At 37.7% G+C, this 144179-nt stretch overlaps 2 pseudogenes; one reads left to right on the top strand and one right to left on the bottom strand.

Moving 5' to 3' along the window:
- Window positions 1-24102: 24102 nt before the first annotated feature.
- LOC136335424 (small ribosomal subunit protein eS12-like) lies at window positions 24103-112547 on the bottom strand (annotated as a pseudogene).
- A 16512-nt stretch (window positions 112548-129059) lies between these two features.
- Window positions 129060-130041, top strand: LOC136335423 (KRR1 small subunit processome component homolog pseudogene; annotated as a pseudogene).
- The last annotated feature ends 14138 nt before the right edge of the window (window positions 130042-144179 follow it).

Here is a 144179-nt window from a genome sequence, read left to right as displayed (position 1 = left end):
GAAATCTTGGGCTATGGAAAAATTATCTAAAATTAAGGAGTTACTCTCTTTAATTAGAAAAGACTGCTCTCTTTGTCACTTCCTTTTCTGCATGTACAATAGTATTACCTGGTTAGGATGAGGGGACATAGTGAATGGAGAGCACTAAGATGTCTCTAAGCAAGGCCCAGTGAGCCTGCCCACTTAGAGCTGTTCTGGACAAATATCTGGTGTTTTCCTCATATGTGCTGACATAAATTAAAAATTGTAGCTATTTCTTGTTGGCACTTAAAGACTTTTAAAAGAGTCTAGCCAAGAATACAGATGAAAAGTAACAAACACAAGAACTATCCTTGTCAAGGGCTCTGTGATTTTTTGCCAGAGAGCCTAGGTGAGCTTTTCTTTTCATTTGGTTAATCTCCTTAAATTGGCGAGTCATTCCCCAAAGCCATTAAGTATTCCAAAATACCCAATTTGCCTTTTTTTATTCTGAAATATATAACCATATAATTAATGAGCCTCTTAATTCTATGTTGTGTGTTGACTTAGTCAGCAATGAAACATTACACTGTGGTAGAATTAGATCATTGGGTTCTTTCCAATAACTGAAACATTAGATTTCTAGAAAATTTGCTGTAGCATGTCCAAGCCAATTTAAGATTAGATAGCTCACCATGCAAATTACCCATCTGTGTAATGTGAAACTATCCTTAAATCTTCTTATCTCTTTCAACATCAGCAACTCCCCCTTTTCTTAACTATTCATCAACCAGTTCTACGGAAGGTATCGTGGAAGTAGTCTCTTTTAAAAAAATAAGTGTGGAATAAATTCCTCTTGAAAACTAAGTTTTATCAGCTTGGTATTCTAATTCCCCTTGAGAAGTCGACTCAGAGATGTTCACTTTACCTTGTGTGTCTCTGTGTGTGGGTTGAGCAGGTTAAATTAGGCTCTAGACTTCAAAAAGATTAACCATCAAATCTCCACATTACACAAATACATTACAAGTACTATTTCATGAGGACAATAGTAAACTATTATGGCACCTATTAAAACCTTAAAATACTTAGAAGAAGTTAGAGATAGATTAGCAAATTGTGTCTTCTAAATTTTTAAAATTAATTGTTTGCTTCCGCCATCATTCTGCAATTTAAATCTGTAACATTTTTGTAATTGCCAGTGCTCTTTCAAATACTTTGGAAAAGTTTACGTAAAAAAAAATTCTTTTACTACTCAATCTATATTGTACAAAAACAGAAAATTATACACTGAAGTACGTAAGAACTCATAAAAGGAAAATTGAACCTATTTTATATGTTCATTTTATGTGCTTATAAATACATTTAATTTTAAGATACATTTCTGAAGGGTTCATGAACCTTTTGAAACTTTTCAAGAAAATTTAGAATAAGAATGTAGCCAAGAAAAAAAAAGATTTATATCCTTGTCTGCATACAAATTAAGTCTTCTATATGTTAAAAAGCACCATGTAAACCAAAATAAACAAGTGAGACACTTGAAAAAAATATCAAATGCAATGTGTCAAACACAAGCAGGACATCCTACTCTTAGAAATACATTAAAGCCCTGGCCGGTTTGCTCAGCGGTAGAGCATCGGCCTGGTGTGCCGGCGACCCGGGTTTGATTCCCGGCCAGGGCACATAGGAGAAGCGCCCATTTGCTTCTCCACCCCCCCCCTCCTTCCTCTCTGTCTCTCTCTTCCCCTCCCGCAGCCGAGGCTCCATTGGAGCAAAGATGGCCCGGGAGCTGGGGATGGCTCCTTGGCCTCTGCCCCAGGCGCTAGAGTGGCTCTGGTCGTGGCAGAGCTACGCCCTGGAGGGGCAGAGCATCGCCCCCTGGTGGGCGGAGCGTCGCCCCTGGTGGGCGTGCCGGGTGGATCCCGGTCGGGCGCATGTGGGAGTCTGTCTGACTGTCTCTCCCCGTTTCCAGCTTCAGAAAAAAAATACAAAAAAAAAAAAAAAAGAAAAGAAATACATTAAAGATTAACATCCTCAATGAAAATATAAGTAAATGAAAAGAAAATCCTCAAATGTGAATAGACATTAAAAGTATGTACGTTATATAAGTGTAGAACAAAACTTAGAAGTCCGAACTGTCATAGAAAGACGAGGTGTATTGTCTTACTTAGTTATGTTAAGGGGACTAGGAAAAGGTGACTTGAAGCATCATGGAATTTGAAATCTACAGAGAGGAGTAAGTCCTTTCCTTTGGGTTCTTGGAAACCTTTTATCCACCAGGGAGTATGCTTTTTGTTTGTTTGTTTGTTTTTGTTTTGTTTAATACAGATACTAAATTGTTTCAGCGCCCTGAGTTGAAAATATCATCCTTTCTTTATTTAATTTCTTTTACATCTTTGTCAAAATTCAATTGTTCTCCCAAATTAGTCTGTTTCTGTACTCTCAATTTTGTTTCATTGATCTGTGGGCATATCTATTGCCAATATATTTAGTTAATTTTTAGTAAGTCTTGGAAGTCCTCCAACTTTGTTCTTCTTTTTCATAATTGGCTATTTTAGATTCTTACATTTTAGAATCAGCTTGTCAGCCCCCTCCCCCCCCAAAAAAATTCTACTGAGATTTTGAGTGGGATAATATTGAATCTATAGAGCCATTTAGAAAGAAGAATTGATATATAAATGTATTAACAATATCAAACTTTCCAATCCATCAATGTTTATTCCTTCTTTTATTTAAGTCTTTCTTTTATTAGTGTTTTTTATATAGTTTTCTGCATATAGATCTTGCAAATGTTTTGTTAGATTTATACCTAAGTACTATGTTTTGGGTGCTATTTTAGATTATACTACATTTAAATGTTTGAGGTTCAAGATTAATTAAATAGAGAAATTAAAATCTTTTCAACAAATAGCACTGTAATATTTGTACCTTCATGTGCAAATAACAAATTTCAACCCATACTTTGCAACCCATATCATGAACCTCAACCCATATCTAAAAAAAATTATCTCTTAAGTGAATCCAATATAAAACGTGAAACTTTAAGAAAACTTCTGTAAGAAAATATTGGTTAAAAGTTTGTGCACTTTGACTATGCAAAGATTTCTTAGAGATAACACAAAATAAATAATAACTAAAAGAAAAATTTTAATAAATTAGACTCCATCAAAAGTATAAATTTATGCCCTTTGGAAGACACTCTTAAGACAATAAAAAGTCAACTCTATAAACCATTTTTAAAACTCAAAACTGATAAAGTACTTGTATCCCAAATACATACAGAACTCTCAAAACTCACGAAACCAAACTCAATGAAAAAAATGGGCAAAAGATTTTAATTGACCCATTATAAAGATATATAAATAATAAACAGACATGAAAAGATGATCAACATTATAAGTCACTAGTAAAAATACAAATTAAAACCAAATGAGATGTCACTATATGCCCATAAAAATCCCCGACAATACTAAGGTTTGGTGTAAATGTGGGGTCACTGGAACTCTCATACATTACTGGTGAGAATGTAAAGAGATATAGCCGCTTTGCAAATCAATTTGATGTTAAATGTATACTTACAATATAAACCAACAAGTCCACTGTAAATATTTACCCAAGTGGAATGAAAACCTCTATTCACACAAATGTCTGTAGAATCTTTATTCATAATCACTCAAAACTATAAACAACACAAACATCCTTCACCTGGGCAATAGATAAACTTACTGTGGTACATCTCTGTACAATAGAATACTACTCAGTAACAAAAGCAGATGAACTACTGATACATGCAACAACATTGATGAATCTCAAAGGCATGATGCTAAATGAATGAAGCCAGACTCAAAGACTATACATATATTCTATAATTTCATTTATATGGCATCCAAAGCTATAAGGTCTGAGAACAGAAGAGAATTGGCAAATTCTGGGGCAGAAGGTACATTTGACAAAGCAGTGTGAGAGGAAATTTTGAGAGTGATGTGATTCTTTAACATCTTTAAGTGGTGGTAACAAAGCTATATAAACTATATATTAGAAAGGGTGAATTTTACTGTATATAAATCACACCCTAATTTTAAAAAATATTATTCTAAAGAATTCTCCCAAACCAGTTTAGAACCTTATGTTTGATTCTACTGTTGATTTTAATCCTTTACATTAGAAACCAGCAAGTCACTTGTAGATTGCAAAATAGGGGATATTTTTGTGGGAAATAGAAGATGAAGTCTGTACTAACTCTATAGAATAATATGTTTATAATTTAAAAATCAAACAAGCAAAGAATATAAAACTCTGTGGTATATTTCATGTTCATAGAAGAATTAATATTTTCTAAATGCCCATATGCCAAGTGATTTACAAATTTAACACAATCCCTATACAATTCCAATGGCATTTTTCACAGAAATAGAACAAACAATCCTAAAATTTGTATGGAACCACAAAAAACTCAAATATCTAAAACCAAAAAAGAACAATGCAAGAAGCATCACAATTCTTCATTTAAAACTATATTTCAAAGCTATAGTAATCAAAACAGTGTAGTATTAGCAAAAAAAAAAAAAAAAAAAAAAGACACAATAATCAACAGACAAGAGTAGAGAGCCGAGAAATAAATGCATGCATATATGGTCAATTATTTTCGGCAAAGGAGCCAGGAATATACAACAGGAAAAAGTTATTTTTTTTTCAATAAATGGTACTGGGGAAAAAAGAAAAGAAATGTAAACCACATATCTAATAGTGGTTAATATCCAAAGTATACAAGGAACTCAAAAAGCTTAATATAATATTAAAAACAACAACTCAATAAGAAAATGGACAAAGGACCTGAACAGACATTGTCTTCAAAGAAGAAATACTGATGGTCATCAGATACATGAAAAAGTGCTCAAAATGCCTAATTTTCATGAAAGTACAAATCAAAGCTGCAATGAGCTAACACCTCATACCAGCAAGGATGTGGAATATCAAAAAGCAAGAGATAACTAAAGATGGTGAGGGTGTAGAGAAAAGGGAACCTTTGTGTACTGTTGGTGGGAATGTAAACTAGTACAGCCACTATGGAAAACAGTATGAAGATTCCTCAAGAAATTAAAATATAGGACTACCATTCACTAGCAATTCCACTTCTGAATTACACTGAAAGGAGATGAAATCGAATCTCAGAGAGATATCTATTTTCCCATATTCATTACAGCATTACTCACAATTGCCAAGGTATGGAAACAATAAATATATATATTAAAGTAGGGAAACTTTAAATATAATATGATTTTATATGTTAATTATACCTCAATAAAGCTTAACAATTAAAATTAAAGCTGCAAAAATTTATTAAATAAATAGATAAATAAAAATAAAGCTTCATGGTATATTTTAAATTTTGCATGTTACATTCTGACTTTATTTCATTTTCCTCATAGTAGGGTCTTGGTTATTCAGCAAGTAAGTCCAGTTATACTAACTCCTTCCTCAGAATGAATGATCTCAAACTATTCTGAATTCTCATTAAAGCATTTTTTTATAGTAGAGAATTGCTACATTAAAGGCCACATAATATATATGATGTCAATCAGTTATATTAAACACCCTTTCTGAAATATGCTGCAACAAATTGCATTTTATAGAACGCTAGTCTCTTGAGATTTAAATCCAGTCCAAATGGATTTTTTTTTCTTTAAATCAGGGAACTCCTTTCAACCAAGACTTTCTAAACTCAGTTTGCAAGAGTTTATCATATGCTTTATTAACCATGAAAAGACTAAAGTAAAATGAAAATACGAGTCGACTTTTATCTAGTGTTTGCATCTGTAGGGCGTCTGTGATGTGGGAGAGATGTAGGGGCTATCTTTTTATTTAGATCAGCTTATGTGGAATGCAATGCTAACCATGTCAATTCAATGCCTGGAAGTGTTACTGAATAACACTAATCTACTTTCCCCACTGAATCCTGGGAAATCCTAAAGCCCAATTCTGTTACTTAGGCTCTTCACTGCTCTTAGATAAAGTTCAAAATTCTTAACATGATTTCTAAGGCTCATCTTATGCTATTGGCTCTCTCACATCCAGTCACTCTGGGCTTACTCATTTTTCCAATTCTTCAAACTCAACACGCCCCCTCCTAAGCCTCTATTACATGGATAGTAAGCCATCTTTGTAAACTGGCATTACTAATATATAAAAATTCAAGTATTCCATTACATCAGATCTAAGTTGCATTTTAGAAAATCTGCGCATGTTGCCATATGTCTAAGGGTGGCTATAAATCCCCCAGTGGTAGTTGGGGGATATTAGAACTCCAATTGCTGCTTCCTTCCCATGTAGAGCATGGCGTGCCTGTTGGGACAGCTGCTACTCTAAGATAAACACAGGGAAGGGGGCTTTGGCACAGAGCTAGTGAGCTTTGCTTCCTTGAGAGCTTTAGTAATGGCTTTGCCCTGAGCAATTTTCCACAGGATTAGTGGGGTTTGAAATCTGTTGATGTTTTCTGAGGACACACTAAAGTAAAAACACACAAAAAATATGATTCTTGGGGATAAATTCATTGAGAGCTTGGCATTTGCCCCATAAAACTAGAAAGTATGTTTGAAATTTGAGACTATATTGTGCTAATAGAGGCATATTGAGCACATTTGTGTATTTCTTTAAAAGAAGGATAATGGCACTATTTATTTTTCCTTGTCTCAATCACATTTTAAGGTGACTTTTCATTTGCTCTCTATTTTTCTTTATTTGACTCAGTAATTGGACACAGCAATTCATCTGTGGCTAAGGCTTCCTCTATCAATAGGCAACTATATTTGGATGTCATTCATTTTTAAACCAAAAAAGGGTATCACACACTTTGTCCAGCACCAAGAGCAAAATTTGGTTAAGAAGTTGGCACGTCACTACAGTCACACACATTTTCTACATGAATTTTAGGGGGAAGGGAATGAAGTATCAGAGAGCATGTATAGTCATCAGAATATTTTGTTGAGCTGGGATCATGGTTATCATTGTGTACCCTGATATTTCTTGATGAACAGAGTATTTTAAAATTTACAAGTCATAATAAGTTATCTAATTCATTAGCTGAATCCTAAAGTATTTTTAGAAAGAAAAATCACTGTTAAAGGAGAAAATGTGGTTTTAAAAAGCTTTCAGAGCCTTCCTTCAAAATGCCTCTGTTCTGTATTGTTTTTTGTTTTTTGTTTTTTTTTAGGGATTAAACATATTTTTATTGAGGTAAGTTTGTTGAAGTTTAGTGAGAAAAAGATACAGTGCTCTCAACATCACAAGAGAATTATTGGTCATTAAAATCTGCTTTTCTTTTTTTTTTTTAATAAATTTTTATTAATGGTAATGGGATGACATTAATAAATCAGGGTACATATATTCAAAGAAAACATGTCTAGGTTATTTTGTCATTAAATTATGTTGCATACCCCTCGCCCAAAGTCAGATTGTCCTCCGCCACCCTCTATCTAGTTCTCTGTGCCCCTCCCCCTCCCCCTAACTCTCTCCCTCCCTCCCTCCCATGTCCTCCCTCCCCCCACCCCTGGTAACCACCACACTCTTGTCCATGTCTCTTAGTCTCGTTTTTATGTTCCACCAATGTATGGAATCATGTAGTTCTTGTTTTTTTCTGATTTACTTATTTCACTCTTTATAATGTTATCAAGATCCCACCATTTTGCTGTAAATGATCTGATGTCATCATTTCTTATGGCTGAGTAGTATTCCATAGTGTATATGTGCCACATCTTCTTTATCCAGTCTTCTATTGAAGGGCTTTTTGGTTGTTTCCATGTCTTGGCCACTGTGAACAGTGCTGCAATGAACATGGGGCTACATGTGTCTTCACGTATCAATGTTTCTGAGGTTTTGGGGTATATGCCCAGTAGAGGGATTGCTGGGTCATAAGGTAGTTCTATTTGCAGTTTTTTGAGGAACCACCATACTTTCCTCCATAATGGTTGTACTACTTTACAGTCCCACCAACAGTGAATGAGGGTTCCTTTTTCTCCACAGCCTCTCCAACATTTGCTATTACCCGTCTTGTTGATAATAGCTAATCTAACAGGGGTGAGGTGGTATCTCATTGTAGTTTTGATTTGCATTTCTCTAATAACTAATGAAGCTGAGCATCTTTTCATATATCTGTTGGCCATTTGTATCTCTTCCTGGGAGAAGTGTCTGTTCATTTCCTCTTCCCATTTTTTTATTGGATAAAATCTGCTTTTCAATGTAACTGGTAGGGCACCACTTAATAAGATTTGAAAACAGAATCTATATTTTAGTAGCATTCGAGCATTCTTCAATTCAGTGTTTGTAAACTGTGATGATCACTAACACCTATGTTTCCCCTACTCTCTTTTTAACTATTCTTTTTGTTGCTGTTGTTGTTGTTTTTTAAATAAATTTTTATTTTAATGGGGTGACATCAATAAATCAGGGTACATATATTCAAAGAAAATATGTCCAGGTTATCTAGTCATTCAATTCTGTTGCATATCCCTCACCCAAAGTCAGATTGTCCTCCGTCACCTTCTATCTAGTTTTCTTTGTGCCCTTCCCCCACCCCTCCCCCTCTCCCTCCTTTCCTACCCCCGCCCCCCATAACCACCACACTCTTTTCCATGTCTCTTAGTCTCGTTTTTATGTCCCACCAATGTGTGGAATCCTGCAGTTCTTGTTTTTTTTCTGATTTACTTATTTCACTCCATATAATGTTATCAAGATCCCACCATTTTGTTGTAAGTGATCCAATGTCATCATTTCTTATGGCTAAATAGTATACCATGGTGTATATGTGCCACATCTTCTTTATCTAGTCTTCTATTTTTTTTTTACAGTGATTAAAGCCTTTAAGCAAACTCTTGGCCAATACAGCAAGAAACCATAAAAGAGTAGTGTCCTTAACATGTTCACCAAGTCCAAGTTGGCCCCAACACCATGCCAAATCCCTGAAAAATGCAACCCAACCCCAGTTCAGTCTGTTAGGAGCTGTCACAAGGAGCAGGAGTCCAGGAAAAGTCCATATCCAGGAAAAGACCGCATGGCACTGGTATTGTTGTCACAATTCTATACTTTGCAGCTCCCATCCAAGTCCCAATGACCGCTGCTTCTAGCTGGTAATGATTCAGATAGACTGGAAAAGCCATCTGCAGCATGTGTGGATATGGAGCTTCTGTTCTCCTCTGCCTGGAGAGATGAGACCAGGTTGCTTTTCCCTGGAGCTCTGCGACTGTGGCTTGGTAAAGAGAACCTTGGGATACACTAAGCTGGGTGGCAAAGGTAGATTCATAATAGAAGTTGGCAAAAGGGGGAAAGAGAGCTCTAAATTAGGAGTAGGTCCCAGCCTGAAATATGAGTGAAGCATTGAGGTAGGAGGAATAAAGGAAACACTATATATTAAACAAAGCAGCAGAAAATAGGACTATCAACACCCACAACAGAGATCTTCGAGGGAAGAATAAAAAACCTGACTATTCAGGCAAGACATAGTTAAGTGGCCCTTGTGCAAATGAGATCAGTTTACCTGCATCTTGGAAAAAATACCCTAGGCTCGTCCACAGTGTCGTAGATGGGGCCGATGGCCCTGGGCACCTTCAGCCTTCTGTGGCAAACCCCAGCATTCTGGGCAAGGTTAGGTCATAGGTGGCTGGAGCAGGGCTGGAAGAGATTGAACCCTCCCTTAGAGGAGCAAGGTTTTGAATATCTGAGCTATGGTATACAATTAAAGAAATAAAATGTGATATTTGAAATGATGCTTCTTGGGCATGTTCATCGATATGTCCTAAGGAATTAGAGACTTGATTAAAAATCGATCAGTTGGCCATATTATTCTATCATTTTTATCATTACAATGGTAGATGCATTTTTATGGTCTGGTTCAATGTTTTGAATGGTGAAATAATGGTATATGCATGCACTATGATTGATGATTACTCTACATTGGCTACAGATTGGTAAATATGTATTTTATATACAATATATATTAAATATGAAGTAATTTTTTCCCAAGATTATTACTCAAAAATGAAGAAATCATATTATTTTCTTTTTTTATTATTATTCAGTAAGAGGTAGGGAGGCAGAGAGACAGACTCCTGCATAAGCCCCAACTGGGATACACCTAGTAAGTCCCCTACCAGGTGATGCTCTGCTCATCTGGGGCCACTGCTCTGTTGCTTGGCAACCAAGCTATTGTAGCACCTGAAGTGAGGCCATGGAGCCATTCTCAGCACCCAAAGTTAAGTTGCTCAAACCAATCAAGTCATGCTGCAGGAGAGAAAGAGAGAGAGGGAGAGAGAGAGAAGGGGGAAGGGGAGTGGTGGAGAAGCAGATGGTCACTTCTCCTGTGTGACGTGACCAGAAATCAAACCCGGGACTTCCACAGGCCGGTCTGATGCTCTACCACTGAGCCAACCAGCCAGGGCCCATATTATGTTTAAATCCCTTTAAAACCTCTTGTGTAATGATTACATTATTCTATTTTGAAAAAAAAAGTACTATTTAAGAAAGACACATTAGCTTTAAAAGATCTCAATGAAGTCTAGTATTAAATGCATACATAGAGTGATGGAATTCCTTCAAAGATAAGAAAAATTTAACAAAAGTTTAGAGTGCTTACATAAGCATGCTTTTAAATATTCATTCACTTTCACAGGATAGAATGACGTGATACAGCATTTAGACTATTTGAAAACATATACAATAGAAAACCAAACACGAACAAAACACCCTCACTCCAAGTCTTGTCCTACATACACCCAGCTCCCTTCCCTGGAGACAACGGATGTTATCATAAACATGCTGTTTTAGAGATCTCTTTTAAAAGCAATATAGTGCAGGATCACATCATATATGAATGGAAACATCAGTTGTTTTAATGTCCTGAAAATGGGTTGTTTGGGGCTTGGAGCTGAATTTCTGGGGTGTTCTACAAAGATCCCCAAAGTTCTGTATCACACACATTTCAAATGGAAGTGTAAGGTATGTGCCAGGGACAGCTGTGCTAGAGGACACAAACCACTGCTGCATGTGAAGGTGGTCCTACGTTTTAAAATGTATAACTGATATGTGCTGAGCCTGACCAGGCGGTGGCACAGTGGATAGAGCATCAGACTGGGACACGGTGAACCCCAGGTTTGAAACCCCAGCGTCGCCAGCTTGAGCGTGTGTTCATCTGGTTTGAGCAAGGCTCACCAGCTTGTGCTCAAGGTCGCTGGCTTGAGCAAGGTGTCACTCAGTCTGCTGTAGACCCCCGGTCAAGGCACATATGAGAAAGCAATCAATGAACAACTAAGGTGCCGCAATGAAGAATTGCTGCTTCTCATCTCTCTTCCTTCCTGTCTGTCTGTGCCTATCTGTCCCTTTCTCTGTCTCTCTCTCTGAATGTCACAAAAGAAGGTACACGCTGAAATAATTCATTTATTTCTTCACTTATATATTGAAAACCAACATATATGTCAGGCATTAAAATAGGCAGTGTTAGAGATGAAATCATTTACAAAACAGACAATGCCTGCCTCCATGAAGTTTACTTTTTAGTGGAGTTAGCTAAAATAAATATTTGGAAGGTATAATTAAAAGCCCTGAAAATGTACAAAAATATTAAAAATTCATACAGAATTGCAAAATGACACCTCAGCACAACATTGTCACTATTTTTTAAATTATTAAATATTCTTCTTTTGACTAGATTGTCATTTTGATTAAAAAGTTAGCATGCTTTCAACCAAGCTGGAGTTTTTTTGTTTTGTCTTGACAAATCATTTAAAGCTATTAAATTCTAAAGCATTATCATTATCCCACTTTATAGACTCTCTTTTCTCTGTATTTCCATAGCTACCTATAAATTCTTCATTATAGCCTTGTATTATCATTTAGGTTCACCTGTCTTTCTTTCCCTTTATGATGAGGTCTTTGAGGAAAAGCAATGCTTTATTCCTCTTAGTATTTCTAGTTCTTATAGATAACATAACTGTCATATAATTAGACACCTAATAACTATTGACTGGAAGAGTGAATAAATAAATAACAAGGTAAAAGTTTCAATATGAGTTTTATGATCTCACCTACTTATAAGGTTGTCTTTTTACAATTCAAGATTGCTTCTGGCCTCATCCTTCTTGGAATAGGGGACCCAAAGGGAATGCCTCTTTATCTCACAACTAATGAGCCATCCACTCTCTGTTCATTGCTATGACTTTTTAAGTATACATTTGTGGGGGTTTCCAAAACCATTTGGAAATGTAATTATCATGTTTTCCACCTACATAAATACATAAGGGATGGATTTATTTATGTGCATAGCTATATAATATGTGTCCTGGGTTTTTTCCCCCCTAGAATTTGCCCTTTTTCAGCAGACATTTCTGGGGCAAAGAAGGTTATGCTGTATTTTCAGTCACCGTCCATCAAAGGGAACCCAAAGAAAATGTGCAGATACCCAAGAGCACCTTTCTCACAGGCCTTGGGTAATGACTCACTGTTGTTTACAAGAGGATTTTGCCTCATGTGAAGCAGGTGTTGAAACATTTGGACAGCTCTGTAAAAATTTTAGTGAAATGTGGTGAGCGTTAGTCATCAGCCTGCATATTTTTAAAAAGTGATTTTGGTTCTCCAAGCCACCTTCAACTAGCAGAGTGACCTTTTCTCATGTTTCCTTTGACCTGTTGTCCCCTCCTGTCTTGTGGCCTTTGCTCATACCTCACATACATTCAACCAATGACTCTCCCCACACCCACCCCAGTGTGCCAGCATCCCTTCTTCTTAGTGTTCATCCAGCTTCTAAAATTTCCCGATGACTTCTACCACAAAGTGGAAATGAAGTGGCAATGTCTCTGGGCCCCTGTGTTGTCTGGACATGCTGCTTCGGGTGTTTTTCTCTCCACCATATCACACTGCTTACTAGATCATAGTGGTGGGTGAGCAGGGAACAAGTAAACCCTCAACATGATGCAATTCATTGCTGTGAAATTCCTCTGGGCCAACCCCAGCCTAAAGTGCTGCACTGTGTAAACTATGGGAATTTGTTAAGAGAACAAAAATACTAGTATTGTTTCAGTGTTGCCTGAAAGCATAGAATTTTCCCCACTGCCAACCTTAATTATGTTGTTCTTTTTATAAATTTATATTATACTACCCAACCTTATCAAAAGTTCCTTTTGGGGGGATATTATTTATGAAAAGAAATGGAAAAAGCACCCAAATAGACTAATGCATGCTTGGACATTTGCTATCCGACATGAGGGACTCAGAAGGTCTGCAAGAAAAGGATGATGTCTTATGTCAAGTTCCCCAGAAAGAGACAGACAATACGATGAAAATTTAAGTGCAAAAAAATGTGCATTACTTCACAGGGGACATTGGAGTATAAGTTATGCCACAGGGTTGTCCCCAAAGAAACATATGAAAAGGTGCTCAATTTCATTACTTATCAGGAAAATGCATATTGAAGCCCCAGTTAGATACCATCATACACCCATCAGACCTGCAACAATGAAAAAGTCTGAGAATTCCAAGTGTTGGTGAGATATGGAGCAATTAGAGTTCTCATTCACTGCTTGTAGGAGTGTCAGTTGGTACAATTACAATCACAGCTTGGTACTTTCTAGTAGAGTTGACTATAATAAATACACTCTGTGACTCAGCAATCCCACACCTGGGAATATTCTCCAGAGAAACATAAGCACATGTGTGCCAGAGCCTCCAGACAAGCATCTTCATAGCAGCATTTGTTGATAATAGCTGAACACTGGAAACAATCCAAATGCCCAACTCTAATAAGATAGCTAATTTATTTCGGTATGTGAACACAATGGAAATGAAAGAACCACGTCTACTTACAACAAAATGAAAGCATTCAAAAACGTAATGTTGAATGAAAGAATCCAGAAACATGGCAAGACTTCAAGTGTGATGCCATTTCTATAAACTTCAAATCATTCCAAACTCAAATATTATTTAGAGATGCATATGTAAATAGTCAAGCTGTAAAGAAAATGGAATAGATGCTTTCACAGAATGTAAGTGGTTACCGGTAGAGGGAAGGTGAGTTATGATAGAGGGGGAGGCACAAGCACTTTTGTATTCGTCTACACTCTTCGGTGTGTATGTTACATTTTACATGTAAAAAGTTAAAAAGAAATATAAAAAGGCAGTGCTGGTTTAAGCAGGGCAAAGTGATGGGATATGAAGAACAGATTGAAGCATATTATACATTGCATTGTTTTGACCGTTTCAAACGAATCTTAGCTAGCATCCCCAGAAGAACCTTGATTGAAAAAGGCTTCCAACTGGATAAAGAAGATGTGGCACATATACACTATGGAATACTACTCAGCCATAAGAAATGATGACATCATATCATTTACAGCAAAATGGTGGGATCTTGATAACATTATAAGGAGTGAAATAAGCAAATCAGAAAAAAACAAGAACTACATGATTCCATACATTGGTGGAACATAAAAATGAGACTAAGAGACATGGACAAGAGTGTGGTGGTTACCAAGGGTGGGGGGGAGAGAGGACATGGGAGGGAGGGAGGGAAAGAGTTAGGGGGAGGGGGAGGGGCACAGAGAACTAGATAGAGGGTGACGGAGGACAATCTGACTTTGGGCGAGGGGTTTGCAACATAATTTGATGACAAAATAACCTAGACATGTTTTCTTTGAATATATGTACCCTGATTTATTAATGTCATCCCATTACCATTAATAAAAATGAGTTAAAAAAAAATGAGTTAAAAAAAAAAAAACAATATCCAATAGGGTAATCTTAAAGGTACTTAAAAATAAATGTTCATTTAATTCAAAAAAAAAAAAAAAAAAAGGCTTCCATATGTCTTGAAAGATATTAACCCTGAGCTCTACTCAGTTTTGGAAGTAACAGTCAACTTTGTGTGCTTGAAGTTCAATTTAGGTGTTCCCTTGACATAATGACCCCAATTTCTCACACATTTGAAGTACTAGCTAATAGTCTGTCATCCAAGTATGTACCCTAGATCTCTCCCAGTATCCAAGGATTTCTTCATGCTTCTTCTCCCATCTTAACTGTTTCTCACTCTTCTCTGACAGCTCCAAATTCTACCAATATCTCAATTCTCAGGTCAAATGTCTTCTAATACATGTAGACTTCTCTTGTCTTATCAGATAGAAATATACTCATTCTCTTCATCATCTCCGTACCACTGCGTCTAGCTCGTGTATAACACCCATCACTTTTACATCTAGCCTGTTAGGTGGCAAAGTTCCTTGAGGGCAATAACTATGTCTTTTTCATTCTTGATCCTCAGAGTGCTCTGTACCCAGTAAGTGCTGAATAGTGTTTGCTGAGTGAATGATCAAATCATAACCATTGGAGCTTTTATGTCAATACAGCAATGCTTGAAGCTAAATTTAGGATATTAGAGAAAAAAAATCAAAGTTTTGTCCTTATCTTTTTTTAAGACTGTTTTTCTGGAGCAGTCTTAGGCTTACAGCAAAATTCAGGAAAAAGTAAAGAAATTTACTTCACATATACTCCCTGCCCACCCTCCACATGCATAGCCTCCTCATTATCAACATCCCACACCAGAGTGATACATTTGATACAAGAGAGGAACCTACATTGACATTATTCTAACCATTCAACATCTGTAGTTTATATCACCATTCATTCTTAACGTTATACATTCTGTGAGTTTGGACAAAGGTACACTGACATTTATCCACAAGTATGATATCATACCCAATATTTTCACTGCCCTAAAAACATTCTCTGTGCTCCACCTCTTATCTGCCTGCCCTCAAACTCTTGGAAACCACTGATGATTTTCTGTCTCCACAGCTTTGCCTTTTCCAGAATGTCATATACAATAGTTGGAATCATAGAATATGGAGCCTTTTCAGATTGGCCTTCCTTAATGTAGTAATATGCCTTTAAGTTTCCTCTGTGTCTTTTCATAGCTTGATAGTTCACTTCTTTTTAGCGCTTAATGACTTTCTATTCTCTGGATGTACCTCAATTTATTTTTCCATTCACCGACCGAATGTCATCTTGGATGCTTCCAAGTTTGGCAATTATGAATAAGACTGCTATAAACATCCAAGTGCAGGTGTTTGTGTGGACATAAAATTTCAATTCCTTTGGATTAATACAAAGAAGTGTGATTGCTAGATCATATAATGAGAGTATGTTTAGGTTTGTAAAATACTGCCAAACTGGCTTCTGAAGGGGCTGTACCATTTTTGCATTCCCAGCAGCAAAGAATGAATGTTCCTTTGCTCCCCACCATTACCAGCATTCTATGTTTCAGTGTTCTGGATTTTGGCCATATTAAAAAAACCATATAGTGGCATCTTCGTGCTGTTTTAATTTGCATTCCCTTGATGGCATCTGATGTAGAGCTTCCTTAATGATGGAAGAAGCTAACATCTGCCATGATAAAAAATAGCTCTTTCTGAGCTAGGCCCAGGACAGGCTCCCTCAGTGTCTCATCAACAGAATCAGGAGCTGTGGGAGGGGGTGGTGTAGGTGTGAACAGAATATACATAACAATCTCTCCAGCTCAGTCCCCAAATAAAGATGTCCAATCCAGACTTGATTTTGAGTTCCAGACCTTATTATCTATCGCTTGTTGGACCATTTCTCCTGCATGATACTATATCTCACTAGCAGTACATTTAAGGAATTCCTTATAGTATCACAAAAAAACCTACTCTCTTCTTTGTCCCCTTATTTGGCTCCCAACAGCCCCAGATTTTGTAATGATCTTTCCTTCTTTTTCAGATACCATTACTTTCAAATGGGAATGTCATCACTGATGTTCATAAGGTGCCAGCACAAATAGTGAGAAATTGTTGTTAGGTATTTTAAAATTAGATAATCACTAGAACAGATAAAATAAAATACGGAATACTTCAACAACCCCATGTTTTTGACTAAGTAGAAATACAAAGTTTATAGCTTATGTAATTATAAATATTTCAAAAACAATCTTTTTTTGTTGTTGTTGTTTTTTTTGTTTGTTTGTTTGTTTGTTTTTGTGTGTGTGGTTTTTTTTTTTTGTTTTTTTTTTTTAATAAATTTTTATTAATGGTAATGGGATGACATTAATAAATCAGGGTACATATATTCAAAGAAAACATGTCTAGGTTATTTTGTCATCAAATTATGTTGCAAACCCCTCACCCAAAGTCAGATTGTCCTCCGTCACCCTCTATCTAGTTCTCTGTGCCCCTCCCCCTCCCCCTAACTCTCTCCCTCCCTCCCTCCCATGTCCTCCCTCCCCCCCCCCACCCCTGGTAACCACCACACTCTTGTCCATGTCTCTTAGTCTCATTTTTATGTTCCACCAATGTATGGAATCATGTAGTTCTTGTCAAAAACAATCTTGAAATAAATTCTATTCAAGGGACTTGGGCCTTTATTTTAGCTGAATGTTGCATAATTAGCTCTTTAACTTTCTTGAAAATAAGATTTAAATTAAAGCACAATGTTAATGAAAAGGATCAATGCTCTATTCCACTCAAACATTTTGCATAAAATTATAGTGAGAATGAGTCATTGACACTTTCTGTAGTTGTTTAACTAAATGTAATCTTGAAGATTTGCAAGTTTGCATTAATGAGCAAGGACCACCAACAAACAATGAATATTTAATTTTTTAAAACAATCATTCTGTGACTGAAGTTAGAAAATATGTCTATCTCCTTAGAGATGTGGGTTTCTCATTTTTATCTACTATGCTCTGAAATTGATGTGTACCTTGAATTGTGCCCAATACATTCAATAGGAAAAATCCAGTATGCTTATCCAAGGTCAATATTTTTATGTAGAGTTAAATTTTTCATCACTATTTTTGAAGTTTTTGAGAGCAATTGTGGCTTACATAGAATTTCAAATAAGTTGAAATGCAAAAGAGATTTGTTTAAGCATTAATCCTCATCATCCTGGTCAAATAAAATCACAACCTTAAGATATTGAAATAGAGATAAAGCTATCACTAAGAATTAAGATTGATTTTGAAACCAGACAAAATGGCAGCATCATTCAAAATGAACATGTAGAAGAGACAATGTGAGTCTAGGCATCAAATCGTGGGTATGTTTATTATCGAATGAAAAAAATATGATTCTGAAGGCTAAGTTCTCTATAGACAGGGAAGGGTTCAGTGCTATAGGCTTAAGTCAGAAGTGCACATGAAGGACAGCAGTGTGTCTCAAAAGTGTGGTTCATTGACCACCCGCAGAAGAATGGCAGGTGGAGGTGCTAGTTAAAAAAATAAAATAAAACAAAAAGGAAATAGGTATACCGAAATTTTACCCTAGGAATCTACATTTTCTTTTTTTTTTTTCTTATACCCATTGCCCCACCTTCCTCCTTCTTGGCAACCACCAGCTTGTTTTCTGTATCTATGTGTCTGTTTCCATTTTGTTTTATTTATCCATTTGTTTTGTCTTTTAGATTGCACATATAAGTGAAATCATACAGCATTTGTCTTTCTCTATCTAACTTAATTTCGCTTAGTGTAATACCCATAGGTCCATTCATGCTGTTGTAAATAATAAGATTTCACTCTTTTTATGGATGAGTAATATTCCATTGTATATATATACCATATCTTCTTTATCTGTTCATGTACTGATAGACACTCAGGTTGCTTTCAAATCTTGGCTATTAAAAATAATTCTGCAATGAACATAGAGGGTACATTTATCTCTTTAAATTACGTAGTGTTTTTGTCTTCTTCACATAAATATGCAGAAGTGGTATCGCTGGGTTGTGTGGCAGTTCTATCTTTTGAGGAGACTCCATACTGTTCTCCACAGTGGCTGCACCAATTTACAATCCCACCAACAGTGTATGAGGGTTTCCTTTTCTCTGCATTTTCATGGGCACCTGTTATTTGTTGATTTTTTGATGATAGCCATTCTGGCAGGTGTGAGATGATATCTCATTGTGGTTTTGATTTGCATTTTACCAATGATTAGTGACACTGAGGATCTTTTCATGTCTTCGAGCCATCTGTATGTCCTCTTTGGAGAAATGTCTCTTCAGATCCCTCTGCCCATCTATTAACTAAATTATATTTTTAAATGTTAAGTTGTATGGGTTGCTTATATATTTTGATTATCAATCCCTTATCAGAAGTATTATTTGTAAATATCTTCTCCCATTTAGTATGTTATTTTGTTGTTGTTGTCGATGTTTGGAATCTACATTTTAAATAATCCCCCAAAGCAAATCTTATGCATACCAAAAAAGGCACTAAGTTAAACAAAAAAGTCTGTTGACCTACTGTATATAATATTTGCATATCATATATATATACACATATAATCAATATATCATATTTTTGTATATATCTCATATCATCTATATATACACACAACTGGTCACTAAATAGATTAAAATATCTTTCTACTTATTTCTTGTGAGTTGGGCAAATAATGTAATCTTTTTGAGCCTCAGTTTTATCGCCTGTAAACTGATGTTATTTTTGAAAATTATTGATATGAAATGTTAAGTACTTATCACAATATTTGGCATAGGTAAGATCCTCAATGGATGTTAGCTTCTTCCTCCATCTTTTCTCTATGCAAAAAGAGAAGCATTGATGAGGTGCCATAGGAACTTAACTGTTTATATCAACTGTCTATGCAAAATTGGCTTTATTATACATGGTTTTGCTTAAAGTCACAGAACCTATTGATGACAGTAAGGGAGGACTTATTGTACATTTAACTAGTTCAGGTAACCAATCCTAGATTCTTATTTCCTTGAGGATCTATTATGCAATCATTTCCCCTAACACCAGTTCATTTAGACAGAACCCACTCTGGCTAATTTAAGCAAAAAGAGATTTGTAGAAACTATCAGACAACTCACAGAAACTCCAGGAAGGTTATAGAACCAGGCTGGGATATTGCATAGATAGGACTATAGAGTTGGGGATGACACAGTCAGGACTGCTACAGCCTGTAGCTCACCACAGTTCCCTGTGAAAATTCCACATGCTTCTGCCAACAAATCTTCCTGGTGTGCAAACTCCTGGTTCTGGGGCTCCTTCCTCCTGTTGCTCCCTTCTGCCTCCAACTTATGTGTTGCTTTTGATTGATGAAATCTAGGTTTTACGTCTGCTCCTCATCTGAAGAAGAGTCTGGAAGACATAGGAGATCTACCTTGAGCATGTAGGACTCACAATGTGGGAAATAGCAAGCTGTCAAAATATTGTTCGAAAGGTACTAAGCACTAGGTACTAAGGAGTCCCACTACAGTTATTGCAGTAATTACAGTAGCCCATGTATAGGTCACTGAATTACCACACAGCTTGACAGTAAACAATGGTGGGTGGTTCAAACAATAGTTTCTTTGGAAAGATATGCACCATTTATTAAGTGGTAAAGATTATCTTTCAAATCATCATTCAAAAAATAGATTATTTAATAAACATACTATTCTGTATGAATTAACACTCTCCTCTTCACCCCCAAATAAACCCCTATGGCTTTATAATAGCAAAAATACTGGGAAGGACTTAATCTTTATCAATAAATAAATTAAGTAAAACACATTCTTGGAAAGATGTCTAAGGCAAATTAATATATGTAAAAAGCTAATTGCAGACCAAAAGATAGAATAAATATAGTATAATTTCTTTAGTATAATAATCTATCAATCAGAACTATATTTTGTATTATATATGATGATATAGCTTATATATGCCTTATTTTTTTTCTTCCAAAAACACTGTTTAATGCAGAGCATGATTTGACACTGAATGATGTCAGGGTGTATATGAAGAAGATCTTATTTTCATTTTTAAGTTCTTTTCTACTAAGCATGTATGACTTTGATGTTTGAAAAAGAGAAAGTAATACAGTTGAAGAAAAAGAAAGGAAATGTTTAGGACCTAGAAGTAAGATATCAATTGAATTCAAGCCAAGTGGACAGATAGGAGTGTCTGAAATGGCTTTCCCTCTTCTGATGATGATATATTTGGAAAGGTCTGGTAGGGTGTTTCTAAGAAAACTTAGCAGTGAAGTCCAAAACCGTCATCTCCATAGGAAAAAAAGAGGGAGTTGGTCTGTACGTTATGGGAAGATAAAAAGGGGAAGTGAACTGAATATTACATCAATAACAAAAGTAAACATCTTTGTTTAAAACAGCAACAATCCTGCAGCTATTGAATCTCAGCAGACAGAACCAGACGAGAACAGGACTAACTGCCCAGATAAGACCTTGCCAAGAGTGAAAGTATCAGCAAAAGGAAATGTATGCTAGTCTAAAACTCAATTAATTTCATCAAGGGTATCAATGAAAACAAATTATCATGTCTGATAACACAAAACCCTAGCAAGCCAAAGGACAAAGATAACACTGGAGTTCAAAGGCTTGCAGCTTACTTTGTTTTTAGTATGCTACATTTTCTCTAAATCTAAGAGGAATAATTAAAGGATGTTTCCTGTGCAGTTTCTGGTATTAATTAAAGCTGTCCAGTAGTACCGATATGAGAACAATAGAAATAGAGCCAGCCAGTTTCATGTGAACTGCTTGTTGCAAATCCACCAAGAAATTTGCTTTTTGGTAGTAGCTGAATTCCACTTGTTCCTATGTGGAGTTAAAGCAAATATCCTTTTTTCTTGATAACTACCCTTCATTTTTCCTTTCGTGAACTTAAGAAAAGAGAAGGAAAGTTTGGTATTTGCACAAGCATGGATAGACGGTGCTCTGTAGGCGGTTGAAGTCTTTCTGCAGTAGCTGTTGGCTCGTGCACAGTCTAATTACCATTGTTTGGTCACTCAAATGTGGTTGTTTTTTGCTTTTTAATGTACTGAAGAAAAATGTAGAGTTGAGGAAACAGCTCAGGAATGAAGGCTGTGGCTCTGTGTTCTCACTCCCAACCGTGACTCATATCTCTGCTGAGGTTTGCGGCAGGCCACTTAACTCCTCTTTCTCACTGTCTTCATCCAGAAAATGGAAGTGGCAACACTACACATTCTGCAAGAGGGTTGTTGAAACTAGCTAATTAGTATAAATAAATCTGAAAAACCAGTATCTATCTATCTATCTATCTATCTATCTATCTATCATCTATCTATGATCTGGCAATAGGGTTGCTAGATGTAAAACAAATTGTTATCAAGGGGGATAATTGTGGGAGAGAACTTTAAAAAAATAGAATAAATTTTTATTTCTCTGGGGTGGTCCTAAAGGATCTGAAGACAAATATTGGGACTAGATAACCTCTCCAAGTCTTTTTCAGTTCCGTGACTTCATAGTGCCAAATCCTGAAAGGCTGTCTGGGTTGTACCTACCAAAATATACATATTGTTCTAGTCATTAGAAGACAACAACATACCATCGCTCTTGTAGGCTTTACAAATTGGGAGAAACTGCTGAACTCTGAAAAAAAAAGTTTTAATCTCAACTAGTCCAGGTCTTGCAAACCTCAGGAAATGTTCTAAAATCTTGACTGATAAACACGACTTTCAGCAAAGACATTGATTTACTTTCCTTCTAATAAAACGCTAAAAGGAGCCTCGAAGTCTTCAGAAGAAAAGATACAACAACTGTTTTCAGATACAGAAACTGCTTTCAGATATAGATACACACACTCACAAACATACACAAATAATTTAATGAACATATGGATTTTTGCAAATGCTGAAGCTTGCTGCCAATTTTGTAGTTAATATTTCTGAAAGTCAGCATATGCTGATAACCATGTGTTTATAAAACATTCTCATAGTGAAGACAAAAGATTGCGCTTTGGCATGTTTACTGGCCGCATGGGCAATTACGCCAGACCCCTACTTCACCCAAAAACCCGGCGAGTCAAGTAAGGAAGCCGCTTGCGCAGCTTTCTGTGATCTGTGTTAATACCTTAGGACTCCTGACGTAACTGCTTGCTGTGTGAAACCGCTCACCAACATAAAAACAAACGAAAATAGTCCTTTAAGTATTTAGTAATTGTAAAAATATTTGGGAAGATAAAAACGTGGGATTTTGTGTGATATTTTCCAATGACAGCTGGAAATATGATTTTTCTTTACTTCAGGAAACTAAAACCTCTGGGATTTTTCAAATGTTTATTTTGGACAAAGACTATGAAAACATTCACTATTTACCCTGGTGCCATTTGAAGCTCAGGCTTTGTACGCTTGGGTCGTTTTGGGCCCATAATGGGCTCAGGCGAATTTTCATCTAAGTAGACGTACCTTTGACTTGGAGCAAAACACTATCTGTCACAGACATGCTGCCATGGAGAAAAACTCCAACCATGAATCAGTATCTTTTAAAAAAAAAAAGGTCTTCTTTCAAGCTTGTGATCCTTTGGGGAGGTCTGAAAGTCAGGAATTTAAGACTTTCCCCAAATAAAGGGGTTCTGGTACATCTGGAAGTTGGATCTTTCTCCCTCTTCCTTGCAAAGGCACCGGTCTCCAGCTAACCTGCCCACTACCATGCCAGGAGAGACCTACATTTCTCATCCTTGTCTTCTCTAAAGAGGGCTCCTGCTAGGGGAGAGAAACTACCTCTGATGATTTTCAGAGTAGGATGATGCATTTGTATAACAGACCCTCTTTCAGCTCTGCTTTTAAGACCTATACCTGTGCCATCTCTCTATGGGCAGAGTAGGAGGGAGAAGACCTTTTGTTCTTCTTCTTCTTCTTTTTTTTTTTTCATTTTTCCGAAGCTGGAAACGGGGAGGCAGTCAGACAGACTCCGCATGCACCCGACCGGGATCCACCCGGCATGCCCACCAGGGGGCGATGCTCTGCCCATCTGGGGCGTCCAGAGCCATTCTAGCACCTGAGGCAGAGGCCATGGAGCCATCCCCAGCGCCCGGGCTATCTTTGCTCCAATGGAGCCTCGGCTGCGGGAGGGGAAGAGAGAGACAGAGAGGAAGGAGAGGGGGAGGGGTGGAGAAGCAGATGGGCGCCTCTCCTGTGTGCCCTGGCCCGGAATCGAACCCGGGACTCCTGCACGCCAGGCCGACGCTCCACCACTGAGCCAACCGGCCAGGGCGACCTTTTGTTCTTCTTTCATTCACTTTTAGCTGCAAGTCTTACAAAAGCATCTTGCATCCAAGTGTTCCCCTACTTTACTGCCTTTTTTTACGCCCCCCCCCAATTTGGTTAAGGTTGTGGATTCATAATCATTTCAGCATATTTTTATTTTTGAGAAACACAAGCCAAGTGTATCTGTTCCTTTCTTGCATGTGAAGTACTCCTCGATGATATCGTTGGCCTAAGACCCTTTGCCATAGTCCTTAACCACGACACAACCGCAGCCGACTGCTTTACAGGGTTTTCCCACTCCATCGGTTTTACAGAGGCCTACCCGTTTTCCTAGTTCCTCGTTGTCATCATCCTCAATTAGGCTAATTTGACATTCAGCACAAAGGGCCTCTACCCCGTTGACATACACAGGCTCATCGCAGGAGGACGCAAGCACACCAAGACGGGCTCAGCGCTTGTCTGAGGCTTTGGCAGCTTCCCGAATTCCGGCCAGGCCCTCGTGGAAGAGGGCTCTTAGCACCTCTTGTAAAGTAGATTAACATCACTACTGCTCCAGCGGCAATGCCTTCCTCACCCTGGCGGATGGTTATGGGTGATGAGGCTCATAGCTGAGACCCCTGCCTACAGAGAAATATACTGCATGATGAGGCCTTAGTGAAATGATCAAAGGTTGGAGAAACATCAACATTCCAATTCCCATCTTCATCCTCCTTTGCTTTCTTCTCTGAGTGAATTCCTTTCCAGCCTCTAACTCAGGAATTCAGTGCTCTGATGGGATCTTCATTTATTTCACTTAACCATATCAACACTCCTGGTGAATTCTGGGACAATAAAGTTGGCATTAGAAGGGCAGATGAACCATGTCCCAGCTCGTCAGAAAAAGCCTGGATATTTTAGTTCACTGTGATGGTATGACATGGATCCCACAAGACCTAGGCTGCGGGAACAGTGACATAGTTCCTGATAGAGTGAACTCCTAGTCTGCTCTCACTTCCAGGAACAGGGACTAGTTCTGGGAGCCATCTTGATAAGGAAATTGACCAGTGAGAAAACATCCCCAAAAGATAAAGTAGGACCATGGGAGATCTAGAGGCCATTTAAACAAAGGATGCCTTTGGGTAATGAGGATATTGAACCTGAAGAAGACAAAATGTCTTTACTCTGTGTGTGACCAAAGGAGGGGGAGGAAGGAGAAAGGTATTTGAAAGTGATGGGCAACCATTTAATAGAGATATTGTGTTAAAGAGGAAACAGCTTGATCTATATGCTCCACCAGGCAGAGTCAGAATCAATAAGTGAACATTAAAGGGAAGAATATTTAGGTTCAATGTGAGAAAGACTTTCCTAATTATTACAGTGTTCCAAACATGGATTGAGCTGCCTTAAAAAAGAGTAGAGTGAGCATCCTGTAACTGAAAACATTCAAATTAGGATAAAATAGCCACAAAGTAAGATGATGTAATGAAGATTCTTGTGACTGTTTCAACAACCATCTTGTGCACCAGCCATGTAGATGCTGAGAGACACAGAGAAGTGCTTTCTCCATCAAAGAGCTTGCAGTTTAAGGTGACTTCCATGTAACCAAGCCAATAAAAACAATTTGGTATAATATATTCAATCAAAGGAATATGTGCCCAATTCTAACAAGTAGAGAGAGAAAAATCGATGTTATGGTAGGAGTGGGAAGAGACTGAAAATAGAACCAGAGAATATTTTAGGGAGGATGTGAAGCTTGATCACAGTTGGGGGAGAAGTAGGGTTGGTTGGTTGGTTTGTGTGGATCCTGCTGTTCCGTAAGTGGTGGTCCATAAGGAGGACATTCAAGATAAGGGACAGGGAGTTGTACATGCAAAAGGCATGGTGGTAGGAAGAGTGCTACTTATCAGGGAACCAAATGGTTTGAAACGTCTCAAGCATGAGGTGGTGGGGGAAGTGAAGAGATGGAAAGAGGCAGGAGACTGAAGGAGATGGGAGGTCTTTGATCTCCAACAGAAGGGATTCTCTCACAGAGATGAGAGGAAATGCTTAGGGATATGGACAGAATAAGGTCTGGTCTGTAAGATAAATATGGTTAGTGACAACATGTTTTTCAGTGAAGTAAGAGATAAATGGCTCAGAGTATGGAGAATAAAGTTGTGTGGGTGTTAATGGATACTATCATAAAGGGTTAGTATCATTGAGAGCGGTGTGAAAGAAAGATAAACTAATTGATAGGTGGCATTGAAGACCCAAAGTGAGAATGGAACTTGTGGCATCTATAACGAACTTGGGGTTTTCTTCAGCAACTCAGTTGTGGGGACAGTCAGAGGAGATGGCTTCTAAAATCTTTTCTAAATTTGAGTCCTAAATTTCATGTTTTGCTATCCTTCCTTCTTGGGCATATGGGATATCTCATTTTATTTGTTTTTTGTTAACCGCTGTTTTTTTGCATATGCTATACACTCTACCAAGTAAAATGATATATTTAATGTTTTTTAGTATGCTCACAGAGTGTGGTAATCATACCACAATCAATTTTGGAACATTTCATCATCCCAAAAAAGAAATGTTGTACCCATTAACAGTCACTCCCCACCTTACCCCAACTCCTGGCAAAAGTAAATCTCTTTTCTGTACCTATGGATATGTTTATTTTGAACATTTCATATTAATGAAATTATACAATATATGTCTTTTTGTGGCGAGTTTCTTTCACTTAGCATAACATTTTCAATGTTCACCCATGTTGTAGCCTGCATCAGTAGTCCATTTCTTTTTATGGCTGAAGAGTGTAATATAAGGTTATACCGCAGTTGTTTATCTATTCATCAGTTGACAGGCATTAGGTTGTTTCCACTTTTTTGGCTATTTCAAGTAATATTGCTATGAAAATTATTGTATAAATTTTGTGTGGACACCTGTTTTCCTTTCTTTTGGCATAGTGAGTATTTTTTGGTAACCCCTCCACCCCCACTGCCTGAGCTATCTTACTATGGATTCACTATGTTTTCAGAATGGCCCAAATATTTCTAAGTGATATTATAGAATTGACATCTCAACAACTCCCTAAACGTATACAACAGCAGTACTCTTTAGGGTGTATCTACAGACCTTTATTTTCTTCCCAAGGGAGACCTCCCTGCAGATTCTACAGCATCAGGCATATCTAAAGAGGTCCTATGTGGTCTTGCCCTCACAAATTATGTATATATAAGTATGTACATATGTACATATACATGCGTATATATTAATTTACAGTGTTTATAAAAAGATTACATATATTATGATACAATGTTATTGTTTTTTCATCTGATTAAGGGAAAATCTTTCTCCCCCTAGCTGTGGGCTCACAGCCATTTCATCATCTTGAAATGATTTCTCCTCTCCTGTCTGCTCTGCCTTATAAAGACACATGAAAGGGAAAAACTTAAGCCAGTGTTCCGGTGGGGCAGCAGTTGCCTTTTTCATGGTAGAGGAGAGATACCTGGTCAGAGCGCTCCTAAGTAACTTCATGCAGGAAGAGGGAGTATAGTTAACTCTTTACTTACACAAGTTCCTAGTCAGCAACAGCATGGTTCAACTCTTCACTTGTTGATCCAGGGCTGAATAAAGAGGCTTTATTAATGGGAAACTGGCTCAAAAAGTATTACAGCTTGAGCTTGTACATGGACTGAGCCTGTAGGCCTTCATCTCTGGGAGGGTCACCTTTCAAGGCCACTCACGATGTCACAAGGGAAGAAAATTAAAACCTCTCTCTCCTTAGGCCTGCAAGACCCTTGGCAGTGGCTCGGTAATGAGCTCTTCATGGAGCTCGCCTCTGCTTGGGGACCCTCACTCAGATCTGGTCTCAAAAGCTACTGCTTGCCTTCTCCCAGGGCGGGTTTTTCTTACTCAGTTACCTGCAACTCTAGCAGTAGGAGCTCTGTTTTCATCTAATTTGACCCATTTCTGTGCTTCTCTGAAAACCTACAGAGATCCAGGGATACAGACGAAGGAGGTAGAGTTGAGATGGAGACTAGTTCAGAAAACTTGGAGAGGTTTTTTCTCCACCCCCTCTACTCTTGTCTGCCCCAAGACCTTCCGCACACCTCCGTACTCCCAGATTCTTCTGCCCTTCGTCCTGTCTTTTCAGGAGCTTGCTCTCCATCATCTTCAGTGAACCAGATGTGAGGACGTTCACTCTGCTCTCATAGGGGGAAGGGGCTCCCATCCAGGAGTGATTTATAATCTAGTTTAGAGATCAGTATTTTATAAGAAACTCCCCAGCAGCCAGTATGGAATGTTCTTACAAATTACAGGAAGATTCATGCTGACATTATCCATTTTAATAACTGTCTACCAACAGATATGGATATATTGCCAACTTTACTCAAAGTGGACCACTAAAAAGATAAAATTTAACCGAGTCAGAACGAAACTGGACAGGTGAGGTGGTGTACATAATCAGAAGAAATAATTCAAAGTGTCATAAATTGTTATCTGCCTGTGGCCGAACTAAATCTTATGTCTAGTTCCTAAGGGCTTTAGCAATAAATGTTTTTTTAGCAGAAAATAATACTATCAGGAAACTTTAAAAAGTCATTTTAAATGGTTATTGAGGGTTTCTGTTTTGGAGTGGAGTAGGAAGCCACAGAGTACCACTCCCACTGTAAGAGCTCAAAGAGTCAAATCATTTCACAGATTCCTTATTTGAAGATTCACCTATCTGCTAAAAATGTATATTTTTAATGCTAAAATTAGCGCTCACAGTGCTCTTGTGGTCATTTGTGACATACACATGCACAGAGTGGCAAAAAATGTAAGTTATATGATATGCATGTTCACATCTGAAGTCAAACAAGGCAATGCTCTGCTTGTTTCAGCTCTTATAAGTAAACAAGTGTCCATTTTCATGGCCTATAGTGCCATGTTTTCCTTTTTTTTTTTTCTTTTGTTTTTTATTTTGTCCTATTTGTGGGTGATTTTGCTATTTAAAATGGCCCCAAGTGTTGGGGGGCTGGCCAGTGTTCCTAAGTGTAGGAAAGCTGTGATGGGCCTTATAGAGAAAATAGTTGTGTTAGATAAGCTTTGTTCAGGCATGATTTATAGTCCTATTAGCCATGAGTTCAATGTTAACAAATCAACAATCTATATTAAATTACCTAAGCTTGTATTTCCCCCCAGGGTAATAGTTCAGTATTTGCTAGTTCACTGTTTTTGGTGACTTTATAGAACTACTTCAGATAATAAAAATCAATTGTGTAAGTATATTTTTTACATATACAATTTTTGTTTATGTATTTATATAATTTTATTATAGATGCAGTTTTTTTTTTTTTTCATATATATTTTACACATGCATTTTTTAAGACATTGGAGAGATGTGGTAAAAGAAGGACTGACTGAACTCAGAGAGAAGCAAGCCCTTCAAAAGTGAACAAGCCACTGCTGGTTACTTTCTTACTTAGGGGAATTTGCAAATTGTAGGTAAGGATTGAAGATTGGGATTGAGGGGAGAAGAGAAACCAGCCAGGCTTTTGATGGTTTTGCCAGGCAATTGTAACAAATTGGAAACTTCAGGAGCTCTGAAACATGGCAGCCATTTCTCCTGAGAGTTCATTTGCTGTATCCGAATCTGTGTAGTAGCTTCTAAAAGGCACACTACAATCACTCTTTATCTAGCAATCTTTGGGAGAAAAAGTGCTACATGAAAAGGGGGACCTTATCAAACACAGGGCCAAGTCATCTCCTTGAGGCATTTAAAATATTTGCCAGATCACAGACCAGAAGGCCGGGAACACAGCTGAAAACTGTCAGAGAACACATTAATTCTCCCAGTTGTTTGGGGTGGGGAGATGGTATGGAGAGCTGCCAAGTTTTCAGTCAAAAGGAAAGACCCTTTCTGAGTAATGAAGAATATATTCTTCAATCTCTACAATTAGTTTATATACAAAGGCTGGAATAAACTTATTTATTTATTTTTATTTTTATTTTTTCGTTTTCTGAAGCTAGAAACGGGGAGAGACAGTCAGACAGACTCCCGCATGCGCCGGACCGGGATCCACCCGGCACACCCACCAGGGGCAACGCTCTGCCCACCAGGGGACGATGCTCTGTCCCTCCGGGGCATCGCTCTGCCGCGACCAGAGCCACTCTAGCGCCTGGGGCAGAGGCCAAGGAGCCATCCCCAGCGCCCGGGCCATCTTTGCTCCAATGGAGCCTTGGCTGCGGGAGGGGAAGAGAGAGACAGAGAGGAAGGGGGGCGGGATGGAGAAGCAAATGGGCGCTTCTCCTATGTGCCCTGGCCGGGAATCGAACCCGGGTCCCCCGCGCGCCAGGCCGACGCTCTACCGCTGAGCCAACCGGCCAGGGCCTGGAATAAACTTATTTAAAAGAGGGAGAAGGGACATGTGAAGAAGCATGAGAACAGTAATCAAGACCAAAAATAGTCAATCGCAGCAGATTGGCAAATGATTCAAATGTTGGAATTAGCAGAATGACCTAGAGAAATTATTATAAACATGTTAAATAAAATAAAGAAAAATACGCACAAAATGTTTAAAAATATTACAAATTTTAGCACATAATCAGACTCTATAAGGTTAGATGGATCTTCTAGAACTGAAAAACACTGTTCTGAAGTAAAAAACAACAGTGAATAAAGTTAAGAACAGGCAAGACAGCATAAAAAGGTCAGTGAGAGCACACTCAAACTGAAGGTCAGACAGAAAAAGGCTAGAAAATGTTGGAACAGAGTGTATAAGCCACGTAAGGCACAGTAAAACAACCTAAGATACAGATAGTTTGAGTTTCAGGAGAAGAAAAAGAGAACAAGGCATATTTAGTAAAGCACAGTACAGTAGTAATTAACAACTATGTATCGATAATGTGTGTCAGATAGTATTTAGTAAACATTGCTTAGAGGTGGGCAATAAATTAGTAGGCAGCAGTGATGAGTATGGCACGTGAAAGGTTGCTAAGTAGCTCGTCCTCCTGCCTCTCCCATTACACCAGGGAATAGCAGGAAATGGGGCAAGCATTCTTTCTGTGAAGTCATTAAAAGTTCAACTAACTCAAAATGCTATATTAAAAGAACTTTTTTTTATCCTGTAACATTCAAGTACAGTAACCGAAAAACAAACCTCAAGTTCTTGAGGAAAAAAAAATATGAACCAGCAAAAACATCTGTCTGTTGTTAGAACTTCACAGTTATTCTTTGGCTCCTCCTCCATTGAACCGTAGTCTTTGCTCAATGCCAGTCCTGGTCTGACCTTTGGGTCTTCTGTTGCCATCCTTTCAATTTCTGACTTTTGGAGAATCTGTGAGTTCAAGAAATATTACTCTCCTGCCTAACTCTCTCCTCTGAAACACTCAAGTTGCCAATAGAAAGGAATTCACCTACCAGTTATACCATCTAAGTTCCTTTCACAGTCCGTGTTAAATTTTCTTTCTTGGTCAGAGTCACTTCCCATCCCATACTCACAGGGTCTTTTGAGAGGAGCCCTGAGTCCTCTGAAGCCCTACCCATTCTACATTACTTCTCCTCATAACAGCCTTGCCAGGGGGGAAAAAGGCGCTTTTTGAAGGTACAACTAATCTAAATGAGACAATACATTTTTGTTTTAATTGGAAACAAAGATTTTAGAATCAGACCAGCCTGGGTTCAAATTTTGACTCTGTCACTTAATATTGGGAAAACATAAAGGAAGTTTGACATAGTCTCCCTGAACTTATTTCCATAAAGGACAATAATACAGTCTACTTTGCAATTCTGTTGTAAGAATCAGGGATACTTTATATAAGATGCTAAAATAATGCCTGGACAATATAGGTGCTCAACCAATGTTAACTTATTATTCTAGAGTAGCTTCTTTAACACAAGCAATAGAGTATCCTGGTATAAAACAAACAGATTGCTATGTTTGCTTCTGTGGAAGCAAATAGGTCACTTAACAAAGTGGGTATCTAGATTTGTACAGTAAGCACTCAACACATTCTATTGAATGAATGTTAATAGACACAGTTTCCTGTTTATACCAGAAGAAAGATACCTTCTTTTCCCTAAACAACTCATGAAAGTCACTGCCTTCCAGCGTCCATTGTGCTTTGTTATTCTCAGTTATAAAATGCACTGTGCAACAAGCAGTACACTCTTAGCTGCAGACTACTAAATCGAAAGCTCTTAACTAGAATGTCAAGGCTCTGATTATACCATGATAAATAGTGCTCATAACATGACCTCGATTACCGAAAGATCTGGAAGTATCTTCTGAATCATCAAAGACGAAATTGATTCAACATGATTTTCTATTCAGCATATTTGCGGTAATGGAAACCTTTGAAATTAGTAACCTAGGGAATTTCCTTGAGGGAAGGGCCAGGGTGCTGTTGGTTATAGTCTAATTATCCATTTGCACAATGCCTAGTGAAGTAGGAGCTCAGTAAATATTTACTGAAATTTTTAAAAACGGAGTGGGAATTGGTAAGGTATGTAGCATATACGGCAAGTCAGTCTTCTAACTAGCGATTTAATTAAGAAGAATCATATTGCTCAGCCACAGTAGAACACAGAGACATCATTACATTACTATTTATAGAGCAAAATTTCTTTATGAAATGGAATTTCTTTAGCTAGGCTGTCCAGTGGGTCACCTAATTATTTTCTCATCTCTAAAAGCAGTGATTTCTAAAGATAGATAAAAGTGCAAAATTTAGGGTTCCTAAACACTCAAGCATTCCCCCAAATTTGCAAAGTTACTTTTACAAAATCAGCACTTTAAGACATTATGTGTTGACTCCACAACTGAGTTTTACACACCACGTTAGACTTTAGAGCACCGGCTAATGACCTAATATTTCAAGCCATCATTTATATAGCTGCCTGCCAGACAAAAATTTAATTTTGGCATCATCACTTCATTTGTCCCCAGTGCAGTTTGTATGATGAAAAATATATGTTTTTGTAATGTTGTCATTATAGTTTTATAAGAAGGTTGCTGTGAGTAATAAGAGCATAACATAGTTCTGATAAACTTTATAACGTTAAAACATGGTAAATCAAACCAGAAAACATTCATCTCCAATTAGAAACTTATTAACTCAAGTTGGTCAAAGATCAGAAATATGAAGTGTTCAAATATATCATCAAAGATTAACTCTAAATTAATGGTCAGATATAATTATAAATTTGTAACCTTTTATATATTCCTCCTTATTACATGTATGTATGCATATGTATAACTTTTCAGATATATCGTGTAAAGCAGGATGAACTCACTTGTACTCAAACAAGAAGATTGCAGGTGTGACAGCAAAAAAAAGAGAACTTTAGAAGCTTTTAGCTATAATGTCTATTTTCCTATAAACTTTATATTTTGTAGCCCTAGCTTAAAATATTGGCATATTCCATTTAGAACATACAGTTATTCTCCCTCCATTCAGATGGAAACAAGGTGAGGTTTCTCAAATCCCACGGAGAGTATGATGATTTTCAAAACGCAGCACAAGCAGTTCTACAAGCCTCAGCCCTTGCTAAAGCTAAAAGCTCAGTAAAGACAATTTAAGAGAAAGCAGTAAAGTGACATATGTTGAAAAGAAATTACTAGTCTTCATGCTTTATACATTACATCACTGCTTATGTCAAAAGCCATGCTGACAATCTCCCCTATCAGGGGTTGTGTTTTCTCACCAACCCTCTGTTCATGCCAGATCTCCAGGTGTCAGTCCGCGGATGCAGAGCGGTGCAGGGCACATCCCCACGCACTCCGCCACCTCCAGAGCGTCTCACCCCAACAGACTGCTGGTTCCCATGTGGCCCCAGAACGCACAGTCCAGGCTTTCTTTGTCTTTATGGAACATCTGCTTAGAAAGGAGAAGGGAGTGTTCCCCTAAACTCATGTTTTCTTTTCCCATTTCTCTTTTGGATCTAAATCTTGCATATTTGCTAACTTAAACTTACTCTGACACGCTTCATGTGAAATTTTGTTCTGAACCAGGCACACCAAATTTAACCTAGTGTTCTTGGGAAAATCATAAAATGACTGCTTTAACTGATTTTTTTTTATTGAATTAGGACATATATTACAACATCTGTTTCATAGTTACTATAATAAATAATGTTTCTCTTCTCAAGACTGAGTTATAAAAATAATTGATTTTGACATTAGACCATCTATTTAATATGGTCTATAAAATGTTCAAAAAATTCCAAATAATACGATGGCCTGACAAAGGAGGCAATCTGCGGGACGGATGAGGTCTTTGGAGTTCTGTCTGGGGAACTCTACAGAGACGCGGTTACAGCGACTGCAGGTATCAGCTGTCTGGTCCCAGCGTTTGTTTATCCAGCCCGCATAGCTTAGGGTAGAAGTCCTGTATTTGTTTCTATGGTTATAAACGGTCCCACCCTCTGGACATTTACATTGAATCAGTCAGCCAGCCAGCCAGCCAGTTGTTCATAAAGGGGTCTGGGAGTAATTAAAATGAGGGTTATAATTTTTTTTGACGTACCATTTCTTTGTCAAATTCTAACAAAACCAATACATCTCAGACAAGACCAACATATCTGAAAACGGTGAGATTGTACCAGCAAATATAAGAACATATTAGTAATTAATTCCAGGTATTGAAGGTGTGTGAGTCAGGTGTCCGTTCCTCCCTCCCAACAGCTGTGCTTGCCACAGGAATGCAAACAAGTCCCTGCAGGCCTGGCCCACCATGGGGCAGCCCCTATTGGGCCTGAATTGTACGGAGAAGCCCTGGAGGCTGCTAGGAAAGGACTCTTTCCCAGGGGAGGAAGACTCAACCACACAAGTGTGCTCTACTCCCAGAGCTTCAACCGTCTGAGGAGATGGGGGTGACAAGAACAGCAAAGCACTCGTCACTCAGATGTGTCTTTCAAGGTCTGCTTCAAGAACTGCAGTGAGGAGGCTGTCAGTAAAGGCAGAAGCAAGCTTCTGTGACATTTTGGGAAGTGAGAGACACTTGCTGGCACAGAGTGGCTCTAAAGCTTTGGTGGCAGTAGCAGCAAAGATGTCATGGTGGTACCAAGAAGGCCCAGGAGCCCCTTGGTAGGAAGAAGGGGACAGATAGCTCTTAGCAGGCACCACAATATGGTACCAACCACAGCTGGGGTAGAGGAAATTATTGAACTTCATTCCTGTTCTGTATTGGAAAGGGACAAAGAGGTGGTTGGAGTTCTAAGACTAGAAAGAGCTTGAGCCTCACTCAGTCTACTTGAGAAGGCTGAACCTAGAGCTCAGGGCTCCAAGACGTGCCCAAAGCACCAGCAGTGTGTCCTGCTTTACAAACCACAAGGGCTTGGGCGGTGAGCATGTCTGCAGGCCCTTCCCAAATGTTCGAAACCGCATACAATTTCTAAGACATCCCCAAGACCCATAGGACCTTCAACAATGATAAACTGTCTACCCCAGTCTGGCAGGTGGGAGCTATAAATCTATTTAATTTGATCTGGAAACATTTTGTCCAATGTGCCATTTCTCATGTTACAGTTTTGTGGTAGAATCGTATCCATCCATGTCTACTGCACCGGGATGGTGGTGGTGGTGGTGGTGGGGGATATATCTCTGGATCTTTGAGTGATTATATTTTTATCTTACTTATATAATTCTCAAGATCACTGTAAATATATGGATTGGTACCAGTGCCTATGCTCTATGTGTCAGGTGGTCATGTGGCATGGACAGAAGATAAAGTGGCAATTCCAAAACACGGAGGGGCTTCTGGCAGAGCTCTTACATGGGAGTTTGCTCATAGTATGTTGAGACTTATTACTGTACCCAGTTATGTGGCTTTATAGATTATATTGTCCAATTCACAAAATAGACAAAAAGATTAAAAGTATTAAGAGACAGGCAGACCTGACATTTCACTTTCCCCAGTTATGAAATGAAAACAAGAAAAAAAATTATTTAACTATCCAGAGCTCTTTAGAATTATTAAGAACAGTATTTGAAATTACAAATTTATAGTCACTCTTGTTAAAGTTGAACTTCATACTAAGAATATAAATTACTTAAGCTATTAGCTAATAATGTTTAACAACATCACTACCAGCAATAAAGGAACTAGAGTGTTATTAATAACATAAATTTTACTGAAGGAAGATATTTTGTGCTACTAATTTTAGAACTAATGTTAAAATATTGGTTATTTTAGCTTTATCTTACCCTTTTATAATTCCTTTTTGTGTCTATTGTGTAATGTAAATATGCTGTCATGTGCAAAAAGGTATTACTAATATGAGTGAATCAATCAAGTTCCAGACCACTGGTGTAGTTACAGATAAGGATATATGCAAAAATATTTCACAGAGGGCCCTGTAGTCTTCTACTGAAACTGTGATTAAATCTTTTTCCAAAATTAGGCCTCAAGCATTTATTTAAGGAAAGGATTTTGAGACTAAGAATAAAATTTTGCAATCCCTGTGCTAGACAGTCTTTTACCTTAATCTATGATGGATAGGAAAAAAAATCTCCTATTTTAGAAAGATTTTTTAATCATTGTTTTTTTCACTGGAAACACATAAATCCTGTTGTTAAAGCTCTAAATCAGTATCACTGAGAAGATGCAAATAATTCCTCCATAGAAACTCAAGAATGAAAAGTTGAGGGAAATACACAAGGAGCACTATTAGGTTTATTGTCCATAGGTTTCGATAATAATACAATTTCATGTCCTGAGATATAACATACATTTTATTGAACCATTTCGAACCCAACTACTTAAGTTAGTTCTCACCAAGACACACTTTGAAAGCCAAAATATAGCTTAGTTGTAACTTTAGTATTTCAGTCTTAATTTTTTTTTTTTTTTTTGTATTTTTCTGAAGCTGGAAACGGGGAGGCAGTCAGACAGACTCCCGCATGCGCCCAACCGGGATCCACCCGGCATGCCCACCAGGGGGTGATGCTCTGCCCATCCTGGGCATCACTCTGTTGCAACCAGAGCCACTCTAGCACCTGAGGCAGAGGCCATAGATCCATCCCCAGCGACTGGGCCATCTTTGCTCCAATGGAGCCTTGGCTGAGGGAGGGGAAGAGAGAGACAGAGAGGAAGAAGAGGGGGGAAGGATGGAGAAGCAGATGGGTGCCTCTCCTGTGTGCCCTGGCTGGGAATCGAACCCGGGACTTCCACACGCCAGGCCGACGCTCTACCACTGAGCCAACCGGCCAGGGCCTCAGTCTTAATTTTTAAGATGCCGAGATGACAAGTCAATTTAGAAATGAAAAGAAAATATTATTTTAAAATCTGATTTTCCCCCCCACTCTTTTGTAGGCTTGAAAATGTCCATAGCACAATGTTGAAAATTTGGCTCTTTTTCTGGCTTAAATGTGAAAACATAATTTAATGTTTATATACATGAAAATTTAAATCAATGAAGACTATAAATTAGAAATGCAGATGTTGATAATGATCCTTTAAATTTATTTCTTCTATTCATATTATTATCTCCCTGTGTGTTTGAAAAACATACATGAGGTTTAAAAAAGAGAAGCTACATCAAGTATGATGTCCATCTCTATATGTTAATGAAAATAGTCATAGAAATTACAATGGAACAAATTATTAAATTTTAACCAAACCCAGGTAGGAACAGAATTTGAGAAATGAAACTCATTCCACTTCTCATTTTGTAGAAGAGGGAGCAGAGCCCCAGAAAGACCAAGTGACTCCTAAAGGCTACACAGCCTGTGCACGGAGCCTAAGAATATATTCTGTCCACCACACTGTGCTGCTTGTCAGGAGATAGATGATAGATAGACAGATAGATAGATAGATAGATAGATAGATAATAGAATTTTAATGGAAGGGGATGGGGAGAAGGGTATAAAGAAGGACAAATATAAGGTGACAGAAAATGATTTGACTTTGGGTCATGGGTATACAATATAATCAACAGTTCAAATGCTATAGAAATGTTTACCTGAAACTTATGTACACTTATGGATCAATGTCACCCTGTTAAATTTAATTTTCTAAATAAATTTTTTAAAGTAAAATTAAATCAAATAGTATAATTTTCATAGACATGCTCCTTCTTCTTTTTATCTTTCTTCTTAATAAAGAATGGTGACCATTGGGAATAATAAACCAAAGTGGGACTTTTCTTTTATGAGATGGCAATATTTTGTGAAGACTGACACCTTGCTTGCTTGAAGCCCAGATCTTCTCATCCGAGGTGCGTATTGATTGGCTATACTTTCTCCTCTATTTCCCCTGGTTTTATGCTTTCCCTCTGAGTCAAGTTTTACTCCCTAGATTCTCGTTTATTTAGAACCTAAATGGTGCCAGAGAATGGTCGTTTACGGAGAAATGAACCCCCTCTCCACCCTCATGTGTCTCCAGCAGGTGCACAAAGAAGTGAAGAACTCACCTCCTCTCTCACATTCTAGTTCCCATGGTGCTGAGGGTCTTAAACTGCAAAACTATGAATTCTTCCACATTGTGCCTGAGACACGAGGGTGCTCAGGTTAGGCTAATAGTGTGGCATCCTTCCAAGTGATGTTCTTTAGATAGTTTTTTAACATTACCCAGAGGAGCAACTAGTACAAGAGAAAGGAAGAAAAGGGTGACTGCTGTCCTGTTCTGAGGTCCCAAGAACATTGAGCAGACTTTCTGCATTGAGATGGCCTGTGTCTGGCTCGGTGCTGGTGGTGCCACAGCTAACATCTATATCTTATTAGAGCTGTACTTTGATGAGCATTTTCTCTCTAAGGGTATGCCATGAACTTGGAGTGAGCTCGTTACTGTGATGGACAATGCTGTAACAGGGTTCTATTCTGTATTCTCTTCCTCTCTCTCTTTTCAATTCTTTCCATAATATATAATTCTTCTATGTCTCTAGAAGTTAAATACTGTGTGAACCTGAGATTTTGGCTTCCTTGGCATGAAGCCACCCCAAAATGGGCTAGGTCTTTCATTCTCATAGAAATCTGGTATACAGATATAACAAGCTATTTGATTGGCTCCAAATAGGTCAAAATGAAAACACTTCTATAGGCTTTTTATGGACATTCAGTTGTTTGGTCTGACTTGTATGCCTACATTATTTTGGTCCCATGGGATGATGGGTCATGTTTTCTCTTTACCATAGTAGATATATGGTAACTTCAGAGGGCTCATGATTTCCTTAGCCCTCCCCTCCCTTCCCACAATGCCCTCCTGCTTCCCAGAGGTGTCATTGTTCTTTTGGCTGCACCCAATCCTTTCAATAATGCAAGGCAGAAGATGTCTCACAATGATCAAACTAATAAAATACAAAATGTTATTATGAGAATAAAATTTTATAAATATCTATAGGACATAGGATAATAAGCAACAGGCTTCATAAACATAATAATATGACTTTGTATCTTTCATGAGGCTCTAGTGCTTTATGGATTAGTCAGTGTTATTAGCCTACTTCACAAATGGAGACATTGACTTAGAGAGACGTACATTCCCAAAGTCACACCTGTGGGAGATCATACACAGAGCAGCAAGCAGAGGAGTGAGCAGGCATCTGTAAAGCTATTTTTAAACCAAGTATGTTTTGAGAAGAGAAGAACAAAGCTTGCAAGTGAAAACAAAGCTATTATAATTAACAGCACCACATCCTTCTCCCATTCCAGACAAAGGTCTGAGAAAGGAGCAAGAAATAAGAAACACTAAAAGAAAGCAATGTTAGAAATTTACAATATATGATGAAGAAAAAGATATGTGTCTGACTTTGGTCTTAAAAAATTTTTAGGTTATAACTATGCAAATAATTCCATCAACCAAAGGAAAAAGTATGTGGTTGAACAGCAACTCACCTTCCTCCTGCCATTCATATCTCATACCACCCCACTGCCTCCACCAAATGCACCATGTGACAAGCACAGCACCATGCTTTGTATATATTGATATTCTGCTTGTCCTCATAGTGCCTGGCTATTGAGTGAACGAATGATAGATATTAATACCTAATATTAATGGTAACATCAATATTAACACCATCTTGGCCATGAGTAATGTCAGCAGAACAATTAGTTTGGACAGAGTGACAAAATTAGTTAATAGCAGAGCTGGAATTTTTAAGATTTTTCCTTTATTTTATCAAGCTAAAGGGTTTTTATCAAGGTATTTCAACCACATACAATATACTTCTTAGAACAAATGCAGCAAATAGAATTTTCTTTACTTTGTTACATTTCCAGAAATTTTTGAGTATCTCATGTTCTTTCTACTATTCCACACTGTCTAGGTCCACCTTAAATCCCTCAACTCATGAAGCAATGGTTTATGCCACTAGTTTAGTGATGAAATATCATTTTAGTGTGCCACCTCTAGTGCAATTATTTTATTTAACATGCTCTGTAACTTCAAGTTTAGGTTCTTTGAAGGCAGAGGTTTTGTGCTATTTACCCTCAGCATCTTGTGGAAGATCATAGTTACCTTGTTCACTAGTAGTAGTTACTTAGTGTTTTTAGCAAACGAAAATGAAAGGATATTATTGGTGCTGCTCTGTGATTGGACATCAAGAGACATGGAAGAGGTTTCTCTAACTCACAGCCAGCATCTTACTGCTATAAAGACCACTAAAACAATTATCAATGATCTAGACCTGGCGCATTAAGATGCGTCCAAAATCATAAAGAAATCTGATGCACCAAGATACAGTAGCCTCTACCACTTGTTCCTTCTCCTTCCTCAGTAAACAATGACACACATTTGGATAAAAATGAGGTAATTCAAAAATTCAATACTTTTTTGGTCTTGCTAAAAATGAGAAATGTTGAGGCCTTGACAACCACATTATATCCAAATGGGGCTTTTTAAGTAGTTTATGTGTTATTTTAGTATAACCAGAAACCATATATGTGACCGTTTCTCACATCTATAACATTATTAGCTGTTTCCACCATGCTTGGAGTGAAAGGAAAGCACTGGTTGTACCAAAATGGTGCCACACAGCCTATGGGCTCCAATGCCCTAACCTCAAAGGGCAATTTATAAATGTGTCCAAGGACAGACGAGTCCAAGGAAATTGGTGGGCCATGTTAAGTGTGGAACTTTCTTGCACAGGTACTGACAGCTGGTAATGAGGTACAGAAGCTTTTACCACATCAGTAGCCCCAATGCTTCCTGGTCTGGAGTTGTCCCAAGATCTGTGCCCTCGGCTACTGTGTTTATGATACACAACACAGCACGGACAGCTGAACGTGCCCATTTTTCAGTTCGAGGGGTGCTCAACCATTTCTTCCACATCTTTACTCATGAGAAGTGATTTTCTAAATTCTTGGATGCTGGAATTGACCCAAACATAGCGCACTAAACTAATTTATCTCAGAATTTTTAAATGCATGTGCATTTGAGCATAAACACTATCCATATGTTTCTGATTCATTTACACTGAACTCATCAAAGGGCTGTGTTGTAAGAGTTGTTTGATGTCCAAAAATACTTGAGGGTTGTTTTTTTTTTAATGGAACTTTATAACTTTCTTTCACCATTTTCCTTAGGAAGTCAAACGTTGTTGAGAGTAAACAAACGTGGACCCCCAAGGATCTGGGGCTTGCCCTGTACTCAGAACTCAGGAGAATGTAGCTTGGCAGTTTGTCGGGAAAGGCACTATCGCCTTGGGTGTATCTTGGCACTATGCTGAAAGGATAGGTGGGCCTAGGGTTAAGCAGGGAAACCCTTTCAGGAGATCTTTTTTCACTTGGTGGTTTATTCAATTCCAAAGAGGCCATTCCAAACACAACTCTTGGAAACTACTTGGGGTCTCTCCCTTGAATTTGAGGAGAAGGCTTTACAATGCTGCTGCTGCAATTGCCTTGCATTTTTTGGAAGGGAACCAGAAGAGGTTTTTCAGGAAATAAGTATTTGTTCACCTGAACGCATCATGTCCTACATTTATATGCTAAAGAGACAAGACAAGCATTTCTGGCGACAGCTGAGAACTAATTAAAGTTGCTCTTTTACAAGCATTACGTGGTTCATTCCATTCTTCCTTGATTAAGAACAAAAGAGAAGGAGAGTCATTTATTGCCATGAGTCACTTGAGGTACAATAGAAAGAATTCCAAGACGCTGCTGAGATAAAACAAAACTGACATTATGAAAGCCATGTCTAAACACTAATTTAAACTGTCAACTTACTACCAAGGAAGACTTCTGACAGACAGAGAATTAAAGCTTTAAAGACCTCATAAATCACTGAGGAGATTAGCAGCAGTGTGAATGAGTTGAAATACATTTCTGCCCTCGGAGTGTTGTAGTGGTTCAAAGCAGTCCTCCAGGATTTGACGGGAAAATTAGTTGTAATAACTAGGAAGGGAAAAATTCTCAAATATAGCCTCTTTGGGATTTCAGAGTGCAAGCTTCACCCACTACAGTTATTTCAGGTACTGGAGTTAGTGAAATACAATCTAGATGCTTTCAGGATCCAGCATACAGTACAATAAAAATGACTTGGAAAATGTTAGAATTCAGAAGTATTATTTACACATGTCAAACCTTTTTCCAACCCCTACCCCCAATACTAAAAATAGCTTAAAAAATCAACCTAAATGTATGAGTCAGCAGCGGATTGAACACCACTTGGTCCATCTCCTATTTCCCACCTGTGCTTCTCTCTAAGAAACCTGCAGCACTCATATTTTCCTCCAGCGAGACCCATCACCACATTCCCCGTTAGCTGGAGTTTCCAAGCTCTGTCACCAACACCAAGAATTTTTCAGAGAAAACTTTGATTCTCATCAATTTTTATATTTAAGTATTTCCTCTTCAGGGCTTAGAGTTAAGAATAAAAACCCCTTCCTTAAAGCATTCTCAACCCCACCTACTGCGAGAGCTCTCATCCCCCAGTGGTCTGCACCCACAGTCTGAGACACTTCTCTGAGAGGGAAGCTACTGGGAGTTATGCAACTTTGCAAAAAAGAACAGGCAGAGAAACCGAAGCCTTGAGTTAAATCCCGCGGCACTCGCTCCGCCTCCACGCCTGAGGTCTCACTAATCATTTCTCTATGGGTTCTTTCCCAAAGACCCTATAAAATCCAACTGTGTTTCCCCGGTCACCGGTGCATTCGAGAGGATCTCTTTGACTTGAATCTTATCACATCTCTGCCTGTCTAGGAATGACTTTCTGAAGCACGTGTTGATCTGGTCTCTTCCTTCCCTAAATCAGAAACTTTTGCGTGCCGTAATTTTATCCCATTCTTTGATTTCCCCCCCCCCCTCTTGGCTTAAATCAAAGCAATACAGAAATCCACATGGAGAAGAGTGGAATATAATTGCTGTGATCTCCAGACGGAACCCACCCCTCTTCAGCATATAGCTGCTACGTTCTCCTTTTCCCAGGGCCCTCCTCTTCTCTCCCTCTGCTCCCCCCATTGATGGCAGTTGTTAGAAGCGGTCACAAAAGAGTTTAATATATAGAACACAGACAGAACATTTAAGAAAGCATCTTGAGGTGGAACCAGTTGACTCAACCACATACAACCAGCTGTGGGAAACTCACTCCAGTTTCCAAGACATAAAACTTAGATCCCCATCTTGGACACACAAGTCTGAGGACATCCTTAGAAATGAAAACTGCTCTGGAAACTTTTCATCCAGGATCATATCTGTGTCAGTCCTCTGCCCAATGGGCTTCTTAGTTTAACATTTTTATGGTGCTATAGAGGTTGAATTACAGTCATGTTACTCTAAATTCAGTTCTTTAATGCCTAAACTGTTGCACTTTATTCCTTTTTGGAAAAGAGGCAGGAAGCAAGCAATGTAATCAAGATCCCTCCTTGGGCTCGGCTCGCCTTCCAGATTCCAAAATAGAACTTCAGACCAGAAACTGAAGAAGCAGTCTCAGTAAACTGTTGTGAAGGGCTTCATGCTTCTTTGAGGGTAGAATGATTGCATGCCTGTCAATCCCCACTGAGCCATGGACTCACCCCCAACCTGCTTTTCATAAGATAAAAGACACGCAACTCTATCCCTCACTCATAGCAAGAAGACCATCAATGTCTCATGCCTCCTGAACCTGCTCCAACTGGCAAGTGGCAATTATTTCCCCCACGTGTGAACAGATGAGATGCCTTAGCTAAAGATAGGCAGGGGAACTCAACAGTAAAATCTACCTGGATGATACTTCCGAAAGGCACTGAATTATCAAGATCTGCTATATGCGTCTGAATATCGTTGCCTGTTTTTTACTGATCACTGGCTCTCAAGGCCAAAGCTGTGGGAAAACCCCACTAGCCTAGTTCAAACAGCTTGCTGTTATTTCTAGCCTCTTAATTCATCATGAACTCATATATGTTTCTAAGCTCTTGTGGTTCTTTTTAAGCTTTAGTCCATAAAAAAGTATACCAGGTATTAGGCAGAAACCCTGGCATCAGGAAGGGGCCAGCTTGCCAGCACTTGAAGTACAGATGAATGATTTTATTTGGTTACACTATTTAAAGCTCTGAGTGCAGGGAACACCTTGTGTAGCCAGAAACCATGCTTTCTGTTTATAGGTCAAATGACTAGCCACTTAGAGAATCATAAAGATCATATTTGGATTTGGCCATCTCTTGCTGACTTTTCTCCTATGTTTGTAAACATTGCTGACTCTGACCCCAATCTCTCACAAATCCATGACCAACACCAAACAGCCACAGAGGAGCTGCAGAGCATAATGTGATTCTGTAATGCAAACCAGGATGGCTTGCTAAGTGGGCAGATCTGGAGAGAATTCCTGACATAATCCTCCTTACATCTTTTATGATAATCATTTCCATCTTTGGAACACACGCACACAGTCCTCCGTTGGACGTTGCTTCTGGAGGCTGGGCTGCAATGCCTTCTCGGTGAACTGCATGTGACAAGGCACTGGGGCAACGTGTATGTGAGTAGGACACAGTATTTCCTGCTAAAATAGAAACAAGCAAGGCAAACCCAGAGATGGATCAGCTGGGGACATGCTTCTGCAGAAGGAAAATGTATAAAACAGCAACGATTCTCCCTACAACTTGGAAATCAGCTCCAGTCATGACTTACTCATCTGTGTATACATTTGATGATCATTAATTAAAGGCCTGCCATATGCCATAACTACACAGTGTGGAAAAGGACCATTTATGAATAAGGTCCTATGAATGGAAATTTATTTGTAATCTAACATTTCTAATGCTCATGCCAACCAAAGTCTCACTTCACAGAACATAGCAATAGTCTTTATAGTGGACTGAGAGTATTGTTTAAAATACTGTTAGCATTTTTTTTCTTTTCAAAGTGAGAAGAGGGGAGATAGAGAGACAGAGTCCCTCATGTGCCCTGACTGGAATCTGCCTGGCAACCCCCATCTGGGGCACTGCTCTGCTCACCAGGTCCCTGCTTGCAAAACAGAGCTATTTTTAGCGCCTGAGGTGGGGACTCCACCGAGCTATCCTCAGCACCCTGGGCTGATGCACTCAAACCAAGTGAGCCATGGATGCAGGAGTGAAAGAGAGAGAGGGAAAGAGAGAGAGAGTTAAAGAGAGAGAGAAGGATAAGGGGGAGAGGTGGAGAAGCAGATGGTCGCTTCTCCTGTGTGCCCTGACCAGGAATTGAACCTGGGATGTACACACTCTGGGCTGAGATTCTATCCACTGGAGCCAACTAACCAGGGTGAGGACAATAGTTTTTAGGTGAGAACTTTGTGACAAAAGTGCTGGCTGAACTAAACCCTGCAGATAATATTTCATTCTCAACATACCTTTTCAGAAAACTATTCAGAAACTTATATAGATAAAAAGAAAGATATGCACTTGAGAGTAACCAGATAATGTGAGTTTTTTATTTTCATCATAGGAAATATTAATATTAAATGTGATGATTTTGTGAAAAGAACAAGCTAAGCATGAGCTGAACCTAAAATAAGAAAGTTCTTGGGGCGAGAAGCCTTTTTACTGTTCTTACAAACAGCATGTCCCAAGTCTGTTAAAATGAATAATTAAAATTCAGTTAGCTTAGTCATTTAGGAGTGTCTTTCTGAAACAAGGTTGTGGGTTCAATCCCCAGTCAAGGAACACATGGGAAGCAACCAAAAAATGCATGAGTGAGTGGAACAACAAATGTTTCCCTTCATTCTCCTTTCTCTCTTCCTTGCTCTCTCTGTTTTTCTAAAAGTCAATAAAGAATTAAGCCCTAGCCAGATAGCTTTGTTGGTTGGAGTATTGTCCCAGAGTGTGAAGGTTGCCAATTCGATTCCTTGTTCAGGGCACATACAGGAGCAGCTTGATGTTCCTGTCTCTCTCTCTCTTTCTCTTCCTGCCTCTCTCAAAAAAAAATAATATAAATAAGTAAAAAGGAAAAAAAGTCAATTCAGGTTAACAAATTCATAGTAAGTATACCCCAAAAATGTGCTAGATGGTAAATCAAAGAAAGCTTGCAAAGAAGTTTAAGATCTTAATAGTGCTCTCAGGGAACTTCGGATATATAAGAAAAGTGACTGGCTTCTTTTTGCTATTTTCTCTTCTAGTAAAGAGATGTAATAACACATAATCAGACCAATTTTGATCAGTTCATTTAGCACAAAATAGAGGTGAAACTTAATGGGTAAAGTCTAAATAAATAACATGCTGGATTGGGAGTACTGGATTTTTCTCTATTTTCCAGTAAAAATCAATTACAAAGATCAAGGCTTGTTTAAATTTTTAAAATTTTGCTTCCCACTTTTCATCTTTAGGGTGATTCAAATAAATTATGGCATATCTTTTTCTCACATAAAGAAACAGCTAAAAGCTTTAAATTTCCCTTTCAAGTAGAAACTTTAATCAATTGAATGTAATTTAATCATCAATCAAATAATAATTGCACAATTAAAAAAAACAGAAGGCAGGGAAAAGAGATCTAGGAATTCATCAAGTTAATGTCTTGCTAAGTATGTGTGGATGACCTAATAATGACTGAATGGCTCTTCTCAGCTTGTAATTCACCTATTCAAAATTGATTTCTATTATATAAAATTATGTTATCACAAATACTCTGTTCACTTTAGAGTTTGTCTTAAAATACTTAGAATTTTACTCCATTACAGAAAGGAAAATGCATATAACCAAAGCTAATTGTTTAATTTACTTCTTGAGACAAAACGTGGAATTGAAATTTGAATAAAATCCAACTATAACAGCAATATTGAATCAGATGTTAAGTTGTAATGACAACCAAGACAAGGAAGGTTGAAAATGGCCTGAGAAAACCTATATTCATGCCCAGAACTACAGACACCATTAGGAAGGACGTAGCATGGGGCAGAGGGTAAGGGCAGGTCACCAAATTGGAAGCTATGAGGAATGCCAAAGACTAAAGAGACTAGGTTCTTCCTCTAAAAGAGTTTACCACCTATCTGAGAACAAAAGATATATATGTAAAATGACCAAAGGACATCTGTGTAGAATGCACGTGAGGTGGAGAGGGGGAAAGAGACAAGGAAGAGACAATCAGTGGCTTCTGTCTTCTACTTTCCAAAAATGTTATGAGTTTCAAACATTGTAGACCAGTACTTAGGCATAACATAAAAGAACAAAATTTTCCCATCTGAGATCACAAGGATGGACCTAAAGAGTATTATGTTAAGTAAAATAAGCCAGATAGAAAAAGATAAATCCTCTTGATTTCATTTATATGTGGAATCTAAAAAACCAAAACAATACAATCAAAACAAAACAAAAATACTCACAGATACAGAGAACAAACACATGATTGTCAGAGGGATGGAGGGTGAGGGGAAGGAGAGGAATGGGGGAGGGGATTAAGAAATATAAGCTTCCAATTATAAAATAAGTCACAAGGATATAATATACAGCATAAGGATTGCAGTCAATAACATCATAAGAACTATGTATGGTGACAGATGGCTACTAGACCTACTATGGTGAGCACTTTGTAAAGTGCACAAATATTGAATCACTATATTGTACACCGGAAACTAATATAATATTGTATGTCAACTATAATTTAAAATGAATTTTTAAAAATTAGGGCTAGTGGTGGAAGTTTCCTGGGAATATAAGAAAGAAAATGTTCAATACACGTATGTAGAGATGAACTTTCTTTGTGGAACCCTGGATCAGGTTATAAAAATAGTAAGCACCCAGTAAATGGATATTTATGACTACCACTATCGTTACTGTTATTAGGAATTATTAGGTTAATACAGGGGTTGGGAACCTATGGCTCGCGAGCCAGATGTGGATCTTTTGATGGCTGCATCTGGCTCATAGACAAATCTTTAATAAAAAAATAATAACGTTAAAAATATAAAACATTCTCATGTGTTATAATCTGTTCATTTCCTACTGCTCATGTTCATGGTTGTGGGTGGCTGGGCCAATCACAGCTGTCCTCTGGGACAACACCAAATTTTTATTGGATAATGCATAACCTACACAGGTTGTTGTATGGCTCTCATGAAATTACATTTTAAAATATGTGGCGTTCATGGCTATCTCAGCCAAAAAGATTCCCGACCCCTGGGTTAATATAAATATATATCAGTTATAGAGAATAACTTTATAAAACCCCAATAATACTAACTTAAATGGGTAGTTGCTAAAGATAGTGGTAGATAGTGGTGACCACATGTCCAAGTTGACTGAGACAGTCTGGGTTGGCACTTGTTACCCAGATAAATTGTAATTGAAGTTTCTCTAATTCTCATGTGTCCTGATTTACATTATGGTGAATAATGTGATAACTTAGTTATAGGACAGGTTAAGAAATCTCCAATTGCACTCTCCTTTATTTTTACCAATCGATAACTTTTCCAAAGCAGTGCTATGAGGAGAGGTCCAAGGGCAAGAGCAGATTTTTCAGAACACAAACTTTGAGGCAGAGGTTTCCTCCCAGGCTCAACCTCTCTCTGATACGAGAAGAACGAGTATCCAGAAGGCAAACACAACTTTACCTATAACTAAGATGGAGGACAAGCAAATTTACTAAGAGTTAGTCCCTGGCATAGCAGGTTCACCAAGTACAGGGAAGAAAACCACACATCCTGGGTCAATCCATGATTCTGAATTTCTTCTCACTTCCTTAAGTGTACTGAATCAGGGAACTGGTGATATAAACTTATATCAACCAGAATTCTAGTATAAGATATGAGAGAAGAATCTAAAAACATCCCAGTAATAACAAGGAAACCCAAGAAGACCTCACCAAAACTCTATTGGGGCAAATTCCAACTTTGAATAGCATCTTGTTCTAGAATTATTAACCTCATAACAATAACAATAATAATAAAATAAGATGTGAAGGACTAAAATTTGAAAATAATTAACTACATATAACTCACCAACTTTTCTTTTAGATCTTTCCATTTATTTGAGAGAGGAGAGGTAGGAGAGAAAGAAGCATCAACTCCTTGTTCCACTTAGTTGTGTACCCACTGATTGCTTCTTGTACATGCCCTGACAGGGGATAGAACTTGTGACCTCCATGTAACTGGGACAATGCTTTACCTACTGAGCCACCCGATCAAGTCTATAACTCTTCACTTTAAACAGTTTTACATTCTCAAGGAAATTCAAGAATACATGAAATCTGTGAAGCAAGAGATAAGATGAGAAGACAACCAAGTGAAATGAAAAAGAAAGGGGTTAGGAGGCATGAAAAAAAAATTTAAAGCTATGTGAAAAATAGAAAACTAAATAAACAGAAATAAATTTAACATGTGCTTTAAAATGAACATAGAAGCAGTAAAAAATAGAATTAACCCTGTAGAAGTAAAAGCTGTTAAATTAAAAGGAGGACTAAGAAGATGTCTATAAATGGAAAGAAAAGGATGAGAAGATTAAATCAAGAGTGAGGATGATAGGAAGAAAATTAACAAAGGCTATCTAATCAAGGTATAACCAAGACAAATGTAATAGATTGAATAATAAAAAATATAAAAGGAAAAAGTTTTACTGAAATGAGAACATTATAATTACACAAATTAAAATACCTCACCATGAGTCAGACAAATTTAATAAAAAGAATATAAACCTAGCTTTGGTGAAGATGATATATTTTAAGAAAAAATAAATAATCATAACATCATTAATACAGAAAAAAGTTATCTAAAAATTAGACTTTTTCCTTGACATTAAATGCTAGAAGACCGTGGAGTGACAATATTGGAAAAAGGGTTCTGATGCAAGAGTTTACATTTAGCAACTAAAGAAATTCTCAGACATATACAAACCTATAATTATGCTATTTACACAGCTTATTTTTTCTTTAGGTTTACACCAAAACTGAATCAAAATAATCAGAAAATATAAAAATATATATTAAATGACTTCTAGTGACATAGAAAGCATTTATGCATAAAAGTAGTTTAAATGATATATGTCTTACTAAAAGTAGTATTTTACCAATACTTAACCTAATAAAATGGTTCCATCATAAATTCAATAAAACTGACAAATAGAATATTGAAGTTTTAAAGCAAATAAAAGTAGATTTTTTTCCTCATTGTGTATATAATATATATATATTCATGTTTATTGTTTGCTCTTGGTTGTTAAAGTTAAATTCTAGATAAATTAAAATAACAAAACTTTAAATTATTAAAAATAAATGAAGTCAATATGGCAAAATACTGATAAAAAATGAAAAATCAAAGGGATAGCAAAAGAAGTATAAAACAAGGTAACAGAATTAAAAGCAAATATAGTTATGACAATAATGATTAAACTATCATTTAAAAATATAACACCCAAAATGGGACAAAATTCTAACATTAGAGTTTATAAAATCTGAAGTGAAATAAACATAATAGTTTGAGAAATGTTAACATAATCAGATGAATAGAGATATATACAGCTACTGCAAACTAAAATATGACAGATAATATTTATATCAGATGACATAAAATTTTATTCAAAACACTTTTAAGGGACAAATTGGATTATTTTGTATTAATAAAGAGTACATTACTCAATAAGAATATTTTGTTAGTATTAATATGCCAAATAATATATAAGAAGAATTCTTGGGAGCAAATAGACAAAAATAAATAAGAATGTAAGCAATTCAAATTATATAATCTTAAATGTTTCTATAATCAATAATCTATTAACAGAAAATACACTACTTTTTCAAGTGCCAGATAAAAAACTGACTTTATAGCACGTGACAAAGAAAACCTCTCTTTTATTATTATTATTTATTTATTTTAAAGAGGGGAGAGAGAAAGAAAGAGAGAAGGGGGAGAGGAGCAGGAAACATCAATTTCTATATGTACCTTGATCAGGCAAGCCAGGGGTTTCAAACCAGCGACCTCAGCATTCCAGCTCAACACTTTATCCACTGCACCACCACAGGTCAGGCAAAAACTTTAATTTCTAACAGGAGAAATGATATCTGGCATTCCTTAACTACAGCAAAATGAAACCTAAATTAATAACAATGCATAAACAAGTCAAAATGCACAAACTGTTCTTTTTAACCTAAAATTCTATACAAGTCAAACTATAAACCACAATGAGAAAGGCAAAATGAAGATATTTTCAAACACATGAGAACAAAAGGAGCACCCAAAGGAGTCACATGAGGACCTTGTCCAGTAAACTGAGAGTTAACAATGTGAAAGAAGACAGCTTGAAATCCAAGGAGACCAATAAAGGGAAATCCAGAATGACTGTTGGACAACAGGCCTTGAAAGCAATTATTCTAAATTAGAACAGTTGGCTCCAAATAAACAGGAAATTATAAACCCCAAATATTTTGATTTAGCCTTGTTTAAAATTACTGGTGAAACCGTATGTCATGAGGCAAAATGGTATTTAAGCTAGAACCATGAAAGCCAAAAAAATTGTTGACACAACCCTTTGTTTTAAAGATGACGGAGAAGGTTGAAAAATGTACATAAAGGAACAAAGAGCCGTAGCCAAGCGGGTGAAGTTTCTATATAATTGAATTTATACTTATTTGTATCTTATCATCACAGAATTTAGTTTTTATCTCGTCTGTTTACCAAGAGGAAAAAAGGGTTTCCAATGATTTTCAAATACTTATCCCTCGTGGACTGTAACCTGTGACCATAGGATTGTGTATGCTTGTTATTGGAAAATGCACTTGTTGGAATGTTTTGTCCTTAAAAATTGAATTTGCCCCCCAATCTTGTGATAATTAATCCACCAACTATGACCTCATGGATCTTGTTATTTTTAATTTAACTAGTTTATAAACTAGATTGTCTTGCAAGTTAGGAAACATGTTTTAAGATTTTCTTTTAAGACATTTGGAAATAAATCTTATAGCAGATTCATTTTTAAAATACAAACCAAAATCATTCACAGCTTCAAAAAATTTACTGTTGAAAAAACAGGTGTGGATTCCAAGCAAAAGACAAAATAAGTAAGGACCTGGATAATATTAGTGCATGGCAAATAAAGCATATTTCTTTTCCTTCACTGCCCCCCCAAAAGAATGGCAAGTAGAAATTCAATAAAAAATACAACTGAATAAAAAAGTCATGGTCCAATTATAAAGCAAAATTAATGTGAACTAATTGCAAACATTCAATGGAATGCAAGAAAAGGTCAAACTTTGGACTTAGATATTTGCTATTTGATGAAATAGACATAACTTTGAACCATTAGAGAGGAAAATAAAATATTAGCACACTACTTGGCTCCATGGTGAACAATATTTACGTAGTCATAATATTAACAGCATAAATCTTAGGCTCAAATTATGGGTTAAGATCATTAAGAAATCACTTAAATTAAATGTAGTTATAGATCAAAATTTGACAATAAAAATTTTTAAAATATAACTGATAGAGTGTGGGAAATGGGAAGAAAACCAGGGGCTATCACTATGTCCATTCCAATACAGGAGTCAAAAATTCCAAGTTTAAGTATAATGTTTAAAGGTATAATGCAAACCAATAAAACAATAAAAGCAACCATAAAAATGGAAATAAAGTCTTTAGTCCTATATTTAGTTTCTGTAGTATGATGACCGGTGACCCTTACTTATAGTAAGGCAAAGCCTACTGGTTGAAAAGCCCCATCCCTACCTACAGAGCTCCCAGTCATCCTTTCTAACCTCATTCATAGGTATCCATAAACAACTGAGGACCACTAGAGACTGGAGAAAAATCTGCAACATCAAAGAGAAACATGGATGAACTACAGAGAAATGAAGAAATCTAGATGAATTAGGGAAAGTTAACCTTAATTAACATCTTTTGAGAGAGCCAAAAAAAATAATTTATTCTTAAAATAAAAAGTATCTGAAAAATTCCAATCAAAAGAAAGACCTTTTAGAGTCTGACAAGGTGAATATTAAGATAAAATAATTTAAAGTTAAAGGTTGAAGCAGAATAAATTTCCAGAAAGCAGAACTAAAAGATCAAAATGCAGAAAACGTAGAAAAGCGAAGATAAGATGCATAAATGTTCAATCCAGATGCACAGAAAATCAATCTAGAAAAGGAGAACAAGAAACTCAAAAAAGAGGAACTGATAAAAAAATAATATTACTAAATTTCTCAGAGCTAAAAGGCAACAAACATGTCATAAAAGTATGATTCACCAAGTTCCAAGTAATATAAAACAGGAAGGTCTATACCAGGGGTCCCCAAACTACGGCCCACGGACCACATGCGGCCCCCTGAGGCTATTTATCCGGCCCTCGCAGCACTTCCGGAAGGGGCACCTCTTTCATTGGTGGTCAGTGAGAGGAGCATAGTTCCCATTGAAATACTGGTCAGTTTGTTGATTTAAATTTACTTGTTCTTTATTTTAAATATTGTATTTGTTCCCGTTTTGTTTTTTACTTTAAAATAAGATATGTGCAGTGTGCATAGGGATTTGTTCATAGTTTTTTTTTTTATAGTCCGGCCCTCCAATGGTCTGAGGGACAGTGAACTGGCCCCCTGTGTAAAAAGTTTGGGGACCCCTGGTCTATACATTAAGCATGTCATTGTGCATTTTCAAAATACCAAGGTTAAAGACAATATTCAGATACTTGCAGAGAGAAATTAAAAGGATTGTCTAACAAAGAGAAAAGATATTTGATGCCAGGAATATCTCCCTTTGAGAAGCAAGGGGTCATGACACTGAAGAACCACCAAGAAAAAAATACAATCATCCTATAATATTGGTTCTGTGTAAACAAAACTTATATATAAGTAGCTTAATCTGAAGTGTGGGGGTTTCAGTAAAGCATAGAAGGTAATGGTGCTTACAGAGCAGAATGCAATTATCAGCCTTGACAATTTCAAAGTATATATAGTGAAGAGAACTCTAGAGATGGAATGTAAAGGGATATGATGGGAAGGATAAAGGTAATAACATCCTGTTTCTAAAAACATGGGAGTCGAGAAGCACTGTCAATAATAGATGAAACAGGAAGCACAGACTAAAGTAAAATAAAGGAATTAAAAATTGTGATATTAGTCTATTGTCAGGAGAGAGAAGGGGAAGATACAGTTAGTATAAAAGAACCAAATCTATAGCTCACAGCAGGAAGTCAAAAGATCATGTCTAATGCTGGTAAGTAAAGAAACAAAGGTATAAATATACCCAGTGGTGGGATTCAAATAATTTAACAACTGGTTCTCTGCCCTAATGATAGTTTTAAGTATAAAAAAAATCTATAGAAGATAGTTTATTATTTCATGCATTTAATACTTAAATATGAACAATAAAAGAAGTACACAAAACTAGATTATAAGAGTTTTAAAATATTAATGAAAAAATATTAAATAATACCTGACAAAAACAATAAAACTGTTATTTAAGATATTTCCATATTGCTTCTTGATTGGTGTCCTCACTTGCATTTTTTTTCACCTATGGACAGAATGAACATTACTACGGGTGCTTAGAATATGCTGTTGTGCAGATGAACATTAAAAAAGAGTAAGGAATATAAATTTGTGATTTCTACATTGGGCAGCTGCCCAGGTGCCCACCTTAGAGAGAACCCTGATTACAAGTGCCATTTTAACAACCACTTCACCGAACTCAACAAGAAATTAGGTATCGGTTCTGTTGAACCCGTGCAAACTGTTTGAATCCCATCACTGAGTATAGCATTTAGAGGAATGGAGGTAACATGAAAGAAATTAAAATAGTTGCCTCTGTAGACGAGGACAAAAAACAGGGAACTGTGGCTTATCTAGGCTGGGTTTTTTTTAATCCAATATATAATATTCTATTTTGATATATCAAGGAACATTGATATAATAAGTATTTATGTTTAAGGAAATCATTCAAAAGAACAGGCTACCTATTTGACAAATAAGATGGATAAAAGAATGACTAGAAGAAAATAGGCAAAAGAGTTTCTGTGGTTCATAGAGAAACGAGAATAACTACCAGTGAGAGAGGAAAGACCTGGGCATCAGGTGGAATCCTCAGAAAGTATAATGGGCTCAATTAGTCCTCTGCAAACAGCATCTCTGAACCCAACCTAACAAATCCTTAAGAGGCTCACAATGATCCAACTAAGTCCAAGTAACTTAACTCTGCAAAAACAAAATTGAACTCTATTTAAAGAAATACCACAAAATTCAGCCACCAATAATGAAAAGTTCAATAATTTCATCATCCAATCAAAAATTGCTGTGCATGCAAAGAATGAGTGGAATATGACATAATCAAGAGAAAAATCAATTAATAGAAAAGACCCCCAAATGACAGAAATTTTGCAATTAGGCTGAGGGGATAAAATATGCTGCATTTGTTCAAGAAGGCAGAGGAAAGCTTGACCATGATGTGAAGAAAAACAGGAGATAAAGAAAAGACATAAATAGAACGTCTGGAGATTAGAACTATAGTAATAAAGACATAGTAGTATTGACATGAGGCTAAACATATATAGAAATGAAACAGAAAAGAGCCCAGATATGTAGATGTTCATGTATAAAGTCAACTGATTTTCAACAAAGATTTAAGGCTCTTCAAAGGGCAAAGGATAGTCTTTTCATTAATAGTGCTGAAATAATTAGACAATGATATGTAAAACAACTTTGATCTTTACCACCATACACAGAAATCAACTTAAATGAATCATAAACCCAAATGTGAGAGTCAAAATCATACAACTTTATTTGTGGGCTTAGATCAGGCAAAAATTTCTTTTCTCTTGTCTTCATTTTCTACGACTCTTTCCCTCACTCAGTCTACTCTAGGCACGCTGACCTTGCTCTTCCTCAGTTTCCCAGGGATTTTCTACTTCAGGGTCTGTGTGCTTGCTGTTTCCTCAGGCAAAGATTTCTTTTGATGCAACACACACACACACACACATACACACACAAAGAAACAAACAAACAAACAACCACAGTCCATAAAAGAAAAAAAAACTAATAAATTGTCATCAAAATTAAAGATTTGTGTTCCTTGAAAGAATGTTAAGGAAATGAAATGACAAACCATAGATGAAGAAAAAAATATTGGCAAAATATATGTTATAGGTTGGAGACATATTTGGAATATCCAAGTAACTCCTAAGATTCAATAATATGAAGACAACCTAATAAAAATATGCCAATAAAAATTTTGAATAGACACTTCACCAAAGAAAACACATGACAAATAGACACATGAAAAGATGTTCAACATCATTTATCATTAAGAAAATGCAAAGTAAGACCATTAAGATGCTCCTATACACACTAGACTATATAAAATAAGTAAGTCTATCACATCAACTGTTAGCAAAGATGTGGAACGATGGAAGTTCTCATATATTTCATCTCTGAGTGTCAAATGTATAGAGACTTTGAAAAATTTTTGGCAGTTTATTTTAAAGTTAAGCATTTACTTACCATATGACCCAGAAATTCAAAGCCTGGTGTCTGTTCAAAAGAAATGAAGACATATATCCACACAAAAACTTGGACAAGAATGTTCATAGCAGGTTTCCTCATAATGGTCAAACACTGGAAACAATGCAACTGTCCATCAACTGATGAATGGATAAACAAGTTGTGGCTTAACCGTGTATTGGAATGCTAGTCAGCAATAAAAATAAGTGAAGTACTAATATACACAGTAGCTTGAATGAGTCTCAGTGTCATTATGCAGAGTAAGAGAAGGCAGACACAAAGGACTATATACTATGTAATTCCTTCTCTATGAAATTTTAGAACAGAAAAAAATAAAAGGTACAGAAAGCAGATGACAGTTGCCAGGAATGGGGGATGTAGGAGGGACTAGTTTGCCAAGGGGCCCAGGCAGAGGCAGATAAGGTTGGTTGAGGCCCCTGACTCAGAAGAAAATATTGGGCCCTTAAAAAAAAAAGAAAGAGACAGGGAAAATAAAAATATATGTTAATCATATTTTTAAATAAATAAAAAATATTATGTACTATTAATGTTAAAATTGCACACACGAAACCAAACTTGGTGTCATTAGAAAAAAAGTGCCAAGTTGGGGTTTTGCGAGGCCTCTCAGAAGTCAGGGCCCAGGGTGCACACCCGGGTGCCCACCGTTTAATCCACCTCTGGCCCCAGGGCACTTTATGGAGTGACGGAACTTTCTCTCTCCTGACCACACTGGCAGCTGTATGACTATACACATTTGTGAAAACTGATCATACTGTACACTTAAAATTAGCAAATTTTATTAGGTGTAAATTATATCTCAACAAAATCAGTTCTAAAAGAATAAAAAGTGAATGTCTCTAGAAGCAAGCCTGGGGGTTGTAGAACTTATTATCACTTGAATTTCTATGCCTTTATTTCCATAGGCATGTATGACATTGATTTAAAACATTTTTAATGGGGAAAGAAAATTTAGTTTTTTCCAGATTACCTTAAATCACACCTTAATGTGGTCAATCTGATATGTGTTCTATTTCAAGAATAAAATAAATAAATTTAAATTTATGAGAGAAACCCACAAACAAAGTACTATGAAAGTCCCAATCACCAGGGCAAAAACAACCTATAGGAAAAACTTCCTGAGCTCCATGAGAGAAGTCTAGACAAATGTCAAGATGTGCAATTACAATAAAAATCACAAAAATTAAAAAAATTTTGCAATCTAATCCCAAAGTTCTTCTGGGGGTAAAAAAATGAAAGAATCATCAAGAATTGCCTGTATAAATAATTTCTGCCTCACAGAACAAGGATGCTATGTATTTTTAAAATGATTCAGCTCCTCGTGGTTGAATATCATGCCCATGTTTGGTGGCTTTGTGTCTGTTTACAGCAAACCCTAGCTAAGTGATCTTGGTTTACAGTAGATTCTTAGGAGGCAATACTGACTTCATACTGAGCTAGAATCTTCCAAATTCATTCTCTCAAGACAACATGAGATGTAGATAAACTGCCCTTACTTAATGGGCTCCGATTTTAAATATTTAGTTGCAAACTAGATGACTGCAGAAGGTCAACTTATATGTTCTGGAAGATAAGGAAGGCCTTGTTTGGACAAACTTAGGATGCGCAAATTTGTTTGTCAATATTCCCCAGATATCCTACAAATAATGGGACTTTAAGAGCTTATGAATCAACCTGAACAGCTTGCTGATGATCATTTGACAGACTGTGTGGGAAATTGAGTTTACTCCAAATTTATGAACTGATGGAGCTATTCCTTATAATGATTAACAATGAGTCATAGAAGAAACCAAGGGTCATTCTCAGGCACATGTGCCTAATGTCAGGTGTGGAGAGAGTGAGAACAGTTGTAGAAGAGGTAAAGGTCTCATGACAGTCTGTTAGCTAATTTTCATTTTTAAAGTGAAGACACAGACTGGAAAAATTTTAAGGCAAACTTAGTACCTAAAACATCTCCAAAATGGGTGCTTTGTGAAAAGCTTGGGTCACAGTCCCCGGGAGATTATTATTAATATAAGAAAGCAATAACTCAGAGGAAGCTGTAATAATATCACAATATGTTTACTTAATTCCGGGACTCGGAATAGAATGTAAGTGCAGGGAGCACAGGGTAGCGCACACATTGCTCTGATAATTGATGTTTCTACCTGAAAAACACATCATATACACATTCCAAGGCCCAGATGTGGAACACTTAGAAAAGGATATAAAAAGTAACTGAAGAAAATGTTAAGAGTAAATGGTTAAATAAAAAAGACAGAGAATCAGTTTTCCAAAAGTGATTTCTGTAATGCAGTCAGTGTTGATCAGGTTAAAAAAGGTAATTAATAAAATGAATAATATTTACTTAGTGTTCATTCAACAATTATTTGTCCAAGAGATACTAATTGGCCATCTACCATGGTCAGAGATTGTACTAAGCACCTTAAAAGGATGATTTCATTATAACATCACAAGAATTAGAGGTAAGTATTTCTATTTTCCATATTTTATAGATAAGGAAACCAAACATAGAGTGTAAAATTTTGTCCAAGTTCACACAACAAATTAAGTGTGGACTCAGGATTCAAACCTAGGTTTTCTGGTACTAAGAACAAAAGTATTGAATGCTAAATTAAAAAAAGAAAAAAAATTAGCTGAAGTCCATACTATGCAGTGAATAAATATTTTAAAAATTTGAATAAATGTGGTATAAATATTTATATTTTAAATGTTTTTAACCAAAAATAATTTTGTTTTAAAACTTTCTATTAATAAGCCTTCTGGGTTAATTCTGCCTGTAGTAAGACCAGAAAATGACCCAATATTCCTTCTCCTCTTTTTTATAAAGAGATATAATTTAAAAATATTAATTTGACCATAATTATTAAGTAACTCTGTCTGCATTTCTGTACCTATCAAGCACATAATGTTTAACTCTAAAATCAGGCACTATAGAGAACATATATCTATGTACTATAGTTTATAATTAAAATAAAAGAAGACCAATATATATAAAACCATTAGAAATGACATTGGGAGTAACTGTCCAAATGCCTTTAAACAATTGATGAATAAAACTTAATACAATAGCCCTTTATGTAAAACAGTGATTCTCAAAGTGCGGTCCAAGAAAACCTGGGTATCGCCAGCATTCTTCCATGGGGTCTTCAAGGTCATCTTCACCGCTGTCTTCATTTGGTGTGTTATTCTTATTCTGTCATGAGTGTATATAGGTGTTTTCTGCTTACTATGTGCTTAGCATGTAAACTCCTAACTTTTCCAATTTGCACAAAATAGTAAATGTCAGGGAAGCAGAGCTAGGTGGCCTGGAACTATGGAACAGGCTTTCAAAGTTCCTGAGGATGGTCTCTGCATCGCTTGCTAGCCTTTTGGCTAAGGTCAAGTGTAAAATGGTCCCTGCACACTCCCGTATGCAGACTTAAAAATCTGTGAGAGTGAACACACCAATCTTCTACAGCAGTGTCTCTCCAATTTGAGCACATGCACCAGAGTCTCCAAGAGATCTTATTAAAATGCAAATTACTGGGCCCCACCCCCAGATATTCTGATTCAGAATAGGCCTGGGGCGCGTGCTGAGAATCACTGTTTCCAGCTGTAGACCAGCCAAACTCTGACCCCGGTCCAACTGGCTGGGCTTCCGAGTGTGTGACCTACACTAACCTTTTCAACTTCCCGTGGTTTGTCCTCATCCATTGCTCTTCAAGAACTCTCTATCCGGGTAAAACTGCTCTCCGATAAGTACTCATGGAAAAGCTTTCGAAACGTTTGGCATTAAAGGTTTTTTCTAGAAGTCCGTGCATTAGAAGTGTCAGTTGGAAATTTTAGTCTCAAAATGATCACTGGGAACTGCAAAGTTATGCAGGTGAAACACTCAGAGCTCAAGCCAGTGTCTGTCTGGGAGCCACACTCAGTACTGTTTGAGTCAGTAAAAGAGGTCAGGGTTCAAATAAAAATATTATTTATAATTGTTAAGAATATGCTTTTTGCGATACTCTGACGTGTGTGCTGCACCCTCAAGAATTCCACGGGGCACAGAAGTCTTTGGAGGACCCGTTGTCCTAACAGAAAGCTTGCCAGCGTCCGGACAGAATTAGGAAGTCCTCCCTGAGCTGCCCTCAAGCCATGAGCGCACACAAAAGAGGGCTTCATCTGAAATCCTAAGCAAATAAAAGTCAAGTGAGGAAAGTGGAACATTACATTTTAGAATTGGCAAGTAGCAGCACTTTGCAACCTTGAAGGTATTATTTCACTAAGAGTTGGAATGCCACAAAACTGCAAATTTGACAACTAAATGCTCCCCAAAGGTAAAGTCTACTTAGAAAAAGATCTGAAATGCAGTTATTTAGCCTAATAGGCATTAAAGTCATAGGTGACAAAATCCTGGAGGAAAAGTAATCTGTAGAAGAGAGGGAACAGAGGGAATTCATGGGGGGGGGAGCACGTGGGAGGTTACATTTTAACACTTCTTAGATGGGCTGAGTTGTAGAGCCATTTTTCTTGTGTCCCTTCTTAAATATTTAGCATTTCCATCAAGAGCTCTTCCCTAAACAATTTCAGGCTTCTGTGAAGCTGTTAGCACAGGGGTCCCCAAACTACGGCCCGCGGGCCACATGCGGTCCCCTGAAGCCATTTATCCGGCCCCCACCGCACTTCCGGAAGGGGCACCTCTTTCATTGGTGGTCAGTGAGAGGAGCATAGTTCCCATTGAAATACTGGTCAGTTTGTTGATTTAAATTTACTTGTTCTTTATTTTAAATATTGTATTTGTTCTTGTTTTGTTTTGTTTTTTACTTTAAAATAAGATCTGTGCAGTGTGCATAGGGATTTGTTCATAGTTTTTTTTATAGTCTGGCCCTCCAATGGTCTGAGGGACAGTGAACTGGCCCCCTGTGTAAAAAGTTTGGGGACCCCTGTTTAGCACATGCAATGACATTTTACCTGTTCTCTTTATATTTCTCTTTTGTCAGATCTGAAATTCTCAGTTATTTCTAAACCAAGAACTTCAGAAAGATTCCAAAGCCACTTGTGCCTTGTCCATTCAATTCATCCAAGTTAATTTAACAGAAGACCGTAGGGTGCCTGTTCCACTGACATACCACATTAGATGCTTTAGCGGGGTGGGCGGCGAAGAGATGAGTCTGAGATGAATTTGCACCCCCAAAGTCTTATATATGGTCTGGTTGAAGAAATAAGTTACCCACAATTTGTTATGATGAAATACAGGTGACAGTGATGATTGACTCAGAGGGGCAAATACAATCAATGCACAATGAGAGTTGAGTGGTGGGGGTGGCAGTGAGGAAAGTCTATAGGGCAAAGGGACTATTTAAACTGAGCTTTGAGAAATAGAATTTAGATGTGTACACCTTGTAGAGCAGTGGTCCCCATCCTTTTTTGGGCCACGGACCGGTTTAATGTCAGGAAATATTTTCATGGACCGGCCTTTAGGGTGGGACAGGTAAATGTATCATGTAACCGAGACAAGAGTCAAGAGTGAGTCTTATACGGATGTAACAGAGGGAATCTGGTCATTTAAAAATAATAAAACATCATTCAGACTTAAATATAAATAAAACGGAAATAATGTAAGTTATTTATTCTTTCTCTGTGGACCAGTACCAAATGGCCCATGGACCAGTACCGGTCCACGGCCCGAGGGTTGCGGACCACTGTTGTAGAGGGCAGCTTTATTAAATATGCATGACAGTGTGTATATGCAAAGCAAACAAGGCCCAATGACAAAGAATCAATCCCTCCCATAAGACAGCATCTCATTCACATAGCAGCCCCCCCAATAAATATCTTTTTGGAGCTCCAATAACATCTTTGCCTAGAAATATTTTAGAAGTTTTCTTTTTTTTTCTCTTCCCTGGATGTTCATTTTCCTAGTGTGAAATCCAATGCTCCAGAGTACACATTCATGTTTGTATCTTGTCTGGAGTAAATTCTTGAGAAGCGCCACGCTGAGATTTATATTATTTGTATACAAATGATGCATTAGAGACAGGAAAGACCTCACAAATCTGGCTGCATCCAGACTCTCTTTGGAGAAATAACAGAGAAATCATCTCAGTGTAAATTTCATATGCTCAGGTCTGTCCCAAGGATGCATTTCCAGTTGAATGATTTGAACTTCTCTGCCATGGAAGAAAAACACTTGTATTCAAAAGAGAAGGACAGATTTAAAGAAGAAGGAGGAGGAGAAAGAAGAAGGGAGGAGAGAAAGAAGAGGAAGAAAAAAGGGGAGAAAAAAACCCAAATGCAGCAAAATAAAGAAGGAGGAATTCTTGGATATGAAAAGGGGCAAGGGGAGAGAAAGAGAAGGGGAGATAAGGTTGGGTGGCAAGAATCCTTTTTTAAAAATAATGAAAATCCTTCTGCCTATCCCTACAGGAAAGTGCCAAGGACTCTCCTGGGGAGGTTGCTCCCCATGGGCACACCCATTATCAGGATTCCAAACCATCTGTCTGGCCCAGCCTTCGGCATTCCTGTCCTTGTGGGATAGAAGAAAGACAGACAGAATGCATGGGCTGGAGGAGGCAATGCATGCCAGAGAGGCCTGCGAGGACGGGAGGAAACAGAACACGCCGCCCCAAGAGCCAGACACCTGTGTAAACTGCAGGAAGCTGAGAGGAGCTGAGCTGATGGAGACACCACATGCATGCGGCTGGAGGAGGCGGTCACATGGAGACAAAGGCAGGCACACATGCATGCACGCGTGCATGTGCACACACACAGTCATTCAAGGAAATGAACAGAGGCAGACTGATGTGGGAAGGGGCAGAGAAACATTGAGAGGGAAAAAGCATTCTGAAGACATGGAAAATTACCCCCCAAAAAGGGTATATAAAGAAATATGACTATTTTTAAATGTCCTTGTACTGCATTTTGGTAGAAATTTATTTGCTACATCAAAAAAGTATAAACAGTACCTTCCGTAGGGTTGGTTGAGCACACAATTAATTTAACTTAAGAATTTATCAAATGTCTAGACAGATGGGAACTCACATAAAAAAAACACCTATAGGTATTTTTTAAAATCCATATATCCAGGCCCCACCCCAGACCTACCAAATTGGCATTTCCAGGCATGGGCTAAGGGATGGGGGATACCAATGCCTATTCCTGCTTAAAGAGCCCCTGAGAGGTGGGGAGTGATTTCATCCATTTAGAGGAGCATAGAGCCTGTCTCTGGGAAATAAAGCTGTTTCTCAGCTCTGTATTTTAAAGGGAACCCTTCTCTTACACACTGAACATGTAGAGGGAAACGGTGATAAAGATCGTGCAATCTGAATTTTTAGAACAAGAATATGCAATATAAAAATGTCAACCACGAGGATGTTCGCAAATGCTCTTGTCTAATACCATTAAGACGTAGCAATTCTCATTTAAACATATTTATTCTCACATGTTTGGTACCCAGGAGCATAATATAAGATAGTGGCTTCCAAACTCTGTTCCATGGCATGCTAATCCCCCAGAAGGCTCCGTGGAAAAAACAATTAAAGGACGTTGAGAACTCCTACAAACTTTCCCCAGCGTCCCCACACAAATACCAACCACCACAATCCAATGAATATTATTAGTATTTAAAACATTTTTTAAAAAAACCTATATAATTTATTTCAAAACATGTTCTCCATCCTATGTGACCACAAAATCAATAATCACTATGATGCCTATGAGTATCATGAGGAACGAGTATTTCAAGGAATTCTCTTTTAAAAAGCATTAGCACCCTGTGTAAAGATAGGTAACTGTTCACCAATCACAGCTTCCTTCTTTAAAGAAGAGGCAAAGCCAGTGCTCTGCAAACTTATGAAACACAGCAACAATACAAGCTTATGCCAAAAGCAGATCCATTAGTATTCAGTATTTTCCATACTTAAAGTTCCTAAACTACCTTAGGTGAAAGATGAAACCAGATTATTTTCTGATACATTAAAAAATAAAAACTCTCTGAGAAATTTGAAGCAAGCACAGAACACAGCTCCTAGGCATAGCAGACAGGAAAGTACATCTGGCTAATCTACGGAAGCGAATGTTAAGCTAAGGACACCCCGAAAAGAAAACCATTAGTAAGAGAAGGGTAATTGGATGAGCCTGTACTTAGATGGGCAGGGTGACCTGCTGCCCATGTGGTTGGAATATAGGGTGGGATGTGGCGCCTTCACTGAGCAGCTTGTCTTGGTCCCCTCTCATCTCAGTCCCATACACGAAGCCAACACACAAGGAGGGTGACTGGCAGTAGGTCAAATGAGCTATTGGTGAAAACACTGGGTTGATTCATAACTGCGTAATTCACCAGCTCACACACATCTGTTATATAAGCTAAACTAGCTTGATAGAAAGGCCTTCTGAGAGCCCCGGAGGCGGGGCAAATCTGGTTTGAAAAAGGAACACAGGATGTGAGATGAAAGTCTCATGAGGGGAATTGGGAAGATAGAACATTAACAAGAAAGGTAAGAATGTACAAATTTTTATTTCTAGACTTAATGAGCCAAGAGAAGGAAAACTCCACAAGCTGTTCCTGTGTGGCATACATAATTGGTACTGTAAAATGAGCAAATAAAATTATTTTTTTTTAAGTTGGGCTTTTTATCATGAAGGGTGGCTTTTACACATGGTTTTGGAGCACATGGTTGCTAGGAAATATGACAGGATGAGGAAACAGACTGTAAGTGATATTTGGGGTGTGTGCAAGATGATCTAATGTAACTAGATGTAACTAAATACATTTCACATCCCTGGTTGATTTGGCATCAGTTTTAAGTCCTTAATTTGAAATTTCCATAGGACACCTCTCTAATCTGGTTTTAGAATGTAAAACCTGATATTGATTCCTTTAAAACTCAGTGTCAACACAGTAGAGAGAGAACAATACAGCAAGATACAGATTTAAAAAAAAAAAATCCATTGGGTGGTTTTATCAGGTCAAGATTTTTTTCATTGTTTTGGTTTTCCTAACAGGTGTGGTTTTACTCTGAAGTAAAAATATCAAGTAATCTTCAGTGGCAAAGCTATGTACTGCTGCTGGTGGGTCCCCATTGCCTTCTTTCTTTCCCCAAATCTCTCTCTGCCCCAGCCCTGAATATTTCAGCAGAGTACTAAGCCAACAGCTGGAAAAATCAGATCAGCTGGCTTCTCTGGGTGCTACAAAAAATAATAACCACCAACATTACCACCACCACCACATCAGTAACGAAAATGAGATGCTGTCATTCCAGGCATCTTCTGTGTGAAATGTGCCTCAAACACTGACCTATATAGAGTTCTCCTTGGTGGCTTCATTGAATCCCAGAAGAGTCCTTGCTAAAGAGAAAAGTTTTTACTACTTTTTTTTTTCTGAAGTGAGAAGACAGACTCCTACATGTGCCTGACTGGGATCCACCTGGAATGCCTACTAGGGGGCAATGCTCTGACCATCTGGGGTGTTGCTCTGTTGCAACCAGAGCCATTCTAGTGCCTGAGGTGGAGGCCATGGAGCCATCCTCAGCACCTGGGCCAACTTTGCTCCAATGGAGCCTTGGCTGTGGGAGGGGAAGAGAGAGATAGAGATAAAGGAGAGGGGGAGGGGTGAAGAAGCAGATGGGTACTTCTCCTGTGTGCCCTGGCCAGGAATCAAACCTGGGACATCCACGCACTGGGCCAACACTCTACTGCTGAGCCAACTGGGGCAGGGCAGTTTCTATTACTTTTGAATTGATTGGGTTTTAGAAGTGTGAGAGTATATATTGATTTGTGGATGAAAGAAGTATATATTGATTTGTATAATATTGGTTTGGGAATTATCATTAACTATAAAAAGCAGATCATAAAGAGGTATGTGTAGGATGAGTCCATTTTTGTTAAAATAAGTATTCTTTTTATCTGTGAAAAATGTATTGTTGGTTACAGGCTACTAAAATGATAGTCTCAATGCATCAGTTTTAAAATTGTTTTTAATTTAATTTTTCAGTTGCAGTTTACATTCAATATTATTTTGTACTAGTGCCAGGTAAACAGCATAGTGGTTAGGCAATCATATACTTTACTTGATGTGTCCATTTTAATTGAGGCATCAACGGAATAGATTCAGAATGAGTATGAGACAGACCTCCATCATTTCTGACCAGTTTTACAATTCTAGGTTACTTGCCAAAGGTCCCCTCACTCACATCGAGAATATAAAGGGTTCAGGATAGTGAGAAAGTAGATCACTCATACACTTCTGGTGGGAAAGAGCTTGGAAGTTTCTTTAAAAACTAAACATATACTTACCATATTTTACTTCAAAACTTTTACTTCAGAGCATTTATCCTAGAGAAATAAAAACTTATGTCTGCACAAAAATCTATATGACTCTTCACAGTTTATTTGCAATCATCAAAATACCCTTCAACAGATGGGTGGTTAAACAAACTATGTTATATCCATACCGTTGAATACTATTCAGCACCAAAAAAGAACACAATATTGATTCACGTAACAGCTTGGGTGGATCTCAAGGGGATTGTACTGAGTGAGAAAAAAAAAAAGACAATGTCAAACGATTACATATTATATGACTCTATTTATAGAACACTCTCAAAATGGTAAAATTATAGAAATGGAAATACCATTAGTGGTGGTCAGGGTTGGGGATGGTGGAGGGAAAGAAGGAATGTGCACATGATGAGCAGATCATAATTACGGTGAAATAGTTCTGTCTCCTAACTGTGGTGATGTTTACACAAATCTACACATGTGATAAAATGCCCAGAACTGTACTCACATGTATGAATGCCAAATTCCTGCTTTTGATATTGTGCTGTACTTGGGTGTGACCATGGGAGGAAACTGCGTGAAAGGTACACCAGGCCTCTCTTGTGACTAAAATGATTTCAAAATTAAAAATATGTATATTTTTAAATCATGAGGAGTATAAACTCTAAAATAACAATGCTACAAACTGTAAATCAATGTTGATCTCACAAGGAAGGGTAGAAAATATGAAGTAAAGAAAGAAATGTTAGTGAAAAATTAATTATCTAAATCATACATTTTCCCCTACTGGTAAAATTTTAAAAAGAATGTTCTAAGAAGATAATCCATTTTGGGTTTTTTTTTTACTTCATGGATGCTACTCTTTAAAGTAAAAGTGTGTTTTTCAGATAATTTACTAACCCTTTTCCTTCAGAATTTTTTCAAGTTATAGCCAGTTCCATTGCAAAGGACCCTATACACATTTTTCAATTCTAGTGCCTTAATAGCTATACAACAAGTCATTATTATTCAGAACCATGCATTATAAGAAGCAAGAAATCTCACCCATTTCTTCTGCATATCAGCAACTTACCCTCCTGAGCAAGAGTGCTCCCAACACTGAGGTCTGCGAACACTTTTCCCATTCATCCAAAGTGAACAATGACTTAAGTACAGACGCAACATGTTATAAACAATTTCTTACAAAATAAGTCAAGTCACAAATTAAACCAAAGTACTTTACAGAATTTACTACAAAGTACCATAAAAACTACCTTTACTTGAGCTCTCTCTCTCCATATCCAGAGAGACAACTGGGAGTCCTCAGGCATGGTGGTGACTCTTTGCATGGCTCTTCACTTGACCCTTTGCATGGATGACACCCACTATCTTCCCACGCCTCCTGAAGCAGACCAATGGTGGTGCTCTAGAACCTCAGGCCAGTTTTGAAATCCTGAGTCATTACCCTCACCTACCTCTGATAAGTCAGCTACCGGATCAGAAGCTCCTCCAATGAAGACCAAACCACTATGGGCTTTACTTACCATTTAAAGAAAAAATTATTGATTGATTTTAGAGAGAGATGGGAAGGGAGAGAAAGAAAAAATATGAATTCGTTGTTCCACTTACTCATACATTCCTTGATTCTTGCATGTGCTCCGACCGGGGGATTAAACCCACAAGTTGAATGTGTCGGGGACAAAGCTCCAACCAACTGAACTACCCAGCCAGGGCCTACTCATCATGTTTAATAGTGGAAGGTAACAGAATATTGAGATTTTCCCAAGTTAGAAAGGAAGTTATTTCTAGAAAAACACTTTATGGGGGGGATGGTACTGTACCATACTTCTAATGTGCACAAAACGGTTAATAATATTATTAAATGTGACACTTCTGTGTATTTTTGTATGTCAGCTTTAGGTCAAGCAGACTGCACCAGAAGTCTTTTTTAGGTTTGACAGACCCAGAGATTGATGGCAAGTTCAACGGCGCTTCTGCTTTACTTGGCTGCCAAGAGATTTTTGGTTGTCACACAGCAAACAGTGAATCTGATTGAAGAAATATTTATAGGATGAAACAATCAGTAGAGGAAAAAAAATCATGTAATTATCACTGACAATGAATCAAGCATGGTGAAAGCTATGAATGATTTAAGAAGGCACCCCAAGCATATGATGTTGTGTTCTCACACTTTGTGTCCATTTTTTGGTTGCTTCAGGGAGGACAGTAAATCTACTTCCTGATAGTCCATCTTGACTGGAAGCAGATGTCCCCAGATATTTGCTTTTAAACGTACTAATTCATTGTAATAGAAACTTTAGTAGAATTTCAGCAATTGGGATGTGGAATTCAGAAATACGATGGGAAAGTTGCTCCTTAAGTAGAAGACATTTTCTGTTAGTGCTTAAGAATCTTGCTTTTTGATTAACTCCTATATTTTTTGTTTGTCCATTTTAAAGCCTGAGAACATCCTAAACATTTGATATTTTTATTTAGAATGATTCCACGGGGAAAGGCAGGGCCAGCATTGACAGAGCAGTCCTCTGTGAGTGTATAAACTCTAAATTAGTAACAGCCATTAACTTGTTACATGAAGTTGGAGTTCTCTATGTCAGTATTTTAAAGTGAGGTATATTTATTCAATAGAATGGCTTAATGGACAAAGCTTGGCAAGAGATTCTGCTTGTCTAGAGCCTACTCCAGGGTCTACCCCTAAACCAGCTGTGTGACCATCCATGCAAGTCACATAACTCTTTTACACCTGTTTTTCTTTCACCTATCAAGTGACGTGGCTAGATAACATTAATGATCCTCATAAAATTGCCAAGGATTATTCATTTAAAATTTAAATTGCCAGGGGTTATTTATTTAAACTCCTGAAAGAGCTATATGGCAGTGGGGATAAGAATAGAAATTTTGAAAAAAGCAATGAAAGTTTGGATTAACCTCTATTAAAGGGGGGGGCAGGGGAGTGAGCTGACCAAAGATTGTGAAAAGACAGAGCTGGGTTGCTTAGGGACCAGCCAAGAATGGGACTCTTTGAACTCCATCTCCATTAAGGTATAGTTTACTATATGTTTTGTCTACTATGTTTTGCTGACTGGAGAGCCAATATTAGATGAATGAGTGAAGACATTACATGGGGGTTGAGACCCTGGACTCATTACTTCTAAAGTACCTTTCAACCCAGAAATGCTATCTTCCTATGAAACACAGGAATGGAGGTGCAAAGAGTTAAGAAAATGGAGATAAGAAAAAATCAATTTATTTTACATCAGAAGAATCAAGGAGGCTTCATGATGACAGGGGCTGAACCTTGACTTGTGCATGCCTTTTGATGGACAGGTCTAATTGTGTGTATCACAATCAACAAATAATTTCAGAAGCATGATCACCAACTCTTGAAGAATAGTCTGTATTGTCACTGTAAGTTTTCTTGAATGGTGGGGATGAAGGTTTCATTTCATATAGTTCTTCACAAGTAGCTTTCTTTTTGTGTGTGACAGAGACAGAGAGAGAGAGTCAGAGAGAAGAACAGATAGGGACAGACAAACGGGAAGAGAGAAAGATGAGAAGCATCAATTCTTTATTGTGGCCCTTAGTTGTTCATTGATTGCTTTTTCATATGTTCCTTGACCAGGGAGCTACAGCAGAGCAAGTTACCCCTTGCTCAAGCCCACTAGACTCAACTTTGGACTCAAGACAGCGACCTTTGGCTCAAGCCAGTGACCATGGGTTGTATCTATGATCCCACACTCAAGCCAGTGACCACAAACTCAAGTTGGTGAGCCCATGCTCAAGCCAGCGACCTCAGGGTTTCAAACCTGGGTCCTCTGCATCTCAGTCTGATGCTGTATCCACTGCACCACTGCCTGGTCAGGCTTCACAAGTAACTTTCTGAAACTCCTATTTAGACACATAGCTTTCTATTCTAAATCTACCACTCACAACAGCTACAACTTTTCTCCATCTCTCATCAGCATACTACTCTCTCCATGCCACTGTTCTCCAGCCATCTAGGCAGAGAGGACCAGCATGCCTCCCCTCCTACCCTGCTGCTGCACAGATCTCTCTAGGAGCACCTGGGCATCCAGACACCTTGCCAAATCCTCCTTTTCCCCACAGAGTTCTCATGACATGTGATTCACTTCTCAATTATCACCTTTCTCCTGAAATATTTAGAAGAATTTCAGGTGGAAAAAACCCAACTCTTCAATGCAATATAATAATAACAATAATTAATAATAATAATAAAAACTTAAAGAGTCAAAAAAACACAGTTGCTTAAAACTAGAATAAATATACAGTATGTTGTAAATAAAACTATACAAAATCTGCTTGACCAGGCAGTGGTGCAGTGGATAGAGCATAGGACTGGGATGCGGAGGACCCAGGTTCGAGACCCCGAGGTTGCCAGCTTGAGCACAGGCTCATCTGGTTTGAGCGAGGCTCACCAGCTTGAGCCCAAGGTCACTGGCTCAAGCAAGGAGTCACTCAGTCTGCTGTAGCCCCCCAGTCAAGGCACATAGGAGAAATCAATCAATGAACAACTAAGGTGCTGCAACAAAGAATTGATGCTTCTCATCTCTCTCCCTTTCTGGCTGGCTGTCCCTATCTGTCCCTCTGTCTTACTCTGTCTGTCACACAAAAAATAAACAAAAACAAAAACCTGTACATGATCTGTTGGTAATTTGGTGGAGGAGATGGTTGAATAGAAAGACTCCTGTCATTTTTCCTTCACCACTGGCTGTGAGTCCTGTTTCCACTAACTCAGTTTAGCAGATGGATTGTCCTAGCTATTCTGAATATGTTGTGCATGTTCTGTGCCACATCATCCTAGACATGAAGATACAATCCTTTACCTTCTCCTAAAACATTTGTGTGTAGAGAAGACTTCTCTGAGCATTTAGGGATAACAAGAAAGAAGCTATGTAAGAGACAACTCAACATTGAATACTCAACTTCACTGTTCTCAAAATTCCCTAGGTATTGACTACAACTCAACACAGATTTCCTTGAAAGACAAAGGAAGACCTCAAATAGAAAAAAGGCCAAAAGAGGAAAGATGTAGAAGGATCAAGAATATAGAGTCATTTAACCTAAAAGACACTGAGAGCAAGAAGCAAGATGAAGATTGACCATTTACTATATATTAAAGACTTTCAACTACATCAACTGCTTCTCCTTTCATTATCCTATAAAATCAAACTGCTCAGAGAAAAATATAATGGGACTTAACAGATATTTCTTTGAACTATATTATGCATCTATAAGTCCATTTTTTCAGTAGTAGTATTATAGTATGAAATTTGAGATCATTGATCTTCACACTGCTTTAGAAAATATGATGCAAAAAAAAAAGGAAAAAGAAAAACCATCTCACAAATGTGCATAAGATCTAGAAGTATATTTACTTTAGACTTTACTACAGATCTGTCTTGTTTTCACTAGTTTTCTTTTTCTCTTTCAGTCTTTCCAAGTACACGCGCACACATATATTATGTTGTACGATAAATGTATAGATCAATTACTATTTCAAATAAGCCCATGGAGTTTTGAAAGAAATAAAAGGGATGGTTCCTATTTTGAGATTAGGGAAACTGAAGCACAGAGGGGTTAAATGCCTTCCTTACCACAAGGTCACAGAGAGGATCTATGCCGTGGAGAGAGAGAAGGGGTCTTTCCTACTCTGTGTACTGTTTTATATGTTAACCATCATGCACATGCTAAGTCAATGGATGCTGGCACTTTACATAAATATATGATGATGCAGTGCTATATGTAATAAAAATCTGAAGCATGAAATGTGGAAGCAATTCAAGAAAACAGATCTCACATTTTTGCCTTTGTCAGAGTCAGAATCTGACATGCTCTGATTAAAATTCAACATCTGCAGGCATTTAAAATTAAAATATACAGGTATTCGTGTTTTCCTCCTTCCACAATGTTTTATTGCTGCTTTTTTTCATCTTAAATATTAAAAACATTACATTATTTTATTTCATATGTCGAACTTCATGTCTCAGTATATTACACATTGCCCTTTCACCCCGAGCTCTGGTTCAAATCCAGCTCTTAGCTGAGGAAATAAAAAACATCTGAAAATATTTTGTAGGCTCATCTCAAGGCCTAATGGACTACAGTTTACATTAACTTGACAAACACAACAAACAAACAGATTTGCCACAAATTAAAATGTTTATGTGAAAACATTCAGGAATGAACAGTATAGAAAGAGCTTCTCAGGCAGACCTAAAAGCTTTTTCTTATTTCACAGAGAATTTGAAACAAAGTTGGAGAACAATCTGGGCTGCACCTGTCCCACCCAAAACAGGTGAATCAAGAACCTGGGTCGCAGAAATCAGCCTCCGCCATTTTGTGGCAGGAAAGCTGCAATTCGGAAGGACTCGGGGAGAGGGGGAAATCAAAGAAAACGGCTCTCCTAGAAATTGCCGGCTATGTCATGTCACTCTTTTGTTCATGCAAAAATTATTCACTGAGGCGTGCACTGCGCTGCAACACTTTGCTCTGTCCTTTTTCATGGGTGCCTTTCAGCAGGTTGAGAAAATAAAGGTAACCTGGACTTAAAGACAATTCAAAGAAAAAGTCTGTTTAGTCTTTTGAGGGCCAACTTTTATGAACGAGTTTATATTTCATGATTTAAAAACAAGGAGACAATAGTCCACTTAACGTTAAATCCCCAGGAGTTGAGGGTCGTGTGCTTTCAGAGGCAAGGGGGTGAGCCGGTAGTGAAGGGCTGCAGGGACTGAAGAGGACATGCCCCATATACAGGCAAAGGCCGTGTAGTCCAAATAAAACATAGGGGCAGGCCACTGGTGTGTGGTCTCTGCTCTGCAGCTGCTCTAGGCTGCAATTGGATGATTGCAGGACCACCAGTCTGATGAGTCTGGTCCCTGTCCTTTCCTCCAGAGCAGCTCCTCTCTCCCCATTGCCTCTTCTTCAGGAAACGAAACAATTGCAACTATAAAGGGGACAGATAATTCAAATCCTTAAGTCAGAAGTTCGAAGTGTCTAAAAATCCCTTGGGTAAGCTGTTAAATTGCATATTCCCAGGCCCACTCCTAGACATTCTGATTCTGAAGGTTTGACACAGGGCCCGGGAATGTGCATGTGAGGAGCATGTCTTGTGGTATGGATGCAGGTGGTTCAACAGCCACACTTCAGAGAAAACTAAGGATGCTGTAGCATGAACTTGACTCTTGTTCTCAATGGATTTATCAACATCTAGGGAAAGACCAACACAGTGGAAACACCCACACCTATTCTATCATTGCTTCCTAGGACTGGCATTCTAGGAAAGTCTCGCCGAGGACCAGCATTATCCTTGACAGAGGGTCTGATATGGCTAAGAAAATAGAGTATTTCAGGTGATGGGGAACAAGTAACTAGGTATATGCCAACCCAACTCTCTGTGACCTGGCCATTCACACACACCCCCAACTCCATCTTAGTAGCACATCTCATTGTTTAATGTACTCCTTTGGCCAAATGTTCTTTCTCTCAAATCATCTGCATACATAACATTTGTAGCCACTTTTGCTTTTACTTCTTCATTCAACAGCAATAAGGAACATTAGGCTCTATCCTCAGAGAGTAGAGAACCATTGTGTATATGGTTCTCTGGCCATAATAAAGGCAATGCTAAATTCAAGTGTGCTCTGAATCAAGCTTTTGTATTAATTCTTCAATGGTTGAAATTCTAATTTATAATAACACTTTGAAATATCCTCCCTAGATCCTTTCAGTTTCTTAGTAGTATAGTTCAGAAATTCCCTCCTACCTATATATAAAATTTCTGCCAAGCCTCAAGTGGCATTTTTCTTTTTCTTTTTCTTCTTGGCAAATACTTACAGACAGAGCTGCTCTCAGTATTCTAATTTAGTAGCATTAACTCTGCTACCATTACTGACATTCTACTTAAGGAAGGGAAATAATCATAAAAACCTTCTGTTTCACTTAATTTAATGTTTGACAAGTCCCTTAAAGGATAACTGACATACTCTCAACAGGTGTCTTCAGTCCCGGCCTTACCGCCCCTGTCGCTGGAGTTCGTTGGTGAGCATCCGATGGCCTAATAAATCCTTCTTTCCTGACACGCAGATCCCAAACTAAGATTGTGTTGGATGGACAATACTAATCATGGGTTCTGACCTGATTCCTAAAGCAGGCACCTCAGTGATGGGAGAACAGTGCACTCATTTTCCATTGTTTCTTGCACTGTCTTTACCATGAGTGCCTTTTAGTCAAGGCTGGAAAGATGAGGAAAAATATTTCCCTCTATTTTGGAACTTAATGAGATCAACCCAAATTCAATTCATGAACTCAACTTAGTGCCACGTGACTATGACAAGACAATCAAGTGACTGAGGATGAGATTCTCTAGTGGAGGCCGAAATGGGGATAATTGTGGTGTTTTCCCCCTGTTCGTACTATTTATTCTGGCAAGCACTCCCAAATCAAAAAATTGTATTTTTCTTAGGTTGGACATCACACTTTGGGCCAGTTACAATATGCAGATACATTTCACACTTTCTGTAAAGAGTTTTGTTATTAGAAATACCACAAAGTGGGGACAAATGTATGCTCTTTCAAAGAGTAATTTTTAAGGGTAAGATAAAAGGAATTTTTATTGCTAAAAGTTAATTCACATTTACTTACTTAACCAACAATCATGTATCGAGGCTCTGTTATTCCCACAGCACTGCAGTCTCTATTAAAAAGCATATAACGCTATAGTAAGACTTGTCCTTACTTTCTGAAAGTCTAAAACCTGGGTAAACAAGCAAGACTTACTGTGAGGAAACATTTCCAGTTCCAAGGTCCAGCACTGTGTATGCTTGGTCCACGATAGACATTTAATCATTTCTTACATCCACAGTAAGTGAACGTTAAACTGTAAATCCTACAAACCTGACAAGAGACAGCATGTGGCATTTCTTGAGCTCCTTTGACTAGGGGATTCAGCTGTCAGGAAGCCCCCAGGAAATCGTGTTCCACAGAACTTACTTTGGGAACTCTAGCTCAGACACACTTTATGGGAGAGGTGGAATTCCTAGTGGGTGTTGCTAGGAGCAAAGCATTAGATGGATGAGGGGAAAATCCAGGCAGAGAGAATACCAGAAAAATAAAGTAGAAGTCAAAATTAGCCCTAGATCATGGGAGGTCAAAGACACTTACCCAAATGATTATAACTTAAAGCACTAGAGAGTTAACTGGGTTTTACAATATTGTGCCTGGCCGAATAGCACCTGTGTTAGCTGAAATAGACAGTGAAAGAGTGTGGTAAAGTTGTGACAGTGAAATAAGCACTTAGATTTATATTCTCTTGGAAAACTAGCAGTCAGTTAAACCGTGTTTGAGGTCCAGGGCACAGACCACCAAGCATAACAATTTCACAGTTCCCTTATTAGAAGCATCTGGAGAAATTATGTAGGGGGGGGTGGCAAAGATGGGAGAGGAACATGGGGAAAGTCTTAGTTCTTTCTTTTTTCTTTTTTTCTTATATGAGAGGAGGGGAGATAGTGAGGCAGACTCCTTCATGTGTCCCGACCAAGATCCACCTGGCAACCTCATCTAGGGCCAATGTTCAAGTACTGAGCTAGTTTTATCTCCTGAGGCTGATGCACTTTAACTGAACTATCCTCAGCATTAGGGGGCAAGCCACAGGCTTCAAGAAGGGGAGAGAAAGGGGAGAGGGAGAGGGGGAAAAGTAGATGGTTGCTTCTTCTGTGTGCCCTGACTGGGAATCAAACCCAGACATCTGCATGCCAGGCCAATGCTTTATCCACTGAGCCACTGGCCAGGGCCAAAAGCCTTATTTCTATTCCTTTACTTAAAAAAAATCAAAAGATACTAACACGTAAGGTTCGAGGTGAAGTTCTTGTTTCTTCACGGATTTTTTTTTTTTTTTTTGTATCTCATAATGGTTTTCTAAAGACATGATCATTTCTTACATCTCCTTTACTTTTATTTTTTCTGGCTGCTTTTCTTCTGGAATGAGTTTTCCAGAAAATTTAGGTTTGCAACAGGATTTTGATAACCTTTTCAGTCCTGCCTTTGATAGGCAACTAATTTGTCATGTGTGCTGAGTGAATTACTGATTCTCTCAGTCTCCTCTTTTGCTATAAAGGGAGTGAACGAGAAGATGGTCTTTAAATTTTTCCTGTTCTTCCTACTAAGGATTAGTTTTGATGTTGAGACAAGGCCTGTCTGGTGAAGGAAATCCTTATCCATCCTAAGCCCTCTCTTGAGGATCAGTGCAACCCAGAGACAGCCCTTTTCTGTGCTGGTATCCTTTCTACACAGCACCCTTGCCACACTCAGTCACTCTGGACGCTATGATGTTTTTACAGATAGATTTGTCTTTTCCATCAGAATTTGAAATGCTTGGTTGAAAGGCCATATGTTTTTCACTTTTGCTTACCTAATCCTGTTTCAGAATGCAACACCCAGAGGCAGTATGTCCTAGCAGTTAGGGCCATAAGCTCTTGCCCTGAGGAGGTAGGATCTTGGCTTAGCCAACTTACAGGTAGTATGGCCTTTGGACACCTGCATATGTTCTCTATGCCTCCGTTTTATTATCTATGAAATGAGGATAAAAACAATACTTATTACTTTTGATGGAATTAAACAAGGCTAGAACACTTAGAACAATGATTTAAAATATTAGCTTCTTTTCAGGAAATGACAGATATTAGCTATTTATAAGAGTTTAAATAAAATAATAAGTTTACCAAAGTAGAAAGTTACATGGGAATAGACTGATTATAGAAATATACATATTTAATGTGTGGGGACAACAAAGTTGAATATGACACCATCCATGCCAGATTGAAATTATAGTCTAGCCTGACCTGTGGTGGCGCAGTGGATAAAGCGTTGACCTGGAAATGCTGAGGTCGCCGGTTCGAAACCCTGGGCTTGCCTGGTCAAGGCACAGGTGGGAGTTGATGCTTCCAGCTCCTCCCCCCTGACTCTCTCTTCTCTTTCTGTCTCTCTCTCTCCCTCTCTCTCCTCTCTAAAATGAATAAATAAATTAATTAAAATATTTAAAAAAAATTTAAGGAGCTCTCATTGCTTTTCAAAAAAAAAAAAAAAGAAAATTATAGTCTATAAGAGAAATTAAGACATGCAAATGAGTAAATACAATACTAAATAGGATCTGATAAACACTCCATAAGAAGAAACAAAGTCTAGTGGGACTTTGGAGGAGAGGAGAGATGATTTCCAACAGAGGGGACCAGTAAAGGCTGCGTGTCTGAGTTTGATGTTTCTTTCAACTGTGTTTACACAGTATCTGTTCCATCATCTCCCCAGCTTTCTTCCCCCTGGAGATCAGTAGATTAACAAAAATCTTTCTGTAATTACAATAGCTAGAAATTGAGATTTAGAAAGTCAAATTTGCATTTTGTTTGGGCTAGTAACTTAAAGTTATCAAGTTATGTTTTTCAAGTTACGGTTTTGAACAAGGACAGGGAATGGGTATTCCCAAAGGGTTTTCTGCTGTTTTGTGCAACCAGAAAACTGTGGCCGCCAGGCACCAGAGCCATATGCATGAGCGTAACACCAGGAGAGCAGCCAAGGCCCCACTTGGGCTGCTTTCATTGTTTGTCTAAAGTGGATGTTTTTCCAAGCAAACTGCATTGTGTTCCAAAAGGAGATCCATCATACTTGTCTTGTGGTTACAGAGCAGGAATCAAAATGATGGGGCGATGGGTGCATGGGCCAAAGGGAAAGATACTTTAGATCAGAGGGTCCTCCTGTGCCAGGTCCTTTTCAAGAACAAGAAAATTTTTTGGAATAAAAATGTAATGACAGACCTTGAAGGAACTCATCCACAGGGTTTGACTCTCAGGGAGTTTTAGACACTTGGGAAACCCAACGCAGCCGCTGTGAATGTTCACCCAGACTACAAAGAGGGCAAGACTAGTCCAGTGATATAAAGACTTCTCAAACTCCAGAGCATTAAGTCATATTGTGGGAGTTTGGATAGTCCCAGGATATATATCCAGATTTTTCCAACCCCCACAATTATATGCACTCCTAATTGCATCAAGGTTTATTGTTAAGTATTTTTCTGAAAGTTAAAATGATAAATTCTTTGAAATTTGAGCCAAAATATATATATCCTTAAAAGCTTTTTTTTTTTTCTGTGACTTTTCAATAGCTCTATATTTGAAATCATGATCCTTGTTTTCCAAGGTCCCAACATACTTGACTGGTTTCAAATGACCAAATCTGAGTCGAGTGCAGAATGTGAAGTACTCTCCTAGTACCATCCTTAAAGAATATCTCCAGGGTCTTCAGAGCGCACGAGCTCCACTCCTTCGTCTCTGACTCCCATCCTGTATCACACCAGGCTCTCTCACAGATTGATCTCAGGCACCGTCTCCCCAAACTGCTCCTACCACCATTTCAACAAATTCCTTATCCCACCTCTTCCTTCCTTTTTCTTTCCATTCTAGAAAAGGATGAGCCTGTGTCTCCAGAAATATTGACCTCCATTACTATTTTAGTTGTGAGTCTCTTCTCCCTATGAGAATTAGTCCTATATCCTCGACCAGACAGCACCTCCCTTTTGGATTTAGAACATAGATCTATATCTGTCTATTTCTTGAAAGGCTATAGTTTTATCATCATCATCCATTTCATTATCTATCATTGATTAATGACCATATGCCAGGCACTGTGCTAAGAACTTTGTTATTATTTAAGCTTCAAAATAATATTATAAATTAAAAAATATTTCTGACCTTGCAAGCTAACCTTCAAAGCTCACCTCCTAGGATGGGTTAATTCTATTGTTTGCTTCTTTTGCTCAATCCTCTTTGCTTACTATGAGCTGCTTTCAGTTTTCATTTTAGTCTTCTAAAACCATTCCTACCAGTGTCTCCAGATAAAGGTGACCCCTCCCCAAAGACACACTTTTATCCCTACAGATCCTTGGCCCACTTCACATTTCAATAAGCCATTATGCCTTGATTATTGCCTTATAAATCCTCAAAAGGTTGATTTCTAGATCCCTCTCCTTCTATACTGGCTCTATTGGGATGTAAATTTGCTTCAATGGTTTAATTCCCACCAGAGATATTTGAACTGTCACTCGGGCCTAAGTACTCTTTCAAACTTCTCTTCAACCCAATAAGACACTATTTTCCAAAGGTTGTACACAAACATCTTTAGTATTCTTATATTTATATACATGAATTTTAGGAAAACATGTAAATTGTCCATCAAATTCAAGATTCCATCACTATTGCTGCTTAGGCACTATTTAGAATTTTTAAAATAATCAAAGAAATATTAATTAAATAGAGTGTGATCATACACAGAGAACAAAAATTGTGATAGTAATACCCAAGTTATGAATATAAACTGTTACAGAACCTTTTGCTCTGTTGTCAGAAAAGAAATGGCCCCCCCAAATTCCTAATTATCTTCCCCTCTTTCTCTGTCTCTAAATTCTTTTACCTTACATATTATATTCAATGATCTCCTCTAACTTCTCAGGCATTGAAATAATCCAATCTCTCTTTTACTTCATTCTTTCTATCCAGTCTGTCTACAAGTACTGCCAGACTTTCTGTAACCATTTTTTCAATCCCATAGCCAAAACCCTAGTCAATAAGTTATTGAAACATCTCCCCTTCACTTCTTGTCCAGCAAAAATTCTTTCAAAGACATTTTTAAATTATATGCTTATTAAAAGCAACAATTTATACCTGCATATACAACTATTGTTCCCTCTCCAATTTCTGGTGCCATGGATATGGGGAGAGGACCATTTACAGAAAGACTTAATAGCTAGGGAGGTACATTTGCAGGATAAGGCTGTCTCAAACTTCTGACAGTAATGTCAGAACAAGTCAAACTGTTTCTCTTTCCCTAATGTATGTCCTCAGCTAGTTTTCCAATGCCTGTCTCCATCACACCTGTTGTCCACATCTGTCTCCTTAGTGACCTTTCCTTGCCCCACTGTCCTCCACTATCAGTTCTATAAAGCTTAGCTTGATACTTCCCCAGACCAGTTCCTCCATACCCAACTGTCTACCACTCTTGGTCATCACGTTCTATGGTACCCCTACCCCATTGGATGTCTACTTTTCTAAAGTTGTTTCTTCCATGTCATGGTGATTTCTTTATCTGACTTTTTTTTTTCCCACAGTTCTCAGAGAAGGCTGCTTCTATCTGTAGTCTGCTCCAATTTTCTCCACTTCCCTATCTAGAGCTTCAAACCATGATTTGGTTCCACAACCATTCAGAAAACCCCTTTTAACTCTACTCTACCCACTTATACCATCCTCTTCATGAATTTTAGATTCCCACCCACCTAGTAATACCCTCTCATCCCTAAATGCTGTTAGAACCTGGTTGAGTTTTCCTTTTCGTCTTATTCAAGGCCACTGCCTTTGATGACTTTGCTCATTCTTCTCAACCCTTCTGTCACATGACATAACTGACTCCAGCCTCCTTAATTCCAAGTCCTCCTTTGCTTTCTGGCACTCTTTATTCTGATTCTTCCTTTTTCTTTATTTTATTTCTTTTTAATGCAACCACTATTTTTCTGTCTTCTCTAGGTCTTCTTCCTTCTCTGTTCCCTCACTTCATGTGTCCTCTATGATTCTATTCTTATTTCTGTTTTTATCTTCGCACTCTAGAAATCTCATCTACTCCAATAAATTTGCCCTGATAAAACTCTATGTTGATAAATCCGTAATTCTGACACTTTTACAAAGCTTGATTGTCATTTCCATTACTTGGCAAGCAGTTCCATCCAGATGTATTTTTAGCATCTCAATATAAACCGAGCTCCCCTTTTCCCTCTTGGTTTCCCTATTTCTAATAAGGTATACTATCAAAGTTATACAAGTTCAAAAACTGCTGCTTTTTTTTTTCTCTCCTTGGATACATCTATCAGTTCCTGTCAATTGTTTTCTTGGTTTACCTTTCTACTGGTCTCTTTTCTTTTATGGTAAGGTGAATATTATTCCTATAAGGTGAATATCATTCTCTTCATTTTACAAGTACAAGTTTGGAGGCTGAGTTTTTTCCCCAGTGTTCCCTATCTAGTAAATGATAGCTGGACAGGATTCCAATTCAGGTCAATTGTAGGCGAGAACCTGGATTTCTTCCTCTCATCAAATTGCTTCTTGAAAATAAGAATAATAGAAAATATGTGCAATTAGAAATAAGTGTTTCTACTTTTCATAATTCCTTTCTCTTTGATAAAAAAGCCTATATTACTTAATTGAGTCCTTATTTCAAAACATCAACTCCCACTCTTTGATCTTGGCCACAGAAGAAAGGTGGGAGGGCAGTGTCGTGGTTCAGCCATCACCCTGTGACCACACCACCCTCAAGTCCACCTGCGGCCAGGTGGCTGCCCTGCCACGTGGGAGAGGAAGTGTCACCAGAGTGCCAAAACAGAAAGATGAAACACGGCTGGGACTTGTTGTGTGAGGCACCTAATAATTGTATACCGCAGATTCAGGTATGGATTCCACAAAAGAATCCAATAGGGTAACCAATAGGGCAGCTGTTGCAGCATCCAGTTCACCTTAATTTTAATGATTAGTCACACGGTAAATGTTCTGGTTTAAAACAAAATTAAAAATCAACTTTACACACATATAAATTGCAGAAGCAACTTAGAGTGAGGTTGGGCCCTATCAACTTTGGAATATCGACTTTATTCACATCCTAGCTCAACACACCAGAGGCATAACTTCGGGCAAGTTGCCCATTCCGTGACTAGCTTTCCTTATTGGTAACAGTAGTGGTTACCTCCTGCAGTTACTGTGAGGTCTCCTGGAAACCTAGTGTGGGCAAAGTGTTTGGCAAATACTAAATGCTCAAATAGGCAACACAAATCATACATTTAACAGGTGAAAGACACCTACCATACAGGGAAAGGTCCTGGAAGATACACAGATAGGAAAATCCAAGTACAGGAAACAGGGAGTTACCGACACACATTAATCAGCAATACCAGTATTATACGCACATATGTGATATGTGGGTCTGTTTATTCATTGTACAAAGTGAAGCATACAATTAGTTTTAACAAACATTTAGCAAGAATATACTAAGTGTCATGTGACAAATAAAATGTTTAACAGCCACTGTCTGACTATGTTCTATGACTTGAGCTCCAATCGCCAAAGTACTTACAAATAAATAAGTTTAATTCAAATGAATCTAGTCACATGTGTGTGTGAAAAGTGTCATCTAATTTCATAACATAAATTCCAACTCATATCTGCACTTTATATGCCTGCCCCCAAGTCTGAATCCTGGCATCTTCTCCTATCATCTCTATCTGAGTTGGATGACTGTTCTTTCCTGCTAGGGGCCTTTGGGTCTCCCTCGGCATGCATTCAGTCAGCACCACCTTCTATTACAATAGCCATCCTTCTCACCTATCATTATAAATTATTTTTCCCTTCTTTTCTGAGCCAGTAAACTTTCCCATTTTCTTTTCTATTGGGTATAAGTAGACTGGCTTTAGCTCAGCAGTTCCTTTGAGTCAAGTCTGCTTGTTATTGGATATAAGTGTCTACCAACTATCAACAGCCTCTGCTTGGTTTTAAACAATCTTCTTCTTAGTCCATTTGATCTTTTCCTTAACTGTTCACAAATACTGCCTACTCTACATCAAGTTACCCAATCTGACTTCTCAAATCAAATATTTAAAGCTTTCTCTTTCTCTACAAAATCCTCCAGAAATAAAGCAAAAATGAGATAAAGCTTTTCTCTCCCTCCAGTAACCTACTCAGACATCCAGTTCACCTGAAACAAAAAACAATTCACTCAGCAGTCCACCGAAATACCAATTTTTAGTGCGTTCTTCTCTTCATTGCTACATCATTGCTTGTTTGTTGTACTGTCTTGTTAGGAAGTTATCTGGGGAGACTATAACCTATCTTAGGAAGTGAGCATCAGAAGCATTGTTTCTTCCCTAGTACCTTCTAATGCTGTGAGGCATGAAGTCACTCTCAGAGGCTAATAGTCATTTCTGCCAGCTTCTGAGTGGGGCCGAGAGGTGTGGACATGGCAGGAAGAAGAGATGGCATGAAATATTTGAGTATACTAAATATGCCTGAGTATCAGGCAAAGTTTTCCCCCAAAATATTATCTCTTATAAAAAGAGTCATCTCATATTAAGTATTTGCCAAATATCTTATATCATGAGGACGCTCTCTCGGTTACTTTATTCTGAGCAAAAAAATGCCACTAGATGGGGATTCATTAGATTGAAACAGCCTCAATCAATGTTAGTTTTGGAGGCGTGTAGCATTATCTGATATGAGCAGCTTTTTAAAAAGAAAAAAATACCACCGTTGATTTAGTCATTATGCTTGGATATTTGACAATCTCACATGTTGGATATCATGTGAAATGACTTGCAAGGTTCACTTAAGTGGTTCTATTCTGAGAACCATGGAGAGATTTTTTTAAAAAATCAAATATTATGCAAATGGTGTGTGTGGCTGGGATAAAATTTGCAGTGCAGTATTATACAGTCAGATTCAAAAAATGAAGTAGAAATGATGGCAACAGGTCTAGAAAACTGATTTCAACATGATGATGAAGTTTCTGCTATATCTCGGCTGTCTCCAAGATTCATGCAAAGAGCTAAAAAATTATGTTAGCTCAAAATATTGGTTTTAAAATAATTTATCAGTTCCTACAAGATATGATTGCAAGTATATATGTGAGATTAGATTAATAAATTGAAGTTTATTGGTAAACATTTAACTCAATATCCATTATACTTACCATATTTATGGCAGCCCGAAGGTATATTTGGGGATTATACCGTGAGATAAATGATGTCTTACCATATACTAAGGTTGGCTTTGTGTTTGGGCATTCATGGAGTGCATGAATGCATGTAATGTGGGTATAGGTTGGTTTGGGTGGGCAACCGGTTGAGGGACTGGCTCAGGATAAAAGATTAGTATATTTTCTCACTGTTTTACAGCAACCTCATAAGCGTGTGCTGTACTAAGAAAGATTGGGACACTCTGATCTAGAGGACAAGAACGAATTCATTTTAGTTCATGTTGTTCTAGTTCCAGAACTGCGAGTGCTCACTGATTATTCATTGAGAGTTAAGATGTGCCACGAGGCTGTTTACTGCAGCATCTTTCTAATTTGTTACATAACACAAAAGAATGGAATCTGAAAGACACAAAAGGTACAGAAATGTTCCGCATAGTAAAATCATGTGTGATACATATTTAACCCCGTCTATGAGTTCCTCTAGCATTTGTTGAAACCCACTGGTGGGCTTTTTCCTAGCTAAAAGGCCTTCTTTGGTTGAGAAATTTCAATATATAGTCACATTTTGAACTGTTGCCATCTAAAATTCTTGCATTAGGCTCATGGCTGTCTGTTCCACCAAGACAAATAAGAACTGGCCAAACCCCTCATTTGAGTGCATTGTTCATGGTGCTGAGCCATGATTTTCTATATCTGCCTGTCTTTGTGTTCACCTCAGGAAGGGTGAGCCTGGTTTATTGAGTTCTCATTTCTCACAAAGCAGCAACATCTGGAGGGCTGAGCAGCTTGTTGGCAGGTCCAGCCCAAAGGAATTCAGCCATGGTTCCGATTGGTTCTTATCATTAGGTGTCACTATGACAGCTTCAGAGACAGAAAAATAAATAGGCCAATTAAGCAATGCCAAGAACAGATTATTATATAGCCATCTCGGCTCTTTTTATTGTTATTCCAACAGCAGAAGTTTCAAGATTCAAATTATTCTCTGGCTTCTTCCCTCCCCTCACCACCCACTGCAAATGAACCTTTTTCTATTTTCCAAGTGCCTTCCTTTAGAGTTAGAGGGTGGGACCTTTAATTAATAAATGTTTTTGTAGTGCCTTATGTAGTGCGTTAGCAAAATGAAAAAAACAGATGGACATGAACTCGAGCACTTTGTTGCAATGAAGCTACAGTCACCTGTTTATCTGCATCCAGCCTAAGAATGCTTTAGCAGCTCCTTTCTGCATATGAGACCCTCAGCAGGTGATGCAGACACTCATCTCACCCATCCATACCCTGTGTGTTCCCAGAGGATGCAAGTATGGGAATCCTGCTATGAGACCACACATTCTTACGAAGTCAGCAAGGGGCCATACTTATTCACAATGGCCACTACACTCACAGGATTCATGTTTAGGTGACCAAGGCTTTCCCATTAGCAAAGATATAAGCCTACTGGAGAAACTCTAAATTTGATCTTCAAATCCAAGCAACATCACATAGAGAATGAACAGTTCACTGATATTCTAAATTAACAGATACCTCATATGTTTTCATTCCAAATTATCAGAGAAAAACAAGTTGGTAACCATTCAAAGCATGAATTTTGCTTGCAAAATTGACTGTGAACAGTACTTGGGCATGGATGCCAGTGCCAGCATAATATCTAGCACATGGTAGGTATCCAGGCAATGTTGATCAAAGGAATGAGGTCTCTCCCAACTCAGAATATTAGCAAAGTGTTCCACATCACACACATGGCCTCTACCACCCATTATGATGCCAAATGTGCATACATTATGGTGGGTGCTTTCATTCTTTCTGGTTTCAAGAATATCCCAACTACCTCAGGTAGGTAGATCCTTAGGGTTGAAGACCAAACCAATGACTTTTAATTCCAAATTACTGACACTCACAAATGTAAAGACAAGTAATAACTAATAACAGTAATCATAGCCATCACTTACTGAGTACTTACTCTGTGCCAGACTGAGTTCTAGAAATCATGTCATGTAATCTCACCCCAACCTTAAAGGATAGATGTGATTATTATTCAAATTTTTCATACAAGAAAATTGGGACCTGGCCTCATTAAGTTACTTGTTTAAGGGGGCACAGGAAATAAGAGAGCCACATTTAAAACAGGTTTGTCTGACTCTAAACTGCTCTTTTGAAAATGGAATGGAGAACATACTCAAACAAATAATAGATGAGAACTTCCCAAGCCTGTGGAAAGAACTAAAGCCTCAAATTTAAGAAGCAAACAGAACACCGAGTTTTTTTAACCCCAACAAACCTACTCCAAGGCACATCATAATGAAATTGGCACAAACCAATGACAAAGAAAAAATTCTCAAGGCAGCCAGGGAAAAGAAGAATACAACATATAAAGGAAGGCCCATTAGATTATCATCAGATTTCTCAACAGAAACTCTACAAGCTAGAAGAGAGTGGACCCCAATATTTAAAGTCCTGAAAGAGAGGAACTTTCAGCCACGAATACTATACCCATCAAAACTATCCTTCAAATACGAAGGAGAAATAAAAACATTCACAGATACAGAAAAGATGAGGGAATTTATCATCAGAAAACCCCCACTCCAGGAATTACTAAAGGGGGTTCTCCAATCAGATACAAAGAACAAAAAAAAAAACAAAGCCACAAGTAAAAGCTCCAAGAAGAACACAATAAAACCAAATTTAAACTGTGACAACAACAAAAAGAAAGGGGGAGGAGAGGATGGAGATTAACAGTAGCAAAGGACAATGGAGCGCAAAAGTACTTACAAAATAGTGCACTACAATGAACAGGGTAGGAACCCTTTTCATTACTTAAAGGTAACCACCATTAAAAAAACCACCACAGAAGCACATAATTTAAAAAAGATAGCAACAGAGGAAAGATGTATGGAATACAATAAAATAAAAACAAAAGATAGAAAGATGAAAGAGAAGGATCAAACAAGACACAAAACTAACAGAAAGCAATCTATAAAATGGCAATAGGGAACTCACAAGTGTCAATAATTAAACTAAATGTAAATGGATTAAACTCACCAATAAAAAGGCACAGAGTAGCAGAATGGATTGAAAAAGAAAATCCAACTGTATGCTGCCTACAAGAAACTCATCTAAGTAACAAGGATAAAAACAAATTCAAAGTGAAAGGCTGGAAAACAATACTCCAAGCAAATAACATCCAAAAAAAAAAAAAAAAAGCAGGCGTAGCAATACTCATATCTGATAATGCTGACTACAAGATAGCAAAAGTACTCAGAGACAAAAATGGCCATTTTATAATGGCTAAGGGGACACTGAATCAAGAAGACATAACAATTCTTAATATATATGCACCAAACCAAGGAGCACCAAAATATATAAGACAGCTACTTATTGACCTTAAAACAAAAACTGACAAAAATACAATCATACTTGGAGACCTCAATACACCGCTGACGGTTCTAGATTGGTCATCCAAACAGAGAATCAACAAAGATATAGTGGTCTTAAACAAATATTCACTAGAGCACCTGGATATGATAGACATCTACAGGACATTTCATCCCAAAGTGACTGAGTATACATTTTTCTCCAGTGTACATAGATCATTTTCAAGAATTGACCATATGTTGGGCCACAAAAACAACATCAGCAAATTCAGAAAAATCAGAGTTGTACCAAGCATATTTTCTGATCATAAAGCCTTGAAACTAGAATTCAACTGCAAAAAAGAGGAAAAAAATCCCATAAAAATGTGGAAACTAAACAACATACTTTTAAAAAATGAATGGGTCAAAGAAGAAATAAGTGCAGAGATCAAAAGATATATACAGACAAATGAAAATGACAATACAACATATCAGAATCTATGGGATGCAGCAAAAGCAGTGATAAGAGGGAAGTTAATATCACTTCAGGCATATATGAACAAACAAGAGAGAGCCCAAGTGAACCACTTAACTTCACACCTTAAGGAACTAGAAAAAGAAGAACAAACACAACCCAAAACCAGCCGAAGAAAGGAGATAATAAAAATCAGAGCAGAAATAAATGAATTAGAGAACAGAAAAACTATAGAAAAAATTAATAGAACAAGGAGCTGGTTCTTTGAAAAGATCAACAAAATTGACAAACCCTTGGCCAGACTTACCAAGGAAAAAAGAGAAAGAACTCATATAAACAAAATCCAAAATAAAAGAGGAGAAATCACCACGGACACCATAGATATACAAAGAATTATTGTAGAATACTATGAAAAACTTTATGCCACTAAATTCAACAACCTAGAAGAATGGATAAATTCTTAGAACAATACAACCTTCCTAGACTGAGTCAATAAGAAGCAGAAAGCCTAAACAGACCTATTAGTAGAGAAGAAATAGAAAAAACCATTAAAAACCTCCCCAAAAATAAAAGTCCAGGCCCAGACAGCTATACCAGCAAATTTTATCAAACATTCAAAGAAGACTTGGTTCCTATTCTACTGAAAGTCTTCCAAAAAATTGAAGAAGAAGCAATACTACCAAACACATTTTATGAGGCCAACATAACCCTCATACCAAAACCAGACAAGGATGGCACAAAAAAAGAAAACTACAGACCAATATCTCTAATGAATATGGATACTAAAATACTAACAAATCAAATACAACAACATATTAAAAAATAATACATCATGATCAAGTGGGATTCATCCCAGAATCTCAAGGATGGTTCAACATATGTAAAACGGTTAACATAATACACCATATCAACAAAACAAAGAACAAAAACCACATGATCTTATCAATAGACGCAGAAAAGGCTTTCGATAAAATACAACACAATTTTATGTTTAAGACTCTCAACAAAATGGGTATAGAAGGAAAATATCTCAACATGATAAAGACCATATATGATAAACCATCAGCTAACATCATATTAAATGGCACTAAACTGAAGGCTTTCCCCCTTAAATCAGGAACAAGACAGGGTTGTCCACTCTCTCCACTCTTATTTAATGTGGTACTAGAGGTTCTGGCCAGAGCAATCAGACAAGACAAAGAAATAAAAGGCATCCATATCGGAAAAGAAGAAGTAAAAAATCACTTTTTGCAGATGATATGATCTTATACATCGAAAACCCCAAAGAATCCACAAAAAGACTACTAGAAACAATAAGCCAATACAGTAAGGTCGCAGGATACAAAATTAATATACAGAAGTCAATAGCCTTTCTATATGCCAACAATGAAACATTTGAGAACGAACTCAAAAGAATAATCCCCTTCACGATTGCAACAAAAAAAATATAATACCTAGGAATAAACATAACAAAGAATGTAAAGGACTTATATAATGAAAACTATAAACCATTGTTAAGGGAAATCAAAAAAGATATAATGAGATGGAAGAATATTCCTTGTTCTTGGTTAGGAAGAATAAATATAATCAAGATGGCTATATTACCCAAAGCAAGATACAAATTTAATGCAATTCCCATCAAAATTCCAATGACATTTTTTAAAGAAATGGAGCAAAAAATCATCAGATTTATATGGAACTATAAAAAACCCTGAATAGCCAAAGCAATCCTAAAGAAAAAGAATGAAGCTGGGGGCATTACAATACCTGACTTCAAACTATATTATAGGGCATGACAATCAAAACAGCATGGTATTGGCAGAAAAATAGACACTCAGACCAATGGAACAGAATAGAAAACCCAGAAATAAAACCACATATATATAGTCAAATAATTTTTGATAAAGGGGCCAACAACACACAATGGAGAAAAGAAAGCCTTTTCAATAAATGTTGCTGGGAAAACTGGAAAGCCACATGCAAAAGAATGGAACTGGACTATAGTTTGTCCCCCTGTACTAAAATTAATTCAAAATGGATCAAAGATCTAAACATAAGACCTGAAACAATAAAGTACATAGAAGAAAACATAGGTACTAAACTCATGGACCTGGGTTTTAAAGAGCATTTTATGAATTTGACTGCAAAGGCAAGAGAAGTGAAGGCAAAAATTAATGAATGGGACTACATCAGACTAAGAAGTTTTTGCTCAGCAAGAGAAACTGATAACAAAATAAACAGACAGCCAACTAAATGGGAAATGATATTTTCAAACAACAGCTCAGATAAAGGCCTAATATCCAAAATATACAAAGAACTTATAAAACTAAACTGCTCTTTTAACCAAGTACTTGACAACTTCTCTTCCAACATGGAGCTATTTTCAATAAATCGTAATAAAGAGGATGGAGAGTATTTTTGGACGAGGAAAGAAAAGAAGAGTAATCTACACTGTGAGAATTATTATCGGAATTCTGGTGTTGAATACATGCTGAGGGAGAAAGCTATTGCCTGTTTCCATGACTGGGAATTATTTATCTTCACAGAACTGCTATCTAATCTCCAAACTCAACAATTAATAACTAGTGGCCTTAATTTTTACCATTAACATTCTTCCCTGGCATCTTTCTACAATTTTAGACTTATGAGTCTAAGTTACATGATGTCATTTTTACTCATTGGGCATAATTACTAAATTATAAAGGTCATAAATACATATTCTTATATTCTCCAATTTACATGATGTCATCTTCATTTATTGGGCATAATTACTAAATTATAAAGGCCATAAATCTACATCTGTAGTCTCCAAAAAATGGTACTGTGAATTAAAAATTCACACCAGAACTCACCCACTGGCCCAAGATTCTCATACCTCTGTAGTCCTCTACAGAGAACCTTCAGAGATCTCTACAATTAGAATATCAAAAGCTAACCTTTTACCCCTATTTCAGATTTAAAGCTCCCATATCTAAAGGAACACATATCCAACATTTTAAAAAACTGATGAAGGGATTACATACATATTTTAACACATTTAATTATTCATAAAATACCAAGATACTTCATTTTTTAATAAGATTGTTCATGCAGAAATATTTTTCCTTTACCAAGGCATAACATATCCACAACAGACATTCATACACTGTCACATTTCAAAGAACATCACTTATCTACTATCTCTGATGAAGACCATGCTCATAGAAGTTTCTTTTTTGCAGGCTTCTGCTGAGAAAGCTGTCTATGGAAGTAATTCCCACTATATTTAAGTGTCAATCTGATAGCAAGTTTGTGGAGAATATTTAGTGGTAGCTATCATCCCTATTGTCAAGATCAATAATGTGTTTTATCCAGATGAATCTAAATATAGGAAAAGATTCAGTGAAAGTATGTTTGTCAGTAATAACACAACAATTTAGAACAAGCTTTGGTAGGACCTTTGATCCTTGAATATTCATTTACAAAACCCAACTCCACAAATATCAAAGATCTGTTAAGAAGGCTAGAACACTATCTGGTACTGTAAAGACAATAAAAATAAATAACATTATTCTTGCTTCTTTGGTTGGCACACAATAAATATGAAAGGCAAGATAAGTGTCATGACAGATTTGACTTTGAAGGAATAAGCGTGACTACCACTAGTGGAACCAAGAAAGGATTTTTTTTAAAAGGTTACTTTTGAGATGAGCAATGAAGGATACATAGAATTCATTGTTGAAAAAGAAAACAAGAAAATGGGGCAGCACATGGTGTAGAATTTGACCTGTGAGTTGTAAATTTGGGATCACTCACTCCAGCAGTAGCAATAGAAGCCATGGAAGCTAGTCAATCATGAGGGAATGGGGTGTAGAGAAGATGACCTTATGTGGGCAAATGGGCAGGTGCCGGAGGATGGTAACAGGGGATAGAAGAAAAACATGTATGTGCTTTAGGATCACACAGACCTAGATTCAAACCCAGAGCCCATCTCTTAATAGCTGTTTGACCTTAAAGAGTCTTTTTTGAGAATTAAATGGGATACATATGGAAAGCAAATAGCACAATGCCTGCTACGAAGTATCATAAATATGAGTTAATTTTAGAAAGTATTTCTGGTTTTACTACCCATTCCTTCTGATTATCTTTCTAATGTATTTTCAAGTTCATATTTTCAGAAATTCAATTTCCAAAAATGATAGGTATACATACTTTAATATTTATAGAAAAGAAATACCTGATTTTCAAAGACAGTGACACACACACACAAAAAATCAATGATTGTTCAGGAAGGCCTTTAATTACCAATCAACTATAATCATCTGAAAAAGCATAGTCTCAAAGAGCTCATGAGGAATGGTGGGGCTCATGGCTCTACTTTCCAGAAGACCAGCCTCTGTCACAATACTCTACATGTAGTAATTAAAAAAATGCATTCTTGAGCAGTCACATCAAAAGAATGAATCCACATGAAGCTGCAAAGTTGTGCCAGTCTTCTGCCTCCCCAACTACATAACTGAACAACACAGATTATTACTGCCCACCCACCACAAGCTCAACTGGTCCTAAGAAGGAAGACAAATAGCTCCTTTAAGTCACTGACACTTGAAACTCACCTATAAGAGTAGTTTGTTCTCATTAATAAACTCTAGTGGCTTGTAAGAGGACTCATGATTGTGCTAGAAATCGAGACATTCACAGATGAAAGAAAACTAAGAGAATCTGTCACCAGTCAGCTAACCAAAACCAATGATGGAAGAAAATTTGTTATCAGAAAGAAAATGATAAAAATAGGGATTTTGTAGCATTAAGAAGGAAGAAAAAACACAGTAAACAAAACTATGGATAAATATAACAGACTCCTCCTGAATTTTCTTAATTATGTTTAATGTTAAAAGCAAAAGTTAGAACATGGGCTGATGTGATTCTAAATTTATAGAGGAAATATTTAAGACGATTCCACTATAAATATGGTAGTGTAAAGCGATGTAAAAGGAAATGATGTTTTTACACTTTATCTAAACTTGTAAAATGCTGACAGCTATAGACTTCAATGATAATTTATTTAAGATATACAACTGATATAAGATATACATATCAATTTAATATATCTCACTTATAAACCATATAAACTATAACTTTATGGGCTTTAAAACTTTTAGAAAAAAAATTTTGAGTCTGACCAGGCAGTAGTGCAGTGGATAGAGCATTGGATTAGGACACAGAGGACCCAGGTTTGAAGCCCTGAGGTTGCTGGCTTGAGCATAGGCTCATCTGACTTGAGCACGGGCTCACTAGCTTGAGCTCAGCATCACTGGCTTGAGCATGGGATCATAGACATGACCCCATGGTTGCTATCTTGAGCCCAAAGATCACTGGTTTGAAGCTTAAAGTCACTGGCTTGAGCAAGGGGTCACTCACTCTGCTCTAGCCGCCCCCCAGTCAAGACACATATGAGAAAACAATCAATGAAAAACTAAGCTGACATAATGAAGAATTGATGCTTCTCATCTCTCTCCCTTTCTATTTGTCAGTCTGTATCTGTCCCTCTCTCTGATTCTCTGTCTCTGTCAAAAAGAAAAAGAAAAAAAAATTGAGAACATAGAAATAGGCAAAGAGTTCTTACACTTGACACTAAGAGCATAATCTATGGGAAAAAAAATAGATGAAGTGGACCTTACCCAAAATAAAAACCTGGCCTGACCTGTGGTGGTGCAGTGGATAAAGCATCAAACTGGCACACTGAGGTTGCCAGTTAAAAACTCACGTTTGCCTGGTCAAAGCACATATGGCAGTTGATGCTACCTGCTTCTCCCCATCTTCTCTCTCTCTCACTCTCCTCTATAAAATGAATGAGTGGATGGATGCATGAAGATGATAGATGATAGATAGATAGATAGATAGATAGATAGATAGATAGATAGATAGATAGATACCTTTGCTCTGCTTGATACCTTATTGAGAAAATGGATAGACAAGCTACAAATAGGAGGCAATATTTGCAAATCACATATCCAACAAAAGATTAGGGGCTAGAAAATATAAAAAAAACTTTCAAAACTCAACAGTAAAAGAAAAATTATAAAATGGACAAAAGACATTTTATTAGACATTTCATTGAAGAGAATATACAGATGGCAAATAAGCATATGAAAAGATGTTCAACTTCATTAGCCACTAGGGAAATGTAATCTAAATCACAATGAGATATCTATCACTACCCATCCATCAGAATGGCTGAAATAAGCAATACTGACAGCCCAAATGTCGACCAACTCTATGACTTATGTTATTCCTGACAAGAATGAACAATGGAACAGCCACTCTGCTAAACAGCTTGGCAGTCTATAAAAAAAACTAAACATTCAACTATCATAGGATTTGGCAATTGTACTCTTGGGCATTTATCCCAAAGAAATGAAGACTTATGTTTACATACAAACCTATACACAAATGTTCATAGTACCTTTAATTGTAAGAGCCCCAAATTGAAAACAACGCCAATGTCCGTCACTAGGTGAAAGGTTAAACAAACTTTGGTACATCCATACCAAGGAACATTACTCAGCAATAGAAAGGACTCAACTACTAATACATGCAAGAACTTAGATGAATGTCCAGCAAATTATATTCAGTAGGGAAAAAAAGCTAATCTCCACAAATTACATATTGTAGGTTTCCATTTATGTAACATTCTCAAAAGGACAAAATTATAGAAATCAATTAGTGGTCTCCAATGGTTTAGGATAGTGGGTGTGGCTATAAAAGGGCAAAGTGGGGGATTTCTGTGGTGATAGAAATGTTCTGTATCTTGATTGAATTCATGTCAAAATTTTGGTTGTGATATTGCACTATAATTTTGCAAGATGTTTTCATTGCAGAAACTGGGCAAAGTGTACTGTATTATTTCTTACAACTTCAGGTAAATTTATAATTTCAAAATTAATAATTTAAGTAAAAAAACTTCTGGCTTAAGTTATTCTTCCATATTTAGATGAAATGCAGTAGGGAATCACTATATATTAATAGGCTATTTGGAAGATGGAAGGGAGAGAGGAAGAACAGAAGTAAAGAAACAAGGAAGAAAGGAAAGAAGGAAGGGAGGGAGGGAGGAAGGAGAGAAGGAAGGAAGGAAGGGAGGAAGGAAGGGAGGGAGGGAGGAAGGAAGGAAGGAAGGAAGGAAGGAAGGAAGGAAGGAAGGAAGGAAGGAAGGAAGGAAGGAAGGAAGGAAGGATGAGAGGGACAGAGGGAGGTTGAGACAGGAGAGATGAGAGGAAGGAAAGAGAAAAAAATAAGAACACACCTTGCAAAAGATCATCACGCCTTTCTTCAGAACAGTCTGGGGAAAATGGATGCAGGAAGAACAGATAAGAAGTTCTAGTAGGGTTCTAGAAGGTGAAAGATGATATCTTTGAAAACAAATGAAATCGCTCCCTTCTCAACAAAGAGCATGAACTTACTCAATGTGAGTAAGAATTCCTCTTGGCATTAAGTCTCTCAAGAATTTCTCTTGGCATGAAATCCCTGGAGTGTCCCAGAAAAATTGATGGCCCACAGGGTATAATTTTGCAAATTTAAAAGTTAAAATGAAATCTCCTATCTGTTCCAGCACATGTGCGTCCTTGCAACATGATATTTATGATGTGAATTGGGCTGATTGAATCCATTTTAGGGTTCAAGGATTTGCATAAGCTAAAGATCCTGGTTCTCAGGGAATGAAGAGCTTCATATTTCCTGGGCACAGTTAGTCTCACTTACATCAATAGGAAGCTGTTAGTGATAAGGAAAATTTGGCACTGGGAGCATGGGGGTGCCAGGGTTAGCTGGGCACCACTGAGTGTCAACCTGAATGCAGGACTTCTCAACTCTGATTCCATGAAGCCTCATTCTGAGCCCCCACCTGGGACTCGTATACACAGATGGTACTTACAAGAAAATTTGACATGAGAAGTTTCTCAAAGTTAGTAAACACAGCAATGATGGATGCTAGAGATAGGGTAAACCTCATCATGGAATCTGGAGGCAGGCAACATTCTGCTAGAGACTAAAAAAGAAATAGTAAATGAAGCAGTGAATTAGACTTGATGCTGAAACCTAAGATCATTACATATGCCAAGCCTGAACTCTTATCCAAATTTTTTCAAAGTAAAGCACAATAGGAAAAATTATCCTCCTGAAAATACAGCTCCGGTAGACCCTCTGTCACCTAATGGCAAAAACCTAGGACCCCAAAACAAATACATCAACTTTAAAAGGAGACAAAGAAAGCTCCGTGCAGTATATCATCTTCATTCTGGGCAGCTCCCGTTGCACTAGTTCTTGAATGCTCTACAGACCTAGCAAATCTTCGGGTGAGGACTCTCCAACAAAGCTCGACTTGTCAGGCTGTTTACTCTTTATTAATATCACACTGGAATTACAGTATCAGGCCAAATAATGATGTAAAACCCAAACGGAGGAATGCTGCTAATTGCCAAATTTGTTACGGAATTATCACATTTTCTGTTTCAGCGCTAAGCTCTCACTGAATGAAAGCTCCCAAAAAGCCATAGATCAATGTCAGACACAAAGGTTTGAGGTCAAAAAATTTCAGAAAGCAAACCTGTAAACTTGGGCATTAGATCCTTTAAAATAGACACCTTTGTGGGGAACAATCAATATAAACATATTTGCCATTGAGCATAATAATAAACTAATTTCTGTATATAAACTCCAAGGCATAATGGATGTAGAGACGGCAAAAAAAAATCTGGTTCTTCTCTAAAGATTTGGGCAAGTCTGTTATTAAGATTCATTTCCATCTTGACCTTCAACCTGTCACTGCTTCCTTTCTGCCTTTCATGTTCTCTCACCTTGATGCAAGTCAAAATACTGTCTTGCTAGACTGCTGACATTTTATTTTAGGTAACTGTAGAGTTTAACTTTGCTCACCGCCATGCTTAACATATGGAAACAATTAATTCATTTTCTTAGCCATCATTAGGATAGGAATCCTAGATATTCTAAATGTAACTTCATCATAGATTTCCCCTAACTAATTATATAATATCTAACCCATTTTCTTAAAAGTAAAACTTGCTAGTTAAGAAATAAAGAATGGCATTGCTTATAATAAACTCTGCCTTCTACACTGTAATTTAAACTGTACTGTTATGTATGGTGAAGGACTGAAAGTTTAGAGTTACTCCCCTTGGCAAACATTTTTTTTAAGGATTGCTTAAATAAGCAGTACAGAAACCAGATGTCATTTGGTAAGAGTATCTGAATGACCAAAAATTTGCTGTCTGGGTATTTTTTTTCCTTTATAAAAACAAGAAAAATTCTTTGGATTTATATCATATTTAGCAGCTGTGAAACAGTGCAAACATCTGTTTGTACCTATGGGGAGCTGACCCGTGGGGTCCTCATCTCTTAATCACCGAGCATCAAGCCAGTCTCACATGCACAGTTTATTGTTTTCTTTGCCGTTGCCTCCCGCACTTCAAAGTTTTCATACGCTCATGTTCTACTGGCAGAATGGAGGAACTAATCCATTCATTATAAGACCAGATGATTAGAATTTTTTGAGACATGATCACAGCATTCTCTCCACCCGGCCTGTGCCCAGAAACACATTCACATTTGCCTCTAAATTCATTTCGGAGTGTCTACGCTTACTCCAAATAATGCAAGATTTATGAGCTTCAAGCAAGATCATAGTAGCACATATACTGGACTGCGGAAGGCCTACAGCCACCCTTTGGGGCCACAATCTTTAAAAAATGATTTTAAAACAATTTATTCCTTTTTATATGCATACAGACATTATTTTAGCTCTTATTTGTAGTTTTTTCTATTAGAATTTTGCAACTTTTTTTTAAAAAGAGCAATAATAACAAAAACAAAACAAATATTAAAAAAGCCTCCCCACACTTGCACACCCAGGGAATATCAGTTTCTAAAGGCCAACATTTTTACTGCACTTTATAAATAGGGAAAGTACGCTGAATTGAAATCGAAGCTTGCCAGGTCAAATCAGCTGCTTTATTTATACATTCTTTTTTTTACATCAAGTCTGCCAAATAAAGCATTCCTATTGCAAAAATGTAGGAATCGGCCTCATTTTTATATATTAAAAAATACTAATTAAAACAGTCTCATTATAATGACTTCCTTTACAAAAAAAAAATGATATATGTTATTTATGAGGCTAACCCATCCTAAAACATTCTCTATTAATAGGGTGATAAAAATGTTTCCATAACAATTGATTCTTGATCAATGACTGCCTTTCTTTGGAGGCATCCAGGCCTGTAACAGACATTCTCTACACTGCGTGCTGTCTGCATTGCACTTTGGAAACAAAGAGAAAGTCGTGTTATAGTTGTATTCTCACCATGTGAAATTCTACTTTATTGATTTCTCTGTTTCAAGCATTCCAACTGCCCCCACAGGGTGGAGTGGGAGGAGAATGTACCCAACAAATTAAAGCCATAGGAATATCCAGGGATTTGAAGAAAGACGCTAAGGTAAAAACCACATGCACGACACCTCCCTTTATATCCTGCTGGGTTCAAAGCCCTTCTTGTAATTCGATGACACACTGAAGACTAGACCTTGGATTGGTCTCATCTTTATAAGCAGTGTGGTCTAATGTACATATTCTGAATCTGGGATCCATAAAGCAGATGAATTCCCAAGGTACCAATAGGTGTTTCTGGGAAAAGAAGAGTCCATGCTCAATTAAAGCTACGAAATATTTATAGGATGCCCCTCTTTTGGATAAAGACAAGGCTTATTGGCAAATTAAAAGCTCTGAGAACTACTGCAGGAAAGGCATCTTATATTGTTATTGTAAAAACATTAGATAACATTTAAGACATAAAAAGATGTAAAGAATAATAAAATAAACACATGTACACACCTGGCAGCTTGAGAAAGAAATATTACAAATACAACTGAAGCCTTTATATGTCTTTCCCTCATCATAGCCCTTTTATCTCTCAAAAGCGACAACATTCTGGATGTAGATTGTTTCTATGCATTTATTAATATATTTATTTTATTTTAATATATTCCTAAGCAATGAATAAGCTTTTTAAATGTTTTTTAGATTTTTCTAAATAATGGTATAATAATCTAGGTATTTTTTGCTAATTCTTTTGGGGGGGCTCAACATTATGGTCATGCAACTTTTTTTTGAGAGAAAGACTGGATGGAAGAGAGAGAGAGATGAGAAACTAAAGATGCTGCACTTTAGTTGTTCATTGATTGCTTCTCATATGTGCCTTGACAGGGATGAGGGGTGTTCCAGCTGAGCCAGTGAACCCTTGCTTAAGCCAGCAACCTTGAGCTCAAGCCAGTGACTTTGGGTTTCAAGCCAGCAACCCGTGGGCTCAAGCCACCGACCATAGGGTCATGTCTATGATCTCATGCTCAAGCCAAGCCAGTAACTCTGTGCTCAAGCCAACAACTTCAAGGTTTCAAACTTGGGTCTTCAGCGTTCCAGGTCAATGCTATATCCACTGTGCCACTGCCTGGTCAGGCTATATATATATATATATATATATATATATATATATATGAAACTTTAATATGTAATTCTAGTTGGTTTTCTTCACTGCTGAATATTTCATTGTATGAATACTCACAATTAACCCATCCAGTCTCTTGTTGAACATTTAGTCTGTTTTCTTCTTTTGGTTTTGTCAATTACAAACAGTATTGATATTGGTGTATGAGTAAACAGAGTAACAAAATGGAAAAAATAGGCCAGAGACACCTTTAACGTGTGGAAATTTCACACACAATAGAGCTGACCTCTAAAGATTTGTCATCAAATAGCACAGGAACAATTATTTATAATGTAAAAAAAATTAGATTCTTACCATACACCATATGTCCAAATCAGTTCCAGATATATATATATATATATATATATATATATATATATATTATCAGTTTTAGGTATAGACTTAAAAGTAGAAAAAAAAACATTAAATTTCTAGTAAAAATTTTATGAGAATATATGGGAGTAGGAAGGAATTACTAAACTCAAACCTCAAAAGCTTAAATGTTGAACAAAAATTTATAAATTAGTCTATAGTTTAATTTAAAACTTCTACTCATCAAAATCTACTGTAAAACATAGGAAATATAGTCAAAAGTATTGTAATAACTATATATGGCATCAAATGGTGACAAGACTTCTCATGGTGATCACTTTGTAAGGTATATGAATATCAAATAATTATATTGTACACCTGAAACTAATATAATATTGTATGTCAATGATACTTTAATTAAAAAGTACAAAAAATATGCTATAAAATGTTAAAAAGACAAGGTCCAGAATGAAGAAAGATATTTACAAAACTCATAAAGGATTAGGATCCAATATATATATATTTCAAAATACTCTAAACTTCATTTAAACCAGCATTTTAAAGTTTCTTTGACCCTTATTTAAAGGAACACCTATTGACATCTATGAAAAAATGATACCTTGGCTACAAAATATTTCTTATATTATGGCAGTGCATGAAAATTGTCAAAAACCTTAGCTTTGGTCTCTACTTAGCTCCTTTTTCTTCAGCCATGTTACACAAAAACATTTCTTCCCTAAGGCCTTGGTGTTTAGCCTGTACAGTGGAATTAGCCCCATCCTCACTTCACAAAACTATTGAATAGCATGGAAATCTAGAAATTGAACTCACTATGATAGCTTGAGCGATCTGTAAACTCCTTGTGGTAATCTCTCAGATTGAACCTCACCAATGGTGGCAAGAGATATTTTCAGGGGTTGGCTAGCAAAAATCAATTCTGGCAAATTCTGTCTGAAAGATTTGCTATTATTATATAAATGTCTTTTCATGGTAATTGTTCTATTTCTCACCACCAAATACTACCATTGTAGATAGCAAAATACAAAAGACAAATGATGTCTGGGGCTGAAACTCAACAAGACTATGTTTTAAAATTTGATTATTTAACTGTTTCCTGAAATCCACACATTGACCACATGGACACAACAAAAAGATCGTGGGAAATAATCTGCACAAGAGTTTGGAACATACATAAAAGAAGTTAAAACAATTCTACCCATATTTACAACTCCAAAGTATTCCCCTTAACTGCGGGAAAACATTTCAACAAAGAGACTAATCTAATACAGTTTTATTCTTGCAGATTAACTCTATCATCTATGGAGATGCCATTCTTAACTGGGATTTGTATAGCGTTTCTCCTCTGTTCTGCCATCAAGAAAGAGATTACAAATGCTTACGTGGAAAACCATTTTATCTACAACACAAGAGTAGAGTTTTCCTTTGCATGTTAAAACATCTTTTTTTATCCATTTAAAAATCCTTTTAAAAATAGAAAGTGATATTTTATAATACCAAAGTAGAAAAGGAAATACAAAGGAACTGCTTATAATTCAGGCATTGGAGACCAATTAAAGAATTACAAGAAAGAATAAGCTTAGAAAAAGTGGTTGGCTTATTTTAAGTTCCATAAATTAAATTTAGAACTTTAATTTCCAGCAACATCACCAACTAGAATTCTGAGATGTTTTTGCTTTTTAAAATGGTGAATAAAATATACTAAATATTTTATTTAAAAAAAAAAAAAAACTAAGGATGCCTAACCAGTTGGTGGGGCAGTGGATAGAGCATTGGCCTGGGATGCTGAGGACCCAGGTTTGAAACCCTAAGGTCACTGGCTTGAGCATGAGCCCACCAGTTTGACCACCAGGTCATCGGACTGCATGTGGGATCATAGACATGACCCCATGGTCACTGGCTTGAGCCCAAGGTCATTGGCTTGAGTCCAAGGTTGCTGGTTTGAGCAAGGGGTCACTCGCTCTGTTGTAGCCCCCCCCCACACACACCCTGTCAAGACACAAATGAGAAAGCAATCAATAAACAACTAAGGTGCTGCAACAAAGAATTGATGCTTCTCATCTCTCTCCCTTCCTGTCTATCTGTCCATCTCTATCTTTCTCTCTTTCTCTCTCTCTCTCATGTGTGCTAAAAAGAAAAAGAAAAAACTAAGGAGCTACAAAAGTTAAAATTAAATAAGGATTCTTTGAGGTTAATGAGCACTAATAACTTTTATTGCAAGGATATCTACTAAAACTTGACCTTTCATTTTGATGACTTTTGAGAGATAACTGCACAGGTCTCTCTTGTTTCTACATGTTTAGTGAAAAGGGCATGAGCTACTTTTGTTTTAAACTGAGCTTTCTAGAATGTCTGTCTACTGAGCAGACTTAGAAGATAGAGATAGTGTTTCTCTGCGGAACAAGAGCAGGCATGCTTAAAGGGCCATTATAAATGATTTGGGTTCCCTAAGCTCAGAGTGTCTGTCTAATAATACACCCTACTAAATGTATAGATGTCATCGGAAACCCCTTTATGTCATCTTTAAGGTTTGGAAACCAGTGCAAAATATGACACTCTGGCTACTCCTATTGGTCTAAAAAAGAAACCATTCTTCTTCTTTGACTCAGGTATCTCAAGTCTTGTACCAGAATACATGAAATTTGATTGCTTAAAAGTAGGGTACAAGCAGGATCAAAATCTCAGGCCCTTCACAGTTTTTGACAATGGCTGCATGGGATGCAACACATTTAAAAATAAATAAATATAAGCTCAGGGGGCGTTTAAGATTTTTAAAAAGCTGAGACTGCAAAGGACTACAATCTTCTAGAAATAAACCCATTGGGTAGAAGGGATACCAAGGAAACTTGGCACTAGATGAAGGAAGCAAAGAAGATTTCACCCATAAGAATTCATAACCATAAGCTTGCCATCATATGCATATTCAGACTAATTTTACCTATGTATGTAGTTCCAAAGAAACCATAAATAAAGAATTTAATTTGAAGGTCACTTAGCAATAACCCCTCTGTGACTGGAAGCTATATAAAAAATCATTATTAATCCGAGTCTTACAGAATCCTCAATGTTTCAAAACTCAAAACACACCAGGAAACAGAGTACCATGTGAAAAAACAAGTAGATAAAACAGACGGCAAAATCAGACCCACAAAGATACAGTAATCATCACAAAATAGTAAATAAGTTTGTTTAATATGTTTAAATAAATAAATAAAGATTATAAAATGTAAATGGAATGAAGAAATAATTTAAAAGTTTTCAAGCGTATTTGCAAAAGAAACAATAAAATAAATAAAAACAAACTAGGAGTAAAAATTCAACGGTGAAACAAACTGCACTAGAGATAACTATTAAATTGAAAGATAAATATTTAAAAATACAGACATTAGCAGCTTCAGGAAAAGGAAAATGTAAAAGAAAACCAGAAGGATAAATGTAGGATAACTTGAGAAAATATAATACATGTCTAATTCCCAGAAATATCACAGACAGAATCAGGAACAAACAACTTCCAAGATACAATACTGTAACTGAGAAATTTCCAAAACTGTTGAAAGTTATCAGTTCCTGGATTCAAAAAGCCCCAAAAGTCACAAGCACTACAAAAACATACAGATATATACTCCTAGACACAGAATTGTAATACTTAATACAAAAGATAAAATATTTTCTTCAAATGAGCCATAAGAAAAGAAATATCTAAAAATAAATAACAATTAGATTGATAGCCCTTTCTTGTAAACGGCCACTATGTCACTGAACAGTGGAATGATTTATCCAATGTAAATAACCCTCAATCTAAAATTCTACAGTCCACAAATTATCTTCTTTGAACAAAGAAAAAAAATAGATTTTTCTTAGATTTAGCAAAAACAAAAGCAGATTTGTTACCTTGTACTCTACAGACTTGACTAAAAAAAATTTCTATATTGTTTATTTTAAGCAGAAGGAAAAACAATAGAAGGTGTGAGATATGACAGAATGTTGAGGAAAGATATTAATAAATAAGTGGGTAGATCTAAATCAATAGTTCTTAACCTAGAGCAATTTATTCCCTTCAGGCAACAGTGACAATATTTGAAGACACTTATACTGTGACAGCTTAGGGACGGGTGATGCTATTGGCATCTAATGGATACAGGTTAGGCATCTCACTAAACAGCCTACTAGTTACAGAACAGCTCCTTAAAACAGATTTATCTGACCCAAAATGTTATGGTGCTAAGGTTGAGAAATGCTAAGAAATGCTCTAAATTGTCACTGTGTACAGCAGTATTAAAAATCTGTCTTGCAGGGTTAGAACTAAAATAGATGACAAAGATAAAGAATAAGTAGGGGGGATGATGATTAAAATGTTCTAGGATCCTTGTCTGACATGGGAGGGAAAAAACTGATTAGCTGTCAGCTTTGGGAAGTTGAGTGACTATATTAAAATATTAAAAAAGAGATTACTAAATTACATTAAAGTGTAATAAAAATTACACTTTAGAAGTCATTTTCTCTAAACTGGTAGAAGGAGGCTACAGAAGAGAATAAAGAGAAAACAATAAAGAGGAAGTATCAAAGAAGAAAGAAAACCAAAAAAAAAAAATGTGGAAAAAAGAGTAAGTAATATAGCAGAAATAAATATAAATGCATCAGTAATCAAAGTAACTATAAATAGACTAAAACTCTTCAGTTCAAAGAAAAAAATGCGTCAGTCTAGATTTAAAAAGAATTCCAGATAAGCACTGTTTACCAGAGATACTCACAAACATGACGACACAGGAAGAAGGTATGCAAGGCGGCACTATCTCCACATAAAGGGTTTGTACAGCTATCCTGATAGTAGGCAAAATAGATTTAAGGCAAAAAAACATTACTAAAGATTAAAAGGAAAGGTCACTTCATGGACAATAAAAAGTTCAACACATGATGAAGTTAATTCTAAAGTGTATTTTTAAAAAGAGGCAAAACTACAAAGCAATTTAACAAATCCATCATTATAGTGGATAATTTTTAATGCACCCCTTTCAGTAATTGAGACAGAAAGCAGACTTTAATCGGTAAAGATCTGAAACCAGTTTTATAGAGAACTCACTCAAGTTTTTGAGAATAAATTCATTTTTATGCAAATTTGGAACACTTTTGTAAATGACCATATGCTACTGCAAGACATAACAAATTATTAAAGGGTTGGAATCACTTCCTACAATTAAAATAACCTAAGAAATAATCACAGCCTGACCAGGTGGTGGTGCAGTGGATAGAGCATAGGACTGGAATGTGGAGGACCCAGATTCAAGACCTCGAGGTCACCAGCTTGAGCACGGGCTCATCTGGTTTGAGCAAGGCTCACCAGCGTGAGCCCAAGGTTTCTGGCTTGAGCAAGGGGTCACTCGCTCTGCTGTAGCCCCCCCCCCCCCCATCAAAGCACATATGAGAAATCAATCAATGAATAACTAAAGAGCCACAACAAAGAATTGATTTTTCTCATCTCTCTCCCTTCCTGTCTGTCTGTCCCTATCTGTCCTTCTCTCTGAGTCTCTCTGTCTCTGCTACACACACACACAAAAAGAAACAATCACAAAAAAGTAGCTAATAAAACTTAATACATTTGTAAATTTTAAAACACTTTAAAATAACTCATTGATCAAAGTACAAAAAACAATGGGAATTAGAAAACAAAATGCTAAAAAATGTGGGGCAAGGGTACAGTGGTACCTACAAAAACTGTATTGCCTAAAACAATATAAAAGAAAAATGGCTAAAAATTAAAAGTTGAAATAAATCAAAATAAGTTCAAAGAAAATCAAGAAGAATGTAAAGACAAGAACAGAAATTAATGAAATAGAAAACAAATATGTAACAGATATTTAATAAAGTTGAAAGTTGCTGCTTTAAAACAAACTCATGAAACTAGCAAAATTCTAACAAGATTGATTAAGAAAAAAGTGTCTAATGTAATATTAGAAATGAAAATGGCAATATAACTGTAGATACTTAAGGAAAATAATTTTAAAAATTAACAAAGTTATGCTAAAAAATTTACAACTATGATGAAATGGAAAAATTCTGAAATCAAACTACCAAAACCAACTCATGAGAAAATTTTAAAAATGGATAACACTATAAAAATTGAAGAAATTGAATTAGTAATATGTTCCCAAATAATACATTCTCCAAATGAAAGCATCAGGCCTAGGTAACTTCACAGGAAAGCTTCTCCCAACATCCAAACAATAGATCATTATGGCACTTGTCTTTTTTTTTCTTTTTTTCTTTTTAAATGTCTTACTTATTTTAATGAGGAGAGCGAGAGAAGAGAGGAGGAGCAGGAAGCATCAACTCCCATCTGGTAAGCCCAGGGTTTTGAACCAGCGACCTCAACATTCCAGGTAGATGCTTTATCCACTATGTCACCACAGGTCAGTCTGGTACTTGTCTTTCTAACAAACAAAATAAACAAAATAGCAACAGACTCATAGATATAGGAAACACTGACAGCTGTCAGAGGGGAAGGGAGCAGGAGGTTGGGTGAAAAAGGTAAAGGGATTAAGCAAAGAAAAAACTCATAAACACACACAACATTATGCTGATTGCAAGAGAGAAAGGATCTGGTGGGAGGTGGAAGAGAGTAAAGTAGGCATAAAAGTGATGGAAAAAAACTTGGGGTGGTGAACACACAGTGCAATTCAATGTACTGATGATGTATTATAGAATCGTACACCTGCAACCTATTTAATTTTATTAACCATTGTCACCCCAATAAATTCAATTAAAAATAAAAAAAATTTGAAAGAGAATAATGTGACAGTGTAGATAATATACCTTATCTATAACAAAGAATAGATTATTATACACATTACAAATTCCTTTAAGAATAGCGAAAGAGGAAACTCTCCCCAACTCATTGCTTAAGGCTAATGTAGCTGTGACATCAAAATTAATATGGAGAGCATTTAAAAAAGCATATCACAGGCTAATCCCAGTAATACACAAAAATATACAAATTGTAAGCAACAGATTAGCACCCAAATTGACAATGTATAGAAATATATAGATTATAACCAAGTAGAGTTTAGTCCAGACATGAAAAGTTGGTTCAATATTAGAAAATCTATTAACATAATTTACTACATTAATAGCTTAGAAGAGGAACTATGTATGGTGCCACATGTGTCCTGTAAATATCAGAAAACACTTTGTAAATTCTATGATTGTCTAACCACTAGGCAGTATACTTTTAAAAAATACATAATAATATTCTATGTAAATTGTCATTGAAAAATAACAAGGAGCAACCAAATGGCGCTGCGATTGGCGCACTATGTAAGCTGGAACGCCCACTAGTGGGCGGGAGGGACCATTGACCAGCACTGCAAAAGTGGGCAGTTTTTCTAAAAAGGTTCGCCATCACGGCTATAGATAAACATTGTAAGAAATCTTGTTTCACTGCTTTGTTTTACTGCTATGCTTCCTCTCCTCCCCATTCCTCAGTCAGTATGTACTTTTTCCTTTAAAAGCTAGCCCCAACACTGTGTTCCCCACTGCACTGATTTGAAAGGCTTTGGCCTCCGTGTGCTCCACGTGCTGGTATTAGGAACCCTTAATTTCTTAATTTGGCTAATTGTGTGTGTGTGTGTGTGTGGCAAGATGTTTGTTTCTCGCTGTTCAGATACAACAGTTTAGAAAAGCTTAGAAGAGGAAAAACATAACTCAATAGATGCAAAAATTTTTTGATAAAATTTAGCATAGATTTTTATGATTCAAAAAACAGAAAGAGAATAAAATGCTTTTAAACAAAAAATGACATACTTAATGGTGATCATTAAAATCTTCAAAACCAATACAAATATACCCACTCCCATCTCATCAATTCAGCAATGCACTGAAAAACCAAGATAGTGCAATATAATAAGAAAAAATATAAAAGAACAGGATCAGAAAGAGAAAATGATTGATACTGATTATAGATGATATGACTGTCTTCTTGGGAGACCGAAAAAATGTTTAAAATAAATTATGAGGATCAATAAGAAACTTCAGTGAATTTTCTATATATGAAACGAAAATCAACTGAATTTCTAGAAACCAGCAACAAACTGAGGGGAAAAAATACATTGTTTTCTAAACTGATGTTTACTACAAGCCTCAAAAATGATAAATTTTGCCTAGAAAAAAATGTCCAGGAATATATCTATCCAGATATATTCAAGACCATAGGAGCAAACCATAAAAGGTTTGAAATACGTTAAATGGACCTATATAAATTAAAAGAGATATCACATTCGTGATGTAAAATAGGAACTTTTACCAACACTTGTGCTCCCTTCTCTCGTATAGAAGCTCACCTGAGTCACAGTAGAGAGAGAAGCCACAGACAGAATGGAGGAAGCATCCTCTGCCTTTTTGAGAGAACATAAATGTTGGTAGAAGTTTCTATTTCATGGGCCAACAACACAATGAGGAAAAACATTTCCACCTGCTGATAAAATTCTGGTTGGCCCACTTAGAACTTCTTTATTAGTTTTGTTTTCTCCCCACTATAGTTGATCTCCTAAATTTACCTGGCTGTTCACAGTGTGGGTCTCAAACCAGCACCACCTGAAAGCTTGTTAGAGAGGCAGAACCCTAGACTTAGTGAATCAGAATCAGCACTTCTGTCAGATCCTCTTCGGAGTTCCCTACATTCTAAACTTTGAGAAGCAGACCAAGACGATCTACTTGGCATACTACTACTCTCACAATCCTTCTCATCAGGGAGAATCCTAAACTTACGCCATCGAATACAGAAACCCCTAGCCACCTGTGGCCATGAAACATTTGAAATGTGCTCTGTATAAAACACACAGAGGATTTCAAAGACCTAATATACAAAAGCAAATGTAAAATACTTTATTTTGCATATTAATTACATGTTTAAATCATAATATTTTAGATGTATTGGGTTGAATAAAATATATTAATAAAGTTAACGTCACCTGTTTCTTCCTACTTTTTTTATTGTGGCTACCAGAAAGTTTAAAATTACACATGTGGCTTGCACTTTTGGCTTCCATTATATTTTTACTGGCCAGCGCTACTCCAAGCTGGGTTCTCTGCCTCCTGCTTGAAACTGTATGATTCACATCCCCATCCTCAGGCTAATTAGCGTCTTGGCTGCAATATCATCATAGTCACCCTTCGATATAACTAATAGCCCTCTAGTTAGATGGACAAGTCTTTTGATCCTGGTTATCTCCATCTGGTTGCTGGCGCTCTGGTGAAATGTAAACTTTTTTTTTTTTTTTTTAGAAGTTTAGATTTTACTCTGATTTAGAAAGATCACATAAATGGGAGAAAGGGGATCCGGGCTCTGGTGCAGCCGATGCTTTTAACGTTCTCTATGACCTTGTCATGTCACTGAACCTCTTCTTTCACCCTTTTTAACTGAAAAGTGAGAAGTTTGAACTAGATAGTGTCTCAGATTCTGGATATCCTAACACAAGCAACCTCTCAATTATCTGGTACATACTTTTACTGTCACTCCAATTAGATTGCAGACTCCTTGAAGGCAGGCATTTTAATCTTCCTTTTATGTATTTTTTAGTTTTTTTCAGCTCTGTTGCAGTATAATTGACCAATATGATTGTAAGATATTTAAAGTATACAATATGATAATTCGATATACATATATATTGTGAAAGGATTCCCTCCTATAAAATTAATTAACACACCTGTTACCTCACATATTTATCGTTTTTCTTCTTCTCTTTTGGTAAAAACATTTAAATTCTATTCTCTGAGCAAATGTTAATTATACAATGCAATCTTATGCACTATAGACGTTATGTTAAACATTAGGCATTTTATCTGATAGTTCCATTTCCAACTCCCAGTGATCTGATTGAACTTTGAGGATCTCAACAATTGTCCTTGATAAGGACTCCAATGCCAAAGGACAAACCATTTATTTGAGCAAATCCAAGCTTATGAAAAAAACTTGAGATCCTAAGAAAGACATAGAAGTACGGGCATAACCCACAAGCTGTTGCATTTTGAGGTAAATCCTGCCTGCATATTTGTGTCCATGCATTTGTTTTTAAAAGTTTGGCCATTTGACTGTAACTTGAGGAGTCTTGGTTAAACATTTCTTTATGCAAAAACAAAGAATGTTGAGTAGTTAAATATTTTACCGCTGAGGCTAAAATTGGGTTATTTTTTTTTCCTCCTTTCTGAATGTTTAAGGTGGAAAACCAAGGGTAAATCTTCAAAAGATTTTCAGTCGTGGAAATTTCATCATCTATGAGAGAACAGTAGAAACCAATACCTTTGAATGGTTAACTAATTCAACAAACATGTATTAAGCATCTTCTACTATAACTGAGTCAGTAGTCTTTATGGAGGCTCTACAAAATATGGAGATGGATGGACAATGGAAGACCTGTCATTCCCTTTTCTTAAGCTTCTTATGACCTATTGAGGAAAACTGAACATACAAACTGAAGAGGACTAAATGGAAATTTACACACTACAAAGTAATCAATAAATATCTATTGAGCTCCTATTACATGCACAGTGACAACAGATACTTATATGAACAAGGCTGATACCTGCACTCTCAACATATATTCAAATGCTAATAGCTCAAAGCAGGATCAGATTAGCTTGGATGTTCAAAGGTTTCAGGAACTGTTTGCAAAAAACAAAAGCCAGGAGAGGCTGGCTCAGAGCAGCTGCCAGAAACTCCAGGTAGCAGAGCAGTTATCTCCTCCCACCCAAGAAGCTGAGAGAGGAGAAACCACAGGAAGGCGATTCAGTTATCTGAAGCCCTTCTGTAGACATGTGGTTTGTGGACTACCATTAAGGAACCACCTGGACATCTTGTTTTGGTGAATATTTCTCTGACCTACACCAGAGCCTTCACATCACATCAGATCAGAACCTTCGAGGGGTGAGCTTCAGTATTCTGCACTTTGAATGCATTGCAGGTGATTTTTCTGTACTCTGAAGTTTCTGAACCAGTCACTAGATGAGAACAAGGACGTGAAGTTGATTCTAACCTGAATCAAAGACCCAGTTTCCCCATCTATCAAATAAAAGCAATAAATACTACCTACCTATAGTCTTGTTGTGAGGATCAAATAATTAACAATCTAAGATTATTAGGCATATAGTGGGTGCTCAATAAATGTAATAGAAATTATAATAAATTCATGAAGGTTCACTAACTAGAGCCAATGATAATATAGTATAACTTAAAAATTTTTGTTAAGAGGGGCAGTTAAGAAAAATCCTCATGAAATGTGAATTGGCAAAGGAGACGCAATGAGGAAATTCGACAGAATATTTGAAAGGGTGGAACCACAGGAACAAGCAGACAGCTTGACCCCGAAGGACATGCCCACTGTCTGCATGCCAGGCCACTCTCACATTAACTCAAAATATCCTTGTGACTACCCTAGGAAGTAGGAATTTAGTAGGACTTGAGCTGAAGGTCAACTAGGTTAAGTGTCCTGAGCAAAGGCACACGGCTAGGAAGTCACATGACACACATTAGGCCATAAATTGTGTTATAGTCAGATTGGCAGAATCCAACATATGAGGCACCAGCATGCTTTCCTTGAGACAGAGATGAACCAGGACAGTATCAGGTATATCCTGGAGTGAAGCCAAGTGTTGATACCAAAGGGTACACAGGTCTCCAGGCTCAGGAATGTGGGGTCAGCAATGAGTCTATCACCTATTCTCTCCAGAACCTTCCTTATGGCCCCAACTTATTATTAATAACCATGAAGGTAGAGACATCGCAGATATTTATTTCTGCTGCATTTCTATAAGTGGGGCAATCTAAACCGTTGTTCTGTTACTCTGCAGTCATGATTTGCTATTAGTATGAAATGGAAACCCTTTGTTCTATAGTATTTTTGATTGAGGTGGGTAGGATTCAAAATCCAAATACAGAAACCAGAGCTCCGGAAGGCTCACAGTCTACCCAAGGAGATCATAATGGATACCTGTTGTGTTTGCCTGGCCAGTATCCAATCCATTACCACTTGTGTACTACCACACTGATTTTCATGTGGGTACCACTCCTCCACACCTAAGTCTTTGTGGTTCTGATAGGGTTGATCTCCATTCTCAGAATCCAAGAATGGACACATTATCCGAACTTGCTCAATTAGCATATTCTATGCCTTTAGTAATAATCATTGGCTTAGGGATTACAAGTGAGCTGAATTGATCAAATCAAAAACTTATCTGAGAATTTTCACTGGAATATTGTGTGTGTGTGTTGGTGGGGGGGGTCCTCCTGGGATTGAATTTGCCAAGAATAAGCTGAATTTTCCAGGGCATGCCTCATGGAAGTGTTATTTATACCTCTGAATCCTGGCCATGCCAAAATTCTTCTAGTTGTTTTATATAAACCAATAATTCTTTCTCTCCTTTTCCCTCCCCCCTCTCTCTTTCTCCCTCTCTTCACTTGAGCCTGTTTGAATTAATATTTTTATCACTTAGAAAAGAATTCCTAACTAATTGAGACCCATATGTATGATAACTGAAGGCCACTAAACTTTTCACCAATTTACACTTTAGAAATAATGGATTTTGTGAGCAGATAAGAGAATTGGGATGAGGGAAGAAAAATTGCCCCTTAATCAAAGGGCAGGGCTAATGATATTAGGGGGAGAAAGATTTATAACACACATGCACACATATGTGTGCACACACGTACACACACATACATGCACAACTAAGTGAAGCGAGAAATAATACCAGTAAGATTCAGCAGGAGAAAATCAAACCAGAATATGCACTCTTGCCCTTTCAGAGAAAGAGTGAGAGAACAGAGGCTTAGCAAACAAATATGTCCCTAAATGATCAAGGGCAGGAGGGAGAGAGGTAGAAGGGGCTACATTTTTTTTATATTAAGTGAGAGGTAGGGAGGCAGAAGGACAGACTCCTGCATGCACCCTGACCAGGATCCACCCGGCAAGCCCCTTACAAGGCGATGCTCTGCCCATGTGGGGCCGTTGCTCCGTTGCTCAGTAACCAATCTATTTTAGCACCTCAGGCGAAGCCTTGATCCCATCCTCAGTGCCCAGCACCAACTTGCTCAAATAAGCCATGGCTGCAGAAGAGGTGGAAGAGAGAGAGAAAGAGAGAGAGAGAGAGAGAGAGAGAGAGAAGTTGGGAGGGGTGGAGAAGCAGGTAGTCACTTCTACTGTGTGCCCTGACCAAAAATCAAACTCAGGACTTCCACACACAGGATGATTGATGCTCTACCACTAAGCCAACCTGCCAGGGCCAGGGGCTACATTTTAAAAGAGGTAAGGAAGCTACAATGGGAACAGAAATAGAGAAAGCATTTCATTATAGGACATATTTGGAATAATTTCAGCAATAAGAGGTATGAAATCTAGGATTTTGTTTCAACACTTAAATTAAGCATTTAATTCAGTCTGTTATTTAATAGACCAAGTTAGAAAATCTATGTGAAATGACCTTCACCAGGACACGTCCTATTCCCACACGTATTAGAGGAGAGTTGGGAAGATAGCTGGCACCAATTCCTAAGGCTTGGATGCACTTATAATCAACACTCCATGCTGACAGACAAAAGTGAAAGCAATGTAGGCATATAATTCCATTTTAATACTAAAAAATAACCTCTAAATAATCCTAGGCAAATAAATACTCTGTCCTCATAAATAGATTGTATAATTCTACTTGACTCGGCAATACCTTCTTTTAATTTTCTTCATGAGCAGCAATTCATAGATCATATAATTCTATGCATCTCTGCAGGTACCACACAATCAAATAAAAATAGATTAAATATGGAAAGAGTGAGAAGAGAAAGCCATTTATTTGGTTAATCCTCTCTAACTAGGAGTCTGATTTAGGGCCTAACATGAAATGCTTTATTCAGATTTAAAGGACAAGGACTTAACTACAAAAGAAAATACAAAAGAAAATATATTTTTAATCATTTTGTTTCTGTTTTGTTTTGTTGTATAGCACACATGCAGATGAGAGAGAGAGAGAGAGAGAGAGAGAGAGAGAGAGACTGATAGAAAGGGAGAGAGACTAGAAGCATCAGTTCTTCATTGGGGCTCTTTGGTTGTTCATTGATTGCTTCCTCATACATGCCTTGACTGTGGAGCTCCAGCCAAGCCAGTGACCCCTTGCTCAAGCCAGCAACCTTGGGCTCCAGCCAGCGCCCATGGAGTCATGTTTATGATCCCACGCTCAAGCCAGAGACCACATGCTCAAGCTGGTGAAGCCCATGTTCATGCTAATCGACTTCGGGGTTTCAAACCTGGGTCCTCAGTGGCCTGCCGATGCTTTATCTACCGTGCCCCTGCCTGGTCAAGCAAAAGAAAAGATGTTGAAATTAAAAAGACAATATAAATAACTAAGTCAGAGAATGAAGATAAAAAGTGAAAGAACACAGTAGCACAGTGGTGAAATTTCATTATATTGCTTTCAAATTCTTAAACTCCAGGTATATTTGCTTTGTAAACTTAAGAGTAACTCTAAGACAGTGGAAATTAATTTGTAATCATTCTAAATGACTGTATTAATTACTATGATATTATTTATGCAAATTAAGAGGTGGACATCAGTATAGGCCTTCCCAATGACTAATGGAGGAATAGACTATCATTGATTCCAGTGTATTCCATCTGTGCCTCTTCAAGCTCAAGTACCTACTGTGTCATGGTCGGGTGTTTAAACGGCAGATGTTTATCTATTGCAGAGCTAGAACCACCTACAGCCCACTGCCGTTCACACTACTCTAGTACAAAATTAAACCTAAAGGAACCTTTGCAAGAGCAAACTAATGTCTCCCTTTTAATTCATAATAGAGTTTGGTATTTTTGCCAATGAGGTAAAGCAAGAACTTTAAAACCAAACTGCCATGCTATTTGGAGTACACTAATATCAGCAATATACCTGTGAACCATATTTAAACACAATATTAAAATCCTGAATAAGATGAGAAGAGGATTCTCTTCAAAATTGAATAAAACTGGCCCTGGCCAAGTGGCTCAGTGAATCAAACATCATCCAGCAACATTAAGTTCGTGGATTGGGTCCCAGGCATCTAATCAATGAGCACAGGTTTGCTTCTCCTTTATTTCCCCTTCCCTCAATCAAGCAATGGAAAAATTGAATAAAACCAAGGTTCAACAAAGAAATTTTTATATTATTTATGGATTTATTAAGTAGTTCTATTGTAACATTTTTAAAATAATGTATATGTATTTTATTTTATTTCATGTGGGCTTTTTAAAAATGGTGATTAGTAATAGTTTAATATTATTTTTATTACTGTTATGATAGCATTTATACTATTTAAATAGTATTTTTTTTCTTTAAAAATCTTAAAGCACTTGGTGGATAGCTTGTTGGAGCGTCATCCGGAAGCGCAGAGGTTGCTAAATTCGATTCCCGTTCAGGATACAGACAGGAACAACTCGATGTTCCTGTCTCTCTCTCCCTCTCTCTCTCTCTCTCTCTCTCTCTCTCTCTCTCTCCCTCCCCCCTCCCAGACTTTCTCAAAAATAATAGAACAAAAGAATAAATGAATGCTGTGATTTCAACACATCTTCAATCCCATATTCACCCCTGCGTTTCTGGCTTTCTATCCAATCATCTGAGGCACTCTGCTTGGATGCTCCACAACCAAGTGCCTCCGTCCGCCTTCCAGGTTTAGCAGGCTCAGAGCCAGGCTGCCTGCCTCCTGTTCAGTCAGCTATTCCTCAGCTTTACCATGTGAAGAATGTGACTAATAAAAAGCTTTACGTTATAGAACCAACAAGAGCATTAAAAGAGTGTTTGGCACATATGAAACACTACATAAATGTTAGTAAGCAGATAAAATCTTCTGCGATACTATGAGTACATCCTGCTTCCCTCCGTCCCAGTGGCTCATACCTCCCACTTTCTTTTATTTTCTTTCAAAGGCTGAACCAAGCTCTTTCTGGCCTCAGAGCTCTCTCCTTCTTTTTGCCTTTTCTGTCATTTCTTTCTCTATTTTTATTCACAGAAGCCACCAGAGACTTCCTGAAGTGATAGCAGTTTTTACAACATCCAAGTTTTTTGCACAATGGCTTCTATCTTAATACTGTTTAAGAGGGAAACAAGGTGCTGTCACCAAGGAAGATACTGTCCTTGGATACCATTAATATAAATGCTCTAAGCAATCAGGAGTCATAGAAGTTAATACAGTCAGGGATCCAAGTTCTGGCTCCTCCACTCATTGGCCAGGATCTCCTGCCAGTCACTTAATCCCCATCCCCCAACCCCAGCACTGTTCTCTAGGATCAAATTCATACCCACCCTCCAAAGTTGTTTAAAGCAGTGGTCCCCAACCTTTTTTGGGCCATGGACCAGTTTAATGTCAGAAAATATTTTCACAGACCGGCCTTTAGGGTGGGATGGATAAATGTATCACGTGACCAAGACAAGCGTCAAGAGTGAGTCTTAGACGGATTTAACAGAGGGAATCTGGCCATTTTTAAAAAATAAAACATCGTTCAGACTTAAATATAAATAAAATGGAAATAATGTAAGTTATTTATTCTTTCTCTGCCGAACGGTACCAAATGGCCCACAGACCGGTACCAGTCCATGGCCTGGGGTTTTGGGGACCACTGGGTTAAAGTATTTCACAAGGCAATGAATATTGAAAGGCCTTCTACACCAAATGGGCTTATAATTTAGCAGTTACTATTTTTATTATTAAGTTCTATTATTCTGTCCATAGGGTAAGGATTAGCATTCAGGTATATCATATCCCAAATCCCAGTTAAGCAGAAGTCTTTCTCTTGATAAGTGTGTTTTATTCTAGTTTGTTGCAGTCAATTCCTTTCATTGCAATCCCGTGTGAAACAATGAAAAGTCATACCAGGTGTAAAGATAGTTCACACGTAGGTGCTGTGTTGTCAGAGACGTGGGCTCTGTCCCACTAGACAGCTTGACAAAGGCCATCATTTCATAATAGGATCAGAATGTGTTAGGTATGTTTTCTTTCTGTAAAAATTTCCTCATACCTGACAGGAAAAGAATAAAAGAAAGAGGAAAGCAAAAAAGAAAATAGAAAAACAATATTCGAGGGCCTATGTGCCAGACATTTACGAAAAGAACCAAGCTTCCGCCACCCAAGAACTGGGCAGGGTGGCACCACCTAGGCAAAGTTACAGAAACTGGGGCCTATTTTAAATGTTTTACACTTAACAGATCAATGCTTTTCACAGGAAAAACAACCCAGAGCACTGTCAGTGTTAAGCCGTAAGATAATAATTTATTTTTTAAATATCAATTCCAAGTACACCCCAGGGCACATGGTCTGATAACAGATCACACATATAAAGGCCAGCAGTGAAAAACTTCGACTTCAGTTCTGTGTGTCCTGGCAACCGTAGGATGAGCCTCCCTTGGAGATCAGGTCAAAGGCCTAATTTGTGAGAATGAGGCTTGAGCCCTCAGTGCAGGCTGGGCTGCCTCACCCAGGATGGGCCCAGCTCAAGGCAGTGATTGTTGACCTAGCGTTTTGATGAAGCCATTCAATGTCAAACTTCCTTGTCAACAAATAAAACCACCATTTTTTCAAAAAACATAAAAGCAATATCTTCTACCAGTGTCAGATTCAGATCTTATATTTGAAAGAAAAAGAAAAAATTTGTTTGGTATGAAAATAAATCACAGTTTTTATGAATGGCCTAGCAGACTGCTAAAGAATTTTTTCTATAATTTTTGACTATATACTTCTTGATCATCCCTTCACATGCTGATGGAATTAATTGTACAGTGGGGCGATTCAGTGGGATTCAGCTGGTTCATACGGGTTCCGCAGAACCAATCCCTAATTTTGTGTTGAGTTCAGAGAACCGGTTGTTAAAATGGCACTTGTAATCAAGGTTCTCTCTAAGGTGGGCACCTGGGCAGCCGCCCAATGTGGAAACCACACATTTACATTCCTTACTCTTTTTTAATGTTCATCTGCTCAACAGTGTATTCGAAGTGCCCATAATGATGTTCATTCTGTCAATAGGTGGAAAAAATTGCAAGTGAGGAAGCCAATCAAGAAGCAATACGGAAATATCTTAAATAACAGTTTTATTGCTTTTTTCAGGTGTTATTTAATATTTTTTCATTAATATTTTAAAACACTTTCTTATAACAATCTAGTTTTTGTATACCTCTTTTATTATTCTTATTTAAGTATTAAATGCATGAAATAATAAAACTACTTTTGGTATATATTTTTTTATATTTAAAACAATCGTTAGGGCAGAGAACCAGTTGTTAAATTATTTGAATCCCACCACTGGAATTGTCATATCAAACCTTAGGGAGAGAGATAAGAAAGATAATTCTTTCTTCTAGCATCATTAATCAAAATTTGTTTTTAATTATTGATTTTTTATAAAAGTTACTGATAGCTACTGATAGTTTAGCCTTGCAATTTGTTAAATGCACATTCTTAGGATTGTTGCCAAACTTGGGGGAACTTCGACCAGGTTTCAAGAGAGCAGTAAAGATGTCAAGGCCTCTCAAGTTTCTCTGTGCAGAGACCAATCTTACTCTTTGAATGAACAGAACTAGTAAATGAACTTATTATAATAATACATTATAAGTTTTATGTTATCATTGTCAACGTCTGTATTTTATTTTTACGTCAGTTAAAAATATAAATATTTTCCAATACATCTGTGCAACTCAGTGATATGTTGAGATACGTAAGACATGTTTATTCTAGAAACACAGTAATTCTGATAAAAAAAAAACCCTTTGAAAATATTTCCAAAATATTTCTGAATATATCAAAACCATTATAAAAAATGTTTTCATTTATTAATTTATTATCAAGTATATTGCTGGCAGCAAAGAACTTCTGGTTTGATGAGGCGCTGATGAGAACTTAGTGATTCTCTTACAATCTTGGGTGCCCCGTGATTGGAAGCATTTTCCAGACTGACTTCTGGCTCCGTATATTTCAAACCGTGTTTCTCCGCCACCACCCACATACTTTCAGTGGCAGGATTTAGCGCGCTCCCATGTTACCATGCAAGCTCTGGTCTTATGCTTTTGTGTAATAACGCTGGTGAGCCAAAGCCATGGATGATGAGAGGGAACCTGGAAGTAATTTCTACACTAAAACAGCCAGCTAAATAGCTCCTCGTGAATATGAGTGTAAATGATGTAAATAAAACCCTACGAACTAAAAGTCGGGTTTCCTTGTGCAGAGGCCAATCTTACTCTTTGAACAGAAATAGTAAATAAACTTTTTATAATAATACATTATAAGTTTTATGTTATCATTGTCCAAGCCCAACTTGACTTTTCTGTAGACTGTTCTCCAAAAGGTCTGTGGCAACCCCAGGGCCACATAACATGAGTGAAAATGTGACAAGAGGAAGTGAAAATGTGGATAAAAAAGCAGCCTTCATTAACTAAAGTTAAAATATTCTACATGCATACATTTTATAAAAGCAAATGACTCTATCTACATGTTATTAAGGCCCTCCCAGGGCTTTTGAGGGGCCTGGAGTTTTATGCTTCAATATTTGACAATAAATCTGCCTTGGTCTCTGATTTTTACTCCATCCCTAAACCTTCAATTTGATCATGGAGAATTTTCTTCTTTTAAAATTTTCTGTATTCTCTGAATACAGAACATGTTATTCTGTATGAATAAGCTTTAATTTTAAAATCATAAAAAATAGCATAGATTTTTAGTCTTTTGGAATTGATCAAACTAGACTGTAAGTCTAATCCCCCAAACTCCATTTTGAAGAAATTTAATAATTAGTAAAATGTCTATATATAATGGACTACTGAGGAAACTACTAGAAATTTGAGTGTTTTCTGAGACATTTGGAGAATATGAGATCCTACTATGCTACAGAGATCCTCTTCCTAGTCCCACCTCCGCCCTGCCTAATGGATAATACATACCCACTCAACTAAGATTATAGAATTAAAAAGTCAACTTACAGGTGTTCATTCTATAACTTTTCAAAAAAAAGGACAGAATGAATACCTCAATTAAATGAACACGTCTATTTACTGATTAAAAGCAAATGATACTGACAATTGTTGTTTCAGAGATGAATTCAAGATCTTGAGATATAGATGATACAAATAAATTCTCAGAAAGTGAGCAACATCCTGATTTAGACCAAGGGTGCCCTTCTTCAGACTGGCAAATGTGGTGACACCGATGACTCCTTTTTCCATGTAGTTTGCCAGTCATTTGGGACCATATTTCCATACCGTCTGTTTCCCAACCTTGTCACCCACCCATCCCTGATTTCATCCTTGGGATTAGCATACCCCAGAGAAGAATAGGTTGGAGTTAGGGTAAAATTCAAAAATGGGGTAAATCTGATTCATGTATCATTCATAATTAAAATAACTGTTTTTAAGGATTGCTTTTTAAAGTTGTCAAAATATTTCCATCTCAATGTCATTGAATCAAATGGCTACATCCAAATATCAAAAACCCTAGTGAATGAAATTATGAAGCAAAAATCATGGAGGATTATGGATGTTTTGGTTAAATTCTAAAGGAATAAGTTTATCTCCCTATTGCACAATATTTCTGGGTAGAACACCATAACACATATCTATAATTCTTCCTTATCATTCTGTAGAGCTTGTTTTATGGCTGTGTCTCAATAGCTATTTTTAATAGAACTGCATTTTAAAGAGCTTAAAAAGCATACTCTCTTCTTCCATTCCAATGTCAAAGTAGAAAATAAAACAGCCCATAATAAGTATTGCATTCTTGGGTGGTTTGGGACAGAAATTTTATCTTACTAGGAAAGAGCAGCCTACAAGTGCCAAAGGAGCATCTCCTGGTGATAGAAAGCTGAAGAAATCCCTGATTGTATCAAGGTGGGTAGCTAGACACTCATTCAGGCATCCCCAAACTACGGTCAGTGGGCCACATGCAGCCCCCTGAGGCCATTTATCCGGCCCCCTGCCACACTTCCAGAAGGGGCACCTCTTTCACTGGTGGTCAGTGAGAGGAGCACTGTATGTAGCAGCCCTCTAATGGTCTGAGGGACAGTGAACTGGCCCCCGGTGTAAAAAGTTTGGGACCCCTGCATATCATACATCCCTCCACTTCAGGGTAACTGCTGCCACGTCAGCACAGTGAAATCAGATAAAATGGAGCCACAAACCTTCCCTTGACATCTGTGTCCTTAATCTGACCGTTATTGCAGTGAATGTCTCTAAGATTAGGTATTCATTCATTTATCCATCAAAGAGTAATAACTTCCCATGTGCTAGGAAATGAAGGCACCACATGGAATGAAACAGGTGTAGCTGTGGCCCTCATGAAGCCAACAGTTGAGCAGGGAAGATAGAAAGTAAACAAAATAGTACTCAAACAATTAATTAATCGTAGACAGGAGTTTCCTCTGTTGCCAAGAACACTGGATTTGACTCTGTGAGTTGGAGAGGCAGACAATTGTTTGCCAAGAGCTCCAAGTCCATCCCCTTTTGCCATGAACCCAAGGCAAGGTTGCTTCCACTCTAGACCCAAAAATTATAACAAAGGAGGGCCCAATATAACCTGGTAAGCTTGGATCACTATGGCCAACCCTTGTACAGCTGATCATAAACCTACCCTCTGTGTTGGTGGCCAAGAAGACATGTTATCAGAAGAGTAAAGATGGGTAACTTTGCTGATCAAATCAAAACACAAAGGCTATAGGCCTATAGCCACATCTTTACAGGCCATCATGATCTGGGACTGGTTCTAAGAGCAAGCAGAAAGCCAGGGTAATGTTGTAAGTAAGAGAGTGATGTAATCAGATTTTTAAAATGCAGACTGCATTGTGAATAATAGTGTGGATGGGACCAAAACTAGAGGCAAAGAGAACAGTTAAAGGTTATTTTAGGCAAGAGATGATGATGTCTTGGTTTAGGGTGGTGACTTTGATGATGGAAAACAGTAGGTAAAGTCAAGAGCTATATCAGCAGGTGGCTGACTATGAAAAGATAATGAAAAGGGAGAGCTCAAGATAACTCATGGATTTCCAGCTTGAGCCACTAGCTCAGCAAGTCTTAACCTAAAGACCCTATTCCCAAGATTCTGATTTAATTGGTTAAGGAGGGGCAGACAGACCCAGGTATGTTTTCCATGCCTCTCAGATGGTTAAAATGTGAAGCCGGGTGAGAGAATCCATGAATCAGGTGAGCAGGAGTTCCCAAGGGAGAAAACACTTGATGAGGAGTCTGAGGGAAAATTCCATGGGTTTCCATTCTTACATGGGTTTTGTCAGAGGAGCCCCATTGATATATCCAGCTTAAAATTGGACATACAGGTCAAGATAGTAGAGAAAAGATCTAACTAGAGACAGGTGAAAGTGATTGACGTTTATATTGTAATAGAAGTTATGGCAGAATATGTAATTACCTAGGGAGAGAGTAAGAGGGGCCTGCAAAAACCCTTCATTAAAGATATAGGCTGATGAGTCAGCAAAGGAGACTATGAAGGAGTGCTGGTAAGTTAGAAGGAAACCAGGAGAATGGGGAGTTGCCAAAGTAAATGCACGGGAATGTTTCAAGAAGAGAGTGTGTAAGTGGGTTGAAAGCTGTGTTTCATTTTGTCAGGACCTGGAACTCCACCCTCCTTCCAACAGTCTAACCTCTGGATTGATTTCGGGCCCTCTCCACGGTAAGTCTGTACTTCGGGAAGATAGCTACTAGCAAGGAATTATTCTAAAGGTCAAATTTAGGAGACTTGAATGCCTACTTTTTCAGAATTTGAAATATACTTACAATCCCAATTTAGATATTGAACATAAAAAGAACATTCTCTGCACACAGGCACTCATGACTTCTAGCACTTAGGCATACATTATATTTGCTTATTTGTGGGTTTAAAGTTGGCAAGTACTGCAACTCTTTTAGGGTTCAGTAGCATTATTGTTGCCAAGCCAACCCAGGGTAAATCAAACTGAGTGAGTTCTCAAAACTTTGCCTCCTCTTTGGGCCTCTACCATTATGTACACAGATTTTTGTTACTATCATGGTATCTATACCATTTAATTTTCTTTCTTTACATGTGTGTCTCCTGATTTCCCTGAGGGCAGGTAATAGTCTTTTATGAGCTTGTATTCCCAGCCCCTATCACAATGCCTAGCACTTGGTATGTACTGAATAAACGTTTGCTGAATGAATGGAAAGTTGCATGATTTTTCTCTGAGTTCATGAACAGCCAATCTGGAAATTCCATCTCTAAGTATTCTTTCATCATAGACTGTAAAATACTGTTTAAATAAAGGATGTGGTTTATCCATGTTTAAGTTTTAGGTCAATTTTCTATGGAGTTAGTAAAACCTCGTTCCAATACAAATTATTTAATCCCTTGGTGCTTTGGGTTTTCTGTCTATAAAAGAAGAACAGCACCGCCAGCTTCCCTGGGAGCTGCACTGAGGATTGTCCAAGTAAGAACTCAGTTTGCCCATAAGAGGTACTCCTTGAGTTTGAGGACCCATTGATGGTCATTTCTGTCTTGTTCTCTCTCTGAGTATATTTTTGCTCAGATGCTATGAGAGGGTCACAGGTAAGTCCTCCAGGTCTGTGTACAACTGTTCCTGGATCAGTTGCTAACAGGCTAAATTTCATGACCAGTGGAAGATTCCCCAGGCAAATAGCTGGCTTACTCATGTCATTCTTTTCCACAGGGGTAATTTTTCTGGAGGGCTCCAACCCCTTCTGGGCTGGACAGCAAGCAAAGTATTGATGGCTGTAGGGCAGAGTGAGGCCAGCTGCAGCAAATATAGTCAAAACTGCCTTTAAGGTCATAACAGACTTGAACTAGTTCAGAGCTCATCTCCCCTTCAGTTCAAAGCTCCTTTTCAGTTGATTTAAGGGTCTTTGGTGAAAAAAATCTATCAGAAAAGTAAAAGATTACCTCAACCAAGGGCAGTTTTCCTGACTACCATGTAAATAATGCATTTTTATTTATTATAGGTCCACTTGACACATTGCACCTCGATGGTCTAAGTGCTGATGACATGCCAGGCTTTTGGGTGGCATAACTTTCTCCAGTTTTACACATGCAGAGAGTGAGGCTCAGAGACATTAAAAAATCTGCCCTGTGCCCTTGTAGGTTGGCTCAGCAGTAGAGCATCAGCCTGGCGTGTGGAAGTCCCAGGTTTGATTCCCAACCTGGGCACACAGGAGAAGTACCCATCTGCTTCTCCACCCTTACCCCTCTCCTACTTCTCTCTTCCCCTCCCACAGCCAAGGCTCCATTGGAGCAAAGTTGGCCCAGACACTGCGGATGGCTTCATGACCTCCACCTCAGGTGCTAGAATGGCTCTGGACGAAACGGAGCAACGCCCCAGATGGGCAGATCATTGCCCCCTGGTGGGCATACTGGGTGGATCCCAGTCAGGCGCATGCGGCATGTGGGAGTCTGTCTGACTGCTTCCCTGCTTCTAACTCTGGAAAAATACAAAAAAAAATCTTCCTAGTGTCACACAGCTGGCAATAGGCAGGGACACCACACAAAACTCCAAACCCTCTGACTCCCAGCTCAGTCTCTTTTTTTTCTACAATTCAGTGTTGCTTCTAGACACTCATCTTCTTTTTGTAGGTTTCCAATATACTTTCTTTTAAAGCTTAATTTCATCCTCAATTGGCTATTTGCAATCCCACCTCAGAGGATATACACATAGGTCTTCTTGTCATTTAAGATGATTTTTGAGGCAAAAACAAAAATAAAATTAACTGAAAGCAAGTATAATATTTACTTATCTGACCTGGAACATTCACATCTGTGATCATCTTTCTTCTTTCACTTTAAAAAGAAATCTAAGTCTCTTCTATATAGCTTTTCAGTTTCTTTTTTTCTATTTCTCACACCATATGCACATGATCTCATTAAATTTATCAATAATTTAGCCCTTTGAGTTTAAAATGAATAGCCAGTGTGTTGACTATTTCAGGAGGTACTTGACTCACGACCAGAAGACAGCAGCTCCTATTCCTGATAACGGCAAACAAGTCTGGGTTTCTTGTATTTTAACATTATATCCAGGAGGATTTTAGAAGATTCTTAAATTGTCATCCACAAAGATCTAATCACTTCATGGGAATAGCTAGAAATGAATACAGGTCATGATGTGGTCCCTGGAGAAAGACAGTTCCATTTTCTCCGAGAGGTATTAGGCCGACTGCACAGCTAACATAAGAACACAAGTTAATCAGATTTCCTCTCGGGTTGTCAGTTCCCAATGGTTGGTGGTAGCTCCCTGAGCTGCTGAGTTAAGCCAGATTCTGAGGCTGTGTCCGGGCCTTGTGACAAGAATGCTACGATTCATCTGTGATGTCTTCCTCAGGCGGCAGGGAGGAGTGGCAAGGCTGTGCACATGCCAGCACTCGCCACCCTGAGAGAAGGCAATGGCCCAAGTAACAATTCAAAGAAAAACTGAGCTCAGATGAGGGGTTTATCATTTGTATAATGGCAAGAGATCCATTTCACAAATTACCCCTCCAAGAAGACTTATCAATGTATTACAGAATTGTACCCCTGAAACGGGAAGTGGCGACTTTCATCACAGAGATGCAGATGAAAGTGAATTTGGAGGTAGGGAAATGACCTCTGGCTGGGACAGCTGGGGAAGGCTTCTCAGAGAAAATATTAGAGCCAGTTTACTGGGTAGAAAACCATGAGGAGATCATTCTGGTCATAGAGAAAAAGACAGGTATGGAAGGTATGGAATTAACAGCACAATCAGCTAACTGCAACTAGTTCACGGTCCCCAGAGCACAGAATGAGAGACAGGAGTAGGTGAAGGGTCCAGATCATGACAGGTCTGAAAGTCAATGAAGGTTTTTAAGCAGAGATGTGGCAGGAACAACTTTTTTGTTCAGTGTCATTGGTAGCATTGTAAAAACTGGATTGGAAAGAATGATGCTGGTTAGAAAATGACTACAATTGTCCGGGTAAAACTTATGAATACAGGCAAATTCAAGAAATGCTAAGAATTAAAATCATCAGGACTTAAAGACTGATGGGTTAGAGAAGAGGGAAAGTGAGGCCTCGTTGACTCCCAGGTTTTAGGCATGGTCACATAATAGGGCCATTAATGGGCTGGAGACGACAGGAGGAATGATGGGTTTTGGTTTCTCTGCATGCCTCCTCCAACATGAGAAACTAAATCAATAATGACCAGTGGAGAGCATAAGCTTTAAAGTCAGAAATCAGGATTCAAGTTCACTGTTTTTCCTCCCATTCAAGAGTCACATAATTTTGAATAAGTTAGTTAGGCTCTCTGGGCCTCAGTTCTCTATAGAAAAACTGAAATAATACTGCTATGCAGCTCATAGTCTGATGCTGAAGATTAGAATATGTATACTTGGTACTTAGTACAACTCCTGCTACATAGTAAGAACTCAATACTGTTAGCTGTTTTTTTGAATCAGTGAATACATTGCTTTTTTCCCTTTTCTTTTACACAAAGTAAACCATAGGATAAAAATGCATTTTAATCTCTTGGTCACATAAAATTCATTTGCTATTTTTATTTCACTAGCTTGAACCAAATTTCTGCTAAGGCACTAATGATACAACGCATAAAAACTGCTCTTGGGTTGGCTTCCAATCTAAGGACTTACTATTGGCTTCTTGACCAAAAAGTCTATATAGCCTCCTTGGAACCTGAGCCAGGGGAGCCCACACAGAATAGGGGATTAGGCTGTTCCCCTTGAATTGTGCTGGGATCAAGCCTAATCCAGTCAGTACCATGACTTGACTTTATACTTCCCTTCACACAGCTCTGCTAAGTGATCCCTAACAGTCATAAGCAATGGACAAAGTAGTTCAGTCCACGGAGTAGACAGTGGTATCCATAACATCCAGCACAGGACTTGGCACAGGGCAGGTACTCGGTAAGCTTCGGCTAGATAAACATGTGCACTCCTTGCACCTCCACTGCAATGCCTAGCCTGAGGAAGCAGCACGTGCCCCACGCTGATCCCTCAACCCTTCTTCTTTCTACCCAAGCATGTCCCCTAACCAGCATGAATTGTTCTTTATAGACCTTTCAAAGCATAGAAATGAAATGTTTAATCTGCCAATCATTAAGTGAAGACTATAAAATAAATATGAATTAGGAGACCAACGTAGATATGGGTAAATTCCTTCAAGTATACATTGATAAACTAAGATGATTTTGCCCTGGAGTGAGTCAGTAGATGAGCCATGTTTCTTTCTCAGGATGTGATTGTGTCCACCCAGACAATTCAAGACAGTATAAATTAGTAGAACTTATGGGTGCTTGCACTTTTCAAACCCATTGAAAAGAACCTAATTTAAGGATCTGTGATTTAATGAGCCTTTCAAGGCTGAAAACGTATCCCATTGAGATTTAAAACAGAAAATCGGTTTAAACTAGAAAAAAATAAAACAAAGCTAGTTTTGTGTTTCATGGACCCAGAAAGGTGCTAGAATTATTTACTGCTTTCTGGGCTTTGCATTATGACCAAATTGATATTTTCCAGGTTTTTCATTAACTTAAAATGTTCTGAGGTAAACACATCATTTGCCATGACTAAATTCAAGGCATTTCCACAGCTTCCTCTGAGCAGCAAAAAATTAGGTCAAGAGGTAAGAGTTCTGGTCTACCCCTTTGTGAAAGCGGCACTAGAGAAGGGTGCAGGTTTCTCCTAGCAGCGGGACTGAGTTCTAACAGCCGCAGCAAGTTACAAGCAGAGTCACATGGTAAAAATCTTCTGTCCAGAACTTTCTTACCTCCAACACCGGAATGCATTCCACCTTGTCTTAAAAATACCCCTAACAGCCCCAAATTGTGAAAGAACATAGATTTGACCTGCCCACCTACTCACACCCACTGCATCAACCTTCCACAAGAGGCTCTACATGGTAGAAGCGTCTACCACCTCTCTGGATAGTTCTAGGCAGATAGATCCATGTTAATAGATATAGAGCTCTCAGAATTTGCTAGGATTTCAAATTTCCTTCCCAACATGAATTAGACTGATTAAAAAACAGCTAATCTTTAAAGACAAATGGAAATTTAAAAATTAATAGAAAAGCCAATTCAGTGTAACTTTTTCTTTCCACTCCCCATAGTCTACCTCTCAGTCTCAGAGACAGGGGTATCTCTAGGGTGACACTCCACTGGGTTCAGAAACCCATCTGATAGCCAAACATAAAATGTCATCAAACTGGCCCTTACTCGCCATCAATGTTAGAGGCCCAGTGGGTCACCAGCAGAGCCCTGAGTAAACTGTTGGGGGGAGGTAGTGAAGAATACTCAACAGGAAACAACTTTTTTTAAAACTCCTTTTCCAGGATCCCAGTATCTGATTTAGTATGCAGCTAAATTTTGAATACTCACTTCTTGACCCATACAAGACTGAGCCAGAAGCAGAGCTTTTGGCTTATCTTATAACTTATCTTATAACCACATCCTCCACCCCTTCCATTCACTTCAGACAAGGCCAGACCTTCACAAAGCTTGTCCAGAGTAGGACACTGCCCTGACATTTCAAGATATTAGTGTATAGCGACCAGTTAAAGTTCGCTAACATTGTCTGGTTCATATATGCAGATATAATCTCTCATAATATCAGTTAATAAAAAAAATAACATCACGGGAGGGGATTTGAAGATGGTGTTCTCCAAACCAGAAGGGCTAGCCACAGAGGCCGAGAAAAGTAAATTTTGTAGCCAGAAGCCAAATCTGGAGAACGGAGATGAACAGAACTCCTCACTGTTCTTGATGATTGGAAGGAACCAGCTATTTCCAAAGAGGACAATCCCAAAGGACTCTTAAAGGAGGGTAGTGTTGCAACTTTGTTCCCAAATTATAGAGAGGCTTACTTGAAAGAGTGCTGGCCACTGGTACAGAAAACCTTGAATAAACATCACGTTAACGCAACCCTAGACCTCATCGAGGGCAGCATGACTGTTTGTAAAACAAAGAAGATTTTGATCCATATATCATCGCTAGGGCCAGAAACCTAATAAAACTATTAGCAAGGAGTGTTTGACCAGGCATTGGAAACTTTAACAGACTGTTACATTATGGTTCAGGGAAACACAGTTTCTGCCATTTGGACCTTTCAATGGCTTAAAAGAGACTTTAATGATTAAATGAAAGTTGGCAAACAAATCTGAATTATGATCACAAAGTTGGGAATGGTTTTTGCCACAGTTCAAGCACAAAAATGTGAATAAACACAAGAAACCAAAGGGGGAAAAAATGCCTGTTTAGAAAGAGTATATACCATTCCCATCACGAAAGCCAAGAAGTCAAATTGATAAAGAATTGGTTAGGGGTGAATATTTCCTGAAGGCAAATAAATAAATAAGACAGAAAATGCAAGCAATAAAGGCTAAACAAACAGAAGATCTCAGTAAGAGACAAGAGGAAAAGAACAAAGCTTTTATTCCACCTACAGAAAAAAACAGGAGTAAAAAACCTGAGGAAGCTTCTACCACAACTAAGATTGATATGGCTACTACCATTAACGAGAAGAGTAAAATGAAAGAATAGAAAACTTGGAGTTCTTGCCGCTGAAGATGTTAAGCTTAAAATGGAAGCAAACAAAAACAAAAAGAAGAAAAATGTAATATGCACAAAAAAATAAAAGATAAGAAAAAAAGAAAAGAAAGGAAAAGAAAAGAAACCTCAATTAGAATTTATTAAGCTATCTCCTTTGGTAATGAATTTTGAGATATAAGGGCATGAGTTGCCTTATATATAAGAAGTAACACTCTGATTAGTTCTTCCTGAGTTTGTTTTGTTCTTTATAACAGTGTTTATTTAAACAACTGTTCTTTATATATAAATTATTATATTTTCCAAAAACATAACAGCAATACAGGATACAATAGAAGGAGGAAGATATTTCAGGGAAAATCAGTGTTTTTAAGGTCATTTTGGCCCCAGCCATTTGATTCAGTGGATAGAGCATTGGCCCGGTATGTGTGATTCCTGGTCAGGGCACCCAATAGCAGTGAACATCTGCTTCTCTTCCCCTTTCTCTCCCCCTTCTCTCTCACTTCTCCTCTGGCAGCCAGTAACTCGATTGGTTTGAGCATCAGCCCCAGGCACTGAGCATAGATCAGTTGATCCGAGTACATCAGCCTCAGGTGCTAAGAATAGCTCTGTTGATTCAAGCATCAGCCCTAGATGGGGGTTGTCTGATGGATCCCAGTCTTCTTTTTTTTTCTTAAGTGAGAAGCAGGGAACCAGAGAGATAAACTCCTGCATGCGTCCTGACTGGAATCCACCTTGCAAGCCCCCTATGGGGCAATGTTTTATCTATTTGGGGCCACTGTTTCATTGCTCAGCAACCAAGCTATTTTAGCACCTGAGGCAAGGTTATGGAGCCATCCTAAGTGGCCAGGGGCCAACTTGCTCCAATCGAGCATGGTTGTGGGAGGGAAAGAGAGAGATAGAGAGAGAAAAAGGAGAAAGGGAGGGCTGGAGAAGCAGATGATTGCCTCTCCCGTATGACCTGACAGGGAATCAAACCCAGGACTTTCACATGCCGGGCTGATGCTCTACCACTGAGCCAACTGGACAGGGCCCCAGACTTCTAATACATCTCACAGGAACACCCACTGTACAAATGGGCAATTTGAATTGTTATATAGTTCTTAAAATTGAGCTGAAATGACTTTCCTTATGATTTTCAACTTCTGTCCCTAATTCTGTTCTCTGGAACAAGCCATGATACCCTTCATACATGGTGATAATTTTCTGAAAAAAGGTTTAATTTCTTGCTTGGAAACTCTAGCAGCTCTTTTTAAAGCAAATCTCAAAATTTTAAGTTAAAGCATTTGGAAAACCATCAATCAATTAAAACTCTTGAGTGCCTACCAAGTGCCAGTTATTGCGCTGAACATTGGGAATAAGCAGTAGTACCACAGTAACTAATCAACTGATTTCTAAGGAGTCATTTTACGCTGTTTCTTTCAGTCTTATTTTACAGTTTTGATGCCTCTTGTGAAGAGAAAAATCAATAAAAACTAATATTTTGGCAGGGGACTGAGGGAGAGAAAGACATCACAATAATGTAGTATGTGCTAGGTACCCACGTACCTGGAAGAAAAGGGGTTGGGTGTAAGTCAGAAAGTAATAATGTATTTTTTTATTCGCAGCAGCTCTAGGTGCTTTATATTTATTATTTCATTTTATTCCTATCACAACTCTGTGAGGTGGGTTTCACTCTCAATTTCCCAAAAGAGAAACTGAGGTTTTAAAAGGTTATTTGTAGTCCCCAAAATGATATGCATGCTGTCTGTAGTAGAGCCAGGATCCATACCCAAATCCAATTCCAAAGTGTATGCTTCTTAAACTTTGTGATACTCATTACCTACAAAGAAATCAATCCAAGGGCATTAGCACTTATCTTGGGATTTGGTACTGTGTGTGGATGGCTAACACTCTACCCTTCCTGCTATTTATTTTAAATATAGACCAATCAAAGAATATAATTATTTCTTCTAGCTTTAACACATTCTTAAGTCATTGAACTGCAATAATTGTTTATAATTTTTAATGGCATAAATCTTTTTATTGAGTGTTTCCAAATTGGTAACTTACCAAACTGTTATACATGATAATTAATAATCAAAACTTGAAGAGGGCCCTGGCCAGTTGGCTCAGCGGTAGAGCATCAGCCTGGCGTGTAGAAGTACAGGATTCAATTTCTGGTCAGGACACACGGGAGAAGCAACCATCTGCTCCTCCACCCCTCCCCCTTCTCCTTCTTTCTCTCCCTCACCCACAGCTATGTCTTGATTTAAGCAAGTTGGCCCCCTGGGTGCTGAGGATGGCTCCATGGCCTCACATCAGGTGCTAAAATAGCTCAGTTGCTGAGCAATGGAGCAGCGGGTCTCAGATGGGCAGAGTATCACCCGGTGGGGGGCTTGCTAGGTGGATCCTGGTCAAGGCACATGTGGGAGTCTGTTTCTCTGTAGTCCCATCTCTCACTTAATAAAAAAATAAATAAAGGCTTGACCTGTGGTGGCGCAGTGGATAAAGCATCGACCTGGAAATGCTGAGGTCGCCCGTTCGAAACCCTGGGCTTGCCTGGTCAAAGCACATATGGGAGTTGATGCTTCCTGCTCCTCCCCCCTTCTCTCTCTCTCTCTTCTTTCTAAAATGAATAAAAAATAAAAAAAGTACCTTTAAAAATAAATAAATAAATAAAAATAAATAAAAAACTTTAAGAGAACATACCATAGCAGAGAACTCCAGGGGGAGAAACATCATTTGGTCATCTATTTATCAAGATATTTTAAAGCTACTAAAATCAATGGGTGTGAGGGAGAGGTAAAAGAAAATTGGGGGGGGAGCAAGTTTCCTCTGCATACCCCATTATTGATGGCAGAACTCTCTCAACAGTAAAATTGCAGCTCAGAGCACCTGGTGGTTCACTCACTTTAACTCTGACCAGGATTCTGTTTGACCTTCCTGTTCCTTAGCTAACCGGCCACCTCTCAGTGAGAAACAGCTCAAGTCATGTCACTTGGCCACCCAATTTCTTCATCACATTTATTTCTGCCACAGTCTAAAAACAACTACAGTGCTAGTGTTCAAAACTATCCTCACATTTTTCAGGTGATGGGAGACAGATCAACTCAGCTGGTAAGCAAGGCCCTTGAATTTTAACATAAAAGAATAAATGGCAGAGTAATGTGGTTTTTCTCAGTGTGTCATGCCATCGATGACATTTGCTGTGTAGAACCACACATTCCTCTTGGAGGGCAAGGTTGCTCCCCATTGTTCTGACTCAAAAGATTATTTCCGGTGTGGTTGCGTGCAGTTAACCTCCTGCATCAACCTGACACGTGGGAGGTGTGGAGAGAAGCTCAGTGTGGCCCTGATGTGCATCCTCCTTAGCTAACAAGCAGCCAAGATGCTTGCATGTGTGTTTTCCAATTCCCTCCAACAGTAGAAAACTTGAATGTCTCCTTCATGTTAGAATGTCTTTTAAAAGTTTAATATGAAATTAAAGGAAAAGAGTTCAACGTACAGACCTTTGCATCCGGCAGGCAGCACATCTGTCTCTTTTTATCTTGGTTCTCAGAGGTCAGGTCATAAAGTGGCATGAGAGAAACAAAAATGGACCGCCTATGAGTGTTAAATGTGAGGCCACGGCCCTGTATCCCTGCCAGGTCTGAACTGGAGTGATCCCGAAAGCATGCTCTGAAATAGTATCTATCGCCCAGCTCCACTAGGCTCTAACCCACCAGTGCCAGCACCCCTGCCAATAATTGTCGCTCTAGGAGCCTTTTGGTTGAAACAGTCATTCTCAAGGGCTATGCATTCTTACTTTTCTGACTCAGGCTTAGCTCCCTACCACAAAAGTCCCCATTCCTTCCTTACCCACAGAGCAGCTGTATCAGCCTGATGTAGTGCAAAGGAAGTGAGCTTTGGTGACTGCTGCTAACAAAGAATGCCTCGGTATGTGCTGGGGATGGAAGTGGAGGTTAAGGTGTTGATTCACCTCAAAATCTTCATTGCCATCCAGGACTCAAGCATAAAAGGAGAACGTGGAACACAGTGACAAAGAAGTTACTTGGTAATAATCCTTTACATCTGGTTTAAAAATCATTTTCTCATATGATGCGTTAACTGGCATGCTTTTGGTTATGACAGAAACCAACTCAAGCTAAATAAAACAAATAATAATAATGACAATTGATTATGTAGATACCAGGTTTTCTCACAGCCTTGGGGCAGGAATGCAGGCTGGGCCTCAAGAATGAGGAAGTGGAATGCTCTGGGCCAGGAAACCCCAAAAAAATTTCTTTCTTTTGTCTTGATTCTCTTTAAAGGCAAAGCAGCTTTCTCTCTGATTCAACAGCATTTTGGGAAAAAGATCTCACCAACCAAACTTTCTGAGTTTGCCTCTTCTCTATTTAAAAGGACAGCCAAATGAAACTGATATTTGGGGGTCTTAATTTCAAAGGTTTAAAGGGCTTCCTTGGTCAGGTGCCCAGGCATCCTCTGTCAATCACCTAGGTAGGAAAGCTGGAACATATTGCTCAAATACATCTGGCAGGAGCTCAGCCACTGTAAAACCGTGCAGGTGTGAGTGGGCCAGGCAGCTCAGGGGTGAAGTTACCCCAAAAGTGAGGGCCCAGGGCCTACAACTCAATGGATACTAATATATAATTTACTTGATCCTCTGCCTTACCCACTGAAGTTATTCTTATTATTCTCATTACAGATGAGAAAACTGAGTTTCAGAGAGATTATATTGATAGTAAATAGAAAACTAAAAGTGGAATCAAGTATCCTCATTCCCTTCATTGGCCCTTCTCAGATAAATAGACTACTTAAAGAAACAGTTAAGGGGAGAAAAAGTATAATAATGTCTATCCTCTACCTTCAAAAGATTTTTAAATTTAATTGGAGATTCAAGACAGACGCTTATGAAAATAGTTTAATAACATTTTGAAATCAAGATATGGCAGACAAAGCCATGTGTAAATATTTCAAACTATTGAAAATAGTTAAATGTTGGATTTTTATTTGGTAAGGTGACCACCTTTTTTACAATAAAAAGGAGGACAAAAATAAATGGAAGAAAACAATATTGTAAATAAAAAAAACATTTTATTCATTGCAACAATAATACACCATAATATGATAAATGCATAATAAAAACATTTGTAGCCTGACCTGTGGTGGCGCAGTGGATCAAGCGTCGACCTGGAAATGCTGAGGTCACGGGTTCAAAACCCTGGGCTTGCCCGGTCAAGGCACATATGGGAGTTGACGCTTCCTGCTCCTCCCTCCTCCTCTCTCTCTCTCTCTCTCTCTCTCTCTCTTCTCTAACATGAATAAATAAATAAATAATTTTTAAAAAATGATAAAAAAAACATTTGTAATAGTTTATATTGTAATTATGCTTACATGCCTATTAATTTTTAATAATAATTGTAAGAAAAAAGTATTCATTTAGATACAAATACATCACATCACATGCAATGGATCGACTCAGCATTGATCGAATATGGACATTTACAGATTAGCCTTCCAATATCAAAAAGGAGGACATTTTTCAAGGGAGGATGGTACTTACCAAAGAAGGACTGTCCTCCTTAAAGGAGAACTATTAGTCACCTTATATTTGGAAGAAACTCAGGAAAGAGTTTGTGGAAGACATTTCAGACATAAGAAATGGAAGAAGTCATACATCACTAGCAGCAATTCTGAAATTAATACTCAAAATTTGATTCACTGATCACCTCCCACTTGCAGGAAGGCAAGGATTACATTTTCAAAGAAATAGCAGAGGATAAAAGTGGAATCGCAGAGAACCCTGGAGTTCCTTCCAAGCATCTGCTGAGCCCAGCATCCAGCCGACCATTCTTGTCCTCAAACATAGCCAATTTCTTGGAATCTGTCTTCTGAAGCAGTCACTGCAAAAAGTGCTATTTTAATCTCTAGTTCGATAGGATTGAAACAGAAGTCCTTCTTAGATCATCCACTGATAGGATTTCACTAGTTTTCACATTGCTGCTCTTAAAATGAAGAATTACTTCTAAGAATTAGTTCTTCGTGAATTTTCCTGATCCATTGTCATTTTTACTACCTAGACTTCAGAAACAATATGCAGATCTGAACAAGATAAAGTACCCAGTCATAACAGAGCTTTGTTAACAATCAGTAGTTTGGTCTGTTATCTCTTTGCATGTCTTGGCTATAGTCCCAACTAAGGCCCTTAAGATGGGAAGGCAGGGACTCTGGCTCCAGACAAAGGCTTTCTACAGCCTCATCCAATGACTGAAGGAAGTCCTTTAACCTTCTGAGGCTTCTCCACTCAGTTATCAACAAATATCTTTTGAGTTCCAACTATATGTCAGGGTCTGTTCTAGACTCAAGAGGTACAACAGACACCAAGCAAATATATTCGCCATCCACATGGAGATTGTAGCCTATTGGTCGGAGGCAGAAAATAAATATGTCAGAAGTAAATTGTATAAAATATTAGAGGAGTACTATGCAAAAACAAAAACAAAAAAATTAAAGCAAAGAAAGGGGAATGCAGAGTGGAAGAGGGAGGTTGTAATTTAAAATAACATGGTAAGGTTGGGGCTCAATGACTAAGCAATGTTTGAAGGAGGTAAGGGATGCAGCCAGGCAAGTGTCTGGGGGAAGGGCACTCAGGTGGAGACATGGCCAAGAACAAGGTCCTGAGGTGGGAGTATGCCTGGCATGATTGAAAACCAGCAGAGAGCAGCTGAAGAAAGGATAAGGAGGAGAGTAACAGGAAATGTTTGGCGAGCAAAAGGGAGCAGAAGGGACAGAACTTCGTAAGGACTTTGGCTTTACTTTGAATGAAATAAAGTTCATTGAAGGGGTTAGATCAATGTGATATGATCTAAAGTTGTACAGGGGCACTTTGCTAATATAGCAGGATTAAACTTTAAGGTAGCAAGAGTAGAAACAGGAAGATGAGTGAAGAGTAGGTAACCATACCTCCTGTCTTCTCAGAATAATCTTGGGCAAATGACCTCGATATAATGATTAATGCTTCTCTCCTTGAAGTCTTCAAGGTGTCCCAGTTCAGATGAAAAATTATGTTAACACCCTAACCAAGAGACCACATGATTGCAGTCATCCAGACAAGAGGTGATAATGGCATGAGGTAGGTTAATAGCAATGAAGGAAAAATGATCTGATTCAAAATATATTCTAAAGGTGGAGTCCATGGGATTTCCTGATGGTTCAGATATAAATCATCAGAGAACGAGTGGAGTTGAGGACTTTGAGGATTTAGCAAATGGAAGGATGTAGTTGCCGTTAGAAAAAAATAGAGCAGGCTTTGCAGAAGGCCAGGCATCTCACATGGGCCATGTTCACTTTGAGCTATCTATCAACTATCCAAGAAAGCTTTCACTTAGGCAGTGGGAAGCATGTTTGGAGTTCAGGACAGAGGTCAGGGCTGGAGATATAAATTTGGGTATCAATAGGATGTACATGGAATTGAAAGCCATAAGATTAGGAAGAATCATCCGAGATGTGCTTGTACAAAGAGGAGAGGTTCAAGAACTGAGTCCTGAGGAGCCACAGTAATAGAAAAAGAGGAGGACCCCATAAAAGAGATTAAGGAGCAGTGGCCAGGGAGGCAGGAAGAAAACCAAGAATAACTTCATCGTTACAATGAATTTGTTACACTACAATAGTGACTTTGAAAACAAAAAACAAACGAACAAACAAAAAACTATGTTCAAAAGACACACCAAGGACAGTTGTATTAAAATGTGGACTGCAAGGAGCAGACACAGAGGGCAAATTCTAGTCTCACCCTACTTCAACCAGAGCTAGTTTGTGTTTATTTACTTCAAATAATGGGCTGTTGCCTGATATTTCATTTATTTAAAAAGTGGCAGGGGATAGGAGGGGGCAGATTCCCACTATTTAAAACATAATTAAAACCATTACCCATAGGTAATCTTTAAGGTCTATGGACCCCTCTGGCTCTAAAGTTTCTTTCATTCTGCCCAATTTTAACAACCAAAAAATTTTTTTCTCATTAAGCTAGGTACCAGTCTTCTCATAGAGATGGGGCATTTGAATTGTTTTCCTTGTCTGAGATTACCCATTTGTTATAAGAATTAAGCCATATGAAAATAGGAAGAGAAAAATAACAACTGGTCTTGAGTAGTGCGAAGTCAGTTGAGTTTTAAATATAAATCCAGGAAATGTTTTATTAAACAGCTAAGGCATTTACCGGCTTAGACTAGAGAATAAGTCTGCTCTAAATCCCACTAACCTCATGAGTATTGCATTTATCTAAGAAAGCCACAGAAGCACATTCCAAGAAAGTTTCTTGCTATAGTACACTGACAGAACAAAAGTAACACAGGCTTTTACCCACAAGTATTATTAATCATAATAAATAATAGCCGCTGTTTATCAAGCATTAAATGTGTACCATAAACTGGGTTAAGGCATTTATGAGTATTCATTCACTTAACCTTCACAACAATCTCAAGGTAGGTACTCTCAGGAGCTCTATGAATAGCTGTGAAAGAATATCATAACTAAGATTAAGTAGAGTTAACTTGCCCAAAGTGTAACCTAACAGGATAAGTAGTTGATCAGGGATTCAATTCCAAGACTCTCTACCCCCATGCCAGTATTTGTAATCACAATACTTTAATTAATTCACCAGATCTTAATGGTGCATGGAGCGGATACTGTTGAATAACCCACCCAGCTCCTGCTTTGTTCCCCTGCTGCCAGGAGTGTAGGCTGCTGATGGCTCACAGCTGAGTGTCTCCTTGGACAGTCCCCTCTGCCAAAGGTATCTGCCAAAGGTTACATCCCCTCCTCGGGGAAGCTTGTAACCAGTAATTTATAGATGCCATGGACACAAAATCCAACCCTCTTTGGTCAGTTCAGAGCCCCTCGGAAGGGCCATTCAATTCCAGCAATCCCAAATCAGCTTCTCACTCTGCCCAATCCTGCCTTCCTATTCCTTCCAGAGACACCTCCCATTAAATTCCCTACGCATATATCTGTGTCCCAAGAATCTAATGAAGACATTGACATTAGCCACTCATTCCATTCATTGAATTACCAGAAAATGTTTACAGAGCTCCAGGAAGGTACAAGATTTCTTCTTTTGAGTATTGCCTGTTCAAAACATGTGTGCGCTTTCTTTGGGGTTATCTTGTTTTAAAATTTACAGGAGTTCTTTTACATACTCTGGGTACTAATTTTATACCAGCTCTGTGCATTGCATAGCTATTCTTCCTGTCTGTGTCCTCTGTCTTTTAGCTCTATGATAGCTTTTGTCATATAAAATTCTCTGTTTGGGGTCAAATGTATGGACCTTTCATGCTTGTATTTCATGTGTCTTGCCCAGCAAAGCCTTCTCTACTGAAAATCAAGGAAATGCAAGTTAAAGCAACAATGAGACCCAATTTCGCGCTGTTTGTATTGGCAAAATTTTAAAAGTTTGATGATCACAAGGGCACATGAGAGGGTGGAGAAGCAGGCACCCTCCTAGACCGCTAGGAGGAATGAAATGAGTGCAATCTGCAGAGCATGTCAGCAAAGTCTCATGAACCTGAGGGTGGTCACACCCCTTAGTACTCAAATTCCACTGTTAGGTATAAACCCTGGGCCAACCCTCACACTTAGGTGTGAGAAGGAACAGGATTTCAAAGGAGCAAAATATTGGAAGAGTGAATGATTGGAAACAACATAAATATCTATCAATGGGAAATAAATAAGTAAATTGTGGAATAGTCACACAGTTGGATAATTTATAGCCACTAAATGAAATAAACATGGAGAAGGCTGCATAACAATATATAGAGCAAAAACAATGGCTAAATCATAACTTCTACATTAAGTTTATAAACTTAAAAAATAATAAAGTATATTTTGGGGTATATAAAATCTAGTATAGTATAAACATATGTATGGTAAACACTGAATTCACAATAATTTTTTTTTCTGGGAGAAACAGAAGGGAGGAGAATAAAATAGGGTACTCAGGAGCCTCTTCTTTATCAGTAGAGTGTTTTTTCTTAAACTAAAATTAAAAAATTCAGCCCTGGCCAGGTAGCTAAGGTGGTTAGAGCATTGTTCTGAAAAGCCAAGGTTGTGGGTTTGATCCCTGTCAGGCACATACGGGAAGCAACCAATGAATGCATAAATAAGTAGAACAACAAATGAATGATTTTCTCTCTCTCTCTCTCTCTCCCTCCCTCCCCATCCTCTCTCTGTCTCTCTAGGAAAATAATCAATCAATAAAAATGTTTTAGGCCTGACCTGTGGTGGCACAGTGGATAAAGTGTTGACCTGGAAACGCTGAGGTCGCTGGTTCGAAACCCTGGGCTTGCCTGGTCAAGGCACATATGGAAGTTGATGCTTCCAGCTCCTTCCCCCCTTCTCTTTCTCTGTCTCTCCTCTCTGTCTCCCCCTCTCCTCTCTAAAAAAAAAGAATAAATAAAAAAAATTTAAAAAAATTAAAAAAAATGTTTTAAATTAAAAAAATAAAATTATGTAAAAATTAAAGAAAGAAAGAAAGAATCTGGAACAAATACATCATAAAGTCAGGATTTGACAAAGCTGAATAGTCAGTACATACTGTTCATAATATTACTCCCAAATCTTGCCTACTTGAAATATTGTACAATAATAAACACTTTAAAAGAAGAAAAATATTCACTCCAGTAGAGAATTCAAGATAGGCTTCTAGTATTATTTTAACTAGGTTAGTAAAGATCACAATGGTTTGATAGGAGATAGACCGTATATCAAAGAAACAAAAGAATTCAAGACTGGCTAAGGAGTTTTTACTAAATTTGCTCAGCAAATGAGACTTCCTTAAGGCTCCTGAGCAGGAAAGTGATAAGCGCTTCTGGCCTGTGGAAGGTGAGTCTGGCCTGGTGGTGGAGGGCGGAGGTGAGGTCTTAGAAAGGTCCTTCTGGTGAGCAGCCACGGGACCGCCAGGAGGCAGCAGCAAACCAGAGGCTTCGCACAGCGATATTCTACCTCTCAAAGAGCACTAATTCATTAATTTTGAATAAAGGAAATGAAGGCAGAAAAAGAGAGCAAAAACATCAAAACTGGTTCTGAATACAGCTGCCTGGATAATTAAGCTGGTGTGGTTAGCTGTAGCAGGGATCTTGAAAATAAGAGCTGGTTGTGGGAAATTCTGATTTTCATTCTCGTTTTAAATGTGTTGCCTTCAAGGTGCTGATAGAACCTTCAAGGAGAAAAAACAAGATGACAATTGAAGGTGGGAGTCTGGAGGTTAAAGAGGTTAGGAGAGTGGTTTGGGCAGTCAACTGTAGAGAGGTGAGAGGTGAAGACATAAAAACACTGTTAAGAGCTGAAAAGAAAGTAGAAGAGCAAAGGAGAGAAACTTGGACAGCACAGTGGAGGCTTTAAGCTCCACCCCTCCTTTGATCTTGCACAATGGGACCCCCCTCCCCAGCATCTCCTGGCTAGGACAAGAAAATGTGGGAAGGTCTCAGGTACTGGCTTCTTGCCTTTGTTTCCATAACTGGCTTCATCCTGCATCGTGAGGGCCTGGGTGCAGGTGCAGGTGTGTAGACATCCCATTCCTTATGTCCAAACTCCATCCTCCCAACACATACACACACACACACACACACACACGTGCGCGCACGCCTCAGGAGGACAAATGAGAAATGAGCACTTCACAGGCCCTGGGAGAATTATTAGGGTCATTTGGGCAGAGATGCTCTAGTTCTGGGAACCCGGATTATGGAGGGGTTGGGCATGAGCTCTGGATGCATATTCTTTAACCCCAAAATGCCTAGCCCGATTGGTTAGAAGCAAAACAGAGAAGGGTCTGAGCAGCACTCTCAAAACCAGGGTGTCACAGGGGCTCAATTTCCCAAGTCCGAGTGTACTTCTGCCTGATCAGCAGTGCTATGCCAAGTTCACAGCCTGTTCCTGAGCAACATTGCGTATCATCATTTTCAACCTTCCCATTCCCACTTGAGTCACCAGGAGCAGGGGTGGAGGTCTGGTGAGAGAGCAGAAAATGGGTAGAGATTCCAGGGAACCAGTAACTCATTAACTCTCTATACTTTTCTATCAGCAAAGGGGCATGAATATCCATTGATCATTCACTCAGTACTGTGTGGACTTGCAAGACAAAGAGAGTGACCTCCTCTCAGTGCCAGTGCTGGACCCATGCCAGTTTTCCCAGGCTCCTATGGAGGCCCCAACCTATCCTGAGTCAGCAACTTTCTGGACTTGGACATGAGCCTGCAGACAACCCCACGCAAGCTGGAGGTTTCAGTGCTGGCCAGGCCAATGTGTGCAATAAAAGCAATTAGAATATTTTGTAAATTAAAAGCCTGAGATGAGTATTTCAAACAAAAACTAAAAAATAAGCTAAAGGAATGTGTCTTATCAAACTTATCAAAAATATGATAAGAAATGTTAGTGAAACTTCCTTAAGAAGAAGAAGAAGAGATCAAAAATATAAATAATTAAACAGCAATAACTACATACCTATCAATATTTACTTTAAATTTAAATGGATTAAATGCTCTGATCAAAAGACATAGGGTGGCTGAATGGATAAGAAAACAAGACCTTTACATTTGTTGCCTTCAGGAGACCCACTTCATACGGAAAGGCATACACAGACTGAAAGTAAAGGCATGAAAAAGATATTTCATGCAAATGGAAACCAAAGGAAAAAAAGGTGGGGTAGCAATACTCATCACACAAAAGAGACTTTGAGACAAAAGCTATAACAAGAAACAAGGAAGGACCTAACAATTCCACTTCTGGGTATTCATCCGAAGAAACCCAGAATACTAATTTAAAAAGACATGTGCATCCCTATGTTCACTGCAGTATTATTTACAATAGCTAAGATATGGAAGCAACCTAAGTGTCCATCAACAGATGAATGGATAAAGAAGAGGTGGTATATATATATATATATAAAACGGAATATTACTCAGCCATAAAAAAATGAAATCTTGCCCTCAGCAACAACATGGATAGACTTAGAGGGTATTATGCTAAGGAAAATAAGTCATACAAAGAAAGACAAACACCATATGTTTCATATATATGTGGAATATAAAAACAAAATAAACAAAACAGAAACAAACTCACATACAGAGAACATTTTGATGGTTGCCAGATGGGAGGGTGGTTAGGGGGTGAGTGAGAAGTAGAGGGGATTAAGATGTGCAAATTGCCAGTTACAAAAACAGTCCTGGAAATGTAAAGTACAGCACAGGGTATATATAGTCAATATTGTAATAACTATGTGTGGTGTCTGATGAGTTCTAGATTTATTGGGGTGATCACTTCAGAAGTTACATAAATGTCTAATCATTATGTTGTACAACTGAAACTAATAATATAGTATGCCAACCATAATTTTAAAATAACAAATTTACTTAAAATAAAAAATTTTAAATAAAAATTTAAAAATAGAAATAAATAAAATAAACCTGAGATATGTCATAAAAATAATAATACTTACAATTGGTTAAGTATGCTGTTTAGACTTTAGCAAGAAGAATTGCACGTCAAAGGAAAACAGAAAAACATTTTCTATCCCATGACATCTTCTGAAAAGAATAAAACTACTGACTTCAAAAAACATGTAAAAATAAAATAAAAATATACTAAGCTTCTTTCCAAGAATTATTTGGGGCTCAAGATACTAAAATCCTAATCTCTCTGTGCTGATGAAATGAAATACTTTCTCCTATCATCTTTCAAGTTTGTACTGCAATCGTAAGATACAGTATCTTACATTTTGAAGCTATGAGAAATGTGTTGGCAAAGACTATTTAATACAGATTAGTCCCCAACATAAATCAGGGCTGGTTAAACACAAGAAACAGACATGGCAATACAAGTAATTTTACAATTTTGCTATACACAGTAGTAAGAAAAACAGGAAGTAGGTGTTTATTAGCGGTTCCAAAAATACCAGCCAAAATACAACTCCCCATGGAGTCTGAGTTATTCAAAATATAGCAAAGAACAGAATTCCTAAGATTATAAAACGGTAATTAATCACAAGCAGTGTTCACAGACCAGTGATTTGGAAACTACCTTCTTATTGAAGATCTGGATCAAGAACAAACTTCAAAGCAAAATTAATTGATCTCAGATTCACTGCATCTGGTCAATAAACCCTCCCCCCCAAATGTCACTTTAAGCTCACTCAAAAATCTTTTTAATTTAACAATGCTATCTACAGTGCATTAAATAGAGAGTTTTCAACTA

Source organism: Saccopteryx bilineata, chromosome 4 (assembly GCF_036850765.1).
Source record: "Saccopteryx bilineata isolate mSacBil1 chromosome 4, mSacBil1_pri_phased_curated, whole genome shotgun sequence".
Classification (NCBI taxonomy): Eukaryota; Metazoa; Chordata; class Mammalia; order Chiroptera; family Emballonuridae; genus Saccopteryx; species Saccopteryx bilineata.
The sequence above is the reverse complement of the archived record's forward strand: the minus strand, read 5'-3'. Positions and strand labels throughout refer to the sequence as shown.